Source organism: Mesoplodon mirus, assembly GCF_964341445.2.
Source record: "Mesoplodon mirus genome assembly, chromosome: 11".
In the NCBI taxonomy this organism is placed as follows: Eukaryota; Metazoa; Chordata; class Mammalia; order Artiodactyla; family Ziphiidae; genus Mesoplodon; species Mesoplodon mirus.
The window spans coordinates 90,173,116-90,317,294 of NC_138987.1; the positions used below are offsets into that span (position 1 = coordinate 90,173,116).

General features: G+C 37.9%; 1 protein-coding gene across 1 annotated transcript; it reads left to right on the forward strand.

The window, feature by feature from the left end:
* Positions 1 to 10,416: 10,416 nt before the first annotated feature.
* Positions 10,417 to 81,739, forward strand: SLC15A5 (solute carrier family 15 member 5; the record flags this gene model as incomplete). Its single annotated transcript, XM_082635331.1, is given in 9 exon segments — positions 10,417 to 10,738; positions 10,742 to 10,946; positions 14,777 to 15,029; positions 29,174 to 29,435; positions 40,672 to 40,858; positions 48,271 to 48,459; positions 54,242 to 54,373; positions 76,609 to 76,717; positions 81,592 to 81,739. Coding segments are annotated over 9 exon segments (1,638 nt in total). The 5' UTR covers positions 10,417 to 10,585.
* Positions 81,740 to 144,179: the final 62,440 nt, after the last annotated feature.

A 144,179-nucleotide genomic window follows, 5' to 3' on the forward strand; every position in this document is an offset into this window, starting at 1 on the left:
AGAAGTTATGTTTATTGTTCAAATGTGTGTAGTTAGTAGGAGAACTGGGTCTAAAAGCATTTCTACAATATTATGGACCTGATTGAGCATAAACTTTACAGGTCCAGGTCAATTTCTAATTTTCAAGATACTCAACCTTCAGAGCTCTAAGACAGATTTTTTACCCAACTACAATGCTATAGAAATAAAATTGGACTGGCAACAAAGGGGCATGAATTTTATAGCAGGACAGGCTGTTAATTAGTTAAGTTAGCTTAGGCAAATCACTTCACCTCTCAGACCTTCAGTTGTAAAACACTGTCAAACAAGGAGCTTGGCCAAAATGCCCTCTTCCGGATTTAAAATTGTATAATTTCGACATTAGGTGTTAGTTAATCTAAAATGAGGAATTTTAAAAATTAGAGGCCACCAGTCCTACCCCTGTACCCACATCTCCAATCCTCCCTCACCCTATGGTAAGATGCCTTCCTTAAGCAAGACATCATTCTTTCAAAACACATCTGTTAGTTTATGACCAAGCTCATATTCTAAGGGAATGATTGGTTTAAAAGTGGATGCTTTAACATTCATCAACATTTTAAGTTTTCAAGGTCAGTACTATAGAGGTTAATGATTTCCTTCTATGTATCTTCCCTAAAATTGGTGCAGGCAAAACCCCAAACTGAGGTGAATGACAAGAAATTAGTTTTACCTTCACACTGATTAACATAGTATGTGATTCATCAGCTTACTTTTTTCTTTTAGTGAAGATATAATCTAGTGTTAAAAATAACAGCCAGGGGCTTCCCTGGTGGTGCAGTGGTTGACAGTCCGCCTGCCGCTGCAGGGGACACAGGTTCGTGCCCCGGTCTGGGAAGATCCCACATGCCGCGGAGCGGTTGGGCCCGTGAGCCATGGCCGCTGAGCCTGTGCGTCCGGAGCCTGTGCTCCGCAACGGGAGAGGCCACAACAGTGAGAGGCCCGCATACCGCAAAAAAAAAAAACAAAAACAAACAAAAAAAAAAACAGCCAAATTGTTTAGTTTACTCCACGAAATAAAAGAAGTGATTCAAAACATTAAAATTAAAATCAAAATACATGGATGGACCTAGAGACTGTCACACAGAGTGAAGTAAGTCAGAAAGAGAAAAACAAATATCGTATGTTAACGCATATATGTGGAATCTAAAAAAATGGTATAGATGATCTTATTTGCAAAGCAGGAATAGAGACACAGATGTAGAGAACAAATGTATGGATACCAAGGAGGAAAGCAGGGGGGTGGGATAAATTGGGACATGGGGATTGACATATATACACTATTGATACTATGTATAAAATAGATAACTAATGAGAACTTACTGTAAAGCACAGGAACTCTAATGCTCTGTGGTGACCTAAATGGGAAGGAAATCCAAAAAAGAGGAGATATATGTATACGTATAGTTGATTCACATTTCTGTGCAGTAGAAACTAACACAACATTGTAAAACAACTATACTCCAATAAATTTTTTTAATAAAATAAAATAAAAGAATATGGAGCGAGTGGAACAAATACAAAAATAAAATAACATAAAGGCCATTCAGCTATTTAAAAAAATCAAAATAGGGCTTCCCTGGTGGCGCAGTGGTTGAGAGTCCTCTTGCCGATGCAGGGGACATGGGTTCGTGCCCCGGTCTGGGAAGATCCCACATGCCGTGGAGCGGCTGGACCCGTGAGCCATGGCCGCTGAGACTGTACGTCCGGAGCCTGTGCTCTGCAACGGGAGAGGCCACAACAGTGAGAGGCCCACGTACCACAAAAAAAAAAAAAAAATCAAAATAGATTACTGTTTTGTGATTAATTTCAAAACAACTAAAACAAATCCATTCTGTTACCTTAATAAAAACTTTAAGCTTTTCTGAAGGTTATTGTTCTGGGGTATGTTTAGCAGAGACTATGGTCTCCTATAGTCTTCTCTAGGTGCTTTTCAAAGGTATTACATAGCGACCCATAAATTCTCATGAAATCCACGTGGTATTCATGGAGACGATTAAATAGTAACGTTCTAAGATGCTTTTGCCTTGGAATGTTTAACATCGTTACGGAAAGTGTCATTGGGGTTATGTTTCACTTCCACTCAAAGCAGGAAGTAACTCTTGCCACGTACACTCAAAGGGTTTTTGATTCACCTCTTTCATCACCGATTGGATATTCCACAGGTGCCTCAAATTCTATACGTCAAATGGTAAAGATGACTTGACCCCAGTTCTGTTCCTTAGTGTTGAGTAGCACCTCTATCCACTGCAATGTCTATTCTAGGTCCTACTCATCATCCTTGATACTCTTACTTCTTCATACTACACATCCAATTCATCCTAAAGACTCTGCCTCCAATTTTCTAGCAAATCCTAGCACTTCTTTTTTCCATTCATTCTTTCCTAGATTACTACACTAGTATTTTGGGTAGTGGTGGTAGTAAAAGAAGTAGCTAGGAATTACTGAGTCTTGTCAATACCTCTTAACTTGTGCCCATACTTCTGATCATGAGTGGAAAAAAATGATTTGGTATGAAAGACTTTAGTCCTTTATACCCTGCTTTATTGTAGAAATTCGTTCTGTTTGACAGGTCCAACATATAAAAGAGGAATGACTTCAGGACTCAGTTAAATTTTCCATCTTATAAAGTCATTTATGATCTAGGTTTTTTCTTATCTCTTTAGCTTCCTCACTCTTTTCTCTCACACCCCTGGAGCTCCCCAACCCAGGCCTTTTGAATGTGCTTCTGCCTTGAACCATTAAAAACAACTTCTTTTGGTCCTTAAAGAGTAAAGTGCTCTGTATTATGGAGAGCATGCTCTCTGTTAGGAAGAAGCCTCACCTTATACATTTTCTCAGGGCTGAATTCTGTCCCTCTAAGGGATCCAAGCATGGGTATTGCTTCCATGGAAATCTTTCTGTAGACTTCTGAGGTTGGGAAACAGGCACTGCTATAAGCTCTGCTGCATTTTCTTCTTCCTCCACCATAGCATGTAACTCCTGTACTGTAGTTCTTGCTTAATTGTTGCTTAATTTTTGCTATTTCTCACTATGTGGTAAGCCCCATTCACCCAAGTTTGCTGTTTTGTTATCATGGGCTCCCCAGGGCCTGGCTGCTACTAGGTGCTCAATAAATACTGTTAGTAGCCAGATAGGGTCCACTTGGTGCATAACAATGATGTTGTTTCCTTCACAATATCCTGAGAACATCTAATCCTAAACTAATCTTTCATTTATTCACTCAAGAAGTCAAATAGTCATTCAAAATGTTTTCATATATAGGCATCAAGTGGCTTCTACCCAAGTATTAGAGTCAAGATCCTGGTAGCAGATTTAAAAAAAAAAAAAAAAAAAAAACTAAATGAGCAACACTTCTTGTAGAGCTCTGTGCGAGTGAATGTTATTTGTGTCTGGGTATATCACAACCACTCTCAGACACTAGACACAAACTGAAGTAATATTCCAGGCACTGTTCTAGGCAGTGGGGTATAAAGATAAGAGTGAAACCGCCCCTACTCTCAACACATGGTCAGTGAAGAAAATGCAAACTAATTGAAAATTACGTATTAAGAGAGATGTACACAATGTCTTAAGAACACAGAGAAGACTGTCTTTGAGAAGCAAAAGAACTTTGAAATATTTGTTTTTATTGAAGTATAGTTGATTCACAATGTTGTGTCTGTTTCTGGTATACAGCAAACTGATTCAGTTATACATACAAATATTCTTTTTCATATTCTTTTCCATTATGGTTTATTACAGGACATTAAATATAGTTCTCTGTGCTATACAGTAGGACTTTGTTGTTTATCTATTTTATATATAGTAGTTTGTGTCTGTTAATCCTAAACTCCTAATTTAGCCCTCCCCCTTTTCCCTTTGGTAACCATAAATTTGTTTTCTATGTCTATGAGTCTGTTTCTATTTTGTAAATAAATTCATTTCTATCATATTTTAGATTCCACATATGAGTGATATCATATGGTATTTGTCTTTCTGACTTAACTTCACTTAGTGTGATAATCTCTAGGTCCATCCATGTTGCTGCAAATGGCATTATTACATTCTTTTTTATGGCTGAGTAGTATTCCATTGTATATATATATGCCACATCTTTATTCATTTGTCTGTCAATGGACATTTAGTTTACTTCCATATCTTGGCTACTGTAAACAGTGCTGCTATGAACATTGGGGTGCATGTATCTTTTCATATTAGAATTTTGTCTGGATATGTATTTTGTCTGCCCAGGAGTGGGATTGCTGGATCATATGGTAGTTCTATTTTTAGTTTTTTAAGAAACCTCCATACTATTCTCCACAGTGGCTGCACTAATTTACATTCCCACCAGCAGTGTAGGAGGGCTCCCTTTTCTCCACACCCTCTCCAGCATTTGTTATTTGTAGACATTTTAATCATGGCCAGAGAATCAAAAGAACTTTTACTGAGAGTGTGATACTTATGCTGGGGTTTAAAAAATGAAGAGGTTCCCTGAGTGAATGGAAAATGAAAGTATTCCAGGCAAAAGAAATAGCATGTGAAAAAGCATGAAGAGATAAAAGAGCACACCATAGTTGTGCAAATGTGAGTATGTGATCCAGCTCCATGGCAGAACTGCAAAGGGAGATTCTTGTTACCAGTCAGGAACTTGATCATAAAGGGCTCTATGTGCCAGCAAAGAATTTGTAATGGGATTCCATAGTCTAAAGAAATTGTTCTCAAACCTTAAGCAGAAGATCAAATTGATCAAATTCAGATTAAAAAAAAATTTCCAGGGCCTTTATGGAGATTTAAATACAGGAGTGTTTTCCAATATCTTGGAATTGGAAATGATTTTAGGTGATATGTGGATTGAGCATTAAATAACATGGAATCCTATGAAAAGTGGTTGCTTATGCATTATCTTCCAATCTTTTTTATCACATAAAAGAAAAAACATCTTATGACTGTAGGCTCTGGACTCAGGTCACATAGGTTCAAGTCCCTGCTCTCCTATATATTAATTATCTTGAATAAGTTATTTACATTCTGTGCCTTAGTTTCCATTACTATAATAGAGGCTTCATAAAAATAGTATTTACTGCCTAAGATGGTTTCAAAGATAAGTGAATGAATGCTTAGAACAGAGCATGACCCAGAAAGCACTTAATAAATATTAACTGTTATTTTTAATTAACATTATAATATTTATTTTTACCTTCTATTTATGGCAAGTGATTCCATTTATGGTAATCATTTTAAATTTCCTTGTTAAATAGGCTTACTTTATTTTTGAAAGTAAATCATTTTAAATGACTATTAAGTAATTAGTATCAATATGGCAAAACTCAGGACAGTCAGAGGGGCAAGAGAGTACACAAACTGATGACAGTGATGTACAAATGACTGAGGTTTGACGTAGAAGGAGGCAATGTTGGAGCAGTGGTGCAAGGAGAAAGGTTAACAGCTCAAGCTAAGATAAAGCAGAAATGGTGAAGGAAAAAGATGGATTTGTGAAATATTTAACAGGTTGGATTGATAGCCCTGCCTGCCCCCAAAGTCGAGGATAGTTCCTGGCACATGGTAGGTACTCAATAAAAACTTTCTGGAAAAAGGTAGATATAATAGATAAGGAAGAAATGAAGAGTCGAAGACATAGTCTAGTTTGAATATTTGAGTCATGAGCTAGAAAGTAGAGCAAGAGACGAAGGATCTGGAAAGAAAATGAGTTAAGCTTAGAATGTGACGAGTTTGCCTTTTCAGTAGAAATCTAGATGGAGAGGTCCACCCTTTTACCAGGAACCCAGGAGAGATGTTTCAGTTAAACATACAGAACTGAGAGCTATCAATTCCCTATTCTTAAGTTTGTCTTTCTTTTTCATTCTTGATCAAAGCAGGAAGAAAAATAGGGGTACTATTAGAAGTAGTAGAAGTAAAAGTCAGGATTCTCCAGAGAAAGAGAACCAATAGGAAGTGCAAATATATAGTAAGAGTCTCATTTTAAGGAATTGGCTCACATGATTATGGAGATTTGTTGAGTCTAAAATCTGATCGAGGGGGCTGGTGGGCTGGAGACTAAGAAAAGATTTAGAGTTCGAGTCCATAGGTAGTCTGCTGGAAAATCTGGAAGAGCCGATACTGCAGGTGAAGTTCAAAGGCAATCTGCTAGAGAATTCTTCTTCCTCTAGGGGAATTAGCCTTTTGCTCTACTCAGGTCTTCAGCTGATTGGATGAAGCAAGCTGCTTTACTCAAAGTTACTGATTTAAATGTATTAATAAATCACATCCAAAAACACCGTCACACAAACATCCAGAATAATGTTTGACCAGATATCTAGGTATAGTGGCTCAGCCAAGTTGACCCAGAAGATTAACTATTACAATGTACATGCTATAACTCATTCCTACCTTACTTACTTTATACAAATACACCTTCTATGTAGACTTCAATGCAACATCAAGAGTCATAATAATCATTGCACAGTAGAGGAAAAAGCCCTTAGGAGTGCAATGGCCTTCATTCTTAGTTATTCTCAGAGAAAGGAGAATGGTGGTACATTTTCTATGTTCTTGGGACTGTATGAGCTATGATCTGTGGGGGGCGGAAGTAAATCTCCTCCACACTTGACAGAAGGATCGAGGTATAGATATTATACAACTGCCAGAGCCTCTTTATAATAGAGGAGTAGGGGTTAACACACAGAATGTCTTTTTCCCAAAACGAATCCATAGTGCAATGTGTACATTTCCAGTTCCACTTTACAACCGGACGATGAAGCACAAATTGCCCTCCAACAAGTCTTTGATGCACAGTTTTTAATAGTTAAATTATAGTAAGACCAATCCCCATGTTCTTGACATTGTTTTCAAATCAGCTATGAAACTTCATAGTCAATGGAATTAAATGGAATCGATAGGCCTAAAAGAATAAATATCTTCCACTGACCTTTGTGCATACCATTTACGGAGAATTATTGAGCTAGAAAAATCTTCCCTTAAAAACACTTATTAAGGGACTTCCCTGGTGGTGCAGTGGTTAAGAATCTGTCTGCCAATGCAGGGACACGGGTTTGAGCCCTTGTCCAGGATCCCACATGCCACGGAGCAATTAAGCCCATGCGCCACAACTAATGAGCCTGCGCTCTAGAGCCCACAAGCCACAACTACTGAAGCCCGTGTCCCTAGAGCCCATGCTCCGCCACAAGAGAAGCCACAGCAGTGAGAAGCCCGCGCACCACAACGAAGAGTAGCCACCGCTCTCTGCAACTAGAGAGAAAGCCCATGCACAGCAATGAAGACCCAATGCAGCCAAAATAAATAAATAAATAAATTTATGTGAAAAACATTGTCTAAAAAAAAAACAATTTATTAAGTGTTTGGAGGACCTATGAAAAGTTATCCTGTAAGTACACATAAGATTTGAAAGTATTATAGCAACACGCTGTAAAATCATTTTGGAAGACGCTACAGTTTTCTCAAAATTCATAATCAACTTGGAGATATTTTATAGAAATGCTTTTTAATCCTGCATTGTTAAAAATAGCCTCCTTAGGGCTCCCCTGGTGGCGCAGTGGTTGAGAGTCCGCCTGCCGATGCAGGGGACATGGGTTCGTGCCCCGGTCCGGGAAGATCCCACATGCCGCGAAGCAGCTGGGCCCGTGAGCCATGGCCACTGAGCCTGCACGTCCGGAGCCTGTGCTCCACAACGGGAGAGGCCACAACAGTGAGAGGCCCGCATACCGCAAAACAAAACAAAACAAAACAAAAACAAAAAAAAACAGTCTCTTTAAAATCAGGGCTTACATTTCTGGTATGTTCCCAATGCAACCATTATGGGATCAGAAGCATTCAGGTTCTGGGTGCTCAGTAAAAATTATGGGTAGTCATTAGGTCATCAAATAAGCTTCTGACTATCTATTAACCCAACCATAAAAATTAATGTTTATAAAAAGTTCACAATGGGGCTTCCCTGGTGGCGCAGTGGTTGGGAGTCCTCCTGCCGATGCAGGGGACAAGGGTTCGTGCCCTGGTCTGGGAGGATCCCACATGCCGCGGAGCGGCTGGGCCCGTGAGCCATGGCCGCTGAGCCTGCGCGTCCGGAGCCTGTGCTCTGCAACGGGAGAGGCCACAACAGTGAGAGGCCCGTGTACAGCAAAAAAAAAAAAAAAAAAAAAGATCACAATGGCATGTTAAAGTGCTTACAACATTACTTACAAAAGTGGTAGAAAACATATTATACAGTAATTTTATATAATTATACTACTTAAATATTTAAAGCCTACTAATAAAAACTAGCCATGAGGGGACAACATCAGAAGAAATGCTTCAAATACATTCACTGTTCATTTTTTTTCTTCTATTTTGAGACATTTTCCAAATTGTATCTAATGTGCATACCTGTTTCTATAATGGAGGAAAAATATCACTTTATTAAGGGTGGCACAGAGGGGGAGGGGCAGAGAACAAGCCCGAGGGTGTTAGGGGTAGGATAGGGTTGCATAAAGCTAAAGTATGCCTAAGTTCCCACTTAAGTGCTCAAGTGTGTTGATAAAGATGGTATGCAATATATCGTGCCAAGTGTTATTCTCAAGTGAAGTTGGAACTTGTCCTTTAAGCTCATTCTGAGCTTGGTATTGAGAAATACCAATAAGAAAGAGATGCTTTGCTATTGTTTCAACACTACTCAGCAAATACTGTTGCTGTCCCTGAATAACCACCCTCATATGACAGGTCCCCACCACGTGTGTCATGTTCTTGGGTAAGGATGCACAGAAGTCAAACCCAGTCATCATCAGGCCCCAGGAAGAGGCGGTGCTACCCTGCTTGTGAAATCACACTGCAGGAGACCTTTGTCAGATACTGGCTAAATATATCAGCCAGTGGCTGGGGACCAAATTTCCCTTCCATTTGCAGCAAATAAAAACAAAGTGTCACTGAGGACTCTTTGTAAGTCACAGAAACCTAATGGGGCTAAGTTAAACCAAAATTGATTGGAAATTGAGTCCTTCATAGAAGGAAAAACTAATCATGTCTCCTTAAAGGATAAGGACCATGGTGGCACTGAGTTCTCCATCAGGGCCACGTGGGCAATCCCTTTTTGGTAAGGTCATCTGACTCAGCTTCTACCATCTCTAATCTTGTCATTCCACTTATGATTAAAATTCCTGTGGAAAAACAGCAAAAGTACTATCTTAGACAATGTGTTGATCCCCTTGGCCAGAAGAAAGCCCCACCAGGATCTCAAGTATAGACGGATGTCATTCTCCAAAGGTAGGATGACTACAGGTTGGGGTTTGCCCTAGACAATCCCAGTGTGTATCTGTTTTTTAGGAATAACTATAAGTCGCAACACTTTCACTCACAAACGTGTCCAAGTTTGGATAATAAATTGCATGATCACTCTATACAAAGGAAAAACAGGGCATTGTTACCAAAGGGGGGAGAAGTGATGCTGAGTGGATGAAAATAGCCGCCATTACAAAGAGACTCTTAGAAGAGGTCAACACAAAGTGTTTTGCACCCAATCTCTCAGGTTAAAGGTAAGAATCAGAGTCAAAAGCTTTTATCAGTCTTTTGCTTTTGACTCCAACATGAAAATAACATTCCTGTACTCACCCCCTGTGTTTTGAATTATTATGACTTTGACCCAATAATTCCATTCCCTTGTCTTCCTATGTCCTTGCTGCTAAACCCCTAACTGTTAAAATGTTCCCTTTTACGGCTGCTTTTTTAGCTTAATTTGTGCTCTTCTGCTTTCCGAAACAGAATATTAACATCCATTCACCCAGCTGAAGGGTCAGGGTGATACCAGATCGGATATTCCCCAAAGCATGTGTAGGATAGTTGCTGTACCCCTATTGCTGACTAATAATGAGTCAAATGGTGCCTTTCATTCTGATTTCCTCTGAGAGGCTGTTCTACAAGCCTGGGGTCAACTTAAAGGAAGACGGGTTTTGTTTAATATTTTCTCTTTTCATTAGTGCACTTAAATTACTTTCTTGCAAACTCTGCTTGTTACCTAAATGTACTAGCACTTTTGTTACCTAATTAGCTTTCTTATCAGAATTCCAACCAAAAATAACAAGAAATGTAATAATGATAAGATATCCTGCCCCCTCAAAACAGATTTCCTTTTGCGCTTTATCTCTTGGTACTGTTCTGGCTTGTTTAATTAAAGTATCAGAGATTATTAGACTCAAATTATTTCTTGATCTAGTGCTCAAATTCTCCTGAAAAACTGCTTCTTCTGCCTCCGTATTTAAACTTTATCAGTGTGAGGCAGATGAGTTTCCACACGTATGCAACTGGATTCATGTAATTAAATATAATTTTGGAGGAAGAGCCTAATTTAGCCTCTAAGTAATTAGACAAACAAATCAGATTTGGCTACACTGAGCTACCATGGTTTAAATACTCACGTCTCTTCTTTTGTGCTCTTGGATCATCAAAATGAACAACACTAATGTGCAAAAAAGCCGTATGAAAATTAGCATGGAGTTGTGAAATTCAAAGCAAAGATCTTATTTAATTTTTTCATTAGAGGAGTGGGGGAAAAAAATCACCAAGTTCAAACCACTAGCATAAGTAGTCTTCAAGGAGGGTAGTCATGTCTGTTACAGGCTTTAAAAACACCAATGAGAAAGTACCCTTAAATCACAGCATTGAGAAGGAGAAAACCATAAGACATATTGGTTATTTGTCTTCATCATACTCTGTGAAAAAAATTCAAGTTGGAATCTGTTTGCTTCTGGTGGAGCTGTGAGAGAGGTTCACTTTCTTTGAAGTCGTCTGCCATATGATCCCCTTTTGCACCGTCAAGCTTGGCTATCACAATTACCAGGCCACCATTTTGAACTTGTGTTTTATTGGAACATCGATCCTTACCCCAGTGTTTGCAGGATGGCTTGCTGATGTATGTCTAGGAAGAAACAAACTGGTACAGGTTTGCTTATTTCTGCATTTTCTAGGTGAGTGTTCACTTCTGACTGGATTGTTTTACAACTTATTTTAGTGGATGTTTATTAGAACGTTTGATTTATGCTATACCCACTTTCTTTTTAGCATAAGATATAATAAATGAGCTAAGAATATTGTTTCAATTTAGTTTATTCTCTGTATTATTTGAGGGATACTACTAAGTGTGTGTGTGTGTGTGTGTGTGTTAGAGGATGCTTTGGTACTTTTATCATTGCACTGATTATACTTTATAATAATTATCTCTTTAAATGTCTGCCTTCTGTACTCTGCAGAATGCCCTCCTTTCCCCCCTTCCTACCACAAGCCAAAAGTTGTGACAAATTCTATGTGAAATATGAAGTTCATTTGCTTCACAACTAAAGTGAAATGTGCTAAAAAGTTATTTTGAAGTTCATGTAGAATAATTGAGAAATGCTTCATCAAAAGGTGGTCTTTTAATTAGTCATATAATAATTAAGATTGCACTTGAAGACATGATTTCCATATTATGAAGTACGGCTACATGCTAAAAAATGAATGAATTTAATGCTACACTGTGTTTCTTTACATAACAAAAAAGAAATAGATCTACAAAAGTTTGGGAGTGATGTGATTGCAAGCAATGTTGGGGAAATATCAAATTTGTTTGATATGGAATAGAGATCAAGTTGATGAACAGTCTAGAAATTTAGGCTGGAAAGTTCAGGTTGCTCTTCTAGACAAGAAGGAGTTACTGAAGATATTATGAACACATTTGTGAAATGCTTCAATAAACAGGACTGACAATCACAGTGAGAGGTTAGAGAGAGAACAGAAAATCTCAGGATGTTGATCTAGGTGATGGAGAAGTGTCAATCAAGGAAAGAATGTAAAACCATAAAAACTCATCAACTATGTAAGGTCACAAATATGATGGAAGGACAGAAATTAAATCCAAGTTCTGAGCTGAGGAACTTAGGTAGGCAGTGCATCAAAACTGACCAGTGCAGCAGAAATGCAGTTTTGGGGGACAGGGGAGGTGAATGAGGAAGTGATGGGTATCAGGTACTCAACCTACACACAATTCCAATCAGATGGTAAAGTACCATTCACTGAATCGATCAGAGTGTGATTCAAACTTGTAAGCTTCTTCATTGTTTCAGTTCCATGAAATAAAAACTAAGTCACTGCATGGCAAATATTTGTTCACCATTCCATAAGTGTTTCTCATTGACTACTCTGTGCTAGATGTTGTTCCAGGATCTGGAGCCCAACAGAGAAGAAAGCAGTCTCTTTTCTTATGAAGTTGGCTTTCTGATGTGGGGAGAGAGAAAATCAAGTAATAAATAGCTATTATGCTGGGTGGTAATGCGTGATGATGAATAAAAAGCTGGGGAAGGGGACAGGATGGACTAGAGAGTGACAGGTGGCTCTTCAGTGTCAGGGAATGTTTTCTGATGAAGAGACATTTAAGCATGATTTACTCTTCTTCACTTGGTAACAGGCCATGTCAGTAGCATTAGGTAACTTCTTGTTTAACATGGTGATTCCCATCAGTCTAAATTCCTGTGTAAGTCATCAGACTAGGACTGAAGTGTCAACTTAGAATTTGGCAAACAAAAGGCAAGTCAATTCCACAACCATTCAGTTTCCTACTTAAAGTTGTTTCCTAGTGTCCCCCACTGATGGCTGTCTTAAAATTCCAACCAGTCACTAAGTATCAGAGGTTCTATCAAAAATGTGTCTTCTGTCTGTATTGCTACCTTAGCTCAAAAATGCAGCCTTCATCTTCTTGACCATTACAATTGCCTGCTTACCAGCTGTCAGTCATCAGTGTGACCCCAATGCTGTTCTACCAAAAAACACTGAGTTCCTAAAAGAATAAATCTATACATTGGCCTTATTATCTAAAATGTAAAAGCCAATTTAGTTTATAAGAACATTTAGAACCTGTCCCAAATTTACCTCTCCAGACTTCTGTCTCAGTACACGAACCCAATCAGGCAGAACTTCTCCTCGCAGGCTTCCCTACTTTTCTAATGTTACATCTGCTCTTTTCTCTGCCTGAAATTGTCATTTTCCTTTATCTTTCCATTCCATAACCGAGACATGAAAATTCCTGGCCCTTCCTTCAAGATTCATGTAGTGTTCATTGCTAGCTTCTCCGTGCTCGGCCACACTCTGATCATACCCAAGTGATTGCATTTGCCCCATTATAATTGTCCACCTGCATGTGTGCCTTCTCTGATGGATGCATTAGCTCCTGATGGGAGGAACCAGCAGACCCCCACCACCTAGCAAGGGATATGACACATCATGGTGCTTTATACAGAGTTACCAAGTACAGGTGTGCGGACTGTGCACTGCACAATAGCACACATCAACAAGGAATCTTTTTATCTTATATGTCAATGACTTTTATTTTTATTACATCAATTTTACAGCAGATAGAAATAAAGTTTTGACCTAGAGAGAAGTTAGCTGCACATCTGGCTCACCTTAACAGGAAACATTTCAAACTCAGTAGAGGGCCCACCCTCATGGTAAATCAATCTGTTACCAAACAACTATTAAGGGCATGCATTCTTCACATTGCAAATGCCACTGTATGGGAGATGGAAACATTAGACCCAATCTTTGCCTTTAATACCCTTATAGTCTAATTGAGAAAACTAACCACATAAAATGACTATATAAACATTTATACCAAAAAGTGTGAATGCCAAGTTAATAAAATAGAGTTGAAAACGAACATGGAGAAGCCATTTTCCCCTAATCAAATTGACCCCCCCAAAAAATGGATGATTTGATCATGTGATAACAGGAATTTCAAGAAGAGGGAGATCACAACTGGGTTACTCCGTAACATTGGGTAAGTCATTTAGCCTCAACAAACCTGTTTCTTTTTCTTTTTCTTTTTTTTTGAAAAATCAGAATTAAAAAAAAAATCTATCCTCTGACATCACAAAGTTTTTCCAAGGTCAAACAATGTAGTATGCAAAAATGTTTTGCAAACTATAAATAGCTTAGCAAAAGTATGGAATTGAGTGGTAATTATTAGACAAGGAAAGTCTTCAAGTTTGGTCCCTGCAAGACGGAAGTGAGAAGGTGGCTCAACCTTCTTTTTGTTGGTTTGTTTTTGGTTTTGATTGAAGTCTGGTTGATTTACAATGTCGTGTTAGTTTCAGGTGTACAGTAAAGTGATTTCAACCTTTGTCACTCTCTCCTCCCTCCTTCCCACTTGTACTGCATTACTCACCTCACAGCCGTCCCCAGCCTTCTCACCTATGTGTGTGGCAAAGGAGGCTCCACGCCACTGCAGGAGAAATGAGAGAAATAAAAGGAATTTAGAAGGAAAAAGCAAAGTAGAAAAGGAAAAGAGAGGCTATGTTCTCTTCTAACTACAATAATGTTCTTCTTAAAACGTTTTCTTTAACAGGCTTCCGAGATGTCTGAGATCATTGCGGTTTCTCTCACTCTGTTGATTAAGAACAAATAACCCTTGTGAACGGTGTTTTTTCTCTGGGGGTGGGACTGCAAACATCTTTAATGTCTCACATCAGGTATTTCTGAATTGTTTTAACTTTGTTAAAATGGACACGATTTGCTTGTATGTTCTCTGAGAGATAGTTCACGTCTGAGGGGAAAAAAACTAGGACTTTGGATTCATTAAAAACATATATTGAGGGAAATATTTACATTTAGGAAAATTGTATTACCTCCAGAATTGCCATGATTAATATTTTAATAAGACAATTGCATAACGAGGCTACGTTCAGAGGAAAAACCTTATTTCTGATGTGGTTTGGTGAGTCAGTGGTCTATACATATTTATTCCTTTTTTTTTTTCCTCTATCTATAGGCTCTACTTTGTTATCTGTGGCTGCTTTTCCCTTGGAGGGTTTCTACATAGGCACTCACCATATGATTAACAACATACCAAAAAAGGAACAGACCAGGCTGTTTCACATAGCACTGGTGGCCATCTGCCTCAGCATAGGAGAAATAAGGGCCATCATCTGTCCACTGGGTGCTTACAGCCTTCAGGAGTATGGATCCCAGAAAGAAATGTCCTTTTTTAACTGGTTAGTAGCACTGGCTAGGAGAGAAAACAGGCATTCTCAGGAATAGACATTCCTCCTCCTTTGGGCATTTCTCATTGTTTGCTCTCTGGTCCCATTTTGATGATCGTTGTTCAGCCTTTGTCACTGATTGGGCTGGGTGACAATGGAACAATACCTCTGACAATGATTCAGCCAGTAGTCTGGGAGCCTATGAGTCAGTTATAGACCAACACAGTTTACCAGCACCTTCTTGAAACACACTGATGACTTTATCCTCCAAGTAAACAAGTGTGAGATGGCATGTCATATTGAATAGAATGTGGCTTTGGAGCCAAACAGGCCTTTGTGGAAACCTCGATTCTACTTCACACAGTTGCCTGACCTTGGTCAAGTCATTTCTTCTTTATGAGTTTAACCATTTCTGAAGGGTTATAATAATACCTCTTTCTGGGTTTTATTAGAGGTAATAATATGTGTATTACTGGCAGAGAATGTGGCACATAGTGGTAATCAATAAGCAGTAGATATTATTAGTTACGTCTACATTGTAATAGATGAACACGGCCGAGATTATAAATTCAGGGAGAAGATGAAAAGGATGGAAGAAGTATTTTACAATTCGTTAAAACATCAACCAGCATCTCTATTTAACATCCACTTCACCCCCAGCACCTGAAAGAATTTGTATTCCATGGAAATCAAACTACATTTCTATACATCTTTGTCTCTCTTAGTGAGTTCTTATATGGTTTTATGTGTTTTCAAGGAACCAATTTTTATTATCAAATGCAAATTCAAGGAAAAATTGAGATTTTGATCTTAAGATAGAATATTTCAGCATTTAGTAGAGAATTCTGTTTTTCTTATTGGCATTCACGAGTTGATGTCAAATATATTGGAGATATATTGTCTTTTGCTTCCTCTTCTCTGTGAAATGGGTTAGCATCATTTTTCTAAAATATTCTGCCATTCCATCCATGTTAGCAATGGATAAAAGCAATGCACAGACAGCATCAGACAAAATGTTTAAAGAAAATTCATATTAAAAGCATTAAAGGAAAACAATTTAGAATAAATATTATCTAGGTACATATAGCTATCTAAGACAGTTCCTTTTTCTTTCCGTCTTTCTTTCTTTTCTTCTTTCTTTTTTTCCTTCTTTCTTTCCTTCTTCCCCCATCCCCCGATTATATTAATATTACAAAGCACTCAGACCTATTTTGGATTAAGTCCAAACGTCAGAGAATAATGCAGTTTTACCAAAGGTGGAAGGGACTTTTTACTTCCTTACAGCAAATTCTGCCTCCTTGACCTGCCCAAAGGAGAAAGAAAAATCCTTCTTTTTTTATTCTATTCGGAGGTTTTAATCCTTAATTAGCAACATCATTTTGATTAAATAAGACTCTGGAGGATTAAGACTAAGGAGCAATCAGTTGCTCTGAAAGATAGCTCTGGAGGATTTATTGTACTGTGGTCTTAGTCATTCAGAGTTGCGTTTAATCAAAGTGACATTTCTCAGTGTTGATTACAAAGGAGACATTATATGAATGAAATATTTCCTTGGGGAAACGGAGGGAACACCCAATGGGTTCGTGCTTTAGGACATTGGAAAGGCGGGGATGAGGAATGGGGTGAAAATGAATTTCTGTAGCCAGGCCAAATTTAGAATGAACACATTTCAATTTGGTTACTTATTATTTCCTGATTTCATTAAAATCTCTGATAAAGGGATCATGCAATATTTTTTTAAAATTAAGCACCGAGAAATGTGCATAAAGAACCATGATGTTATTCTTTAATGTGATAAGAGACTGTAGAAATAATAAACTCCTTAAAGGCTGAATATGGTGGGGTTTTTTTCTCAGTTCAAATACTAAACTTTGATGAACAGCTGCTTGTTGCACTTTATAGAAATGACTGTTCATTCTATTCTTGTACATACCGCAGGGGTTGGTGGCAAGATGGACAGAGCCCCTGCTGGTCAGCCAGATAGCTGGCAGGATCCTGGCTCTGTCACTTAGGAGTCTTATGGTTTTCGGCAAGTTCCTTCACCTCTCAAAGCACAGAATGGGGATATCTTGGAGGGCTGTTGTGGAGTTTTTACACAAAGTATCCTAGCACATTATAGGCATTCAAATCAGGGTAACTACGACTGTTATTATTAAATGACAAATAAGTCATCAGCTAAAATCATTGTCCGACTTCTGGGAAAGAGGAAAGCCATCTTTAAAGTGAGCAGCCCATTGATTTATAATCTATTTCTCCAAGTCAAAAATGCCTCTAGAAATTACAAGCTTGGTTACTATAATGAATTTCAGCAGTGACTTTAAAAAAGCAACACAGCTAACTTTTGACAACTAATCTTTCCCTACAGAAAGAGTTATTACTTTTCAAATTTTTGAATTCATGTTTTTAGTAATATACTCTAATTCAAGTCTCTACTAAATACATTTTTCTGGTTTAATGACAGCAGTGGTATGCTTATTAAATCACTTATAAACTGAAAAAAAATTAAAAATCAACACAGCACTTGAACCTATAACCACTTGAAGGCTGCATCCAGTTCTCTTTTCAACACAGATGTCAGATGTTCATAGTTACGGGACCCTTAATGAGATGTGTCATTGCATCTCTACCACCTAAAGCTTCCCAATGATCATGTGAAATAGTATAGACTGGAAGTCTAAAGCATTGAAAGCACCACTTCCGAGTAGAGCTGCCAAATGTAGGTGAGAAAATCCCTCCCAGCCAGCATCACCATCTGGTACTGGATCTTCCTCAACTATGTACCTAACTGAAAGAATAAAGCTAAACTCCCTGAAATCAAGAGGCATAATAATCTGCCAAAATCTCCTTGTGCATCATCCAGATCAGAACCTGGCTCTTTCAGCATTTTCCAAAATCTGACATGTACAATAAGAGTTAACATACTGGCGATCATCTAGGTAAATAAACCTGTGCAGAATCTTTTCTGGAAACAAAATGAATGGTGAATAATTAAGTCTTTTCATGACCATAATTTTAAATCCTACCACAATTAACCTTAAATCTTGCTTCCTCATGTCTCTACTTATTTCACCTGATAATTTGCATCCAATCTGCATATCATAGTCTGTCACTAACCAGTTACCAGAGTGAATTATACATGATATAAAGGCCCAAAGAGTAGATTGGTATAAATTTCCTGAAAAAGTCTAGAGACTGACATATTCCATCCCAGAAATTTTGAATATCTGGTACTCAGTTTGACTCTACATAATATCTGTCTCATACTAAAGTGTTCTGATTTTAAAATACTTGCTCAAATTTAATATCTTTTATCTTGGGAAAACACTAGAAGTAAAAAAATTATTATCCCACAGACTTTTTTCCAAAGCTATTTTAATATTTACTTGAGTGTTGTTTGAGAGCAGTGATTCTCAATCCTAGATTTCCAAGAAAGCCACCTGAGGACCCTTAAAAAATACTGATGTCTGGGCCCTACCACCAGAAGTTCTGATTATGTTGATTTGAGGTGGGCACCAGAGACTAGGATTTTTTTTAAGCTGCCTAAGTAGTCAGGTTTGAGAACCACTGCTCTCAAGCAGCACTGCATGATTTTAAGAATCACTTGAGGGCTTTGTTAAAAAAATGTTTGCCATGCCCTACCCCCAACCTCCTAGATCAGAATTTCCTGGGAGCATAGCTGGGGAACAAACGTGCACTTTTAGCAAGTGCTTCAGAATTTTGAAAACAGTTCCAGAGACATAAGGAAAGTGGATTCCAAATGTGGTCTAGAAATATTCTTGAAAAGAAACGGAGCTAAACATTGAAGGAAGCACCTATTTCATACCAGGATGCTTCAGAAATTTTTGATGATTCCTCATAATTTTTTTTACCACACTTCAAAATCTACCTGTTTGAGAAATTCTACCTAATCCTTGAGAAGAGAAACAAAATATGAATTTACATAATTCTGCAATAGTAAAATCATAATTTCAGCTAACAAAATCAAAACAGTTCATGGAATAGTCTTATTAATACTTATTAATACAGGCATATCTCGTTTTATTGCTTTGCTTTATTGTGCTTCACAGTGACAAAATTTTTTAATTTTATAAATTTATAAATTTTTATAAATTTTAAATTTTGTAAAATTTACAGAAAGTTTGTGGCAACTCCGTGTCCAGCAAGTCTATCAGTGTCATTTTTCCAAAAGCATTTGCTCACTTCGTGTCTCTGTGAAGCATTTGGTAATTCTCACACTATGCAAACTTCATTATTATTATATTTATCATGGTGATCTGTGATCAGTGATCTTTGATGTTACTACCACCATGCGCTGAAGGCTCAGATGATGGTTAGCATTTTTTGCGATAAAGTATTTTTACTTTAATTAAGACATGCACATTATCTTTTTAGACATAATGCTATTGCACATTTAGTACATTACAATAGAGTGTAAACATAACTTTTATATATACTGGGAAATCAAAAACTTTGTGCAACCTGTTATATCTCAGTGGTCTAGAACCGGACCCATAGTATCTCTGAGGTATGCTTGCACTCAGAATATCCTCTAAGTTGCATACTGAGGAATAGCTTGTAAGTAGCTTTCTAAAAAATCACTAGACCTTCCAAAATTCTATTTTCATGGGCTCTAGCCAAGTTTAACAAATGTTACACACTCACCCCAATTACAACAAGCACCTCCTTCATTATCTTGGCCAGAATTGTAAACTTTCAGAAAATACACTCAGAATACCTCTCCAACATATAACCATGTAAACTAAAATGTATTGAGGAAAGAAAAAAAAAAAAGAAGTTTCTTACATTTCTTACTGATCCTGCAGCCTGCTGCTTTTTTTAAAGCCCTGCTTGGTAGCTTTTAAGCTTGGTAGGTGCATCAGCAGGGACTTATTTTTATCAATAAACACGCAGTGGTTCAAAGATCTTAAACTCAGGAAATGAGAAAATGATACACATTGTTAAAAAGAACAAAATTCAACGGCAGAAATCTGAAGACCTAATGGGCCTTATTAGGTGATTCATGAATTGGACAGCATCCCATCCAGCGACTACAAGGGTGCTCTGAGGGGCTGTACAAAATGGAAGGTTTTTATAGGAAGAAGGGTAGGGCAAGGGAGCTATTCGCAAAAGAAAAGGAAGCATTAATTTTAGTCCAGGGTATCTTCTTTTTGGGGAGGTGGGGTGGGGAGGGAATGGCAAGGGTTTTACCATGTAGATTGCCTCTTCTTCTGGGGGATGGAGAGCGTCCACATGACAGATGACCTCAGTGATGCTGACCAGAAAATTCCAGACTGGTTGATTAAGATTACATTTCTGGAGAAGCTCGAAACTGCAATTAAGTCCTGTATCTAAGCCTAGGTTTGGTATCATGGGCTTTAGCACAAGTGACGCCATTTGGGGCCTGTGGTTTTCTCTTCAACAACATAAACAACTGTTAAAATTGGGATTTGGCAGAAGACAGGGGAACAAAGACAGAAAGGGAATGAGAGCAAGTTAAAAGAGTGAGAAAGGCAGGGAGGGCAGGAGAAAGAGAGTGAAGCATTACCCCCCGCAATTTCTTAATTAAAAGTAAACCTTTTATTTTAATCGTGCTGTCGATTCACCAAACTCAATTCTCTTCCTTTGTTAAGCCGTCTTTTCTTTAATAGCATTGTTGAAAAATATTTATAGATAAAAAGTAGGAAAAAAATGATATAAATGAACTGATTTACAAAACGGAAACAGACTCACAGATTTTGAAAACAAACTTCTGGTTGCCAAAGGGGAAAGGTGGAAGGAGGGATAAATTAGGAGCTTGGGATTAACATAACACACTACTATATATAAAATCATCAACAAGGGCCTACTGTATAGCACAGGGAACTCTACTCAATACTCTGTAATAACCTATATGGGAAAAGACTCTCAAAAAGAATGAGTATATGCACATGTATAACTGAATCACTATGCTGTACACCTGAAACTAATGCAATGATTATACTCCAATAAATTTTTTTTTTAAAAAGTAGGAAATGAAAAATTTCCCTCTGGTCCTTCTTTCTCCAAATTCATGTCAGCTAGAATATTCTTTGAAGTACTTCAGTGGGCCAGTGGTTATGCTAAAAGAAGCAATGATTGACAACAGCCATCCACCATGAAATCAGCGCCCCAGTGTTTCACTGACTCTTCTAAACAGTTCAATTTTAGCCCATTGAAGAACCACAAATCCCTTGGTGAATTATCTCAATATTGTTCAAGGCAGAATAAAATATTCTGTTTGAACTCTTAAAATTGCCCACTAAGGCTATGAAGACCCAGAAGTTTTTCTCCCCTCTTCAATACCTTCTGAAGTAGGTTGGAAAGCCCATTTCAAACTATTTCTCTTAAAGTCACTTAAAATAAGTCTGAAGCATGTCAAAATTGGTCAGTCTAAGAAGTGACGGAATATTTGAGTGACTTTAAAAACTATTACTAAATAAATTAAGGTGAATGTTTAAAATAAATAATCTCAAAAGGTTTTCTGAATTTTGCAGCAATAGGGGTTTTTCCCCCTTATTTGTATTCAACACCATAGAATCATGAAGACCAAAAACAAAAAAAAAATTACCACTTATATATACCCCCAATTATTTGCAATTCCCAGTCTGTATTTAAAAGTAGACTAAAGAAACATATTTTTACTGCTGCTTTCAATTTTCCTTAATCACTCGTATTTGTTTTGCTTTAGTGCTTTGCTCTCTGACTTTCTGTGTGAGAGGTGCTTTATATATTCAATTTGCTGGTGAGCTATGAGATGAAAGGAGTCTTAATGGTGAGTTTGAAGACTGTGGATTTTTATTTCTTTTATTTTTTTTACAGTTGATACATATACAGTTTCACCCTTAATTATCTATGGCTTGTCCTGTCCATGGATCAACAAAGATTATATAAAATATGATTGTACTAGGTAATTCTTTCAGGAAATTACACAATCAAATAGGTTGGGTGGCATTTGTTAAAACACATTTAGTACTTTATGTGAAATCTCTCCCTATACAGAGATATTCAGCACTATAATTCTTTGGTTTATAACTATATTTCACAAGATGTAAGTCTTGGAAGAATTGCAATTTTCCTTGACCCTCTTTAGAGCAATTCCGTTTACATCCCCCTGTGGTGTACTGAAGAGTCACACAGTGTCCTCTTGGATTTTTTCTCAGCAATACTCAGCATTTGAAAAAAGAGTTTCTTAAAGATGGAAAGGACTGTAACATTGCTCTGCAGTTCCAGCCTCTCTTGGTTTTTACAGCCACGGTTCAAGTGTGCAGCTTGCAACTGCACGAAAGGATGACCTGAGGCTGAGCCTAGGGACTCTACCCCATCGTCCTAGAAAATTCTAACTTTGTACCCCCCCCTTCACTGTGATAAATAAATTGCTATCAGTGGATTACAGTCAATCAGCTTGCTCAGCATAGCCATGTTTGACATTTGATTACTTTTCTAGGTCAGTTATGGAGAGTGGATGTTCATGATTTTGAAAGGGGTGATCACTTATTGGGTGCATACATATTCAAAACTTATATTGTACATTTTAAGCACATGCAGTTTATTGTATCTCACTTATATCTCAATAAAATTGTTTGAAAAAACAAGAGAAAAAGCAACAGTAATAAAGATAGTATGGTTTTGGCATAAGGATAGATTAGTAGAAAAGAATTGAAATTCAGAAAAAAGAACAACGTTTATAAGGTCAACTGATTTTCAACAAAGGTGCCAAAAAATTCAATGGGGAAAGGATCATCTTTTCAATAAATTGTGCTAGAATAACTGGATATCAAATAGAAAATGTTACTCATGACACCTGACTAAAAAATTAATTCAAAGCTGATCATTGACCTAACATAGAGATCTAAAGGCATAAAACTGCTTTTAAAAAAAGGGAAAACTAGGGCTTCCCTGGTGGCACAGTGGTAGAGAGTCCGCCTGCCAATGCAGGGGACACGGGTTCGTGCCCCGGTCCGGGAAGATCCTGCATGCCGTGGAGCGGCTGAGCCCGTGAGCCATGGCCACTGAGCCTGCGTGTCTGGAGCCTGTGCTCCGCAACGGGAGAGGCCACAACAGTGAGAGGCCCGCGTACTGCAAAAAAAAAAAAAAAAAAAAAATTGCTTCTTGTGCTGTTATCCATGCACAACACTTTGTTTATTTGTTTTGTCTTTTGTGTGGTTTTTGTTTGTAATCAAATTTATCAGTCTTCTCCCCTATTGCTTCTAGATTTTGATTCATGGTGAAAAAGTTTTCCTCATTCCCACATTATAAAGGAATTCATTCATATTTTCTTTTGGTATATATATTTATCTTTACATCTGTGACCCATTTGGAAATTATATTAGAATACGTTTTATGAGTGAACTCAATTTTATCTTTTTCCCATATGACTGTCACATTATCCAACCTCACTTATTAAAAAGTTTGTATTTTCCCCACTAATTTCAGATGCCACCTTCCTTGTATACTGCCACTTGCATTTCTAGAGTTTCTATTCTGTTCCTTTGGTTAGTTAGTCTACCTGTATTCATATTCATCTATCTTGTTTAACTCTGACCTTAATTTCTAAATAACACATTTTACTTTTAGTAGTACTTTGACTGCTACCACTGTTTCTACCACTTACCTATACAACTACCAGTAAAAGCAATGCAATAAGTTATATTTTTAAAAATTCACTGTTGTTACCTCATTTCTCCACATACCAGCGAGGTAGGCAAGAAGGGCCCCATATTTCCTTTTACAGACTAGACTCCATATCCTATGCCCCTGCTCCTGTACCATCCTGAGCTATCTTTACCAGTTCACCTACCATGTTGTGTTGAAATGATCTATTTCTGAATATAGTTAGAAATTCCTGTGTTGTGTACATACTTGGACTATGGTAAATGCTCAGTGTTTGTTATTGTTAAACTGAATACAGAAAATAGACATACTTGAAATAAATGACTTGCCCAAGATGTCACAGGCAGTGGCTGAAGTGGAACCAGAACCCAAGCCTACCTTTTCTCAGGCTAGAGCTCGTTTTATTACAACACATACTGAAGCAGTGAAACAGGGAAAACATCATCTCCAGAAGCCTCTGCCTTGTTTCTCAGAGCTCTGTGTTCTGTGGATCACAGCTAGGCAGTACACAGCCTACTGGTAGTCTGTGGAATGGTTTCATTATGCAAAAAGGGTCTGAGAGATCCTCTCTGTCAGCCCCAAAAAGGCAAAAAAGAGGAAAATGTAAAGGAAGTATAAACTTTTATCAAAAGACCACTTTGACATATTCTAAAGTTTGTAATTATCAAATAATTCTGGATTTTTGTGACTAATTATGTATACATAATTTTTATATTCAAATTTTCTAAATAACTATGTGGCATCCAACCATTTGCTTCCTAATCTCCTAGTTGAAAATATATTCATCTGAATAAAGAATTATAATTCTTCGAGTAATACAAATCTATCTGATCACCTCTGTTTACTGCAAGCCTACTCTAGTCCACATGTTACATATTTTAACATGTGATAAGGTAACCTTCCTTTGGACATTTACAAGAAAGAAACTGTATTAGCTGCAAGTAAAATTATAATATAAAATGTTCACCAGTGGTTTACTTTACACAATACTATATCAAATGAATATTTTGGAGTTGTTTTGCTTTGTTTTGTTTTCTATTTCCAAGTTATACGATCACCCAATTATGATGAAGTAAAATTCTGTCTTGCCTCTAGAAAAGTATATAATCCTTCTTTTGGCTTCTTCCTCTCTGATGACTAAATTGGAAATTCCTCAAAGCTGTAATTCAAAGCCATAGGTGACCTTAAAGAAATGATTTTTTATATGCTACCTTTTATTTTAAGGTAACTTTTCAAATGTGGACCATGCATTCCATTATGTTTAGCTGTCAAGCATGGCCTTCATTTGCATTTCTTCCCACTGCTATAATTTTGAGAACTGGCAGGTGACCAAAGAAGAAAAAAATGTGCATCTACCATCTACAGTGCAATGTAGGCTTTTTTTTATTATAATTAGGTAGTATAGATATTCATGATTAGATCAAGGTCAGAGGAGCAGAACATCAGAGCTAAGAAATAAAGGTACAAAGAATAGAAAAATTGCTTTCTAAAGTTTTTTTTTTTTAAAACGTAATGGCTACAGTCTTTAAGTTTTTCAGCAAAGCATTTAAAATAGCTCATCTGTTTTATTTTAAAATGTACTTGCCTGGTGTGTTTGCCACGCATGTTTAAACTGGAGCTTGAAGTTTCGGTTGCATTTTCACTTCAGGTTCTTTTTCACCTTCCTGTTTCTGCTCCTGGTGCAGAAAACCAATTTGGGAATTATAATGACAATGGATTTTTCTTTTTAAGGTTGAGTCTACAAGACACACAAAAATATTTGTACAGAAGGCATGAGTTTTCTATTAAGTCTAATAGATTAACCCAGGATGGTGGTGTGATGTTTAGATGTAGATGTTTTCACGGGGACATCCCTTCTAACACTCGGGATAACTACCTTTGGATGGGACAATGGGTGCTCCCTTTGGGTAGACAGATTACCATATAGCTCCTTTTCTTGATCGTTCTCACTTACTGGCTCCCTCTCTGTCCAGCTGATCAATTTAGGTTTATTACTTCCTCTTCTCTCTGACTTACAACCCATGAAGTTCATTGTCCACTCTTGGGTACCTTTTCTCCTCTCACAGTCTCCTAATGGGGGGCCCTCTGATTTATTCTAGGGACCCCACTCTTCTCACCCTCTTTCCTTAAGTAACCTCTAGTCCCACAGCTTTTAATGCCAACTATACACCAAACGCTTAATTTCATTTGACCTCTCTCCTCACCTCGGAACTCATATATCCGACTTCCTATTCAACATCTTGATTTTGTTATCTAGCGGTCATCTCAAATTTAACCTGACCAAAACTCAACTCTTGATTCACCCAACTGCAAACGGATTCCATTCTTATCTTCTCCATCTTCATGTAAGTCACCGAAACCCAGTGGTTTAAGGGGAAGGAAAGTAGCATCCTCAAATCTTCTCATTTCTTCAACCTCTCCCCACATTGGAAGATCCTATTGATTCTCTAACAACACATCCCATTCTGTTCACTTCTCTTCTTGCTGTTTTATGTCCAAGTCATCATGACTTCTTACCTGTATTCCAGCTTCCTCTCTTGTTCCTTAAAATCCATTATGCACACAACTACCAGAGTTCCAGAGTAACTTTTTAAAAATATACATCATATGTCCACTCTGCATCAAATTTCTTAATGGTTTCCTATAACATGGAGAATAAACTCCAAGGTCCTTACTTTGGGCCTGTAAAGTCTGACCTTGACCAAATCTTAGACCTCATCTTCTTCCAACATTCTACCTGAGCTACTGCCTCATTGGCCTTTCCTGTTCCTGAGCTTCTCCCTGCTCATTTCTACTTCATGACATTCCTGATATATGCTTCCTCCAGGTCTTTTTGCCTATTTCCAGTCTATTCAATCCTCAGTTCAAATTTCAACTCTTTAGGTGTCCTCTACACCCTACCCACAATCAGTCTATCTTATCACCTCATTTTATTTTCATCATTGAACTCACCTAATATTTCCCTGCTTGTTTAGTGTCTCTTCAGGGATCTCTAGATCTTGTTCACTACTATATTGTTAAGGCCTAGAAAAGTCCCCGACACATAGTAGGTACGAAATAAATATGTTAAATGAGTGAATGATTGCATTCACATTTGTTTGGCATCAATTATGCACATTTGGAGGGCTAAAATTTTAGACCTCATTCATACCTAATCATTTCTTGTTCTTAACCATTTTGTTTTTGTTGCTTCATACCACCATATCAGATACAATTTTACCTGTTTAAATAAATTAATTTTTCAAAGTGTGTATTCAAGACAGTGCTACTCAAAACTTGGTCCATGGGGTAGTGCTGATCATAAACTGTTCGTTACTGGTGTGCAACATAGAAAATAAAGACACTGAGAGAAAACATGTAGAAATATTATGGAAAGTTACATCATATGTCTGTTGAATCTAATAATCAAAAGATCAGGTTTTATATTTTGTATCTTTGTTTTTATTTTATTTTTTAGGTATTCAGTTTTATATTTCACAGATGTATTGACCATGATAGTTGAGAAATTTTTTAAAAAAACTTATCTTTTAACACAGCTAGTTTCAGAAGCGCTAATCTGAACTACCTTTTTTAGAAATAATATGATAGTGGTATTTAACTACTTAATAAGACTGGAGGTATCAATTTATCATGCATAAAAGCAGATCCAAATTTATCTTGTGATGAATAGTGATTTGTTTATATGGAAAAGAACTAGTGAGTTTAAAACATATTACATTCAATAAAGTCCTGAATTTAAAACATAGGAAGGAAATTGGGGAGAATACCTCTTGAAATAACCCTTCATCCTGCAAATAGTTATTGTTTAATAATAAAGTCTATTTGAAAGCACAGAATAAGTTGGATCAATGCCAATAATGACCCTGCTGTCTACATGGTATTGTTTTGCAAGAGTTGAGCAGAGAACAGGTTGATGAGCAACAGAGATAAGATGAGAAGGAAATGTCAGGAAGTTAAGCCTCCTAGCCCAGACCTGTTCAAATTCAGTCTCTAGACTGTTCATCAAGACATTCTCAGTTTTCATCTTACTAAAATCTTAAGTAAACTAATTGAAATAGCTGGGAATAGTCTCCTAATAGAGAAGTTCTTTCTCCAGTAGTAAAGAGATGTCCTAATTACTTCCTTATTAAGAGACACAGACCCTGGTCACTCACAGGTGCTTCAGTTCCCTTGGCCTTCTCAGTTCTGGTCTGGCCACAGTGACTAAGAGGCAGTAGTGACTGTAGATATGAGCCTATCTCCTGCCAGCAATTATCCCGACATATTTCCACTTGACCTCAACACACTTCACAGAGGCCTCTGCTGTAATCACTCTTGGTCACTACCAATTTGGGCTGGATTGGATTCAGTGACTTAGAGGTGAAAGGCTCCATATTCAATTACCAGGCTCCCAGCTTCCTCAATTAATCAAAGACTGACATAATAGTTCTATTACAACTCTTAAAGAAAAGACCAGATCAAATCACTATCATCACTCTATAACCATAAAAAGAAATATTAATAAATATCCTTTATTTAAATATAAAAACCAATACTCTGTGACTTTAAATGAACTTGGTTAGAAGGCATTTCACCTAGCATTTTACTATAGGAAACTTGAACATAATTAAAATGATGATCAAACTATTATCTGAGTTTCTACAGCAGCTTTCTTTGGAGAAACTCAAACATTTTAATATTTATTTTATCGTTTATCCTGCAACATGGTTTGGTGTCTTGGTAATTTGTGAAAGGGTTTATCTGGTCAAAAGGAGTGCTATGAAAAGTTGTATCATGATGGCACAGCCGAACTGCTAACCAAACCGGGATCTGTTATCTGTCATTGTATCAGGAAGTCCTAATGGAGTCAAAGAAAAGGCGAAATCTGAAAGATCATAAAAGAAGCAACAATGAGATTGCGAATCACTAGCAGTAAGTGATTGCAAACATCTAAAGCAATAAAATACTTCTGATGCTAAAGCAATAGCCATATAAACCCAGAGGAAACTACTGGAAAAGTCAAAAGCCAACTAATCTAATCTGAACTTTTAGTGACACTATCAACATACATAAAGTCATTTGAAGAGTTCAAAGTTTAACATTATGTCTGAAATTCAAGGATAAAGTCAAAGCAGAGAAAATATTTCCTTTCATCTTCATGTCAAAATAAGAGACCGCCTTCTACCTAACAAGGAAAGTGAGGATTATTTATATGGCAATTTATATTAAAAAAATAGTACCAGTTCTTTGTGTTAAGGCTGTAAATGAAACTTCAGGTTGTCTTATTCATTAATGTGTTCAAGTTAGAGGCTTCTGAGAGATTCTGAAATGTTTTACTTTGGTGCTTTATTTTGTTACCTTTCTTCCCTTTTTAATATGCTTCCACTGATCTTAGCTTTTTCATTTTTTATATCATCTGTCAGGCACCACCTTGGGCTGGTCACCAGGATGCCAGAACCCTTGTCAGAAGCTTACTCCTTTGAATTCAACCCCTTGGGTGCTAAAATCTTCTCAATCACTTTACTGCCTTTCATCCTTACAATTGTCATCTTTCTGATTGACATTTTGGAAACTTGAAGAACAGTTCCTTTACTAATATGTAATATTTCCAGGCTTGCAGGTTGCTCCCTCCTGACAACATTTGGGGTGTTTGTTAATGCACTAAAAACATGTTGTCTGCAGTACTGCCACCTTGGCAGAGGTGTGACAAGCTGGTTAGACCATGCCAAGGAAAAAAATGGTGGCCGCTACAGTGAGCTCCATGTGGAAAACACAAAATTTTTCTTCACCCTTCTCCCTCTCTTCATTTTTCAGCTCCTCTACAGAATGTGCATTATGCAGGTGAGGAAAGGTAATTAATACTACCCTTAGCAACAACCAAATGATTGCATGTTAACATAACAAGTAAACATTTCTTTTCACCCCAACAAGCGCTTCCCATATACTTCATTAGGCTGTTATCATATAAATACATTACAGGCTTTAATTTTAAGCTAAGTGGGGTCAGACAGAGGCAAACCTGAGGAGGACCTGGGTGTAATGTTTCTCCTATAGAACTATGAATGTCTGTCAGTAGGTGCGGACAATACTTCAGAGAACTTGTCATAAGGCCTAAGAGTAATGCACAAAAATATGAGATCTATGGATAGTTACCCAACTACTACCTTCCAAAGGTTTTGCCTTCCTCCTTGACCAAGCCTTTAAAAACTGGTACTAACAAGTAGCTAAACTGGCTGATTTGAGTACCACCCCCCACTGTACACTTAAGTGTAAACACTAATCAGCAAATGATTCTTTCCCTACCAATTCTTAGTTCCCTTGGTGAATCAGTCCCTATGCTATGAGGGTCAGCAAATTATTACCTGCAGGCCAAATCAGCCCACTGCCTTTTTCATATGTCCTGCAAGGTAAGAAGGTTTTTACATTTTTCTATGGTTTAAAAAAATCAAAAGAAGAAAAATGTTTTGTAGCAAAAGACAATTATATGAAATTCAAAATTCAGTGTCTGTATCCACAGACATAGAAAACAAATTTATGATTACCAAAGGGGAAGGGGGGGTGGGGAGGATAAATTAGGAGTTTGGGATTAACATATACACACTACTATATATAAAATAGGTAACCAACAAGGACCTACTGTATAGCACAAGGGACTATACTCAATATTTTGTAATAGCTTTAAGGGAAAGAATCTGAAAAAGAATATATATATATATATATATATATATATATATATATATATATGAATATATGAATCACTTTGTGGCACACCTGAAACTAACACAACAATGTAAATCAACTATACTTCAATTAAAAAAAAGAAAGTGGCCCACACACAGCAACAAAGACCCAGTGCAGCCAAAAATAAATCAAATTAAATTCAAAAAAAAAAAAAGGAAGAAAATACAATGTTAGAAAAGGATAAGTATAGAACTTCTGTTTGGTTAGAAGGATCTTGTCCTTCTAACCAAACAGAATAAAAACTTCTTCTTTAAAAGAAAAAAAAATCAGTATCCATAAATAAAATTTTACTGGAACACAACCACTCCTGTTTTTTTTGTCATAGTATGTCTGCTTATGCATGAAAACAGCAGAGCTGAGTAGTTGCAACAGAATCCACATGTGGAAATATTGTCTATCTGGCCTTTTACACAAAAGTTTGCTGACCCTTGTTCTAAACAATGCATGAAAGCTAGGCTGATTTAGCAAATTCAACCTCTCTCTTGACTCCACAATAGTAGATGGAACAAAAACACAAAATTACTACCTGTATATATGTCATTAATAGCATGAAAACACACTCCCTCTTGCAAGAGCACCAGAATCACAACTAACTGCTGAATAATCATCAACAGGAAGACACTGGGACTCACCAAAAAAGATACCCTGCATCCAAAGACAAAGGAGAGGTCTCAATGAGATGGTAGGAGGGGTGCAATCACAAAATCAAATCCCATAACTGCTGGGTGGGTGACTCACAAACTAGAGAACACTTATACCACAGAAGTCCACCTGCTGAAGTGAAGGTTCTGAGCCCCACATCAGGCTTCCCAACCTGGGGATCTGGCAACAGGAAAAATTCCCAGAGAATCAGACTTTGAAGGCTAGTGGGATTTGATTGCAGGACTTCCACAGGACTAGGGGAAACAGAGGTTCCACTCTTAGAGGGCACACACAAAATAGTGTGTGCATCAGGACCCAGGGGGAAGGAGCAGTGACCCCATATGAGACCGAACCAGACCTACCTGCTAGTGTTGGAGGGTCTCCTGAAGAGGCGGGGGTGGCTGTGACTAACTGAGGGGACAGGGACACTGGCAGCAGAAGTTTTGGGAAGTACTCCTTGGCATGACCCCTCCCACAGTCCACCATTAGCCCCACTAAAGAAACTGTAGGCCTGAGTGCTGTGTTGCCTCAGGCCAAACAACCAACAGGGAGGGAACTCAGCCCCACTCATCAGCAGACAAGTGGATTAAAGTTTTCCTGAGCTCTGCCCAGCAGACCAACAGCCAGCTATACCCACTACCAGTCCCTCCAATCAGGAAGCTTACACAAGCCTCTTAGATAGCCTCATCCACCAGAGGGCAGACAGCAGAAGCAAGAAAAACTACAATACTGAAACCTGTGGAACAAAAACCACATTTACAGAAAGATAGACAAAATGAAAAGGCAGAGGACTATGTACAAGATGAAGGAACATGATAAAACCCCAGAAAAACAACTAAATGAAGTGGAGACAGGAAAACTTTAAGAAAAATAATTCAGAATAATGATAGTGAAGATGATCCAGTACTTCAGAAAAAGAATGGAGGCAAAGATCGAGAAGATGCAAGAAATGTTCAACAAAGACCTAGAAGAATTAAAGAACAAACATCTAGAAGAATTAAAGAACAAACAAACAGAAATGAACAATATAATAACTGAATTGAAAAATGCACTAGAAGGAATCAATAGCAGAATAACTGAGGCAGAAGAATGGATAAGTGACCTGGAAGACAGAATGGTAGAATTCACTGCTGCAGAACAGAATAAAGAAAAAAGAATGAAAAGAAATGAAGACAGTCTAAGAGACCTCTAAGACAACATTAAAAGCAACAACATTCGCATTATAGGGGTCCCAGAAGGAGAAGGGTGACAGAAAGGACCCAAGAAAATATTTGAAGAAATTATAGTCGAAAATTTCCATAACATGGGAAAGGAAATAGCCACCCAAGTCCAGGATGTGCAGAGAGTCCCAGGCAGGATAAACCCAAGGAGAAAAATGTCAAAACACATAGTAATCAAATTGACAAAAATTAAAGACGTATAAAAATTATTAAAAGAAACAAGGGAGAAACGACAAATACAAGGGAACTCCCATAAGGTTAAGAGCTGATTTCTCAGCAGAAACGCTACAAGCCAGAAGACAGTGGCACGATATACCTAAAGTGATGAAAGGGAAGAACCTACAACCAAGATTACTCTACCCCACAAGGATCTCATTCAGATCCCACTGAGAAATCAAAAGCTTTACAGACAAGCAAAAGCTAAGAAAATTCAGCACCACCAAACCACCTCTACAACAAATGCTAAAGGAATGTCTCTAAATGGGAAACGCAAGAGAAGAAAAGGACCTACAAAAACAAACCCAAAACAGTTAAGAAAATGGTAATAAGAACATACATATCAATAATTACCTTAAATGTGAATGGATTAAGTGCTCCAACCAAAAGACACAGGCTCCCTGAATGGATACAAAAAAAAAGACCCATATACAAGCTGTCTACAAGAGACCCACTTTAGACCTAGGGACACATACAGACTGAAAGTGAAGGGGTGGAAAAAGATATTCCATGCAACTGGAAATCACAAGAAGGCTGGAGTAGCAATACTCATATCAGATAAAATAGATTTTAAAATAATGTTACAAGAGGCAAGCAAGGACACTACATAATAATCAAGGGATCAATCCAAGAAGAAGATATACCAATTATAAATATATATGCACCCAACGTAGGAGCACCTCAATACATAAGGCAAATACTAACAGCTCTAAAAGAGGAAATCAACAGTAACACAATAATAGTGGGGGACTTTAACACCTCACTTACACCAATGGACAGATCATCCAAACAGAAAATGAATAAGGAAACACAAGCGTTAAGTGACACAATAGACCAGATAGATTTAATTGATATTTATAGGACATTCCATCCAAAAACAACAGATTACACTTTCTTCTCAAGTAACCATGGAACATTCTCCAGGATAGATCACATCTTGGGTCACAAATCAAGCCTTGGTAAATTTAAGAAAACTGAAATCATATCAGACATCTTTTCTGACCACAATGCTATGAGATTAGAAATCAATTACATGGGAAATAATGTAAAAAACACAAAAACATGGAGGCTAAACAATGTGTTACTAAATAACTAAGAGATCACTGAAGAAATCAAAGAAGAAATCAGAAAATACCTAGAGACAAATGACAATGAAAACATGATTATCCAAAACCTATGGGATGCAGCAAAAGCAGTTCTAAGAGGGAAGTTTACAGCAATACAATCCTACCTCAAGAAACAAGAAAAATCTCAAATAAACAATCTAACCTTACACCTAAAGGAACTAGAGAAAGAAAGACAAAGAAAACCCAAAGTCAGTAGAAGATAAGAAATCATAAAGATCAGAGCAGAAATAAATGAAATAGAAATGAAGAAAACAATAGCAAAGATCAATAAAACTAAAAGTTTGTTCTTTGAGAAGATAAACAAAATTGATAAACCTTTAGCCAGGCTCATCAAGAAAAAGAGGAAGAGGACTCAAATCAATAAAATTAGAGATGAAAAAGAAGTTACAATGGACACCACAGAAATATAAAGCATCATGAGAGGCTACTACAAGCAACTCTGTGCTAATAAAATGTACAACCTGGAAGAAATGGACAGTCTTACAAAGGTATAACCTTCCAAGACTGAACCAAGAAGAAACAGAAAATATAACAGACCATTCACAAGTAATGAAGTTGAAACTGTGATTAAAATTCTTCCAACAAACAAAAGTCCAGGACCCAATGGCTTCACAGGTGAATTCTATCAAACATTTAGAGAAGAGCTAGCCCCCATCCTTCTCAAACTCTTCTAAAAAATTGCAGAGGAAGAAACACTCCCAAACTCATTCTATGAGGCTGCCACCACCCTGATAACAAAATCAGACAAAGATACTACAAAAAAAAGAAAATTACAAACCTATATCACGGATGAATATAGATGCAAAAATCCTCAACAAAATACTAGCAAACAGAATCCAACAACACATTAAAAGGATCACACACCATGATCAAGTGTGATTTATCCCAGGGATGCAAGGATTCTTCAATATATGCAAATCAATCAATGTGGCACATCATATTAACAAATTGAAGAATGAAAACCATATGATCATCTCAATAGATGCAGAAAAAGCTTTTGACAAAATTCAACACCTATTTATGATAAAAACTCTCCAGAAAGTGGGCACAGAGGGAGCCTAACTCAACATAATAAACATATATGACAAACCATAAAAGACAAACCCACAGCAAACATCATTCTCAATAGTGAAAAACTGAAAGCATTCCCTCTAAGATCAGGAACACGACAAGGATGTCCACACTTGCCACTACTATTCAACTCAGTTTTGGAAGACCTAGCCATGGCAATTAGAGAAGAAAAGGAAATAAAAGGAATACAAATTGGAAAAGAAGAAGTAAAACTGTCACTGTTTGCAGATGACATGATACTATACATAGATAAGCCTAAAGATGTGAGCAGAAATTACTAGAGGTAATCAATGAATTTTGTAAAGTTGCAGGATACAAAATTAATGCACAGAAATCTCTTGCATTCCTATACACTAACAATGAAAGATCAGAAAGAGAAATTAAGGAAACAATCCCATTCACCATTGTAACAAAAAGAATAAAATACCTAGGAATAAACATATCTAAGGAGGTAAAATACCTGTACTCAGAATAATTGTAAGACACTGATGAAAGAAATCAAAGATGACACAAACAGATGGAGAGATATACCATGTTCTTGGGTTGGAAGAATCAATATCATGAAAATGACTATACTACCCAAAGTAATCTACAGATTCAGTGCAATCCTTAGCAGATTAACAGTGACATTTTTTACAGAACTAAAACAAACAATCTTAAAATTTATATGGAGACACAAAAGACCCCAAACATCCAAAGCAATCTTTAGGGAAAAAAATGGAACTGGAGGAATCAGACTCCCTGACTTCAGACTATACTATAAAGCTATAGTAATCAAGACAATATGGTACTGGCACAGAAACCGAAATATAAATCAATGGAACAGGATAGAAAGCCCAGAGATAAACCCACGCACCTATGGTCAACTAGTCTATGAAAAAGGAAGCAAGGATACACAGTGGAGAAAAGTCAGCCTCTTCAGTAAGTGGTGCTGGGAAAACTGGACAGCAACATGTAAAAGAATGAAATGAGAACACTATACACAAAAATAAACTCAAAATGGATTAAAAACCTAAATGTAAGACTGGACACTATAAAATTCTTAGAGGAAAACATAGGAAGAACACTCTTTGACATTAATCACAGCAAGATCTTTTTTGACCCACCTCCTAGAGTAATGGAAATAAAAACAAAAATAAAAAAATGGTACTAATGAAACAAAAGTTTTTGCATAGCAAAGGCAACTGTATACAAGATGAAAAGACAACCCTCATATAGGAGAAAATATTTGCAAAGGAATGAATGGACAAAGGATTAATCTCCAAATATATAAACAGCTCATGCAGCTCAATATTAAAACAAAAAACCCAATCAAAAACTGGGCAGAAGACCTAAATAGACATTTCTCCAAAGAAGACATACAAATGGCCAAGAGGCACACGAAAAGCTGCTCAACATCACTTATTATTAGAGAAATGCAAATCAAAACTACAATGAGGTATCACCCCACACCAGTTAGAATGGGCATCATTAAAAAATCTACAAACAACACATGCTGGAGAGGGTGTGGAGAAAAGGAACCCTCTTGCACGGTTGGTGGGAATGTAAATTGATACAGAGACTATGGAGAACAGTATGGAAGTTCCTTAAAAAACTAAAAATAGAATTACCACATGACCCAGCAATCCCACTACTAGGCATATACCCAGAGAAAACCATAATTCAAAAAAACACATGCACCCTAATGTTCATTGCAGCACTATTTACAATAGCCAGGTCATAGAAGCAACCTAAGTGTCCATCAACAGACGAATGGATAAAGAAGATGTGGTACATATATACAATGGAATATTACCCAGCCATAAAAAGGAACGAAATTGGGTCATTTGTAGAGACATGGATGGATCTAGAGACTGTCATACAGAGTGAAGTAAGTCAGAAAGAGAAAAACAAATATTGTATATTAACGCATATGTGTGGAATCTAGAAAAATGGTACAGATGAACCGGTTTGCAAGGTAGAAATAGAGACAAAGATGTAGAGAACAAATGTATGGACACCAAGGGGGGAAAGCGGCGGGGGGGGTGGGGGTGTGTGTGATGAATTGGGAGATTGGGATTGACATGTAGACACTGATGTGTATAAAACTGATGACTAATAAGAACCTGATGTATATAAAAAAATAAAGATCTAGAGGGGCTACATCCAAGATTCTGAAAGAAGTTGGGGATGTGCTCCTCTGACTTCTTCCAAGTACGCAGTCTGATTCACGTGCTGGAGATTGGTTTGTCACCCTTGCTAGAGACAAACATCCTTCCTCTTCTACTAAGTGGGTTTTCAAATTCTTAAAGAAAAAGGCCGCAGAAAATATTACATTATATTCACACAGAAAATATAAGTAAAGCCACGCCAAATGAATCAGCTTTTTCTAAAACCTCAACTCCAAAAACTCTTTCTTCACAGGAGTTAATATTTCACTTCATGTTGCCAAACAAAACAAACTTTCAGCAATGGTATCAGAGAGACTTGGTGTTGGGAAATACTTTCACTGAGGTTGAAGTCTGATCTGGTGACTCTGTTCTCATGTTAACATCCCCCTTCCACTCCAAGAAACTCATTTAAACATATTTATCACTACAGGGTAGAAACAGTTTGTAAATCCAGGTTATCTGTTTCTAACATATGCCAGGAGTATCAGATGATAGAGTAACTGCTTGGAAATTATTTGGATTATTTTAACATAACTGAACTAAGAGAATCCACACTAAACTTTGGGTGCTTGTTCCTGCCATAAGTAAATGTAACAACTGCTACTTATTAGCTTCTACATAATGCTGGAGTTGTGATGGGCTTCCCTAACTTTTAATGATAAGAGCTCTCAACCAGCTAAGGTCTTTTGCTAACTGTTGATGGTTAGACTTCAAGCTTTGGTAGTGAGTGTATTCTTTTAACCTCAGAAGGGGAGGAGAAAGATGGTAGTTTTGTAAGCTTAGATAGACACTCTAAGCCACAGCTTTGACACACAAGTAAAAGCATGATGCCTATTTAGTTCTAGGGTAGTGTAGGTGAGCAGATAAGGTGTGCATATCTACAGGTGAACTTTTAAAACATATCACCATTTGCATCCCACACACTTTAATCACTGTCTCCCATATTGTTCTAGAACTGTACTGTTCAATATGGTAGCCACTTGTTGCTCTTGAGCATTTGGAATGTGCCTTGTCCAAAATGAAACATACTATACGTGTAAAATACCAGATTTTGAAGACTCAATATGAAAAAAAACAATGTAAATATCTCATTAATAATTTTTATATTGATCATGCTAAAATATTTTTACTTTATTGGGTTAAATAAATGTATTAATTTTTTTTAATATCATGAAAACATCTTAGAATGGAGAAATTAATCATGAGTACAAAATTACTAATGGTTCCATGGGATGCCTCGAACCTTCTGTGCAAATAGCACAAATTACTGATTCTTACCTTCATAATGTAGTGACACCTGATTTTTTTTTTTTACTAAGTTCGAGTCTTCTCTGCAAACTGTTACATATTTTTAAATTTAACATAAATTAGAATAAATTTTGATAAGCTAATTTTAAACATATCACCAAATCTAGATGCTTAGTTTATTGCAAAGAACAAATACTAATACTTATTAACTACCTATATGTGTCAGAACCTCTAAAAGATGACTTCACAGTGTCTAATTTAACCCCCAAAGCAAGCCTACAGGGCAGATTTTATTCTTCTAAATCTGAGTCTCAGAAACATTAAGTGACTTGCAATTGGTTCTTGATTACCCTACTAGCATATGGCAGAGTGGCCATCCCTACCCCAGGCTGGTATCAATGCCCACACTTTGCTGTTACCTACTATGCCTCTCTTGCAGCTGGGTTAAAAATCCCTGGTACAGACCATACAGGTTCCAAAATCATAAACAGTAATGTTATACCAGAAACTTCAAAGAAAATGGTTAGAATGTACTTCTCAAGGGAGGCAGAGGAAACTTCCATTGGCATAGGCTGGAATAAGATTTTTGCCTCCAGATGAAATAATCACCAGTATAAAGACGATCAAAATACCAAGAATAAAACATCATCGAATTCCATATTTTAAATTTAGTAGCCATTATTGACCTTCAGTTCCAAGACATACATTTAAAGTATGTTGATATTAAGGCCAATGATGTTGCCATTTGACATTACTGGCCATTCAAAGGTGAAAATGAATCTTTATTGACAGCTGTTCTTCCTGAATTCTCAGAGGCTTGTATGAAATAAAAGTATTTAAAATTTTTAAAGGAGATGATTTCAGAACTTGAGGCAGAAGCAGAAATGATTTCAAGCTTTCAAGATATCGGGGCCTTTTTTTAGATTATGCAATATATTAATATTGCTTCACTAAAGATTAATAGTACACTTGCCACATTATTAAGTTAACAGGTTTCTGTGTCTGTGATTCATGCTGATAATAACTTTATTCCTGTTAACAATAATTCTCGCTTGAAATCAGTAACAGAAACTTTCAAGTTGTGCTGAGATCCTTTCAGTCTTAGAGTAGTTCCGCTGCCAGCACTATTTTAAAAACCATCATTCATCTTCCTCTAACTGGGGATACATGCTTAATATTTTGATTGAACTAGGCCAGAACAACTAATACTCCCTTCCCTCTTGCCACCTGTACCCAACCAAAACAATCCTGTTTACTATCCCAAGGGTCAAATTAAAAATTGGAAGATAAATTATCACCAGGACATATTTTATACAGATAGAAAGAATCTCAGTGAAAATGTGGTCCATTCCTGGATTTAGGCACTTAACATAGCAATAGGCTCATTTTACAACTGGTGGGCTGGTTAGCAGCTGTACTGACTTATTACTCTGCTTCTCATACCTTCTAGAATTGCACAATTGATAATAGAGAAGGATTTAGTGAAGGTTTCAAACAAGAAGTTATCATTTGGATGTTTGAGCCGGGTTGCTCTTCCAGGATGGAGGTAAGGCAGGACTCCTAATGTAGTTCACGCATTGTAAGAAAAAATGGAGAATCCATTCCTCAAGGACAAGACTTGGGTTGACTTTCTCGCCAAGCCACTCAGTAGCTTTGTGTGCCCCTGGGAATGAAAGAAATACTCTGTGCTACTAATGATAATGACAAAGATGTGATTATTGCAACACAGCTCATGAACTAGAAAAGTGAGGAGATGCCCCTTTTCCTGTGACATTGCGCTTCAGTTCTGATGTTGTGACCTAATGAGAGGTTAGGAATACTTGAAGAGACTCCAAGTTAATGTTAGAGTTTTAGTGAGCATTAGGTTTTTTTAAAAATGAAGAAATTCTAACACTACCTTGAGGGTTTCCAGTGAGGTAGAGGTGTTGTTGGTGTTTTGTTTTGTTTTTGTTTTCATTTTTCATTTCTGCTACTTTACTGTGCAACTTGTTTCATGGAGTTCCCTTTTTGGTCCTCTAGTGCCACACAATTAGTTTAAAAGGAGAGTATAGACACAAGTATGTTTTCTCTCCCTTTTCTCTTTTTACTTGGCTTATGTTAAAAACAAGGCCAATCCAGGGAGCCTATAAAGACAGCCTACAACAAGTAGTGTGTTTCCTCACTGGGTCCCCTTTTCTTAGGGAAAAATCATTCTTACCTATTTCGCCATCAAACTCGATGCTATTTAAAGGATCTGGTCTAACCCAAACTATTTTTTTAATCCAGGTGAAAATGAAAGTCTTAATACTTCCTACTGGCTTTTGCTTTATTGTTGGGAAAAATAAAAAGCTTATTTGCTTATATGCAAAATTTATTACTTGATTTCTTATGTGTCATCCCAAGCACAAAATTAGGGTCACTTTTACTTTTCCAAGGAAAATTAAGAAGATAGATTAGATGACAAAATATTCGTCCATAAAGAATCAGTAGAATTGTCAATAGACTAAACACAGTTCCTATTCTCCTTTGTCAGTTCATAATCATGACCTTGAAGATCCGGGGAACATCCAGCTCATCTGTCACAGAGTACTGGCAAGGGATAAGGCATCTGCCACAGGACAGTTCCTCCAAAGTTACTTTAACCACTCTCTTACTAAACGGCTCTTTCCCCTTTCAAATACAGATTCCTTCAGGATATTATCTGCAGACCATGAATTCCAACCTGAATTTGGGTGGATTTCTTCTGCCAGTTGCAGTAATGAATGTCATCAGCATCCTACCACTACTAATTTTAGCACCTTTCATGGAGTATTTCAGCACCTGCCTACTTCCCTCTAAGAGAGATGGACCATTTCTGTTGGCATGCATTAGTAAGTACAACTTACCATTTCAAGTGAATGGTTTACAACTTTTAAAATAAAAAAACACTGTACTAGGATCTAAGCTAGCTATATGCTCTGGAGTAGAGTCTGATTTTGACAAATTGGGAAGAAGGTGAATTTGAGAGTGATTATGCCCAGCTTCTCAAATCTCTACATAGACATCAGTGCCCCATTTTCTTCTCATCCATTTATGCTTCCTCAGAAGACACACATAAAGACTTGGTGCAAATTCCAGTGCCACCAAATGGCCTCTTCTTCTTCAAGTAAAGAAGTCTCTACTCCTAAGTCGATGCAGAGAATGTTCTTAAAAATTAAGACAAGTAATGGACCTAAAAAATAATGCTGGGCTATACTTGGGAGGCTTTAACTTCTGAAGCAGCAGAAAAAATTATTAAAAGTTCGTTGTATTCACAGCTTTAATATAGTACTTCTTCCAATAGTAAAGTGTATAACAGTAATTTTCAAACATTTTTTCCAGCTTTATTGAGATATAATTGACATACTGTATAAGTTTAAGGTGCACAGTGTCATGAATTGATGCAAGTCTATATTGCAAAATATTTATCACAATAAGGTTAGTTAACACATCCCTGACCTCACATAATTACAGCCTTGCTGTTGTTATGGTCTACTCCTATTTTTTTTAATTAATTAATTTTATTTTATTTATTTTTGGCTACATTGGGTCTTCATTGCTGCACGTGGGCTTTCTCTAGTTGCAGCGAGCGGGGGCTACTCTTCATTGTGGTGTGCGGGCTTCTCATTGCGGTGGCTTCTCTTGTTGTGGAGCACGGGCTCTAGCAGTGGGGGCCTCAGTAGTTGTGGCACATGGGATTTAGAGCACAGGCTCAGTAGTTGTGGCACATGGGCTTAGTTGCTCCGTGGCATGTGGGATCTTCCTGGACCAGGGATCAAACCCATGTCCCCTGCATTGACAGGAGGATTTTTTGGTCTACTCCCATTTTTTAAAGTGAAAAAAAGTGTAGGACTTCTTACTCAGAACACAATCAATAGACTGTAAAATAAAATTTCTGCCAATGAAATGGGAGAGGAGGAGTATTCTGGTCACACTCTCCTCTGCCTCACTGTGGTCCCTCAGGTGCTACTGTGGAACAAGATGACAAACAATGGTACAGGAAAACCAGGCTCAATCTAACGACAAGAGATGGAGATCTCAGCCCCTGCTCTGCTACTGAGCTGCTCCTGAGTGAATTGGAAAAACCACTTAACCTTTCTTGTCTTCTAGTTCATTTTTTTTTTTAATTGAGGGGCATGCCCAAGATAAATTTTGGGTCCCTTTGTTCTGTAAGACTTTTGAAATCATTCAGGGTGACATCAGTACCTGGAGCCCAGTTGGGACACAGAATAAAAGCTCTGTAAATGTTAACTAATATTAAGTCATCATTTGCAAGGGGCAGGTCTCATTGTTTGGTGAGTATAAACACAAAACAAAGGGAGTTTGAAACGCTTAAGAAATAGCATGAGGCTTCCCTGGTGGCACAGTGGTTGAGAGTCCACCTGTCGATGCAGGGGACACAGGTTTGTGCCCCTGTCTGGGAAGATCCCACATGCCGCGGGAGCGGCTGGGCCCGTGAGCCATGGCCGCTGAACCTGCATGTCCGGAGCCTGTGCTCCGCAACGGGAGAGGCCACAACAGTGAGAGGCCCGTGTACTGCAAAAAAAAAAAAGAAAAGAAAAAAAGAAAAAAAAAAGAAATAGCATGCAATGGCAACTTTATGTCTTATCATCTACTTGAGAAATAATTTCATTGAAATAGCCAAGGTCAAGCAACTGAAAGATTCTTTTCTCTTGGTTAACCAGTTGTTATTCCTAATTCCTCCTTTGTAGAGATCTGTGAAGACCAAGCAGTCTTCTAGTAACCCATTATTATATATTTTGCTGTTTCTCTGTTTATAAATTACATTTTAGGATATGTGCTTCCTATTTACCAAAGCCACCAACAAGATCACTCCAGATCACATCACAAAGTAGATTTGTTTTTGGAAAGAACTCAAAGTGACTAAACTCTCCCTAGTTTATTTTATCTTCAACTGTAGAGGTCTTTAGTGCATATTCTGTTTTGATTTATTCCATAAGCCAGTAACCCTGACATTCTTTATTGTCATAGGTTTAGGCAAACTATAAATCTTAATAGGTTTTGACAGACCTGCGCGTCCAGAGCCTGTGCTCCGCAACAGGAGAGGCCACAACAGTGAGAGGAATGCGTACTGCCAAAAAAAAAAAAAAAATCCTTCCTGGGAATTCCCTGGCAGTTCAGTGGTTAGGACTCCACATTTTCACTGCTGACCAGGTGAGGGCTCCGGTTCAATCCCTGGTTAGAGAACTAAGACCCCAAAAGCCATGCAGTGCAGAAAAAAAAAAAAAATCCTGAGAATAAGAAATCTTAAATTCACTTGAAATATGAGCAACTTTCTCTTGGACAATTCTCCACTCTTGCATATTTGAAATCATGTCTATTCTTAAAGAAGTGTGTGTGCTTTTCTGGATAGAGGAAAGTTAGACAGAGTTATCTAACATATTGTTTGATGTTAATGAACTAAATATTCCCTATGAAAATTGGTAACAGACTTATTGGCAGGAAAAATAAAAAAACTAGATTCATCTAAAAAAACTGAGCTATATTCTTCTGTATACAGAATACTGAATTCAGTGGTTTCTAAGCCAGACTCCATTCATTTGTTCATTTACATACTTGTTCACTTATTTGCATAATATTTTGCTATGGGAATATAAAGAGGTATGCATCTTTTTAACTAAATGTTTGCTTAAGTTTTCCATATTCTGCTTGTGATTATGGAAGATGAATAAGTTTTATAAGGACATATAAACATAAACCTAGGGTACTTTTTGATAGTAATTTAAATAACTGAATTAATCTAACATTAAAATTTACTTTCACTTTGAACCCAAGTGCCTTGAAAATGTGAGTGAAGTATATAAGTATATAAATTATGAACATACAAATATTTATGAATTGCTAATTGGAACCTAGGCACCTTCATATACATACCCCACTTAGCTTCATGATAATTCATCATTTACTAGGTCAAGGGTCTCAAAGATAATGTCTTATTTGAATTCAGACCTTCTAATTCTAAGCCCATTGCATCATCATCATCATCATCATCATTATCATTATTCCACTTACCAGCCATACATAGTTCTTAGATTATAGAAGTTATCAGTGTTAATTTGGAATCCTAACTGTGATTTCCAATTAAGGCTATGAAGTGAATGAAAAATTTTGTCATCACAATGAGTAGTTGCTCCTGGAGTCCCCCACTCCCTTTCACATTCAGTCGTTCCCCATCATGTTTAAGGAGGCAGATGGTATAGACAATGACGATGCCTAGTGTTTGACATGGATAATCACAGCCTAGGCCAAGAGTGAGGGATAGAGAAATCTCATTCAGTTGGTCAAACTAGAAATTTAATAAAGGGAAAAAAATGAGCTCACTTTCCTACATCTAGCTTATAAACAATGCAACCTAAGAGGAGTTTCTTATTCAAGATAGGACATTCTTGAGTTTATCAGCTAAAGAAATCAACAAGTGTACCAAAGTACCAACAGTAAAAAATCTCCAAACCTTCCAGAACTGTGAAAGGCAAAGGTTTGATACGCTCAGAGTGTTTCATCAAGACTGTGTTTTCCTAATGTTACATGTGACAGATTTGTCTGTTTAAAAGTCAATCTTAGTACACTAAAAATCTAGAATCAGTGATATCGTGATTTATCCTCTGTCATCATTGGATATCCCGTGTTTTAGCCTTTTTCAGTTCAAAAATGTTTACACCATGAGTATTTCCTTTCCTTACCATTAATTAAAGCCCTGCAGTATGTGGCATTTAGTAGCTAGTGCTGACACCCACAAATATTAATCTGACTAAAATTAGCCTAATTAAGATTGTTATTAAGCCTTATACAAAGCAGAAGTGTACAGCACAGTAGGTAGCAATTATCTTGGCTTTTAAGTAGCATTCATATTGAAATGCAGATGAAGTATATTCAAATATCTGCCAGACCTTCCTCTTTAAAATAAAACTTGAAAATTCAAATTCTAACTTAAAGTCTTTTATGATATAGGTACAGCCAAGATGTTGGTTCCTTTTTGTATAACCATTAACTTCTACTAGTTCTAATAATTGGCAGTGATATAAAATTTCTTTTTGGTTGGAATCAAAATGCTTGATAAATTAAAAACCAAGTCAGAGATCCAATCACCTTCATTGAAAGTAGGATTATTTCATCAAAACTACTTTTTCTCTATTATAGTTTTTAGAATTGTGACATTTTTCCAAGAAACATCACAGTGTATACCCATTGCAAAATACCTGGGAAGACGAAGTGTATAAACACTAAAAGAAGTAATATGCAAATATCTAGCCTGACTAACATGTTCATTCGGTTGTTCACTTGTTTAATAAAAGTACGTTAATGTTCTCAGGTTCTTACTTTTAAAGTTGACATGAACACTGGAATTAAATTTGAGGTGAAGTAGACCATCTAGTAAGCCATCTGAAGCAATAATTTATGCCTTACAGGTACATTTGTATAACTGATCTCCATATAAATGAGTTACCTGTTCCAGATTCAGAAGTTTAAACACAAACTGAAGCTGAATCTCCTGAAATGAGTTCCCAGTGGTCTAAAGAGAAACAAAAGACAGAATATGGATAGCTCAGTTCAAATACAGGAACATACCACTAGTAGGAGAAACAATAAAGCAAAAAACATATGCCATTCTAATAGTGGGTGAGAAAGATCTTCCACAACGGCAGCAGATATGTATGATGATAAAATCACAGCTGTCTCTATAAGAGTGTTTTATGGACACCGGTATATTCTTACATTAGCTAATTTCATATTCTCAGAATTTTCCAAAATCATGGATCCAAGGGCAATTTCTCAAGGACTCAATAGAATTCCATACTTACTGTTGTGTTACATATCAGAGACTCATACATCAAACTACACATAAAAAACCCATAGTTTTCTCAGTGAGGTAAATTTAGCCAATAATGGAAGAATCTTAACATATCTATATTGTAGTATTATATTCTGCTTCAATAGGAAATGGCAAATACAACCGAAATGTTTGAATAAATTCTGACTTTTAAAAATTTCATTGTGGTCTGGTTTGGAAAATTATTACATAGTGGGATAATAGAATAAACTATAAGAGCTTTAAGACTTTTATAGACCTGTCTACAATCACACAGCCAATATTAAAACATACATTATTTATCTGGATATAATATCTCCTTTGGAACCATGTGCTTTATCTTGTAAATACAGATCTGCTAGAGGTGTAAAATGTGTACATTCTGATAAACTGCACTCTGCTTTGGACGAGTTATGATCTAATAGAAGTTAGGAATAAAAATGGAGCAGATTAAATTTAGGTTGGAATCCAACTTTGTTATGAATTTTTAAAAAGCCATTTTTCACTTGCACCAGAGTGCAGTAACAAATAAAAAGCAAATGTAGTTACCTAGATGCTTCAGGTAAAATACACTTTGCCCTAAAATACCTAGGTAAATGAGTTAAATATTTGTGCTTTGCTTGAAATTGTCTGGAGAACTATCTTTCATTGGATTTTCCTAGACCAGATCTCATAGTGCTCTATGCTAGAGAAGTTTAATGTGTGTAGAAATCTTCTTGGATCTTGTTGAATGCAGATCTGATTCAGTCCTTCTAGGATGAAGCTTGAGATTCTGTATGTCTAGCAAGCTTCCAGGTGATCCCTAAGCTGTTGATCAGGGACTATACTTTGAGTTTCAAGGATAGAGCAAGAGGCCAAGAGACTTCTCTCTCACATTTCATGCTTATGTACAGGAAACAGAGACCCAGGTAAAAATGCCACAATTCCGCATCAAGTCAGAGCTAAAATTCATCAGTAAGCAATAAAAACTGATGATTAAACCAAGGTTTGGCCGACCACTACACTCATGGGCCAAATCTGGCCCCTACTGCCCTAGCAAACTGCTTTACATATAGCGGTAGCAGAGTAAATATTAAATTGAATTGACATTTTAGGTCTCTTTCTGGTGAGTCTTAATGTGTCAAGTAATCTAGATAAATCCTGTGATGAATTTTATCTTAAAGGTAGATAATATTAAAATTCCTTTTTAAATATGAACTGTTAACAGAACCAAAATCTCTACTTCATTATGAATGGGCCTCCATGGAACCTAATTTAAAGTAATAATAAATTTTTAAATTCCTCAAATTTTCTGTTATTCAGATTTCCTCCTTTTTTACACCTTCTATTTCTTGAGGTCTCAGTAAAGAGCAGATTTTATGGATACATTTAAATGCTGAGATACAATAAAAAAATCTACTTACCAGTTTCTCTATCAACCAAAACAAACTCTAAGCTATTTAAACATTAGATTGATTTTTCTGAATTGAAAGCTTTGCCTTATCTGAAATTTTATGCAAATTAGCAAAAGGTGACTATCTCTAAATTTCAGGTAAATTCCATCAAGCTAAAGTTTGCCTCTGCTCTAACAATGGAATTAAGTCCAGTAATATGAATGATAAATTGAGAAATGGAATGGTTGCAGTAGATATAAACTGTACCAAAATTGTAACAAAATCTCTACTCATTTTCAAACAAAATTTCCTAGATAATTCCTTAAAAGTAAAAGAGAAAAGTTGAACCACTATCTGAATAATTGCTTCCATTTATATTTGTTTCCTAGTTAATTCACCTTTAATATTTTTTTCCTAAGCAAAAGTTTCTAGTCTTTAATTCTGTAATAGCTGCTTTACTTTTTCTGAAAAGATTAGAGAAATGTCAGAAAACTGAGGGCTGATAATGCTTACAGGTTATTTCAAAACTGTTTTTCAATAATAATTAAAATCTTATGAAGAGATCATTTTATTTAAAATTTTCCCAAATCATTTTTGATTCAGATATATCTAAAAAAGTTTTCAGAATAATATAACTTATCTGAGGATAAAAGTTCAAAACCATTGCTTTAGCTTCAATAATAATTGCTACTAATTGCTACCAGGAACCGTTACAATAATAACTGTACATTGTCTTTAAGTCTCATAGCCATCCTACAAAGTAAGTGTCTTTATCCCCATCTTAGAGCTGAGGAAAGAGATAATGAGGTTAAATAACTGAGGCCATGTAACCAGTAAGTCAGGAAAGAGGGAACTAATGTAGCCATTTCTGACAGACCAGAGCCTGAGCACAGGAAAATCACACAACACAGTTAGCTGGCACTGGGATATCCCCGCAACAACAGCAAAAACAACAGATGTTGAGGATACATCCTCTACTGTCCATGTGTAAGAAATGCTATAGCCTATTACACTGATTTGGGGGCTCTTTAATTTTTTTTTTTCTTTTTCACTTTTTCTTCAGTTGCTGGCAATCTTTCTGCTGCATTGTCTGTGATGGTAGCTGGCTTCTTTGAAATACACAGAAAGAACGTCCATCCAGTCGAGCAGCCTCTTTCAGGCAAAGTTGTCACCATTTCCTCCATGCCCTGTTTCTACCTGGTTCTTCAATACGTTTTACTTGGAGTGGCTGAAACTCTGGTCAACCCAGCCTGTGAGTAACAATTTTTTCACCACCTGTTAGAACATACTGAGCCTTCACACAGAACACATCACCTCAAGCAGCTGGAGATCTAGTCCCATCCTGGAGATTTCCCGCAATGCTTCAGAACAAGCCTATGCATCACCCTCATTTTTAAAAAATGTATAATTAACTCTTCCTTCCTTTACTACATACAGACTATGATTAATTCTACCTGAATATAGATAGAATGGAATGGAAGATTTACTAATCTGGTTAAAGGCAGTGATCATTTGGTCAGATACACGACAGGAGGAAAAAACTTTGCTAAAATCTAGAAGACACCGCTGATATATGCAGATGCAAACTCTCCTCTTCTCCCTTCCCTCTTCCCACCCTGCTCCCTCTCATTCATAGATAAACTCACATATATACTCCCTCCAAGAATGACATTTCTAATGTACTTTGAAAGTATATAAGTATGCAAAAGCAATGAAAATTTGAGTCAATTTTCCAGACGACTCAATGTCTTTAAATTAAATTACACTAAATTAAGTGGGATCACTAGTGTTTCATAAGACAGGTTCAAAATAACCTTATTAAAAATCAAGCGTTTTCTGGCATATCTAGATGGCTGATATTAATTAAACTAGTCACTTTAAAATTCATCAAAATATTTCTGTGACTTCTTGCCCAGAAATATGTGTGTGTGTGTGTGTGTGTGTGTATTTATCAGTGTGATCTATTGCATCCTATATTTCTATCTGCCTTATAGTTCCCTGTATGGGGAATCCTGATTGTAACCCAAGCACCAATTATACTTTACCAAGATTATTTTTATAACTTCCTAACTCTTCCTACCTTTAACATCTCTCCCATTCTAGCTACTCAATTCACAACCTTTTGAGTAATTATCCTAAATGACAATTCTACCATTTCACTTGTTTAAAATCTTCAATGATTTTATTATTTTCAGTTATTCTTAAATTCCTTAAAGAAATATATATTTTATGTATATACATGCACACATACACATACATATATATGATTCTGAAGCAGTTCTTTGAAAAAACTCAAAATAAAATTGTGTCATTACAGTCATACATATGTTAGACTTCTTTTTTATAATTTTAAATCATTTCATTCCACATGAAATAAAAGGTTTTATGAGATTCTAAAATGTGGTTATCACTGTTTAACACTACAAGGAATACAAAAGAAGTATAAAAGAATGCCACCACACAAATATTTGTGACTTCCCTGATGTTTCCAGAAAATTGTTGGAAGTAGTCAGCCAGAATTTTATAGGTTAGATGTGAAGAAAGGTAATGTATGAAGGTGATGAGTGAATACAGTAAGGAAATGCCCAGCCAGCTAAGCAGTTGTGGTTCAACACACAAAAGCCAGAGATAATTAACTAGCAGCCCTGTATTGCTTTTAAGGAAGAAAAATGATGGCATCACAGATTATTCTGGTGGGAATGATTCAACAGAGAGGGAAAGTTGATGGTGTCAGGAAAATACAAGCTGAGAATTTGGCTTACATAGTAGCAAGCATAGTTCATCAACGGGGACAGTTTGGAAGGCAGTGTGTGTAGATGCAGAAACTCATGGGTATGTAAATATGGTGTGGAGATTCTACGGAAATTCTCTTCCAGCTGATTCAATATCTTTAGTGAAGTGGGATGCCAAGCCATGAGTTGAGGATGAAGGCGGACATCTTGGGGGTTGGAAGAGCAGGGAAAGGCATGTAGTCGTTGTCTAGAACAATGAGGGGTGAAGGAACCAGGGAGATAATATAGAAGTTACCACGGAGCATAAGGAGGCCATTTGAGGTTTGTGGGCAGGAATTTAAAATGGGTTGGTCAACGGGGTTATAAGGTTTTCTCCAGCCACATGAGACTGCATGGATATAGGAGCAGAGATAGCAGATAAAGAATTGTTTTTCCAATCAATTTCCAGAAAGCAAGAGACAGGCAAAGAAATGAGGGAATGTAGAAGAATATGACTCTGACAGTTAACTTAACTCATCCAGTGGAACTTAACTTGAGTAAAAAGAGTAGTGAGAACATGAAGGGCATGAAAGAGGTGAAAATAATAAAAGGAGTAAAGGAGTGGAGGCCTGAAGGAGGACAAGCATTCTGGTGGTTGAGTAGTCAAGAGTAAGCTGGGAAGATGGAAGGTGGTCATCAGAGGGGAAGGCACAAAGTTGAGATTATGGAGTGGTGACAATTATTACTCTAGGGAATGGGTTGGCAAACTTTTTCTTAAAAGTGTCAGATAGTAAATGGTTAGGTTTTACATTCTACTCTCTGTTACAACTACTCAACTCTGTCATTGTGGTGTATAAGCAATCAGAGACAATATACAGTGAATGGGTGTGGCTGTGTTCCAATAAAACTTTATTTATAAATAGGTGGCAGGCTGGACCTTACCTGACTGTAGTTCAACAACCCTGGTCTGGGGTGCAAGATTCAGGGTGTGACCATGGGTGTGAGTGACTGATGTCAAGTGGAGGACAAGGACATTGGAAAGGAGGTCAGGAACTGGGAAACCAAGAGATGGCAGGATGGAAGGTTGGGAGGATGATCTATATGTATGTGTGTGTTAAAATTGCTGAGGATTAAGGCAGAAGTGGAACTGGAGAGTGTGACCATTAGAGGGGAGCTGATGACTTTGAAAAATAGAGGGAAATGTCTTAGAGATTGGTGACAGCACAAAAGAGAAATATTAGGTGATGTAATTGGGTAACATGAGATTCAAAGCTGAAGCTTCTTAGGGATGAGGAAGGAAAAATGACCTGAAAATGGAAATAGTATAAAGTTCCATTTTCTAGTTCTGTGGTGCTTCTCCACATGTTCAAAATAACCCCTCACCAAATGCAATAAACACATTTTAACTGTTTAAGAACAACTGGAGTAAAAGAAATTTCCAGCAACGATTCCCTAGTACCAGGTGCCTCAGGAAGGCAGTTCTGGCCCTATAGTTTGTAGATTCCGCATATGCTGTGATGGGGCATCTTTGAAAAACACTAACCACCCTCCACCTAGAGACACATTTCAGCTCTCTTTGGCAAGAAGACCAGCTTTCCTGTACACTGAATATTTTCTACAGTGTCTTCACAGTAAAATGAGAATTTTAGAATAGTGGCAGACTTGTTGATCATATCTATACTACAACGTGCCAAAAGAAGTATCATGGAGCCTAAAAACTCAAGCTGGTGATCACCAAAGTCAAAAAAGATCAGAACATGCAAGTAGACGCCTGGAATTGGAGATCAGAAGACTTGAAGTGCTAAGTCCTATAAAAGGGAATCGGAGGCTTTCAAAACGATGAAAATGACATCAAAGAGAGATTCACCAGCAGGCAGAGAGCTGGCAAAGTGTGTTCATGAATTATATACCGCACCAGAAGTTCTAGCAAGAGAAAAGCACAGGATTAATAATTAACTAGCAAAGTAATAATGGGCTTGTAGAGTTTCTGCTTTTTCTCAGTGAAAGAAATAGGCCTACTTCGTCTTTCTGCCCATTGTTTGTCTCCTCATATTTATAAAGAGGAAAGTTCATAAGCCACATCCTTTTTATAACCATGAATCATTTCTTCCCAAAGCCTCTTCAGCATTTTCCTCGTACTCTCCTTTGGATCTTCCTGAACAAACATTGCGAGCTTGGCCTCGGGCTCCTGCTGGCGGTTTGCACTGCACAAGAGAGCTCTGGTACACACGGCCTCCTGGTGCCGATATCTGAAGCCCTTCTTCACAGTATTTTCTTTCTCACCATCATTACCTTCATCTCCAGTAACTATGTGTGGTATTAAGTGCCCAGTTAGCACCGCCCTTAGTATTGTGCATATCTCTGCTTTCTGCCCTCCCAGAGTTTAAAATCCAGGAAAGAGGTACTGATGCTTTTTCCCACCCTCGGCCCCAGAACTCAGCACATCTGGAGCACAGAGACTCCTTTAAATGTTTATCAAATGATAAATAAAAACACGTGGAGAACACACAGAAAGCAAAACAGAAATGTTAAATGAAAACAGGAAGGAACATGAATACATTGACATTAGGTGTTAGTAAGTTCATTTAAAAGTGCTGGACAGGGCTTCCCTGGTGGCGCAGTGGTTGAGAGTCCGTCTGCCGATGCAGGGGACACGGGTTCGTGCCCCGGTCCGGGCAGATCCTGCATGCCGCGGAGCGGCTGGGCCCGTGAGCCATGGCCGCTGAGCCTGCGGGTCCAGAGCCTGTGCTTCACAATGGGAGAGGCCACAACAGTGAGAGGCCTGCATACCACAAAAATAAAAATAAAAATAAAAAGTGCTGGACAAAAGCAGAGTTTTACTGGGGTAAAAGTACAGAGAAACCAGGGGTGAAGTCTTCTTGAGGAGGGAAGGGAGAAGGTAATAAAATCTCATTCTTCTTAGAGAGAGGGAAACTAAAAGTTTAGTGCTTACGGTATATCGGTTTTCTATCACCACATTTCTTTTTTAAAAGAGCTTTAGTGTTTATCTACTAGCTCTCACTGTAGAAAAATTTGCAAAGCTCAAAAGAGTAAAAATCCAATAATTCAGCCAGTCAAAGCTAAAACTGTTCATGTTATTTAATGTGTTTACTTACAATATTTTGCCATTCATATACAAAAGAGAGAGATGAGTACAATAAACTCACATGTATTCATGTTCCAGCTTCAATAATCTTCCACACATGGCCAAACTTGTCTCATTTGTACCTTCATTCACATACTTTCTTCCTCTTTGTGTTATAATTATGAAGCAAATCACAGATATCATATCATAATAAATACTATAAATATTTTAGCTTTATCCCTTAGATTGCCATGCATATTTTAACATAGTTATGTTGCTATGGAAAGTACAAAATTATATATACTTATTTCATTTATTTTTGATATTGAAAAAATTATTTTTAAGCGAAAATTAAAAAAAAACTTTGCTACGTGATTTTCTTTCAACCACTTACCACCATCATTACTAATACTCCAAAGATGACTTGGGGGGAAAAAGATAACCATTTTGGAGACCCAATGCTTAAGCTATTTTCTCTCCTTAAATGGGATAATTTAAATGCATATAAAGGGTTTTGCACAGTGCCTTACACAAGTAGTTAGGGGCTATTTGATTTGGTAAAATTAATACTGTTAAAAATAGCTAACCTTATTCAGTATTGTAATAAGCACTTTACATATATTATAGCAAGTAACAGTCACAGCACCTCAGCAGGTGAGTAATGGTCTTACTCTCATTTTATAGAGAAGAACACTGAGGCTTGGGAAGTTTAAGTAACATACCTAAAATCACAGAGGTAGTAAACAGTTGACCCGGGATTTTCGTATAAGCTTATCTAACTCCAGAGCCCGTGCTGTTAACCTCTATGCTAGTTTTCTATGATAAATTCAAGATTTCTATAGGGAACCTAATGATGTACATAGAAGTACAGAATCATAGACCTTATTGATAGATTGTTATGATATTATCCAGTACAAGCCTTAGCTCAATCCAAAATTCATAAGAAATATTCCAATAGAGGTGAAATTTGGGTGAATATATTGGGACACTCAACCACCAGTAATCAAATTTTCCTTGTACCATTACAGCAATATATTTTGCCATTTTTTATTCCTTGTAGACATCTGTAAACTGTAATATCATAATATAGCTTACTATAGTAACTTTAACAAAGTCCAACAGAAATTTTGCCTGTTTTGGTAAACTTTATTTGAGGTAACGATCAATACTAATTTGAAGAATATCTATGAAAGTATTTTAAAGAGAATGTTCTAAATTCTGAACTTTTTTCTTCTCAGTCTCTGTAATATCATACAGATTTGTTCCAAGTACCATCAGAGGAAACTTTATGAATTGTTTGACACTGTTCAATGGATTTGGTTGTTTCATGGGGGCACTGATGGTGGAGCTGGTCTACCTCATCTCAGAAGGTAAAAACAGTTTCATGGTATGCTTATATATATATCGATTTGATGACTAGAGAATTGAGAGACAAAACCTTAAGAGAGGGGCTTTGCTAGTGTAGTCTTTTTTTAAATTGATCCACTTTTGCAATTAAGATAGAATTAAGATAGGAAATAGACTCTTGCTGTATTCATTAATTTCTAGGAATTGTTTTTCTTTTGACAGGGGGAGGTAATTACAGAATGTCACTTCTCATGAGACCCTGTCTGCTCTCTTTCTTTCATGTATTTTAAAACAAACTGGTTATTATATTCTTACTAGGTCTTTCAACAGGGCTGTATTACATAATGTGTCATAGCTGGCATAGGTAACCCTCAGAAAAGGTAAGTCCTGTGTAAATATAAGAGGACAGGGTATCTGGATGATCCTTTATCCAGAAATAGTGTCTGTGCAACCAAAGAGAAATTGTGAGTTGAATGACAACCGATCTTGGAAAATTTTCTCTATAGATATTTTGGTAAGGAGAAACAATCAATCTGAAAAATTCACATGCAACATAAAAAGTACTACTCTTATATGGGCTGGTAGAAAAATCAAACAGGATAACATTAAAGATTAGCTGTCACAGTAAAATGTCTTTGGATGTTTTTTAAATCTACAGACTTTTTCCTTTATTTGTTCTGAGAGGTTAATACAGCTTAAAATTTATTAAATTTGCTTGTGCTTATTTTATGGGAAATACTGCACGCCTATTCTCTGCTTTCAAAAACACTTATTGTTATACCTTTAAAATAATGTAAAGAAATATTCATTTGTATTCTCTACAAATAAATTTTACTTGCCTACATTCACACTATGGAAAACATAAATTCTATGAATGAGAAATTCCTTTTAACACTAGGGTATCCATTCAAAAAATATTTATGGGGCTTCCCTGGTGGTGCAGTGGTTGAGAGTCTGCCTGCTGATGCAGGGGACACGGGTTCGTGCTCCGGTCTGGGAGGATCCCACATGCCGCGGAGCGGCTGGGCCTGTGAGCCATGGCCACTGAGCCTGCGTGTCCGGAGCCTGTGCTCCACAATGGGAGAGGCCACAGCAATGAGAGGCCCGCGTACACCTCCATAAAAAAAAAAAATTATGGAGGATCCATAAAAACTCTGTTCCAATTACCATATTGGGCACGAGAAACACTATGGCAAGCAAAATAAACTTCCAAACCATCACAAAATTTCCAGGGGTGTAGGGAAGCAATAAAATTGAGTGATGAATTAAATGATAGGTATAGTAGAGTTCTAGGGAACAAATCTACAATCCTTGATTGTTAAGATCAAACCCTGTTCTTTTCTTAGTTGACTGAGAAAGTTAAGCCAACGTATATATTGAATACTTAGCATGTGCCAGGCCCTGTGCTACATGGATTATGTGAGATATGGTTCCAGTTTTCAAAGGGCTCAAATCCAAACTGTCACAATTAAGTGTGAACTATAGGAGTTTTTGACATCTCTGATGATTAGATTCTTTAAATGCAAACAAAGAACAAAGCACTGGTATTAGGATTTTATAAGATAACTTGGAAAATTCTAACCTATATCTCTACCTCAACATCTTAGTTGTTGAACATGTTTATTTTCTTCAAAATTACTCAATGAAGATGTTTCTGAAAATTTGCTTAAAAAAGGTCTATAATCAAATTACATTTGACATATTCTAGAAAGACTGCAAAGCCAAACATTACTATCAGTTTACCTTTTATATAAGTCTAAATTTTTCATATACATGCTTAAGCAACTGACCCAGGGTCTGGCCAAACTTCAAGTTAAGCTCTCCACAAGGCAGTTCTCACTTTAGTCATCAGCCACAAGTTTGGAGGTCCCCAGGGCTGCCATCACTTCTGATAAGCTGGCTATAAATATGGAGATTCCCCACAGACTCCCCCTCAGAACTGATAATTTGCTAGAAAGCCCAATACTTAGGATTACAGCTTTCTTATAGCAAAAGAATACAAATGGGAATGTGATAAAGGGAGAGAGGCATAAAACAAGGTCTGGGAGGGTCCCAAAAGCAAAGCTTTTTTCACCCTTAGAGATGTGGTACCCAACTGGCACATCAGTGTGTGACAATACTCAGAGTATTATCACCCAGGGAAGCTTACCTGAGCTTTGGTGTGCAGACATTTTATTGAGGCTTTAATATGTAGGCAGATTGACTGAAACATTGGCCATGTAGTTTAACTCAATCTCCAGCCTCTTTTCTCTCTTAAGAGATGGGGCTGATATCCTGTGGCTCATAACCCCAACCCTCTAATTATATGGTTGGTCTTCCTGGCTGGCCAGCTCCCATTCTGAGTCATGCCATTAACATAAACCATCAGGTGGGGCTTAAGATGCCAATCATGAATAACAAACATACCTCAATCACTTAGGAAATTCAATGGTTTTAGAGTTTATCTCCCAGGAGCCAGGAAGAAAGACCAGGCAATTTTCTATCATGCACAACTATTCTTGCAAATACATTTCACTGAAAACCTAAATTTTTATTGAGAATCTGCATAGTGTGGTAGGACCTGTTATATACATTGCTGGGTTTATTACAGCAATCTTATAAAGTTGATATTACTATCCTCATTTTTGAAATTTAATAATTAATACAGAAAGAAGAAAATGAAGTGCTCCAGTCACCACTACTAGTATCTGACAGAGCTCTGACCCTCCCAGCATTCTGCAACCAATGCCAATGTTTTTCTTCAATATTTATTTATTTATTTAATTTTACTTTGGCTATGCCAGGTCTCAGTTGTGGCACATGGGATCTTTGTTGCAGCATGTAGGATCTTTATTTGCAGCCAATGTTGATTTGAATACATCAAAGAGCTACTAAGACTTACACAGTGTAAGGGCTTTTTACTTCTGCAACACAATCTCCTTGGATGGAGGTCTGCATATAGGATATTATTGATAATATTCTAGACATAGTAAAAGATAGATTTTTAAAAGTTTATATAATTTTGGCAGAGTTTGGTGCCCATGAAAGGAAGTTTACTAAGAACACGTGGTGCGGACATCTTAGCAACATGGGGTGTGCAGGGGAGATTCTCTAAACTTATGTTCAAAAGAACACCATTTAAATTACTGATGATTGATTTGATTTACTCCTGAAAACTTTTTTTCTGTTCATAGTAATACTGTGTTACATCAAATCACATCCCAATAAATTAGAATCTTACAGTTGGATGTCACCTTAGAGGTAATCTAGTCTAACATTGTACCAAAAACTAGAAGATGTACCATCATCTTCCAGTGCCCAGAAAAATTCTCTACTTTGAGAAGTAACCTGAGTCTACCCATCTGTTGATAACTGTATTCCACAGGATAAGCTTAGTTTTCTATCCACATAGCAACTCTTCAAACATCTGATAAATATTTGGAGAAGTAATGTGGTACAATGTTTAAAAGAGTAGGTCCTGTAGTCAAACTATATGAATTCCAATCCTGGTAGTCTAGCTGTGTGTCCTCAGTTTTCATGCCAGAAACAACAACAATAAATAATTCATCATGGGCTTCCCTGGTGGTGCAGTGGTTGAGAGTCCGCCTGCCGATGCAGGGGACATGGGTTCATGCCCTGGTCCGGGAGGATCCCGCATGCCGTGGAGCGGCTGGGCCCGTGAGCCATGGCCGCTGAGCCTGTGCGCCCGGAGCCTGTGCTCCGCAACGGGAGAGGCCACAGCAGTGAGAGGCCCGCGTACAGAAAAAAGAAAAAAAAAATTCATCATGTTGCTGAGAGGATTAAGTAATTAATATGCACAATAAGTGCTCAATAAAGACAGCTGTTATGATCCCCTTCTATTTATAGACAAACCACTCCAGTTTTTTTCATGTTACATGATTCCCTGATTTTTCACTATCAAAACACCTCCATCCGTTAAACAAACAACAACTTGTCAGTATCTTTCTTAAAATATGGTTTCCAGAATCAATCACAATGCTCAAAATGGGTACATGAAGATAGATATGTTACTTTTATCAACCTTCTCTCTCTCTTTCTTTCTCTCTCTTTGTTAATGCCAACAGCGACTGTGGTGACATTTTCAGTAATTGCATCACACCTATGGTAAATTAAAACCTGAGGCTTTTTTTTTAATTTTTGGCAGTTTCTCTCAATTCAGTTCCAGTCATCTTATCACAATTTCTTTTCCTAATTAAATGGGGGACTTTATCTCTATCCTTAATAATTGTCAACCCATCATTCTAAATAACAGACATTTAAAAAACTCGATTCTGTCATCCAGTGAATTACTAATCTTTACTTCTTTACCAGCTTTGTGTCATCTGCAAATTTAGTAAGCAAGTTCCTAGACTTCTTCTAGGTAATTGATAAAATTGTTGAACTGGACAGGACCAAAACCAAAGCCTTGTGGGAAATTCCTAGAGATCTCACCGCAAGTTAATGACAATCAACTAATCCTCCCCTTTTGGATATAATCATCTCCCACTTCACCTAATTACTATCGTTCAGCCCACACACTTCTCCATCATTCCCAGAATGACATCACAGGAGACTTTTGTCACATGTTTTTCTAGGAATAGGATATATCTGAGTTTGTGAGAGTCCCTTTAACCATCAGATTAGCATTCGTCAAGAAAGGAAATGAAGTTCATTTAGATGATTTGGTTTTAGTGACCCTAAACTGGTGTATGGTGACTAATTAGGGCCCCTAAGAGAGGGTGATCCTTTGACTTTTTGCATGACTTTGGGTAGGTCATCATCACTCTGTTTCCTCTTACATAAAAAAAGAGAATGCTGCACTTCAGTTTTCTCAGAGATGATGGGAGGATAAAATTAAGTAATGTATTTGAAATTTTAATGCCAGAGATTATTTTAAATATAAAATCAAGCCATAGTGGCACATTTGGTTAGAAATAAGATGGGTCTATTTAATCAAACAACCAGACCAATTTCTTTGACAGAACCGACCATAGTGAAAAGAACATTATAGCTCTGTGCTTAAGCATCCCACAAGCCTCCACATTCCATTTAGCATATAGGATATTTTAAACCTTTAAGGATTTATGTCAGCAGAGCATGTGTGTATGTGAGTGCGTGTGTGAGTGTTAGCGTATGATTGGAAAAGATGATCAGCTATCACAGTCTCCAAGCTGCATTAGTCATTTTTAGCACCATGATGGAGAATGGTGTGAATGCGGTAAATTCAAAAGATTTCTCAAAACTTGACTGTGCAGACAGATAACTGTTAGAATGACATTTGCAGTACAAGTGAGAAAACTGATCCTTCTGGGATCTCTAACTCTGAGTGCTTTAAAGAAGATACAAGACTAAACCCATCCTCCTACACTAATCATTTCAGGAATAGTTTATCTAAAAGTAGCAATGCTAATAAAAGGGAGTGAAGAAGTCAGTCAAACTGCTTATTTCGACTCTATGCCATTAGCAACCAGATCAATTTTCTCACACACATGAGTGCGAGCTTACCTTTTGACAAAAATAACGAAATAGAATTCAGTGAAAAGTGACATCTTAGTTATGGATGTGTAGGTGATTGAAAGATCCAAAGCAAAATGTCTCAGAGAAACTGGATAATTGGGCAGAATCAAGAGGTCAAGGTATACAGCTTCTTGTCCCTGTTAGTCCTTCCTCTTCAGAGTTCAGGAAAGAAGCAGAGAATTTAGCTGCTTAATTCCCACCAAGAGCATTTTAAATTAGAATAGTGATCTTTTAAAATTCTCATTTAAGTATCTATGATTACTGAGACCACTGACAGCCATCTCAGCGTGAATCAAGGAGTCGTTCTGGTAACAGGAATTTGCAGTTGCAGTAAACTTGAAAGAAGTATTTATGCATCTGGAAGGCTATTCAACTGGATTTCACAGGTCCGTGCCTATTTTCTTAGAGATGTGTTTCTTCAAATTCACATCAATGCCTCAGGTCTAACTGCAAATGGGTTTCGAGATGACAGATTTTTAGACCCAGAAGGGAAAAGAAGTGGGCTGCTACCCCGTGATTCACCTTTAGCCAGGCCATATTCTACTAGACCATCCACTGGTTTTGTGCCGCTCTTCCCGTGGCTAACATGGCATTGCCCCCAATGCTCCACGGGCAAAGCTGCTATTGATCCTCCATCAGAATCAGGGGCAGAGTCCTCCTTGTCCAATGGGGTTAAATATCCCAGAAGCAGCTTATTCTACACCCTCAACCTTTGGCTCCAGAGAGACCCTTAGAGCTGCTCGGAGGCCTTAGGGTTCATAACAGTATCAGGGCAAAGCCCAAAATACTTTTTGGATGTGGACAGGAGCATCCACTGCTGTTGGCTCGTGAGAGGTAGAAATGGAGGAACTTGGAGTCAGATCAACCTGAATTCAAACTCAACTCAGCCCTTGATAAACTGTGAGGTCTTGAGCACTAGGGGTTCAGAACAGCCCTCCCCAAGAAGTGCCAGCTTGGCATATTATTTATTTGAGCTAAAGTTTGGATTATTTTGAGCTAAAGTCAGTGGAGACTTTACTGCCCCTCCCTTAACTTCCCAGAAAAATTTAAACTGGGAATGTTTCCCGGAAAAAGAGTTTTCACCAGAGGTAAATTCTACCTAAGTGGCCCCATCTATATGGCAGGGCAAACATCTAATTATGACATCTGCTCTTTTTCTTATTATCCTGTGAATTCCCCTCTTTCTTTGGAAGTTCCAGGCCCTTATTCCATTTCTTACATCAGGATGGCATATATATCTCATTTTAGCTTTCTGTCTTTGAACCTCTCATGTATGTGGGGCTCCCCGTAAGTACAAAATTAAATTTGATTTTCTCCTGTCAATCTGTCTCATGTCAATTTCATTCTTAGACCAGCCAGAAGAACCTAGAAGGACAGAAGAAAGTTTTTTTCACCCCTGACTGCACATTTCTTAACCTGTCTGAGTCTCAATTTCTCCTTCTCTAAAATGGTTTCACTAACAATTTCCAAGATATCTATGAGGACCAGAGGAAATAGACATAAAGCACCACATCAGTAAAGGTGCACAAAAATAATGATTTGTATTGTTATTGTAATTTGAGTGGGATCTCGACATTTTCCAAGTGAGCTAGGATTATCATGGGCATGATGTTCTGGTTTGGCATTTTTATAATTCTTCAGAAAAGAATGTGTCCCATAAATGCAGAGCTCAGGTGTCCAGCAGCTTCAATTCCAGGACCAGATTGGGATGAGATGAAATAAAGCCACTTTCTGAGATTCTTTTTGGCCTCATGGACCCATGCCATTAGTGGTGCTCCCTTTGCATGGCAAACTTACATGTCTAGATAGAGTTAGATTCACATCCATGTTCATGCTAAGAGTGCCTGCAAATGGTGTTGAAGTTGACACTAGAAAGATGAGTGGTATTTGGCTTGGTGAGCATAAGAGTGAAGAATTTCTGGTAGAAAGAACATATACCAAAGCCTGGAAGTAAGGAATCACCTGGTGCATCAGAGGAACTCAGAGAAGATCAGTAACCTGAAAATATTCAGGGAGTATCACGTGAAGTCAGGTTGAGAAAGTAGAAATAAAATCATGCAGGAACTGTGGCTTACAGGGATTTTTGTTTTTAAACCTGTATGCAATAAGAAATTATAAAGACATCAAGCAAGTGACATGAGCTATTTGTGTTTTAAGATCACTGTGGATGCAATGTGATTTGAAAAGGAAAGAAGAATGGCTTGGGAGAAGCAGGAAGGATTCAAATGAAGTAACTCAGGCAAGTCTAGTGGTGATGAGCTAGTGAGGAAGTAGGCAGATGGAGAGAAATGGACAGATATAAGCTTGATTTCAGAGGTAGAATCAATAGTGCTTAGTGATGGTTTTGATAAAGTCAGGAGGTGGTAGGATGCAGAAGAGAGGAGTGGTATCAAGGAAGCATCCCAGATTCTGCCAAAAGCAACTGGGTGGGCAAAGATTCTATTTACTAAATGGAGAACACTAGAAGACAAAGAGGTTGAAAAACTTTTCAGCCATTCATTTTTTCACACATTAAGTTTACCTACCTGTGAGACATCTGAATGGAAATAGCTGTATCTCAGAAAAAGGATTTGGGTTAGATACATAAATATGAGAATCTTTGGCACAAAAATAGCATTTGAACCCATGGAAGTGAATAAAATTATCTTGTGTGAATATTAAGAACGAGGAGAAGAAGGACCCCAGGAACTAGACCTGAAAAACCTCAATAGTAGAGGTTAAATGGAGGAGAAATGGCCAGCCAGAGAAGGAAAAGGCCAGTCAGAGGGGGGAGGGAAATATATACATACATACATGTGTGTGCGTGCGTGTGTGTGTGTGTGTGTGTGTATACTGAAGATAAGAGAGAGGACTGATTCAAACAGGAGATGATACATTGTGTTAAATGCTACTGTGAGATCAAGCAGAGTGAGGAATGGAAAGTACCCGTAGATTTAGCAACATGATCTTCACTGGTAACTTTAGCAAGAGTCATTTCAGCAATGAGGAGGGAAAGAAAACCAAATTGGAGTAGGGTCAAAAATATCTAGTAAGGGCTTCCCTGGTGGCGCAGTGGTTGAGAGTCCACCTGCTGATGCAGGGGACACGGGTTCGTGCCCCGGTCCGGGAGGATCCCACATGCCGCGGAGCAGCTGGGCCCATGAGCCATGGCCACTGAGCCTGCACGTCCGGAGCCTGTGCTCCGCAACGGGAGAGGCCACAACAGTGAGAGGCCCGCGTACCACAAACAAACAAACAAACAAACAAAAACAAAAACAAACAAAAATATATCTAGTAAATGAGGAAATAAAGGCATCACATCTAAATAACTTCTGAAGAACTTTCTCTGAAGATTTAAGAAAGAAAGTGGTGGTTTGGAGGAAGCTCTGGGTAGATTCACTAGATTTAGCACTTAAAAATATGACATCCAATTATGTTTGAATTTCAGGTAAACTAAAAATTTTTTTAGAATAAGTATGTCCCATGCAATATTATGGATGTACTTTGCATAAATTATACTTTACAAAATTATGTGTGTGATATTTAGGACATGCTTATTCTAAAAAATAATTCATGGTTGTTCTGAAACTCAAATTAACTGTGAGCCCTGTGTTTTACCTGGGAAACTGAGATGTGGGTTTGAGATACATTTTTTTTTAATTTTGAGAGATACTTGATCACGTTTAACTGACGAAATTATCTGGCACAAATGGAGAAGTTAAAAATGCAAGAGACAAAGGGAGGTTGACTTCTTATCAGAGGGTGGATACTTTTTTCCTGCACTGAAACAGAAGAAAGGAGAGCGTGGGTGCAGGTGCAGATGTGTAGATCTGGTGTTAGAAATATTCTGGAGCCTTCCTTTCAAGGCTCCCAACTTTCTTTATAAAGTAGGCAGCAAACCATTCATGAAAGCAAAAGTGGCTTAGGATGAGAATAAAGAGTAGGAAAGACAGGGGCATAGGAATTTGTTATTTCAAGAGTTAGAAAAGATGATTTGGAAGAGAAATGTTAAGAAGTGTGGCAGTGTTGAGGACCCAGTTGACACTGGTGATCATGAAGAGTGATTTCAAACCACCTAAAGCATGATTTTGCCCAGTGCTATTCAGATGATCAAGGCAGGCATGAAACTGGTAGATTTTAAAATGGTCTAAAGACCATAAGACACAAGAAGAAAGGCACAAACTCTATTCTTGATTTTAAGTAATTCAGGGTAAATCTTATAGGCTACTTCCCTATAAATATGCAAAAAATGAGAAAAGATTTCTTCTCAAATTTGATATTAATAAATCTACACGATTAGCTAATCACAGGTGCAAATGAAAGGACAGACTGTACAAGCAAGCAGATTTGAGGTAAAAATCAGTTTCTGCTATATTGATGATGTTATTTAAATTCAATATTTCACTCTTTGAAATAGCTCCACTTAGAGCTTGGTTTATTAACTCAGTCCACAAAAACACATTAGGTTCCTACTATGTGCAAGAACCGGCTAGATACTGAATTAATAATACCATGGCTGATGTTTAATTAACAAGAAGAACCTTACAGAAATATTTGACACTCAAATTAATATCAGATATATTCATTTGACTAATGCTATTACAATTACAGTTCAGAGCTAATGGCATTATCGGGCTATTATCACAAAGCATTGCCTCTCTTCTAAAACTCATTTCCATGATAATTCATTGAAATCATCATGAGAACACACTATCTTGATGGGTTTTTACCTCCCAATGCTCTTCAAGAGAATGAAATCACCCTTATAAGAAAGCTTGTTAGCCCAAATATCACCCAGGCCCGTTCTCCTGCAGTTCAGGTGAACAATGCATAGAGATTTCTCAACAATTTTGAAAGACACTGTGTCCCTTCCTGGAAACAGCAAGTTGATTTCATTTTTATCCACAATTCCCAGGAAGTAGAAATGCAAATTTTAGTCTCGATGCAGACATTGTTATGAGAACAAAGTATTGAGCATGTGCAGATCCGGGGCCCAATCTCCAATCACCCATTCATTCAACAAATATTCATTCTGTCTCCTTTACATGACTTCAGGCAAACAGTTCAGCCTCTCTGTACCTCTGTTTCCTTGTCTGTAATTTGAGGGTAATAATAATTTGAGTAGTTATTAGATAAATATGAAAAAGTGGTAGAAAAGCCAAAGTTAGAATATAGTTGTTAGGCATTTTTTCCTTCAGGTATCATGAAAATTAATGTGTTTTAAAAATTAACTCAGGTAGGAGAGCTATGAATCTCAAATGAAGCATTTAAATCAGGTTACTGAAAGGAGGAAGGAAAGAAATTAACATTTATTAAGTGTCAGTTATATGCAGACCTTGCTGTATGCATTTCACAAAGATATTATTTCATTAAATCTTCACAACAATTCTTTGGGGGTAGATATTTGTAGCCCCACTATGAATAAGAAGAAAATGAGCTCAGAAAACTATACAAGTTGCCCAAATCATATAGTCAAGGTGGATCCCTGATTCCAAAGCTCTTTTCACTGCACAGGGTTGATTTCCCTGGACACAGAAGCACGTCCACCCTGAAAAATGATGGTTACATATTTTTAATTGCATAATTATTGGGTCCCAAGCAAAAAGTACATAATGAAGTGATAGATGTGCCTAAAATAAAGTAAGGTGTAAAACCCACTTCAGTTTTTTCTCAACAATTTTGGATGTTTGCTAGATGACCCCCATTATAAAATAACTTTTTAAAAAGTCTAACAAAGTTTGAGATAAATAATTGCTCCCTGTGTCCAACTATCATTTGAAAAATTTCAAAAGGCACATTTTAAGATTTTCAAAGTTTCAATAAAAACAAAAATAAACTAATGGGACCTAATCAAACTTAGCTTTTGTACAGCAAAGGAAACCATAAACAAAACGAAAAGACAACCTGCAGAATGGGAGAAAATATTTGCAAATGATGTGACTGACAAGGGCTTAATTTACAAAATATACAAAGCTCATACAACTCAACAACAAAAAAACAAACAACCCAATTGAAAAATGGGCAGAAGACCTAAACAGACATTTCCCCAAAGAAGACAAACAGATGGCCAATAGGCACATGAAAAGTGGATCAACATCACTAATTACCAGAGAAATGCAAATCAAAACTACAATGAGGTATCACCTCACACAGGTCAGAATGGCCATCATTAAAAAGTGTACAAATAATAAATGCTGGAGGAGGTGTAGAGAAAAGGGAACCTTCCTACACTGTTGGTGGGAATGTAAGTTGGTGCAGCCACTTTGGAAAACAGTGTGGAGGTTCCTCAGAAAACTAAAAATAGAATTATCATATGATCCAGCAATTCCACTCCTGGGCATATATCTGGACAAAACTATAATTCAAAAAGATACATGCACCTCTATGTTCATAGCAGCACTACTCACAATAGCCAAGACATGGAAACAACCTAAATGTCCATCAACAGATGAATGGATAAAGAAGATGTGATACATATATACAATGAAATACTACTCAGCCATAAAAAAGAATGAAATAATGCCATCTGCAGCAACATGGATGCAACTAGAGATTATCATACTAAGTGAAGTAAGTCAGAAGGAGAAAGACAAATACCATATAACTTACATGTGGAAGCTAAAATATGACACACATGAACCTATCTATGAAACAGAAACAGAATCATGGACATTGAGAACAGACTTGTGGTTGCCAAGGGGGAGGGTAGTGGGGGAGGAATGGAGTGGGAGGCTGGGGTGAGCAGATGTAGGCTTTTATATATAGAATGGATAAACAACAAGGTCCTACTGTAGAGCACAGGGAACTGTGTTCAATATCCTATGATAAACCATAATGGAAAAGAATATTAAAAAAAAGAATGTATACATATGTATAACTGAATCACTTTGCTGTACAGCAGTCATTAACACAACATTGTAAATCAATTATACTTCAAAAAAATTTAAAAATAAAAAAATAAAGATTTTTCACAGTTCAATTACCTTCAGAATAAAACAGTAGTTAGTAAAAAGGGGAAATACTGCCTCTTCCTCCAAAAAGAGATAGCCAAAGTCTGCCTTGAATCAAAGACAGTATGCTTTAGCACTTAAAATAATGCAGTGTATACTTGAGGTATTGGGTAAATCTGGGATTTCAATAGAGAATACTGAAGGGTTCAGAATCAACCAGTTTTTGTCACTTGGGGTATTATAATTTCCAGAATAAAATCTTAGGACAGGTTCGTAAATAGCACGTAACTTGTTACAATATTGAGGCTGTTATCCTGTACTTTGCTGAAAAAGAGTTGGTTGTGATTGAAAACCAGCCAATTCTGATCTTTTATAATAAATCAGAAATGATTTTTAGAAGTCAAATTTTTTCAAAAGTATGTTTGATGAAGTGGTTTTAAAATATTAATTTTCTGCCATAAAGGTAATATATGATGAAATAAATCCAAAGTATAAAAGAAGGGAGAAAAAAAGACTTTGAAAAGATAATAGCAATTATTATTTGGGTAAATTTTCTTCCAAATTTTTTCTATTTGTGTGTGTAGGTATTAAATTTATAGGGGTATATATTTTAAGCAAAATTAATGTCTGAATTAATCCTGCTGAAAGCTCAATAAATAAATTTGTATCAAGTACCCACCTTTTGTTCTTTCCTTAAAAATATTGAAAGCATATTTCCATGTCTCTCCAAAAGAATAAAAGCTCACTTTTAATAATTACTTGATATATTTCATTGCATGGATGAATATATATCTTAATTTAATTTGCCTTTCCCTTCTTGAGGGATGTTTAGGTTGTTTCCCATTTTCGAATGCTACAAATATTACTAAGGTGAACATGTTTTATATAATATTAAAGTACATCAACTTATTGTCTCCGTGGAATAGAATCCTGGATATGTGATTGCTTTCAATGAAGTTAAATATTTTAAAGAGTCTTGAGAAGTAAAGCCAAATTGTTTTCTAAAAGGCTACATCAATTATGCTGCCAGTGTGGTAGGATAATACTTGTCTCAATGTATTAATTTCAGCCCTGAGAATATTACTATTTTAATCTTTGTTAATCTGATTAGCAAAAATTATATTCCATTGTTAGTTTAATTTGTGTTTTTAAGAACAGGAAATTGAAATTTTTAATGTTATGAACATTGCTATCTTTTTTTCATTCATAAAATGACATATCATATTCTCTGTCCATTCTTCTTTTGTTCTATTTGTGTTTTTTCTTATTGCTTTCTATGTCCTTGAAACTTTAGAGATATTACCATCATCATTTATTGCTAATATTTTCCCAGTTTTAACTAAACATTTAATTTTAGAGATGAGTTTTTTACATGTGTTTTGCTAATATATGTAATCAATTCTATCAACCTTTATCACTGTGATTAATTTCATTGCATTTATCTATAGTTATGGAATTTTAGTAGATTAATAGTTTGAATAGAATTTTCTCATTCATGTGGACTTAATTTTCATGTTAAGCAAAGATAACACTTATTTGATTCAAATAAAAAAGTTGCACAACATAGTTTGATATATGTTGAGAAAGGTTAAACCAAAAATATTCCACAACCATAGGATAAATGAAATGAATCTGATTAGTTAATGATGTGTACTTTATTTTTATTTATTTTTTTAAGATATTTTTTGATGTGGACCATTTTTAAAGTCTTTATTGAATTTTTGTTACAATATTGCTTGTGTTTTATGTTTTGGTTTTTTGGCCACGAGGCATGTGGGATCTTAGCTCCCCAACCAGGGATCAAAGCCGCACCCCCTACATTGGAAGGTGAAGTCTTAACCACTGGACCGCCAGGGAAGTCCTGTGATGTATACTTTAATATAGCCTTAGTGCTCAGGTGATCTTAGGACTGTTTCAGGGCTATCTTTGCATCTTGTTCCTTTTAGTTGTCTCTTGATTTTAGCTTAGTATCACCCTCTTTTTAATTATTACAGTTTTATGATATATAATACATATCAGGTATTACTAATCATACTTCTTATGGTCATTCTTTATTTACAAAAATATAATAAATATAAGAATCATATTCCCTATGGTTTATACCTCCATATGAATTTTAAAATCATTCTTTTAGTTTTCCCCAAATCCTGTTATTATTTAATAAAATAAGTAGAAGTTGTTAGCTAATTTTAGGGAAAAAAAATAAAAGCTTTTACAATAGTGTTCCGTCTAAGTGTATAACATTTTTAATTTATTCAATGTTTAAAAATTTAATTCAGTAAGATTATTTTCTTCATATATATTCTTAACATTTCTTGTTAGAGTTATTGTAGGCATTTTATGCTCTTTTTCTTTTTGTTATTATGAACTGAATCATTTTCCCTCATAACAACTCAATGAGATAATCACTATTATATAGGGAGATTATTCATGTTTATGTCTTCATCTTGCATCCAACTTCTTAAACTCTTAGTAAATTTATGAGAATATTTTAGTTGATCCTTTTAAGTTTATAGCAGTATTCTCTAATCTTAAGATAAATATAATTTTTATCCTTATTTTCAATATTAACTCCTATGCTTTGCATCCTCATCAGTACACAGAACTTCCAGGGCAATGTTAATACCAGAAGACAGTCACATTTTATCTTGCTCATGATCTTACTATGAATTTTTCTCAGTTTTCTATTAAGCATATGTGTAGGTTTATAAAGATAATCTTAAATGATTTTCTTTACCATAAGAAAATGAAAATTTCTATTTCTTGTTCTCTAAGATTTAAATAAATCAGGTTAAATTTTATTGAATGCTTGTTAAACAGCTCTTGAGATCACTTTTTGATTTTTCTTACTGCTCCTGACATTATCATATATTTAATTAATAGATTTTTCAATATGAAGTCATCTTAACATACATGGGATAAACAATCCTCAGTAGCATCAATACTTGATGATCTTTTGTTCTGGAAGATCCAGGGGAAAGATTCATTTCTTCCATGAAAATTAAAAGTTGTATTCAGGACCTAATATCTCTTTAGAGAATCATTCTTTGTAATGTTTTCCTGCTATTTGCCGCCATTAAGATTTTTCATCTCTTCTTAGTTCTATTTTGGCAATTAATGTTTTCCTAGATATTCATCCTCCTTGAATAAGATTTTTTGACACTAACATAGCATACTCATAACTAAACATTGTTATTTCTTTTGATTCTTTTGTTGTGTATTTTGATTGGATTTGTCAGGGTTTTTGTTGTTACTGTTGTTACATTTTCCTGCAATGAATCAGCTCTTAGAACTATTTAATATACTTTAAGATATTGACTTTCTGTTCTATTTCCTTCCTCTTACTTTCCGTAAATTTTTTTAAAAGTTATTTTCTGATTTTTTGTGTGTTGAATGTTTAATTCATGTATGGTCATTCTTACTCTAAAAATGAAAACAGTGTGCCTTTAAATCTGTCTCCTAACAGGATTTAAATCTGTATGCCTAAATTTGTAAATGCAATTTTCTCATTTTCTTTATTTTCTAAATACATTGTGATTGTGGTTTTCATTTCCTCTTTGATCAGCTAGTTATTTAGGAGTAGAATCTTCAATTTATAAGAATTTGGTTTGTTGTTGATATTACCTAAACTTCTATAAGTTCTATAACTTTTTTCTTTCTACTAAACAATGTGGTGGTCTTAATTAAATTCTTACCGATTGTATTATTCTTTTTTTATTGAAGTATAGTTGATTTACAATATTGTGTTAGCTTTGGGTGTACAACAAAGTGCCAATCACATTATTCTAATTCTCTACATTATTTTCCTTTTTGCCTATTCTATCAAAAATTGATCAAAGTGTGATGTATGTAATCATTCACAAGAATTATCTACCTGTTATTTATTTCTGTGTTTCCAACAGATTTTGTTATGTTTCATTACCTAAGGGATATTCATTGACATATATTCAATTTGAATTGTGCTTTTTACCAATATAAAAAGATCCTTGATGTCCCTTTGACATAGTTTTTCCTTGGAATTCAATTTTTCCTGAAATCAGTATTTTCTGCTATTTTATTTTCATTTTTGCCTTATGAGTTTCTCATTTTTATTATTATTTTAACCTTTGTCATTTTGTGTTGGAGTGTTTTGTAAGCAACAGTAATAATATATATTATCATCACATTTCCTCCCTCATAGGGATTTTTTTTTTCTATTTACTCATCTTCAGGGTAGAGATTTACTGAGAGGCAGTATCTACTAACTGAGAATGTATATGGATTTTCTTACCTCTGGTCACATTCCATATTTTTGCCAAAATCTTCTGTTAAGGTGCCCCATTAAAACCCAAGTTACTATAACAAGCAGACTGCTGAGCTAAAGTGAGGACGTTATCTATACCATTTTCTGGTTCTCCAACACTCTGATCAGTGTGATTATAATTTGCAGTCTCAAGCATACGTGACTCTCGCTCACGTTCATCTGTAATGCTTTCCTTCTGAGAACTACAATGCCGTGCTCCCATTACTTCTTGTCTCAGGGTTAATGGAAGTTCCACTCCCCCAGGTATCAATAGTTTAGCAGCAGAGGTACTTGGCGCTGGGTACAGGTTAGAGGGATGTAGGGGAGGACTCCTCCTCCCCAAAACAGTAACTATGCATTAGATCAACAGCAAATACTATAATTCTGTCTAGAACTGACCTTGATTTCTGTGGTAGGGGCACTTCCTGATCACCTCCTATTCACCCCATTGGGGAGGGAAGAATCCTACCCCTACATAGCATAAGAAGGCTGAATACGTGGGCAGATGAGACTGACAGCAGTTTATTCATCACCTGTGCTTACAGCCCAGTGGACCAGAGCATGCCATGCCTGGCCCTGTGGGGTTGCACTGAGGAAGAGAGGGAACAAGCAGGGTCTGTGGCAACAAAGCAGTGAGGTGATCTCTGGTTCCTACAGGAGGATGTGATTGCTGGTCTGAATAATGTTGAAAGCTGGTAAGGAAGTGAAATCTGTTAGGCTGAGGATAGGGTGGAGTACAGCTCGTCTGGCTAATAAGGAACTAGCCAGGAGGGGACAATATCCCCGTGTGGGGAACATATCTGACAAAGGAAGCAGGAAAATGTACGGTCAGGCCTTTGGGGCCCTGTGACACTCAAGACGTAAAGGCAGCACACGAAATGTTAGGCCTTATAATACAGGGCATAAGATGGGACAGGAATAAAGTATGTTCCTCTTTTACCTCAGCAGCTTTGTGCTGTTTATAGCCTCATAGCATGTGTGGGTCACCGTATGTATTTTTCAATCCCGTTCCAAAAACCCTAAGTTTAGTGTAAATTACCCCAAGAGTCTCATGATAGGTTGAGTCTCACGATAGGTCAATCCCAGGATTTAGGTGGAAAAGTCGTCTTGGGTATTTTAAACGGTATTTGGGGTAAGCTATGTCAAAGACTGCTGTCCAGACGTTTTTAAACTGTTGAGATGCTAAGGAAAGTCATAAAATTAGTAGTTCTGTTAGCGCCAGTAGGGGGCTGTATTCGTGCAGTGGTGAGGGTAAGAAGTGAGGATTCTGCTGAGTGATGATTCCCTTTACCTCTCTGTGCCTTCACCCTTTAGTCAATAACATACAAGAACTAGCTTAGATAAGTCCATAGTCTGTTTATCTCTAAAATGACCATGATCATTTAAGATAAATAGAAACATTGTATTTAGTATCTATAAAGTCTAATGCTTGAGAGTAATTACAGACATACCTCGGAGACACTGCAGGTTCGTAAAACAAAGCAATAACAAGTCACGTGAATATTTTTGGTTTAGAGTGCATATAAAAGTTTTATTTACACTGTATATTCCTTGTACTGTAGTCTATTAAGTGTGCAATAGCATTATGTCTAAAAAACAATGTACATATGGTCATAATAATAATTCCTTTGGGAAAATGGCACTGATAGACTTGCTTGACAAGAGTGGCCACAAACTTTCAGTTTGTAAAACATGAAGTATCTGTGAAGTGCAATAAAACGAGGTGTGCGTGTCTCCCTTACTAATCCATGAGCTCCTTTTCTTAAGCAACTTGGAATGCCCATTTCCTGGCACATAAAAATTTCTTAACAAATGATTTTCAAATGAACAAATAAACCTAGCTGAGCAAGAGATATTTGAGGAAACTGTGAGCAATGCCAAATATTTTGTAAGTGCTCTATTACCTCAACAGCCTAACACTCATTACTAACTAGCTGGTTATACAATTAAAGTACGTGACTGGGGCTCACTGTCAGCATTAACAAATAGCACTTTGTCATTCCTTGGACTCTTTATGTGGCTATTTTCTTCTCATGTTGATAACCTGCCTGTCCACCCCAGCTAAGACCTAGAGAAGTCTAGTCAGTCCCATTCGAGACCTAAAGTCTTCACTTTGTCTCCTTTTGCAAGGATATTCCCGATTTCAATCAGGTACTAGAAATGTCAGATGAAAAATGGCACAAATGTGAATTATGACAATAAAAGTTTATAAGCTCCTAAAATAAAGTTATAGTACCTAAGAGCTGAGTCAACTGACAATGTTAAATGGAACAGTTTACAACCAGTCCTGGGATAATGATTAAAAAAAAAAAAAAAAAAAGGCACACAGAACATGAAGAAGTATCTAACAGGAAATGGGCCCAAGATCAAGCTCAGGCTATGTGATTTTGTATGGGCATCTCTAAAGAGGGGAGAGGTGATAACCTAATGCTTATGGGTGCCTCCTTTGTGCCTAACCCCCCACTTCTATTATCTCTTTTACTTCTCATAACAGCTCAGTGAGAGAGGTACTGCTGTCATTTTCAAGAAGAGAAACCAAGGTTGAAGGGGTCCAGTTGACCAAATGCCCAACGACAAAGCTATTAAATAATAGAGACTTCAAAAGTCTCTCTGATTCCAAAGCCCATACTATTTCCATTGGGTATATCTTTTTATACCCAATGCTATCTCTTTACATAGACACAATCTCTCTATACATATAAAACAAATTTAAGCTTCATAAAGAATCTCTCTCTCCAACTTGATGCTAGTGTTTGTTCCATGTTATCAATTCTGGTGACGGTTCTCTTTACCACAAAGCTTACCATGTAAATTAGCTATACAGTCAATGTTAAATTATCGAAAGGAGGCCAAAATATGGGGCTGGAATGAGCTCAGCACTAGGAAGAAAGCTGAACACGAAAATTATATTTAAGAAAGAATACTACTATATATAAAATAGATAACTAATAAGGATCTACTGTATAGCACAGGGAACTCTACTCGATACTCTGTAATGGCCTATATGGGAAAAGAATCTAAAAAAGAGTGGATATATGTATATGTATAACGTTCACTTTGCTGTACACTTGAAACTAATGCAACATTGTAAATCAACTATACCCCAATAAAAAATTTTTTTAAAAAGAAATAAAGAAACAATAGAGGAGTATTATCAGGAATCTGAACAGGTGGTATGGCACTCTTTCGTTTTATTTTTAAGATAATTCCGCTCACAAACTATCCTGTGTTACTCGTAAATTTCCACTGCCTTTAACTTTTCTAGTACGACATCCTCCTGTCACCCCACATGCACATAATGCCAAGTCACAGTGCTTCTCATGTGTGCCCACCCCGGCATCCCCAGTGACAGAGACGCAAGCACACCGGCATGCCCGGGGGATCTAGCGCCATCTCCTGATAGGCTGGTATTCGCTGTAATTGCACAATTTCTTGGAAATATTGTTTTACCTTTAAAGATCTTACAAAATTGATATTCTTCTCCCTCAGCTGACTTTGTTATAGAATAAAGATAGTCTTTCCAATTACTTGTTATGGACCAAAATGCATGCTCCGGGAAGAATTAATGCCATGTTAAGTCTGAAGCTTTGCATACTCTGTGCAAACTCCTTTTACTCTAGCCAGAGAAACACGGTGATAAAATGGTATAATCGCATGACATGCAAAGTGCTTATGTGAAATGAAAAGGACAAAAATATGAGTGGGATACTAACTCAAGAGAAATAAGGAAACAGGACTGTTTGAACAGGCTTAGCAGGATGGCTTAGTTCTTCCTGAAAATAAGTGTGATGCTATCTCACCTTACCTTGACCTCTCTACCCTGACTCCCCCATTCAAGTACAATCAAATGTTTAGTGTCTGTACACACACACACACACATTAAGAGGGTTACACAATACCCGACAGACAGACATAGAAGGAAACATTCAGGGAAATTTCTCCTAAATATCAGATAAAGGCAGCATGTCAATATAGCAATAAAACCATACATTTCTATTGTAATGGAACACAAATTAATAAAATGGGGGAGTAGAACTTACAAAATAGCTTTAAACTCAATACCAGATTTCATTATAGGTCCTAGACTATAATGGACACAAGCTAATTTTCATGGTTGTCCATAATAATAGTCATTGGGAAGTTAACTGACAGAAGAGAAGCAGCTTTAAATGGAAAATGGCACAATTATTCACAGCTGTCATGCTTATGCACTTGCTGACTATCAACCTTGAACAGAGCATTTAATTCAAACCCCATTTAAAAGTATACACTGTCAAGGGAGAGGCCAAGAACCATATTCTAGTTCAGGAAGCAACCCATAACCCATGTGCGAAAGATGACACTGAAGATCAAGTCTATTGGAATGTAGATGGATTGCTCACAACCCAATGTAGGAGCTGCTCCTGTAAAAAAGCAAGGAAATGCCAAGAACCTTGGCATCTGACTGTTCACAGATGATCCATTCCTGCTCTCATAATGCATAGCATTTTGAGGGGAAATATTCTGCCCATTCAGAACAGCAATTGAATTTGTTTTCTCTCTGAAGATAGATTTTACCTTTTAATCAATCTTTTAAACTTCTGTAATGCTATATATGTGTGATATATTTGTTAATACTAAGATTCCATTCCTGTTTTTAAAGTATTGCATAAAAATAAGTGCTGCATGTATAATATATATGATATAATACATCATATTTCATATAATGTATTTAATAATAATATCTCAAAAACCAACTGAAGAACAATTGAATGTGTGTATAAGACAGAGATAATATGGATATAGATACATAGGTGTAGATATGAAAAGAGAGTTCTAGCAAAGATCAAAGTAAAAGTCACAACTTAGGAGCAAAGTAAAAGAAATTACCTGAATCCTAATTAGTTTCATATATACTCAGTTGGACATCAAAAGGAAGTGAGGATTCCTTACTTAGGGGTATTAAACTGAAGGAATTACTCATCAGGTTAAAAGAAAATCTTCACATCAACCAGAGACTGCAAGTATTTGATTGATAGGGTCTGTGATATTATAACAAGGTAACACTGGATTATCTTATCTAAGTTATCAAAACAAAGTAATATCTGACATCTACATATATTACCTCACTAGCCTTACAATTAGCACAGGCAACCAGCTATCTGGTGATGGTAAATATTTTTCATACATTCAATGTATATTTACCAAACAATCCCTATGGGGGTGCCAAGCACTGTTCTAGGTATTAGACATATAATGATGAAAAAGACAAATGTGGCTCCTGCAAATTAATAGCATAATCAGGGTTACTTTTATAACCCAGTTCTTCTGACACCTATATTGTATTATGCAAATAAAGTCTTTTTGACCCTCAAAACATTTGGCCTGCCTTGCTTATTATTTTACTGTTAATTACAGAATTAAATGAATTTTAACTCTGAGTTTCAGATGTGCTTTTTTGCTTTGTAGATATTATTCAAGCGAATAAAGCTCTATGAATTATGGCATGATAAAATATTCACAGAAACTTACAACTCCACAGTTGAATAACAATTACATTTGTTCCAAACAGGCAATTGGTTTCCAAACACATTAAACAAAGGCAAATTAGAAAGCTTCTTCTTCTTCTTGGCATCATTAACGTTGTTGAACGCCCTGGGATTCTGGAGTGTTTCACAAAGGTAAGTAAGTGTGTGGTAAGATGAACAATTTCTGAGTCCATGAAAGTGTGATCTGGGAGCCATCACTGAGCCAATGGGAATCCTGTATTCCATGACTGGACCAGTCAGCATATTAGAGAAATTTAACAGATATTCGGAGCAAGAAATTTCCATTTAGACTTCACTTTTTCTTTACTCTTTTTTTTTAACATTTTTATTGGAGTATAATTGCTTTACAATGTTTAGCTTCTGCTTTATAACAAAATGAATCAGCTATACATATACATATATCCCCATAACTCCTCCTTCTTGCATCTCCCTCCCACCTTCCCTATCCCACCCCTCTAGGTGGTCACAAAGCACTGAGCTGATCCCCCTATGCTATGCAACTGCTTCCCACTAGCTATTTTACATTCAGTAGTGTATATATGTCCATGCCACTCTCTCACTTCGTCCCAGCTTACCCTTCTCCCTCCCCGTGTCCTCAAGTCCATTCTCTACGTCTGCATCTTAATTCCTGTTCTGCCCCTAGGTTCTTCAGAACTTTTTTTTTCTTTAGATTCCATATATACGTGTTAGCATACGGTATTTGTTTTTCTCTTTCTGACTTACTTCACTCTGTATGACAGACTCTAGGTCCATCCACCTCACTACAAATAACTCGATTTCGTTTCTTTTTATGGCTGAATAATATTCCATTGTATATATGTGCCACATCTTCTTTATCCATTCATCTGTCGATGGACACTTAGGTTGCTTCCATGACCTGGCTATGGTAAATAGAGCTGCAATGAACATTGTGGTACATGATTCTTTTTGAATTATGGTTTTATCAGGGTATATGCCCAGTAGTGGGATTGCTGGGGTGTATGGTAGTTTTTTAGTTTTTTAAGGAACCTCCATACTGTTCTCCATAATGGCTGTATCAATTTACATTCCCACGATCAGTGCAAGAGGGTTCCCTTTTCTCCACACCCTCTCCAGCATTTATTGTTTCTAGATTTTTTGATGATGGCCATTCTGACAGGTGTGAGGTGGTAACTCATTGTAGTTTTGATTTGCATTTCTCTAATGATTAATGATGTTGAGCATTCTTTCATGTGTTTGGTGGCAATCTGTATATCTTCTTTGGAGAAATGTCTATTTAGGTCTTCTGCCCATTTTTGGATTGGGTTGTTCATTTTTTTGATATTGAGCTGCATGAGCTGCTGGCAAATTTTGGAGATTAATCCTTTGTCAGTTGCTTCATTTGCAAACATTTTCTCCCATTCTGAGGGTTGTCTTTTTGTCTTGTTTATGTTTTCCTTTTCTGTGCAAAAGCTGTTAAGTTTCATTAGGTTCCATTTGTTTATTTTTGTTTTGATTTCCATTTCTCTAGGAGGTGGGTCAGAAAGGATCGTGCTGTGATTTATGTCATAGAGTGTTCTGCCTATGTTTTCCTCTAAGAGTTTTATATTGTCTGGCCTTACACTTAAGTCTTTAATCCATTTTGAGTTTATTTTTGTGTATTGGGTTAGGGACTGTTCTAACTTCATCCTTTTACATGTAGCTGTCCAGTTTTCCCAGCACCACTTACTGAAGAAGCTGTCTTTTCTCCATTGTATATTCTTGCCTCCTTTATCAAAAATAAGGTGACCATATGTGCGTGGGTATATTTCTGGACTTTCTATCGTGTTCCATTGATCTACATTTCTGTTTTTGTGCCAGTATAGACTTCATTTTTTCCATTGGTCCTTATAATAAAATAGTTCTTTGCTCAATTCTAAAACAAGATTTTTTTTCTCCACCATATAGTACCATTTTAGAGTTAGAAATAACCATATCAATAATAAGAATGAATGAGTCATTATCATTAAAAGCAAATATCATTAAACAAATAGCTAGAAATCTAATGATGCTTAAGATTTGGATTCCATTCAGGCCTTTAAATCAGCAGTGACCATTTCAAGGTCAATAACAAACTGTGCAAAATCATTTAGCCAGTCAGTCACCTGAGACCATTCAGTGGCTTAATATGTATTATCTCCCATCCATCCATTGCCAACCTGTCTTCCTCTCACTGACGCATTCTTGGATGGCTGTGTTCTTTTGAGCAAATTCTCTAACCTTTCTGAGTCTCTGTTTTCACACATGTAAAATAAGGAGAGTAATTCCAACCTTTTGTGGGCCTTGTAGGGAGATGAATTTTGATAAAGGACCAAGTTCGATGTCTGCCACATAGCAGGAACTAAACAGATTTTTATTTTCCTCACTTCTTTTCATTCATTTATCTATTTAGTATCTCATCTATTGCCACTTATTCCTTGCCTGAATTATTCTTTTGTTCATCTAAAAAATCTCTTTTGGAACATCAGTTGTGTGATAGGCACTGTAATAAGTTAGAAGGACATAAAGTCAGTATCAGTAAATGTTTAGTGTCACCTGTGTCCCTGCTCTCATGGAGCTTACGGTCCAGTATAAGAGAGGTACTTAAACCTCATGCAAGACAGAATTAATGACAAAACCAAAAGTCTTAATGGCTCCCTGAATTTTAAAATTTCTTAGCTTCCAAAGTGTATATTATCGAAGTGACCCTCCAGGATGCATAATTTCCCTAAAATGCCTGTCTCATTCTTCGATTGAAAACCAAATTAGAAAGTCAGATTCTTGCAGAAGGATTCAACAGAAATGTCCCCAGCTTTGCAGCAAAAAGTGTTGGCAACAAAAACTGAAAACGAAGGCAAGACCTTTCTCCCCTCTGTCCATCACCTCCAAGCACGAGTGGTGCCCATCCAGTAATTCTCACAAACCTGCATTGTTTCTCAATTTCAGTTACACTCCCACTGTAAGAGTTGACCCTGTCTTTCATGAAGTAGTTTAAAAGGCAATCTCTAGAGGCAGCCCAGTTGAATCCAGTCCCACAACTTAGCTGCACAAACTTTAAGCTGTTTAACCTTGCTAAGCCTCAATTTCTACTTTGTAAAAAGGAAATAATAAGAATGGTAACTGTGTCATAAGATTGCTGTGAGGATGAGTAAATTGCCAAAGTGTTAGCAGTAATAATAATGGCCTCAGATGTTGCCTTATGCTCCCTTCTTTTTATTCTTTACCTAGACTCATGCTGAGATATGGTTAAGATGAACATGATTGTGGGCTGAATTCAGGTAGAACTAGTGCTGGAACCAAAAACCTACTAGCTCAGGGACTGATTCATTTATTCAGTTATCCATTCATTTAACCAACATGTTAAGCATTGTTCCAAGCACTAGAAAAATAAAACCAAAGAAAACAAAGTACTGGTCTACATGGAGCTGGCACCTAGTACTCAAAATATTTAAGTATGATTCTTCTGTAATTGTCGAGCAAGTGAGTTACTGAGAGATGGTGGAGTTGGGGTTCAGAGAAGGAGGCAAGAATAAAAAATACAAAGAACCAGAGATTGAAGGAACCAAAGATGAAAGGAACTAAGGGATAATGTAGGGTTTATTCAGAAAGAAATTGGATTCTTACCAAATCTTCTCCATCTCCTGTATACTTTCTTTTCTCCTGCATACTTTTTGAGGGAAGGTAAAAAAGAGAGGGTGAAACAAAGCATGAAGGAAAGAAATTAATTTTCCATGTGTTGAGCATTTCTGTCTTAAGCAGCAGGTTTGTCCCCCTCCCTGTTATGGAGATCATACCATTCCACTTTATAAGTAAGAAAACTAAAGTGAAAATCTAACTAAGTAAATTGACTAAGTTCACACAAGTAGGATTCAAACCCTAGTTTGTCTCCAAAGCCCATACACTTTCTCCTAGACTCTGCTGCTTCTAAGTGCCATAGAGGAGCCCTTTTCCTGCTCCCTGACAGCCCCTTAACTCTCGTGGGGGAGGAAACCAGTCCCTTCAGTTCAACTAACTATACCCACCACCACCTGTTGATCAGCCTCCACAAGAAAAGAATGTGTGTCATGTTTCAGAAGAAAGGAGAATCTGGAAAATTTGCCTGCAGAGATTAAGTAGCTAGAACCAACTACATTAGTTCAAAGGCACACATTGCCTTGGGTATCTATTTCCCACTGGGATTCTTATGGCCCTTGACCATTTGTTCATTCAACCAATATTTATTGTACATCTGCTATGTACCAGGCACTCGTCAAGGCACTAGGAATACAGCAGTGAATAAAGCAGTCTGAAATTCCTCTCCTCCTGGAACTTCTTCAAAAATGTTTAAGAAATAAGTTGCCTTTAGAGGCAGCATGCCATAGAGGGAAAAGGCCAGGACTCTGAATAAGAGAGTTCTGGTTTCAAACCCAGGCTCTGCCAACTATTACTCATACAAACCCTAAGCAACTTATTTAACCTCCTAGAAGTTCAGTATTTCTGTCTGTGAAATGGGAATGGTTCCACCCTTCCAGGGTTATAGTGAGAATTCAGTAAGTTAGGGTGAGCACTGGGCCCTAGCATGCTGCCTGGCACTTAGAAGATGGGAAATCCAGATTTTTCTTGAGTCAAGGATAGAGGGCACACATTTAAAAAATATGTTCATGGATTTTTTCTTTGACAGTGGTGTTTTCCACACAGTCTCAGCACCGAATTTACAAACCTTCAGTGCATCTGATAAATCTTTCGAGTCCTGCCGCCGTGAAATCTACAAGGTTGATAATTCCAGACTTTCCAGTTCTCTCACTGTCAGACTCACTGCAGGTTGTAAAAGAGCGCCATCTAAAGGTCCTCATCAGATACCTTAATATGTCCTAAAACTCCTTTTGTCGTTTTATAAAGACTGTTCTGGTGAGCAGTGCTCTTAAATAATCATCACTGTTGTGCCAGTGTCTACGGGCCTATAATAAAAGGAAGACAAGCACAGGGGGAAGGCAAATGATTTATCAAGTCATCTACATCTGGTCCTAAAAAAAGCTTTCTTTCTTTTTTAGATATTGTAATCTAAATCATTTTAATGCCCAGAACATCAGTGGAAATAATCTTGAAGAAACACTTCCCCTGCATGAAAGGTCTCTGAAATTTTATGGCAGTACACAGGAATTTTCTTCAAGTATTGATCTTTGGGAAACAGCCCTATGAAACTTTATTTGACTCAACCTGTCTTATGAGCAGAGTATTCCCTGTTTTCTTCGGCTAGACACTATGCGTTTTAGTTTTAGAGCTAATATGTGTGAGGGTGGCCTTATGAATATTATCTGTGTACTTTACAAAGACTAATTATGACTCCTCTAGTCATAATTATGACTATTACGCTTTTGCATTAACATGCTATGCCTTTGAATTAATGAATTAATTTCAAAGTCTAAGTAATTACTTTCTGACAACAAAAAGTTAATATTTCCTATGCATCACAATATTTTAAAACTTTTTACAATGGTTTGGCCATTAAAAGCACCCTATATGACATTTTTTAGTTTTCATGTGTCCGTAGGCTCAAAATAACAGTATGTTAACATTCTTTCTTTCAATGCATTTATTGAGTACTTACTGCATGCCAGGCATAGTGATCATATACTGTCTATGTCAGAGTAAATAATAAACCTATACACATTTCACTATACTTCATCTTGTTATTACACTATCAAGTTATAATTAAGGAAATAGTCTCTGAATCCAAGAGCAGCATTACTAAAATAGAGGTCCTTAACAAAAAGAGAATATTCACATACTGAAGAAACTGTAAAATAAATGTAAATGATGGAATTATTGCGATTGAAGGAAAGAAGAAAATTACGGAAGGTTAAATGAGTGTGGGGGGAAGGGCAAGTGATCAAATCAATCAGGGATGCTTAAACAGATTCCCTAGTCCGAAGGACGTCTTTTAGTCTCCGCTGCTACCAGTTCAGACGCACTCAGAAAATTATCTTCTAAAAGAGATTTCTCCCGTATAAGCAAAGAAATGTGAAAAAAACTCATTTAAACCAAAAAAAGGCAAATACAACTAGTGTCCCAAATCTTTGTAGCAGTGCTTGTCAAAGTTTTGTTAAGGACCCCCTGCTTCAGGCAACTCTTTCTGGCCCCTACCATAGACTGCTTTAACCCAAACCTTTTTCCAGGAATCGGCAGTTCTAACAAACCTTCCCAAGTCTTCTTCGGCTCCCTGAAATCTGAGCACCGATGCTTTCCGGGACAGTTCAAGCTGGATAGGAGAGGGGTGTTTATCAGTTGATTGCAAATGATTCTGCAGTTAAGCACCTCCCTTGTGACCTAAAATATTTTAGATCTGTGGAATAAAAGGTTTACACATCTTGATTAGGTGTGATATGCATTTTTAATTGCAAAAGAACAGCTGTAAAGCACCAGGTGTTTCTCTTACTCAAACTATTTTTTGTTTGTTTGTTCTGAGGACAAATGAAAAGACAAACTCTTACAGACAAAAATTCTTGCCCTGTAACTTTTGCAAATCCTTTTATTTCCCAGCATTTGTTCTCTGACGAAACAGTGAGGCCAATCCTTGATCTTCCTTAGAATCTTTCTTTGCTGCAAAACGTTAAATGCCAAGTTTGCGATTTGGGTTTAATGAACACCCCAAAGATCAAGAAACCTTTAAACATCTCGTCTCGGTACAAGTCAGAAGCTCTAACGGTCCCTCTCACCATTAGAAAAAGGGTTTGCCTTATTTTGTTTCCCCCCCCACCGCCCCAAATTTGCCTTCCTCTCCTTAATTTCTACATCATAATAGAAAAAGGTGCTCATTATGATTTCACCCGCCCTTAGAGATGAAAAGAGAGCTACAGAATTATAAAGATGACCCTAAGCGAACACCAAAAGAGCTTAGAATCCTCACATCAGGGCTGACGCTCATGATTAGCTAAATTGCAGGAACTACACACGCTTCCATTGGAAACAGGATGCATTCATGCACCAGTTTCTTGTCTAGTGCTTAGCAACATTATCACTGAGCACCTGGAATAGTTTAGGCATTAAGTGTAATTGGTTTTGCTTTACATAAATCTGTAGCTTTGTAAATAAGCGGAGCATTTCAGCTTCTCTGTAACACCAATTAACTTAAAGGGATGCGTTGCTTGTAGGAGACTGCTGGGTTCCGTACTGTATTTCTCCAGGAATGTGTTCATTGGCTGGCAAAGTTCTGTGTCCCTGCAGTGTTCCATCGACTCCCAGTCACTTGGTGTCAAGGGTCTGTACCCAGCCACTCATTTGCTCCCTTTTCCAGTTGTAAAAGATTGGGAAAATGAAGTCTTCCCTAAGAAGCATCTTCGGTGCTCTATTTCTGTCCAAGAGGGAGACCTGAAAGGCAAGGTACTTGAAAATGTTTTCTGTGACCTGCAGAGCACAGATCTGACCCCAGCTGATTCTGTCCATAACTGACATCCACATCTCTTTCCTCTTTCTTTTTTTCTTGCAACGCTTCAATCCAATGCAGCCAAAAGTCACTGCATTGAGACTGTATATAAAATTAAGAAAACCATACTTTTATTATGTAAATTTGCTAGTGAAAATGTTTCCATCAGAGGGACCTTCTAAAATAACACTCAGAAATCTGCTCCTGCGAGTTGGTAAATTTTTTCAAGCTTCTGGGATATTACCCCTCATCTCTTGACACAGCTTAATCCCTTCTCTCTCATATCCCCTTCAGATAATCTTGATATATAGCATCATTCCATAGCATTCATGCCACTCTGGCCAACCTCTAATTCTCTTGGTTTCTGAAAGTGTTTTGTCGACTATCAGAGTAACAGTATCACCAAAATACAGCTCATGATTCCAAAAAGTTTCCTACTAATATTATGTGATTTACAAATTGAAGGAGGGAGAAACACCCCTTCTGAAAACTGTCAGGATCCCTTGTTGGATGAGAAAAGAGCTTCAGCATTAGGACCGTGAACCAGTCCGGCGGTGGGCATAGCCCATCACCACTGCTAGAGAAGCTGACATACAATTACCGGTCACAGGCTTATGGGTAAGGTTCTTAAATGAAATCAACAGCCAAGTGATGACAGCACACAGGTGCTGCTAACATTCAGGTCTGCTTGTAGAGAACAGGGAAATGAAAGGACCCACTCATAATGACAACCCTTTACACTTTACAAGTTGCTGTCGCGTGTATCGTCACATTTGGCTGGCACCACTCCTGGGAAGTAGGCACATTTTGGCACTGCCCATTTTGTACATGAGACATTGCAGCTCTGAGACATTAAGTTATCAAGAGTCACAGAGATACTGGATGTCACAGGACTAGAACCTTGGTCCCTCTGTCTCTAAAGAGCCAGCCCCTTCTACAAATGACACTCATAATGTCACCAACACTGGATCATCCCCAGCCACTTAGGTGAAACACTCTCTGAATAATCCAAAAGGGACCAAGAATAAAAAGAAAGACCACGTTGGGGTCAGAGACTGTGACCCCAAAACAGCAGGTTTCTAACATCTCTTTCCCTGCCCTCAGCTTCCTCTGTGGAGCCAGGCACTATCCTCATGTGGACTTTAGGCTGTCAGAAGCATCCCACTGAAAAGACCTGCCCAGACTGACCACACTGGGGTCAGGAAAGAGGGTCTTGGGCTCAAAAGCATCCTTTCCTTCCCCTTTCAACAAAATGCCCTCAGATGTGCTACAGTCAATTCCAAACTGCTTAGGAAAGAATGGGTTAAGAAAAACAAATTCACCCCCCAAAATGTGATTAATATTTGTGAAGACTCCTGTAGTACTTGCTGAGTACAAGACACTGTTCTAAGTGTTTTTATTTAATATTAACTCATTAATCATCACAGTAACTCTTTAAGTACAATTGTAGACCCCATTTTACAGATACAAAACACGAAGCACAAAGGAGTTAATAACTTTCCAGGGACTTCCCTGGTGGTCCAGTGGTTGAGACTCTGTGCTTCCAGTGCCGGGGCCACAGGTTCGATCCCTGGTCGGGGAACTAAGATCCCACATGCCGTGCCGTGTGGCCAAAAAATAAAAAAAATAAAAATTAGATAATTTTCCAAAGGTTATACATGCAGAATGGACAGAGTAAAAATTTGGACCTAGGGATCCTGATTACAAATTCCAGGGGCTAGCCCTCTCTCTATAGCTGCCTCTCAGTAAAGCTGTTGTCCATAATAGATTTTTATGTATTCTCAGGGCAATTCCATGGAAGACAATGCCTTAGCTCAAGGGATTTCAGTCTCTTTCTGTCCCAACACAAAAGAACGTGACTTCTTCCATCAGTCGCTGCTGGATGGAAACAACAGGTACTTTTAACACCCCTAGGTAGTGCCCCCTCCCTCCCTTTTTGTGAATAATTATTGTTCTCCTGCTTACACCCAAAAGCATGACTCTAAGGGCAGAATTTCAGACTCTATGGTAGTGAGTGGGTACTTCTATCTCAAAACTGTTGTAGGGAACCTTGTAGGGTGTTCCTTAAATCACAACATAAGCTGTCTGTTCCTCAAATGACAGTCATCATTAGATCAAGATGGAGCCTTAGGTCAACTAGTCTCTCCACTTCCTTAGCCTCTCCACAGATATTCCTGGGATTCCTCCAGCCCTGTTCTCCAGTGAGTTTAGTGGAAGTGTCAAAGATAATCGAGGATCATGATGACAAGACCCAGCCTCTCTGTCTCTCTCTGCCTATCTCTGTCTCTCTGTCTCATTCTCTCTTTCTCATGCACACACTCTCTCTCTCTGGCTCTGTGTCCCACTGAGGTTGTCTACAGTAGAATGGATGCTATTTGACAGCCAAGATCTTTTCCCCCAGTGATACATTGTCACTAGTCTACTCAGAGACTTTCCTAATTATTAAATAATAACAGCACCCAAACCTTAATCTATCACCCATCTTAGACAGGTTTGAATCCATTTACTGGCTGGGAATCAGGTTGTTGCTTAAGCTTGCTAAACCACAAGTGACCAAGTCTCATATAAATACAGTAATGAGTCAAGAGCCTATGACAAGTGTCTATTACCATGGTAGCAGCAAGTCAGGAGCACATTTAATGACATTTATGCAAAGAGCAAGGTAACACTGTTACCAGGGATAAAAGAAGGAGAAAAATGGAATCAACGGGAGGCAGAAATTTGGCAAAAATCAGGGGGAAGTCACCATAACATTGAAGAAACTACCAAGAAAGTACACATGTCGTCATCATGTCAGTTTTCATTTTCCCAAAGCAATCTCCGGAAGCAAAACGAAAAGGCAAGTCGAGAGAATATGCTAAATTTTAAAATAAGAGAAAGAGCTCTCTGTCAGAAATGCCAGAGAGGAAGTGTGAGCTTCAGAAGCCAGAGCAGTGAGAGGCCATCTGGAAACACTGATTTCCCATTTTGGTGTGATACACTGCACAGTGTAGGTGCCTGGATTCCCATGAATTGGTTAGGACCCCCTAGAGCAGACCCTATGCTTCTTACCACATACCCACGCCTCTCTTACATGAGTGAAACCTTCCTGACCAGTTTCTATGGTATCTCCATAAATGCAGACTTCTGTCTTCATGCAGCTTGTATGGTTCTGCCTTACTTCTTTGCAGCCAACCACTCCTGAAAGACAGGAACAAACAAGATGGATAAGTGTGGCAGTGAATGAACCGTTTTACTGCAATTGGAAGTTCACGGAGAATAAATTATCCTCTAGTTCAAGCTGTCCAGTAGTAATTCTCATTAATAATAACACTTCGACAACAGTCTGCCTCTCACAATGACAGTGAGTGCTGGAAACTTTATCGTTACTCTCGAAGCAGGAGTCACATCCCAGACGGCCGGCCCAGATCACCATATGCAGCTCACAAGAGAAGGCTTAAATTATCAGGAAGCTTGACTGCATAACTGTCCATGAAGTTCACTGGCTAGATGAGCAGGTGGAAAAAATCCAAGGGCTTCTCTCCTTCCAGCTTTCTCTGCTGATCCATGCTACATCGTGAATGATTTTTCACATTAATGAGTTAGTCTAGCTAAAAGGATACTTTCCTCTTTTCTTGCTTCATTGACGATATCTCTTTTACTACAGGATCTTTATTTCCTACATGTGGCCACAAGGTAATAGAGAATATGTGGTCCATGAAGACAGAGATTTTTGTGGAGATCTACATCTGCACATATGTACTTACATATACATATACATACATGTACAGAAGGAGGGTTCCAGTCAGTAGCTGATGCTACTGTGCTTCTCCATGTGGGTTTCTTTATGTTGTCTCTCTATATGGGCTACTCTGGGCTTCTTTGAAGCTTGATGGCTGGTACCCCAGGGCAAGTATCCCCCAAAAGAAATAAAGCCAGGCAGAAACAATATTGTCTTTTGTGACCTAGCCAGGGGCTATGCAGCATCACTTTTACTGCATTCTATTTGTTGAGGCAGTCAGAGAGTCTTGTTTAGATTTAAAGAGGGGAAGCTGGCTCCATCTCTTCGTGAGAAATAGCAAGATTCCAGAAATTCACTTGGGACCCCAAATGTTGCTGTGGACATTTTTAGTCTAAAGAGGGACAGATATCTGTTAGACAAACAAAGGGCAGAGGCAGGAGCATTTCAGGTAACGTTAGGACGGAGCATAAGCAACATGGCAAAGTGTGAAACAGAACAGCTTCTTCTGCAAACTGCAAGTTGTTTGGACTTTTGACAGGAGCAGTTGTTTGACTGCAGCACAAGATTCAAGGGCAGAATAAGATGACAGATTTGTGTTTCAAAAAGAACACTCAGTCAAAAAATGTAGAGGATACATTGGTAGGGGCTAAACAGAAGTTAGCTCAGGATGGTGACTGTGGGTAAGTGAATATTGGTAAGAGATAATGAGGTCTGAGGTTAGGATAGCAGGATGGGGATGGGAAGGGGAAGAACATAGGAGATTCAAAGGCAGAATAATAGGAAGAAACCATTTATTGGATTTCCACTGGGCATTTAATTATCTCAGGTAGCTCTTACAGTAACTCTATGATCTGGGAATTATTATTGTCTTTATTTTGTACGTTAGGAAACTGAAACAGAGAGAAGCCAAGGTATTTACCCATTTTCCCCACAATTAGAACTAGGATTCATAGAGTCCAACATGGAAGCCCACACATTTAATCACTAAGCTGTACTGATTGGATGTGGTGGTGACAAAGGAAAAAGTGTCCAAGATCATCACCAGGTTTCTGATTCAAGCAACAAAGTGACTGTTAATGCCACTCGACTAAAGAAAGAAATACAGGAGGATGGGGAACTGGGATGGTGGAAAGGATGTAAACATGTTTGTACATAATGAATTTGAGGTGTCTGTAGGGAGTTGAGTGGAGATTTCAACACCCTGTTGGTGACCTACACAAGGCACGATGGGTTTTGTTCATACAGAAATGAATCCGATGTTTAAGAATCTAGTTGGAGACATTAGATGTGAACAAGTAAAATTAAACAAATATTTTAATAGCAAACTCGAGACAATACTATGAAAGATGTCATAGGTCAGCACATAATTAATTTCCATCTTAATTGAAAGTAAAATAAGGATCCAGAAGAGGAAGAAATCTTGATAGGTTGGGGTGAAAGGACCATGTTTTACTGAGGCGGTATAACCTGGATCTTCAAAAATGGATGAGGATTTGGATAAAGAAAAGAGAAAACGGAATAATACAAAGGTTTTGGATGAAGCCAGAGGAAAACTCATAGCCCACAGTGCAAGCGTTTTACAAGGGAAAGCTTCAAAGGCAATATAGGAAATCAACACCAGAATGCCAGAGTTCTAACCTGCGGGGCAAGATATGCTGCCTCACTGAGTCTCAGTTACCCCGACTGTAAAATGGGTATTTCAGTTACGACCTCAAGGTTTTTATGAGGATTAAGTAAGATAATATATGTAAAGCAACAAGAACATAGTAAGCACCCAGTAAATGTTTATTACTGTTTTATTTTTTTAAAAAAGAAATGAATCTAAGTCATCAAATGTTTATACTTAAAAGGACCTTAAGGAACATCTAACCAAATTTTTATTTTATAAATGAGGAAATCTAGGCCCAGAAAGGTGATGCAATTTGCAAACAGAGAAACACCTATTTAGCTGGTAAAGCTTCCAGGAGTTCTGACACTCAGTCTGGCTCACTGGAGTATGGATTCGCCAAAGAATTATTAGGGAAGAAGCCTCAGTAGTCAAATGCTGGATTTAACAAACAATTTATTTCAACGTCTTCAGGACTTCTCAGAAGCTTTTTTATATATATTGGGAATTGCTAAGAAATGGATTTGCTATTCAGTGTTTCCTGAATTCATGTGGCCACTCAGTCCTTTGCTCAGAGAATACTTCTCAGCACTGGTATTCTTTGCTATACATTGGAGATGCTGGTAGGGTAGAAAATACATAGGCTTTGAGATCAAACAAAATTGGATTTGAGGGCTTCCCTGGTGGTGCAGTGGTTGAGAGTCCACCTGCTGATGCAGGGGAAACGGGTTGGTGCCCCAGTCCGGGAAGATCCCACATGCCGCGGAGCGGCTGGGCCCGTGAGCCATGGCCGCTGAGCCTGTGCATCCGGAGCCTGTGCTCCACAACGGGAGAGGCCACAACAGTGAGAGGCCCACGTATTGAAAAAAAAAAAAAATTGGATTTGAACTAAGTATCCATCAGGCAGTAGCTGGGCAGCCTTTGACATACTATTTAATCTCCTTGAGGCTTAGTTTCTACATCTGCAAAATAGAGTATGAACATATACTTCACAGGACTTTGTACATCAACATATGTAATGCATGTGGCAAAAACTCTGAGACATGATGATAGTCAATATAAATTAGTCACCTGCTATTTTTTCCTCCTCTTCAATTAGCAAATACTCATTGGATATCTTCTATATTCCCCAAACTACTCTCAAATATATATTATTTAATATTCTATTTCTCACTCTTAGAAAAATAAAAAGCATTTAGCCTTTCCTATTTGTTTTACTCTAAATAAAATGTTTATGCATTAATAGCAATCACCTTGATGCCAGACCTTTAATTCTTCCAATTTGGGGACTAGAAGAAACGGAGAAGTAGAAATCTCATTTATGAGAACAAAAAGTCCCTTGATTCATTGTAACAAGCCTTCATGGAATTTGGAATTTCTCCAGATACACAGTTAACAAGTTTCCTCTTCCTTGGTACTCATAATTGAATTATAAATGAGTTAGAGCTTCATACAGGTAAACACTGTATAAGATGGAAAGAAACTGTGATGGTTAATTTTATATGTCAACTTGACTGGGCCATGGGGTGCCCAGATTAAACATTATTTCTATGGATTTCTATGAGGATGTTTCCAGATGAGATTAGTATTTGAATCAGTAGACTCAGTAGATTGTCCTCCCACGATGGGGGTAGATATCATTCAATCTACTGAGGGCCTGAATAGAACAAAAAGTTCTATTGACTGCTGATATGCCCAGTATGGTACCTAATAATAAAAGGTGAGGAAGACTGAGAAGATCCCTCATGGAGCATACAGTCTAGGGAAGAATCAAGGCGTAGGTCTCATCTAAACCCTGAAAGATGAGGATAATATAACCAAACAATGGGGGACACTTGGCAGCCTCCTCAAGTGATTGTGTAGATACAGGAAGTCCTTGGAGCTCTAGAATTATTTTTAAGAGGTCTCATAGAAGGGGCCTCATGCTTTTCTCTCCACTCGCATCCCATGATTAGTTTCAAAGAGAGTGGAGAACAGAATAGAATTCTGGGATGATTTGGGGAATCCAAAAGAACTCTGAGTTCTTCTGGAAGTCTGGCAGACAGCATGTGCATACATTCAGTGAGCCAATCAACAAACATTCAGAGTGATCCTCGTTGTGTGCCAGTTGTATCTGTATAGGGCTTTTTGTTATTGTTTATAGCACTAAAGCAAGGCAGCAGCAGAGATGAATGGCTTCATGGGCTGTCTGGGGCAGAGGGCTCAAGGTATCTGCAAGTCTCCAGCACCCCCTCTTCCCCAACTTTCAGGATACAGAAGTTATAGCTCTGAAAGGAAGGAGAGAGAGAGCAAACAAGTGTCCCCAAATGTGCTTTGTGGTCATGATGAGGGGTCACAGAAGCACAAAGCAGCATGGAGGACCAAATGGGAGAATTGTGTATCTCAGGAGAGACAAGTGCAGGACAGATGAAGACCAAGGAGTAGGTACTGTCTCATCACTTTTGCTATGAGACTGTGCTATGAGCTTAGATTAGTCCCATGAAAAAGGAGAAACGATCACTTAATGGAGTTTAAACCAGAAATAGGGAAAACTCAGAACTGACTTAGATTGTATTGTTTATAACCAGAGAGTAATAGTGTCTTTGAATGCATATTTAGTTGAATCACATAAAGTTTTATTTTCTACACAACCAAGACACTTGAAAACACTGCCACTTGTACACAAGCTGTGTGTGTGTGTGAGTGTGTGTTTACAAACATAGCCAAAGGTACTTGAACGTTGGACCCTTCAGAATAGCCACCTTGGAAGGTTCTATTTATGGTGTTGTCATTGTTCAATTCTTTCTTAAGCCTTCAGCATCATTTTATAAACCATACAAGAAAATCAATTCCATTAGTTTATATTTACTCTCCATGTTTGATTATCAATTGTAAAAGAAAGAAAGAGAAAAAAATGATCCACTTAAATCAAGGTTGTATTTACCAAACATAGCACTTGCAGACTTCTGGCAGTTTCTGAAATTCAACAGACATATGTTTATTAGCTCTCAATATATGCAAAAATAAGCAATGGCAAAGATACTTTGAGCAATGGCTACTGTATTGTAATACATGTACTATCAGGTGACTATTTCAAATGAAAACATTCATTTGAATGTATTAGTATATTCGTGGAAAACAAGAACCAACCCAAAAATGCAGCCATGTTATTTTATTGTCTTCATTGAATTTGTTACAATTTTGCTTCTGTTTTAAGTTTTGGTTTTTTAGCTGCAAGGCATTTGGGATCTTAGCTTCCCGACTGGGGATAGAAGCTGCACCCCCTGCATTGAAAGGCAAAATCTTAACCACTGGACCTCCAGGGAAGTCCCACAGCCACATTATTTTGAAGTCCTATGTATTTAGGGCAGTGACGAAAATCTCAACTTTGACTGAACGGTCATTTCTCCTGAAATTGCATGTTCTCTGTCACTGTCTCAAGCTCCACATGCCATATATTTCTCCACACTTTAGAAAGGGCTTTCTCAAGAGGGCCATGGAATCAGTGCTGTCACACAAGAAGAGAGGGGAGATTGAGAGAGTCTGGGTCACACTTCCTCCACTGCCTCTCACACAGGTATCTTTGCATTTTTATAAGTATTACTCGTAATCTCATTTTTCATTCCCATCTTGCAACTTTATGCCTCTCTTTTTTCTTATTTTATTTAATTCTTGAATTTATTTTACTTATATTTTTATTCAGCAGGTTCTTATTAGTCATGCATTTTATAAACATCAGTGTATACATGTCAATCTCAATCTCCCAATTCATCACACCACCACCACCCACTCCCCGCTGCTTTCCCCCCTTGGTGTGGATAAGTTTGTTCTCTACATCTGTGTCTCTATTTCTGTCCTGCAAACCGGTTCATCTGTACCATTTTTCTAGATTCTATATATATGCATTAACATATGATATTTGTTTTTCTCTTTCTGACTTACTTCACTCTGTATGACAGTCTCTACATCCATCCACGTCTCAACAAATGACCCAATTTTGTTCCTTTTTATGGCTGAGTAATATTCGATTGTATATGTGTACCACTTCTTCTTCATCCATTCGTCTGTCAAAGGGCATTTAGGTTGCTTACATGACCTGGCTATTGTAAATAGTGCTGCAATGAACATTGGGATGCACGTGTCTTTTTGAATTATGGATTTCTCTGGGTATATGCCCAGTAGTGGGATTGCTGGATCATATGGTAATTCTATCTTTAGTTTTTTTAGTTTTCCATACTGTTCTCCATAGTGGCTATATCAATTTTCATTCCCACCAACAGTGTAAGAGGGTTCCCTTTTCTCCAACCCTCTCCAGCATTTGTTGTTTGTAGATTTTCTGATGATGCCCATTCTAACTGGTGTGAGGTGATACCCCATTGTAGTTTTGATTTGTATTTCTCTAATAATTAGTGATGTTGAGCAGCTTTCCATGTGCTTCTTGGACATCTGTATGTCTTCTTTGGAGAAATGTCTATTTAGGTCTTCTGCCCATTTTTGGATTGGGTTGTTTGTTTTTTTACTATTGAGCTGCATCAGCTGTTTATATATTTTGGAGATTAATCCTTTGTCCGTTGATTCATTTGCAAATATTTTCTCCCATTCTGAGGGTTGTCTTTTCATCTTGTTTATGGTTTCCTTTGCTGTGCAAAAGCTTTTAAGTTTCATTAGGTCCCATTTGTTTATTTTTGCTTTTATTTCCATTATTCTAGGAGGTGGATCAAAAAAGATCTTGCTGTGATTTATGTCATAGAATGTTCTGCCTACATTTTCCTCTAACAGTTTTATAGTGTCCGGTCTTACATTTAGGTCTCTAATCCATTTAGAGTTTATTTTTGTGTATCATGTTAGGGAGTGTTCTAATTTCATTCTTTTACATGTAGTTGTCCAGTTTTCCCAGCACCACTTATTGAAGAGACTCTCTTTTCTCCATTGTATATCCTTGCCTCATTTGTCATAGATTAGTTGACCATAGGTGCATGGGTTTATCCCTGGGCTTTCTATCTTCCTCCATTGATCTATGTTTCTGTTTTTGTGCCAGTACAATATTGTCTTGATTACTGTAGCTTTGTAGTGTAGTCTGAAGTCAGGGAGTCTGATTCCTCCAGCTCCATTTTTCCCCTCTACATTGCTTTGGCTATTCGGGGTCTTTTTTGTCTCCATACAAATTTTAAGATTTTTGTTCTAGTTCCGCAAAAAGTGCCATTGGTAATTTGATAGGGATTGCATTGAATCTGCAGATTGCTTTGGGTAGTATAGTCATTTTCACAATATTGATTCTTCCCATCCAAGAACATGGTATATCTCTCCATCTGTTGGTATCATCTTTAATTTCTTTCATCAGTGTCTTATACTTTTCTGCATAAAGGTCTTTTGTCTCCCTAGGTAGCTTTATTCCTAGGTATTTTATTCTTTCTGTTGCCATGGTAAATGGGAGTGTTTCCTTAATTTCTCTTTCAGATTTTTCATCATTAGTGTATAGGAATGCAAGAGATTTCTGTGCGTTAATTTTGTATCCTGCTACTTTACCAAATTCATTGATTAGCTATAGTAGTTTTCTGGGGGCATCTTTAGGATTCTCTATGTATAGTATCATGTCACCTGCAAACAATGACAGTTTTACTTCTTCTTTTCCAATTTGTATTCCTTTTATTTCTTTTTCTTCTCTGATTGCCACGGCTAGGACTTCCATAACTATGTTGAATAATAGTGGTGAGAGTGGACATCCTTGTCTTGTTCCTGATCTTAGAGAAAATGCTTTCAGTTTTCACCATTGAGAATGCTGTTTGCTGTGGGTTTGTCGTATATGGCCTTTATTATGTTGAGGTAGGTTCCCTCTATGCCCACTTTCTGGAGAGTTTTTATCATAAATGGGTGTTGAATTTTGTCAAAAGCTTTTTCTGCATCTATTGAGGTGATCATATGGCTTTTATTCTTCAGTTTGTTAATATGGTGTATCACATTGATTGATTTGCATATATTGAAGAATCCTTGCATCCCTGGGATAATTCCCATTTGATCATGGTGTATGATCCTTTTAATGTGATGTTAAATTCTGTTTGCTAGCATTTTGTTGAGGATTTTTGCATCTATATTCATCCGTGATATTGGTCTGTAATTTTCTTTTTTTGTAGTATCTTTGTCTGGTTTTGGTATCAGGGTGACGGTGGCCTCATAGAATGAGTTTGGGAGTGTTCCTTCCTCTGCAGTTTTTTGGAAGAGTTTGAGAAGGATGGGTGTTAGCTCTTCTCTAAATGTTTGACAGAATTCACCTGTAGAGCCATTTGGTCCTGGACTTTTGTTTCTTGGAATTTTTAATCACAGTTTCAATTTCATTACTTGTGATTGGTCTGTTTATATTTTATATTTCTTCCTGGTTCAGTCTTGGAAGGTTATACCTTTCTAAGAATTTTCCATTTTATTGGCATATATTTGCTTGTAGTAGTCTCTTAGGATGCTTTGTATTTCTGCAGTGTCTGTTGTAATGTCACCTTTTTCATTTCTAATTTTATTGATTTGAGTCCTCTCCCTTTTTTTCTTGATGAACTGGCTAATGGTTTATCAATTTTGTTTATCTTCTCAAAGAACCAGCTTTTAGTTTTATTGATCTTTGTTATTGCTTTCTTTGTTTCTATTTCATTTATTTCTGCTCTGATTTTTATGATTTCTTTCCTTCTGCTAACTTTGTGTTTTGTTTGTTCTTCTTTCTCTAGTTCCTTTAGGTGTAAGGTTAGGTTGTTTATTTGAGATTTTTCTTGTTTATTGAGGTAGGCTTGTATAGCTATAAACTTCCCTCTTAGAACTGCTTTTGCTGCATCCCATAGGTTTTGGATCATCGTGTTTTCATTGTCATTTGTCTCTAGGTATTTTTTGATTTCCTCTTTGATTTCTTCAGTGATCTCTTGGTTATTTAGTAACGGATGGTTTAGCCTCCATGTGTTTGTGATTTTTACGTATTTTTCCCCTGTAATTCATTTCTAATCTCATAGCATTGTGGTCAGAAAAGATGCTTGATATGATTTCAATTTTCTTCAATTTACTGAAGCCTGATTTGTGACCCAATATGTGATCTATCCTTGAGAATGTTCCATGCACACTTGAGAAGAAAGTGTAATCTGCTGGTTTTGGATAGATTGTCCTCTAAATATCAGTTAAGTCTGGTCTGTTGTGTCATTTAAAGCTTCTGTTTCCTTATTTATTTTCATTTTGGATGATCTGTCCATTGGTGTAAGTGAGGTGTTAAAGTCCCCCACTATTACTGTGTTACTGTCGATTTCCTCTTTTATAGCTGTTAGCAGTTGCCTTATGTATTGAGGTGCCCCAATGTTGGGTGCATATATATTTATAATTGGTATATCTTCTTCTTGGATTGATCCCTTGATAATTGTGCAGTGTCCTTCCTTGTCTCTTGTAATGTTCTTTATTTTAAAGTCTATTTTACCTGACATGAGTATTGCTTCTCCAGCTTTCTTTTGATTTCCATTTGCATGGAATATCTTTTATCATCCCCTCACTTTCAGTCTGTATGTGTCCCTAAGTCTGAAGTGGGTCTCTTGTAGACAGCCTATATATGCGTCTTATGTTTGTATCCATTTAGCAAGCCTGTGTCTTTTGGTTGGAGCACTTAATCCATTCACGTTTAAGGTAATTATTGATATGTATGTTCCTATGACTGTTTTCTTAATTGTTTTGCATTTGTTTTTGTAGGTCCTTTTCTGCTCTTGTGTTTCCCACTTAGAGAAGTGACTTTAGCATTTGTTGTAGAGCTGGTTTGGTGGTGCTGAATTCTCTTAGCTTTTGCTTCTCTGTAAAGCTTTTGATTTCTCCATCAAATCTGAATGAGATCCTTGCCGGGTAGAGTAATCTTGGTTGTAGGTTCTTCCTTTTCATCACTTTAAGTATATCATGCCACTCCCTTTTTGCTTGTAGAGTTTCTGCTGAGAAATCAGCTGTTAACCTTATGGGAGTTCCCTTGTATGTTATTTGTCAATTTTCCCTTGCTCCTTTCAATAATTTTTCTTTGTCTTCAATTTTTGCCAGTTTGATCACTATGTGTTTCCACGTGATTCTCCTTGGGTTTATCCTGTATGGGACTCTCTGCATTTCCTGGACTTGAGTGGCTATTCCTTTCCCATGTTAGGGGAGTGTTCAGCTATAATCTCTTCAAATATTTTCTCTGGTCCTTTCTCCCTCTCTTCTCCTCCTGGGACCCCTATAATGCAAATGTTGTTGTGTTTAATGTTGTCCCAGAGGTCTCTTAGGCTGTCTTCATTTCTTTTCATTCTTTTTTCTTTATTCTATTCCACAGCAGTGAATTCCACCATTCTGTCTTCCAGGTCACTTATCCATTCTTCTGCCTCAGTTATTCTGCTATTGATTCCTTCTAGTGTAGTTTTCATTTCAGTTATTGTATTGTTCATGTGTGTTTCTTTGTTCTTTAATTCTTCTAGGTCTTTGTTAAACATTTCTTGCATCTTCTCGATCTTTGCCTCAATTCTTTTTCCAAGGTCCTGGATCATCTTCACTAACATTATTCTGAATTCTTTTTCTGGAAGGTTGCCTATCTCCACTTCATTTAGTTGTTTTTCTGGGGTTTTATCTTGTTCCTTCATCTGGTACATAGCCCTCTGCCTTTTCATCTTGTCTCTCTTTTTGTGAATGTGGTTTTTGCTCCACAGGAACAGGATTGTAGTTCTTCTTGCTTCTGCTGTCTGCCCTCTGGTGGATTAGGCCATCTCTTTATGCCTTTCTATTGATTTTAGTTCTGCTGCTCAGAGACACCAATGAGAAATGCTGAGTACATTCGACAAATAAAAAATATCCATCCACCCTGTACGTGATTCCTCTTTAGAAAATTGTGCAAATAAAATAGTGTTTTCCTGCTCCCTGTTCATTCTTGAGACCAGAGACTATTCCCTGAATTTGTAATGGACTCAAGGGATAGGTAGAGGGTGTTCTAAATTTCAAATCTCAGTCCTGGTTCTGAAGCCCAATATTGCCTTAGAGAAGTTTCCTTCTATAATTATTGATTACCTCTCACATACTGGAAATGAAGTCACATCTACAAAGATCCCAGTTTAGACTGTAGCATTTGTGAATTTTTCCTGAATGAAAAATGCATTTATTTGCATTATTTCTATAAGAGAATTTGTTTACAAATGAGAAAACAGTCTTTTATCACATATATTTTGCCAGTTTGAATTTAGTCAGGGATCTTGGTATATTGATGCATATTTCATTCAAACCATACTTTGCTTTAAACAATTTGCAGTTGGGGTTTCCCTGGTGGTGCAGTGGTTAAGCATCCACCTGCCAATGCAGGGGACACAGGTTCAATCCCTGGTCTGGGAAGATCCCACACACTGCAGAGGAACTAATCTCAGGAGCCACAGCTACTGAGGCCATGTGCCACAACTATTGAATCCTGCGCACCTAGAGTCCGTGCTCTGCAACAAGAGAAGCCACCACAAAGAGAAGCCTGTGCACCACAACAAAGAGTAGCCCGCACTTGCCACAACTAGAGAAAGCCCATGCACAGCAACAAAGACCCAACGCAGCCAAAAAAAAATTTTTTTTTGTAATCAAAAGATCACCTAGGAGGTGAATTTTTTATCACACAGGTGAGTAAATTCAGGGATCAGAATTATGCCCTTTATCTCTGTACTATGGATAATTGAAGTAAATACCATGGAGAAGGATGGAAAGAATTCTGATCTAGGCATAGGAGTTGTGGGTCCTAGTATGTGCTCCCAAGCTCTGTGGATTTAATTGGACTTCCTCAAGCTCCCTTTCTATTTTCTGTGAAAATGAAAGGGCTGATACCTGATCTCCACTGCCACTAATATTTTCAGGCTTCATGGACATAGTGTGAAGGTATATTTTCATAAGCATCTAGTTGTACTTTGTGACAACTTTGTCTGTCTCTCTTCCCTCATTTCCAAGTTTCTTAAGAGCATTAAAAATATTTTGTCCATGGAGAGCAGAATATTGAGGAGCAGGACCTGAGGGGTTGCATTGGGAAGCCGTCTCAGACTCAAATCCTAAGTGACAAAAATAAAGCCAACCTAAATTACATAAAGAAACCAGAAGTTATGGGCTTATTCTATTGAAAAGTCTAGTTACGGACTGAATTGTATTACCTCAAAATTCATAGGTTGAATTCATAACTGCCAGTATCTCAGAATGTGACTGTTTGGGAAATTGGGTCTTTAAAGACATAAGTAAGGTTAAATGATGTCACATGGGTGGGCCCTAATCCAATCTGACTGGTCTTATACGAAGAGGAAATTTGGACACACAAGAAAACACCCAGGGTACACATGCAAGGGGGGAGGACCGAATGAAGAGGCAGCAGGAGGGTGGCCATCTGCAAGCCAGGGAGAGAGGCCTCAGAGGAAACCGACTTTGACAACACCTTCGTCTTGGATCTGTAGCCTCCAGAACTATGAGAAAATACATTTCTATAGTTTGAGCCACCCAGTCTGGTGTTTTATTATAGTAGCCCTTGCAGGGGCCTGGTGAAAAATGAAAATGTGGTACCCTGGTTTAAAAAGCAGGAAAAAAGTGCCACTAAAGATACTAAAACATTAGGTTTTTTCCCCTTCTTCCTTCGTCTTTCTTTGACTTCTGGTGATTTGTTGTTTGGGGGTTTTTGGTTTTGATTGTTTGTTTGTTTTTGCTATTTTAGGTGATTCTGAGCAAAGGAAAATTAAAAATTATTAGCATGAATTTTACCATTTATCTCTCTATTGTACAATGGCAGTTTCAAACGCAAATATAAGAGCACTTAATTCATGTGCAGAATCGCCCAAATTGCACAATTCATCTTTCATGCCCCTTAGATGCATATGTAGACCATTGTTATCAGAAGAGTAGAAATGCTGCAGAAACTAACTCAACTGTTTTTACTTTACTTCTTGATCCACACACATTCTACCGACACTCTCTTTCCTCTATGTATTTATTGATGAGTGTGGAAGGACAGAAAGGAAAAGGAACTGAAGGTTTTCCTTTCTTTCCTTTTCCTTCTCTGTCATCATTTTCAGCATAAATGGTTGACTCATACAAGGAAGTAGCACTCAGAAAAGAGAGGATCTGCTAGGGTTCTTTGTTCATTTGTGTTTCTTGCAATACAGTTGCCTTCTTTCTGCATTTGAAGCAAGTTCTGATTCAAAGGGAAAGCATGGCTTCTCAGGAGTGTCAGCATCCCGCTTACCCTGCCAGAGACCTGACAGGCTCACCTTGTACTCACTTGGAGTTTCAATGAACCTCCACACATGGTGGGGTTCATTGGAATTCTGTGTTTCTGGGTCATCGTGAATGCTCTGTGCAAACGGGGTAGCAGGGAGTGGCAGACACACATGTTACCTGTACTACTCTGCTCACCTGCATGACCCATTGTCCCATTAGACTTCCTTTACAAAACACGGTTCAAAAATAAAATGTTAAGATGTTTGAGAACGGCAAGAGCTGAGCATTAATCACAGCACAGGGCCCTTCTGAACACGAGACCCTGGGCAACCACATAGGACATACACCCATGAAACCAGTCCTGGTCCCTGGATATGATGTTATGGAAAGCTCATGATAGCATCCGAAGTCAGTGTCTCTTTTTCTGTTATCTGTCTCTACTCGCCTCCATGTCAGCTTTATTCTCAGCCAGGGTCTTATTTCTTGGTTATCTAATGGCTGCAGAAAACAAGCTAGATAGAGTCCTTTCTCAAAAGTCCTAGCTATTGTCTCAGTACATCTCATAGATTCCAAAGGAGCAGGTGCCCATTTTTGAACCAGTCACTGTGACCAGAGCAATATCCTTCTCCAGCTACCCAGGGCTCTATCTCATTGCCCATCTCTGAAGCTGGAGATGGAGATGACTTCCTAGGAATGAAGCACATGGATAGAACATCAGGAATAGAGTAGTCTTCAGAGGAGAACTGGGGTACAGTCTCCAAAAGTAGGGTAAATGGATGCCAGGAAGCAAAACTAAAATAAAAGTCAGAGCCCATTTCCATGATCTAGGATGTCAGAGTAGGAAGCTTAGTGCAATTAAGCAATGATTTGGGAGCTGGAAAGGTCACAGAACCTAGGTTGATTACTTTTCTATTCCAAGCTAGGACCAGCAGGTAAGGTTGTACAGCACACCTTATGCTGTAGCTGTTTTCCAACCAGTTATGGTACGTGTACAAGTTCTGTTCCAGGAGAGTCTATCTGGATAATTCTTTTAACATTTTCCCTGCATTTTCCCATTATCATCCCAAATTTACCATCAAGGTATCCTGGACCCCCCAAAATCATTTGTATTCCTAACTTTTATATAAGAACTGCTTCCAAACACTGCAGCAGTACCCAGCACTGCAGCTGCTTTAGTAGCTCTGTTCTATTCAGACCTTCTCATGATACTTCACTTCTGACTGAGTGGGTTTTAAGACACCAATTGTGGGGAGGGGGTGGTCAGAGGGAGGAGATTGGGGGCTGAGGGTGCTGTTAGAGGTAGAGGATGAGGAGTGAAAACAGGGTCACGCTTCTACACAGTTGTATAGTTACACACTATGTTTGTGTGATTCCCCCTTGGACCTGTGATTGTTGGAGCTTCTGCCCTACTCAAAATCTCGCCCCAGGGGGCCTCGCAAGTTCTCATGGAAGAGGCTTCTCCACCCCATATGAAGTACCCACTGCTGTGCCACACCTCTCCCCACACACATACTCTCTAAAGAGTCACTCAGGAGGATCTCACTGGCACAGCTGCAGCGTGTCCTCATAGTGAGGCCACCAACCATCAGGGTTCTGCTTCCCGGTACTTCCAAAACCCCCAGGTGCCAACTCTGCCAGATACCCTTGTCAGAGCCCCTAGGTATCTTGACAGCTCCTGACACTGTAACTCTGATAGAGGCTTTGGGATTCTATATGCTGAAGCCCTCAGTTTGCTGAAGCCACATTTTTTCCCCTGCCAAAGGGTTTGCCCATTTTGTGCTACACTCTGTCACACAAGTACCAAAGCAGTGTAGCCAGTCACTTTTAGGTCTTGTGGAGGTATTAGTGGAAACAGCAAAACAGAAATAATGGACACCATTATGTATTCAAATTCAAAACCTTTCAAGGGTTTTGTTTCAGCGAGCTTGGGTAACTGGAACTCTCTTTTCCAAGAATTTCTTTCCTGGACAGAGAATACATAATGCTGACAGGTCCCTTGTGCGAATAGGCTTGTGGCGGGTGACCTCACTCTCTTGGTTTTGTCAACAGGAGTGAATGTGTCCAGCTGTCTGGGGTGACAGCAGCTTAAACTCAAGCTTGGAACTCACTAGCAGTAAATTAATTCTGATGATGAATTTGGTGAGGATAAGGTCCGAGCTTGAGATCTTGTTCAGAATTGGGGAGTTTTGGAAGTAAAGCTTACAGAAATATTACTGTTTCTCATAGAAACTTCTGTGATAGAGAGTTGTTTGAAATTGAATGCAGTGTTCTTGACACATCACAGACATAGGTTTTATAGGAACTTAGCTCTGAATGGGAATCTTGATGTCATCTAGTACAGTTCCTTCTTTTTGGCATTTGAGGAAACTTTTTCTCAGCTAGTGAGTGACAAAGGTGGAACTAGAATCCAGATAATTCTTTGTTTTATTTCCTCATGGAAAAAATCACAAGAACAACAGGGAAAAAATTACTGACGCTTTTAAGGATTTGGCATCTGCCACACTTGTCCTGGATTATGGAAAATTTGCCCTCATATAATCCAGACCACTTCTTATTCTGTACTCTCATGAGAAAGATTAGAGAGAAATTGCCAAAGTCATGTGAACTTTGACTGGCATCTATTCCTGAGGTCTATATGACAAAGCCAAAGTCTTACATCTTATTTTCCATCTTATTTTCCATAGCAGGTACCCTGGCTCTTCCAGTTTTACAATGATTCTTTTTCTCATCTGTGACTCATTTAAAGGAAATGTTCTTGTCTAAATGATCTTCTCTCTCACACACCCACTCTATTTCCCCAGAAAATTAGGACATAACTCTAGAAAGCTAATGAACTCACATCTCTTTAAATTTCACAGCTCTGATGTTGGCCCCACCTCCAAATGTACTTCTCCAAAGGTACAGAAGAGTTTTCACAGAACAGAAAACAATAAAGGCTTAGGTAATCTTAATGATGGAGAAACTGAAGAAAAGTTAAGAGTCACACAAAGACACTCTAGGAACACATCTGGGACACAGGTGATCTTGTCCCCAGGCCACTAGACAGAACCTATATATCATTCAAAGAATAATCTTACTAACTCTCTGATCTCTGTCCATAATTACCTAGAGATCAGATTCTCCTTGAGAGAAGTGTTTGTGAGTGTTTGTGTGTGTGTGTATTTGGTTCACAGCATTTAGCCCAAAGAGTTTGCTGACTGTTTATACTGAATATGCTTCCTGAAAACTAACTTAATAATCTCACTCAGTTCTGCCTCCCTCTCTTTCATTCATGTCAGTAAATGAGGACCTGCAAGACTAGTGCCCTAGGTCATCACCATGAGTGATTTAGTTGTCAGCCTTTCTAGTAAAGCTGCCTACCTGGATCTCAATTAATGCTAATTATTATAGGGACTCCATTACCCAAGTGAGGAAATGTCTCCCCTGATAAAGGCTATGCAACGGAAAAAGAAATTCAAATTTGCCTGCTTCTCAATCAAATATCCAAATTCTAAGTGAGCCTAACACCTGCCCTATGAGTAGGATAAGTACTAAGATTCGACATGGTGGAAGTGTACCCCCAAAGTACCAAGTCTTGAAGACCCAAGAAGAGTGTTGGTAGGAATATCTCTGGACATATAAACAGAGATTAGTTGCCACTGGCATCTGGCATAACACTGAAAGGAAGCCCATGCTATTGCTAAAGGAACAGTGCAGAAGGAAAGGAGTGGTGCCCTGCCCCCAGCTCTGCCACATCTCACTAAGCGCCCAGCCTCACCAGATCTGCCATCAGTCTCAGCTGGCTTCTGCTGAAATTACCCCTAGAGCAGGGTTTCTCAACCTCAACACTATTGACATTTTAGGCTAGACAATCCTTTGTTTTAAGTGGCTACCCCAAGCACTGTAGGATATTTTGCAGCATCCCTGGCCTCTGCCCACTGGATGCCAGTAGAACCCACTAGTTGTGACAACCAAATATATCTCAAGACATTGCCAAATGCCCCCAGAGAAGGGGGCAAAACTGCCCTTGATTGAAAACCACTCACTTAGGGACACAGAAAGTGGGGTCAGGAAGAGGCCTCAGGTAAGCTGGCTCTCAGAGGATGATTGTTAACCTTTTTGGTGTCAGTACTCTCACAGAATTCAGTGGGGAATTTTTTTCCCTTATATCCATAAATACACTTAAGTACATATGGTCAAATTTTTACTTCAAAAACTCCCTCAAGTTGAAAAATTCATGCCCTAGGGCATTCATTCCTTTACATCAATATTGGAATTTTTCATACAGGACTTTCCCAAGAAGCCAAGCAAAATGAAAATAAAAAGAAATACTGAAAATGTAGAAGTTCAAAGACAGACAAGTTTTACAAGATAGAGATATCTTATCTTAAAATAACTAAAGTCTAGTCACAAACAGCTTGGAACAGTTTAAGGCCTCACAAGCTCTACATTTTTCCTTCTATTCTGACTGACCTCATCCTATTGCTTTATTTTCCAACTTCACTTCTATCCCCTTTCCTTCCCAGACAAGCATGGAATTAGAAGTAAGAGTAGTAGTAGCTAACTTTTACCAATAACTTACTAAGGGCCAGGCATCTTCGGAGTACTTTTACTTGTATTTGCTCATGTCATCCTCACAACAACTCTATGGCATAAGTAGTATTATTATTCCTATTTTAGCGATGAGGAAACAGAGGCACTTAGAGATTAAGCAACTTTCCCAAAGTCACACAGCTAATAATTGGCAGAACCAAAAGTCAACCTTAGGCTGGTCCCAGAGTCCATGCTCTTGGGCCCACTACCCTCTAAACTACGTGTGGTCCACAGTCCTAAGTGGACAATGGGTAGTAGTTACCTAATGGTGAGAAAAGGTCTTCATATATTTCCCAGGATGTACGGCTGTGGCAGTCAATACTACAGACACCTGGCCAACTTCATTTCCTCTTTGTCCCCTTTTCCCCTTCAGTTTCTCTGACTCTTAACACCTCTCTTCCACTAAAAAGAAAGTAAAGCTTTGCTTCCTCACAGCATCCTGACTAGTCTCCAGTGAATTCAAATGATTGAATTTGAATTCAATCATTTGAATGGTATCAAATCAATGGTATCATTTACCATTGGTTCTCAAAGTCTGGCCCAAGAACCATCTGAGGATAAATCACCAATAGTACTTATTAAAATGGCAGATTCTTGGGTCCTACTAAAGATCCATTGAATTGAAATCTCAATTAAAATGAAAATTGTGTTAGAGCACAAGACTGTGCTCTAAGCAAGCTCCTTAGAGGATTCTGATACACACAAAGGCTGATCTCCATTTACACTCTTGTGATTGGTTAGCTCAGCTAGTTAGAGCTAATTACACTGCAGTTCAATTCTCAGAAGAGCCAACTTTGCTTGGCAGTTTTACTCCTACCCTTTCCTTATTTATTTAGTGTTCTTCCAAAGTACAAACAGCTAGACAACATGGGCATGTGGGGAAACAGTCTGGATAGATAAAGTCAAGCTTATTATCAAAACTGGAAAACTAATTTCAAGGGCATTATTTTGATTCAAATTGAGCATTTTTTTTCAATTGGCATTTCTGGAATGAGTAAAAATACCTAACTTATAATGAAGATACAGTATTAGTTTCCATAAAAGGAAAACATCAGTGATACCCCAATTCTTGCTTAACTCATATCTGCGTGTTAGGTCCAGAGACCTTAAAGATAACACAACCTGTAATTTGCTGCATGCAGCATCTTGCACGGTCACAATGTGGGGGAATTTATTTCTACAAAATATGGCTTTCAGTGGGCTAGCTGAGGCCAATTGACAAGAGTTGTGCCTAGGTCATGGACCCTGATTAGATGACTTCTTCATCGACACAACTCCTGAACCATCAAAACTCTCAGCACTTTAGAATCACTCTCAACCAAGACAAAGCTCATAAAAGCCTTTGAATCTTAGTCATTCCCATCAGTGTCTCTGAACTAACTCCAATGACAGAAATACTGCCTGATTTGTTTCTAAACTACAAAGGGGAAAGGTCGGGGGGGGGAGGGATAAATTAGGAACTTGGGATTAACATATACACACTGCTATATATAAAATAGATAATCAACAAGGACCTACTGGATAGCACAGGGAACTCTACTCAATAGTCTGTAATAACCTATTTGTGAAAAGACTCTGAAAAAGAATAGATACATGTATATGTATAACTGAATCACTTTGTTGTACACCTGAAACTAACACAACATTGTAAACCAATTATACCCCAATATAAAATAAAAATTAAATTAAAAAATAAAATTAAAATAACTACCTTACATATTAAAAATATAAAATGATAATACTAAAAACAAAATAAAATAAACTACATAGAAACATTGGTGCTATTGTAGAGAATACATAACCAAAAAAAGGGGTCGGCTTCCTCCTTTGAGAAACACTACTTGCCCGGTATCAGTGCTTGGAAGTGCGCATGCGCCCTCTCCCAGTAGCTAAGCACGAGTATCGGTTTCCTAGCAGGAACGGTGTGCTGGGACTGCTCTTTAGTTACATGCAAGTTTTATTGTTTTCCCTAAGTGAAAATAAAATAGTCTTGTGGTAGCATGGAATTAGAGAAACGAGACTTCGTTTGGGAGTTTGATGGAACCTGTTCAGAGAGAATTATCAGTTTTTCATATTCTCTGAATGTTTCAGACAGAGGTTCTAGGACCAAAGACATAACTCCTGTGGCACTTTGTCCTCCATTTGATTTCTACACAGCCACGGGGTTGATGGTGCAAAGTCACTTTTCCTCAACTTTGTACAGCATTCTGTGCTTCAGCTTCTCATGAGTAAAGAAACCCATTTCATTCGCATTCCCTTTCCCTCTATAAAATCCTAAGAATTAATTAAGTATCTGTAGCACTTTTCTTTTAAGACGGCTCCACTTTCCAAGGCTTTTTTTTTTTTTAGGTGAAGCTTTCAGGAGCTGTGCCTGGTTCTCTGTCCCTGACAATTGCAAAGGGAGAGCTGATGTGGTTAAATAAATTTTCATGAACTCTGAGTAGACAATAAAATATATTGTAAGTAAAACTAAATCCTTCTATTTTCCATTTTAACTAGACCAAAGATCTCTAGATTTAAAATCTTTTTTAACTTTTAATTGCCTTCCAAATTCCTAATATATTTGACATGTATTCTCTAACCACTGTGTCCTCAGCTCTTTCATATATATAAAATATCACTTAAGCTTCTCAACAAATCTGAGGACAGGACTATTACACCCATCTTACAAACAAGAGCCTGAGGTTTAGAAAAACGAACCATATGTGTTCAATGTCACAGAAAAAGTAAGTAATAGAAATATGCTTCAAATTCTGGTCTCCTCTCAGTTCAATGTCAGGTCAATTGTCCTACAGCTATTACCTGGTTTGGTACAACTGCTGAGAGTAAATGAGTGATCAAAATTCAGAGCTTCTATCTTGTTAAAGAATCCCATATACTTTATATTCTTCACTCCATTGAGGAAGGTCTTCACGTGTTTTGCAAGGTTGGCATGCTCCTATATTCTCACCCTTCCCAGCACATATTTGTGTCGCCTGCAGGAATTATAATCGCCGTATCCTCAGACTTATTTCCTTTTTGGAGCTTTTTAGAAAAACTAGTCATTGGAGAGTATTACAGAAGTAAATATGCAATGACACAGAGTGACATGACCCCAAGAATTCCTTCCACTGACCTCAATCTCTAAGTCACCCATTTCTAGTCCATCCTGCTGTTGCCAGGGGCAAGCGATACTGTTAAGTACACCAGAACTCTTGCAGGATCTTTCTAAAGGTTCTCTGCAAAATGCATTGTTTTTATAACTGCCAGTTAAGTGATGCCTCAGCTGTATTTGAGGAAGAGTGGGGACATCCAGTGGCCACGCTGGTTGTTAACAACTGAATTATCACTTCAATGATATCTTATGATTTGATATAAACTCGTTAACTGCAAAATCTCTTAAAAGATTTCTGTTTTCAACAATTTTAAATTACTGCAAAAGGGATATTTGGTAGCCTGCAAACTTGTATTTAGAGTTCAACTGGCAAGTGCATCTCCCCAAATAATCTTATTTTCAGATACCTGGGTCATCATAGTTCACTGCTCAGAATTATCTACCACATCAAACCAAAATACATGATGACATTAACTCTTCCCCAAAATATCGGAACATAATAGACACTTAGACTTGGTCAATTTACATGGATGACTCCGTCTGGCCTCAGGGTGTGCATAGTACATGAATATTGAACGGAGTCTTCCTTCCAGTACAAAGGAAATGAAAAAGTTTGAGGGGTCAAGAGGTCTCATCGACCAGTTAGTGCAATTTTGAAATTGAAATCTTTCAGTGAGGAAAGAACACAGGTGTCTTTTAACCTCCCTAGAATAATATTATTGAAAGTTGTTGGTGGTGTTCTGGTGTGACATGAAAATTTGGCCAATAAAAAAAAAGCATATGATATTGTTCTCCTAGAATGCAGTTTAATTACTATGCCTTTGTTTTTATTCTTCTCACCATGTCAAATTTTAAAACCATTTAAAACTCAACATTCAGGGACTTCCCTGGTAGCGCAGTGGTTAAGAATCTGCCTGCCAATGCAGCAGACATGGGTTCAAGCCCTGATACGGGAAGATCCCACATGCCACGGAGCAACTAAGCCCGTGCGCCACAACTACTGAGCCTGCGCTCTAGAGCCCACAAGCCAGAACTACTGAGCCCGTGTGCCACAACTACTGAAGCCCACGTGCCTAGAGCCTGTGCTCCACAACAAGAGAAGCCACCACAATGAGAAGCCCGTGCACCACAACGAAGAGTAGCCCCTGCTCGCCGCAACTAGAGAAAGCCCGTGCACAGCAAGGAAGATGCAACGCAGCCAAAATTTTTTTTTAATTTTTTTTTAATCTGTTCTCCTTAAAAAAAAAAGAGAACTAAACATTCATATTCTTATCTGAATAGGACAGCTAAAGGTAGAGGACAAGGTAAGCAGATCAAGGACAAGGGAATTCCTAGCATGGAATATTTGGAATGTACATTGTTCTATTTGCTCTGCTAATTGCTCCACTCAGGAGCAGCCAGACTCAAACAAGTTGTGAGTAGATGCATCTAGCTTTGAGGCTTTATCAGACTTGGTCCATTCTCTTGCTTTCCACAACACTCATTGCAGGTCTCGACACATTTTCCCTGTAGACCATTCTCCAACCTTCCTTACTTAACCTTCCCATCAAACATCAAAACTTAACCATGGAGAGGAGCTTCAAGATGTCGGAAGAGGAAGAAGTGGAGATCACCTTCCTCCCCACAAATACATCAGAAATACATCTACATGTGGAACAACTCCTACAGAACACCTACTGAACGCTGGCAGAAAAACTCAGACCTCCCAAAGGGCAAGAAACTCGCCCATGTACCTGGGCAGGGCAAAAGAAAAAACAGAGACAAAAGGATAGGGACGGGACCTGAACCAGTGGGAGGGAGCTGTGAAGGAGGAAAGGTTTCCACACACTAGAAGCCCCTTCACGGGAGGAGACTGCAGGTGGCGGAGTGGGGGAAGGTTCAGAGCCACGGAGGAGAGTGCAGCAACAGGGGTGCAGAGGGCAAAGCAGAGAGATTCCCGCACAGAGGATCAGTGCCGACTAGCATTCACCTGCCCTAGAGGCTCGTCTACTCACCAGCCAGGGCGGGAAGGTGTTGGGAGATGAGGCTCCGGCTTCGGAGGTCGGATCCCAGGGAGAGGACTGGGGTTGGCTGCGTGAGCACAGCCTGAAGGGGGCTAGTGCACCACGGCTAGCCAGGAGGGAGTCCGGGGAAAATTCTGGAGCTGCAGAAGAGGCAAGAGATCATTGTTTCGGGGCGCACGAGGAGAGGGGATTCAGAGCACCGCCTAAACGAGCTCCAGAGACAGGCATGAGATGCTAAGGCCGCTGCTGCAGCCACCAAGAAGCCTGTGTGCAAGCACAGGTCACTATCCACACCTCCTCTCCCGGGAGCTTGTGCAGCCTGCCACTGCCAGGGTCCCATGATCCAGGGACAACTTCCCCGGGAGAATACACAGCGCACCTCAGGCTGCTGCAATGTCACGCCGGCCTCTGCCGCTGCAGGCTCGCCCCGCATCCCTACCCCTCCCTCCCCATGGCCTGACTGAGCCAGACCCCCGAATCAGCTGCTCCTTTAACCCCGTCCTGTCTGAGCAAAGAACAGACGCCCTCAGGCGACCTACATGCAGAGGCCGGTCCAAATCCAAAGCTGAACCCCAGGAGCTCCGCGAACAAAGAAGAGAAAAGGAAATCACTCCCAGTAGCCTCAGGAGCAGCGGATTAAATCTCCACAATCAACTTGATGTACCCTGCATCTGTGGAAAACCTGAATAGAAAATGAATCATCCAAAATTGAGGCAGTGGACTTTGGGAGCAACGACATATAGCAGAATAACTGAGGCAGAAGAACAGATATGTGACGTGGAAGATAAAATAGTGGAAATAACTACTGCAGAGCAGAATAAAGAAAAAAGAATGAAAAGAATTGAGGACAGTCTCAGAGACCTCTGGGACGACATTAAACACACCAACATTTGAATTATAGGCGTCTCAGAAGAAGAAGAGAAAAAGAAAGGGACTGAGAAAATATTTGAAGAGATTATAGTTAAAAACTTCCCTAATATGGGAAAGGAAATAATCAAGTCGATGAAGCACAGAGAGTCCCACACAGGATAAATCCAAGGAGAAACACGCCAAGACACATATTAATCAAACAATCAAAAATTAAATACAAAGAAAAAATATTAAAAGCAGCAAGGGAAAACAGCAAATAACATACAAGGGAATTCCCATAAGGTTAACAGCTGATCTTTCAGCAGAAACTCTACAAGCCAGAAGGGAGTGGCAGGACATATTTAAAGTGATGAAAGGGAAAAACCTACAACCAAGATTACTCTACCCAGCAGGGATCTCATTCAGATTCAACACAGAAATTAAAATCTTTACAGACAAGCAAAAGCTAAGAGAATTCAGCACCACCAAACCAGCTTTACAACAAATGCTAAAGGAACTTCTTTAGGCAGGAAACACAAGAGAAGGAAAAGACCAACAATAACAAACACAAAACAATTAAGAAAATGGTAATAGGAACATACATATCGATAATTACCTTAAATGTAAATGGATTAAATGCTCCAACCAAAAGACACAGACTGGCTGAATGGGTACAAAAACAAGACCTGGATATATACTGTCTACAAGAGACCCACTTCAGACCTAGGGACACATACAGACTGAAAGTGAGGGGATGGAAAAACATATTCCATGCAAATGGAAATGAAAAGAAAACTGGACTAGCAATTCTCACATCAGACAAAATAGACTTTAAAACAAAGACTATTACAAGAGACAAAGAAGGACAGTACATAATGATCAAGGGATCAATCCAAGAAGAAGGTATAAAAATTGTAAATATTTATGCACCCAACACAGGAGCACCTCAATGCATAAGGCAAATGGTGACAGCCATAAAAGGGGAAATCGACAGTAACACACTCATAGCAGGGGAGTTTAATACCCCACTTTCACCAATGGACAGATCATCCAAAATGAAAATAAATAAGGAAACGATAGCAAAGATCAGTAAAGCTAAAAGCTGGTTCTTTGAGAAGATAAAAAAAATTGATAAACCATTAGTCAGACTCGTCAAGAAAAAAAAGGGAGAAGACTCAAATCTACAGAATTAGAAATGAAAAAGGAGAAGTAACAACTGACACTGCAGAAATACAAAGGATCATGAGAGATTACTACAAGCAAGTATATGCCAATAAAATGGACAACCTGTAAGGAATGGACAAATTCTTAGAAAAGCACAACCTTCCGAGACTGAACCAGGAAAAAATAGAAAACATAAACAGACCAATCACAAACACTGAAATTGAGACCTTGATTAAAAATCTTCCAACAAACAAAAGCCCAGGACCAGATGGCTGCAGAGGCGAATTCTATAAAACAATTAGAGAAGAGCTAACACCTATCCTTCTCAAACTCTTCCAAAATATAGCAGAGGGAAGAACACTCCCAAACTCATTCTGCGAGGCCACCATCACCCTGATACCAAAACCAGACAAAGATGTCACAAAGAAAGTAAACTACAGGCCAATATCACTGATGAACATAGATGCAAAAATCCTGAACAAAATACTAGCAAACAGAATCCAACAACACGTTAAAAGGATCATAAACCATGAGCAAGTGGGGTTTATTCCAGGAATGCAAGGATTCTTCAATATACACAAATCAATCAATGTGATACACCATATTAACAAATTGAAGGAGAAAAACCACATGATCATCTCAATTGATGCAGAAAAAGCTTTCGACAGAATTCAACACCCATTTATGATAAAAACCCTGCAGAAAGTAGGCATAGAGGGAACTTTCCTCAACATAATAAAGGCCATATATGACAAACCCATAGCTAACATTGTTCTCGATGGTGAAAAACTGAAACCATTTCCACTAAGATCAGGAATAAGACAAGGTTGTCCACTCTCACCACTATTATTCAACATAGATTTGGAAGTTTTAGCCACAGCAATCAGAGAAGAAAATGAAATAAAAGGAATTCAGATCAGAAAAGAAGTAAAGGAGTCACTGTTGGCAGATGACATGATACATACATAGAGAATCCTAAAGATGCTACCAGAAAACTACTAGGACTAATCAATGAATTTGGTAAAGTAGCAGGATACAAAATTAATGCACAGAAATCTCTTGCATTCCTATACACTCATGATGAAAAATCTGAAAGAGAAATTAAGGAAACACTCCCATTTACCATGGCAACAAAAAGAATAAAATACCTAGGAATAAACCTACCTAGGGAGAAAAAGACCTGTATTCAGAAAACTATAAGACACTGATGAAAGAAATTAAAGATGATACAAAAGGATGGAGAGATATACCATGTCCTTGGATTGGGATAATAAACATGGAAAATGACTATACTACCCAAAGAAATCTACAAATTCAATGCAATCCCTATCAAACTATCACTGGCATTTTTCACGGAACTAGAACAAAATATTTCACAATTTGTATGGAAACACAAAAGACCCCAAATAGCCAAAGCAATCTTGAGAAAAAAAAAAAATGGAGCTGGAGGAATCAGGCTCCCAGACTTCAGACTATACTGTAAAGCTACAGTAATCAAGACAGTATGGTACTGGCACAAAAACAGAAATATAGATCAATGGAACAGGATAGAAAGCCCAGAGATAAACCCACGCACATATGGTCATTTTATTTTTGATAAAGGAGGCAAGAATATACAATGGAGAAAAGACAGCCTCTTCAATAAGTGGTGCTGGGTAAACTGGACAGCTACATGGAAAAGAATGAAATTAGAATACTCCCTAACACCATACACAAAAATAAACTCACAATGGATTAAAGACCTAAGTGTAAGGCCAGACACTGTAAAACTCTTAGAGGAAAGCATAGGCAGAACACTCTATGACATAAATCACAGCAATTCCTTTTTGACTCACCTCCTAGAGAACGGAAACAAAAACAAAAATAAACAAATGGGACCTAATGAAACTTAAAAGCTTTTGCACAGCAAAGGAAACCATAAACAAGATGAAAAGACAACCCTCAGAATGGGAGAAAATATTTCCAAACAAAGCAACTGACAAAGGATTAATCTCCAAAATTTACAAGCAGTTCATGCAGCTCAATATCAAAAAAAAAAAAACAAACAACCCAATCCAAAAGTGGGCAGAAGACCTAAATAGACATTTCTCCATAGAAGATATACAGATTGCCAACAACCACATGAAAGGATGCTCAACATCATTAATCATTAGAGAAATGCAAATCAAAACTACAATGAGATATCACCTCACACCAGTCAGAATGGCCATCCTCAAAAAATCTACAAACAGTAAATGCTGGAGAGGGTGTGGAGAAAAGGGAACACTCTTGCACTGTTGGTGGGAATGTAACTTGATACAGCCACTATGGAGAACAGTATGGAGGTTCCTTAAAAAACTAAAAATAGAACTACCATACCACCCAGCAATCCCACTACTGGGCATATACCCTGATAAAACCATAATTCAAAAAGAGTCATGTACCACAATGTTCATTGCAGCTCTATTTACAATAACCAGGACAGGGAAGCCACCTAAGTGTCCATCAACAGATGAATGGATAAAGAAGATGTGGCACATATATACAGTGGGATATTACTCAGCCATAAAAAGAAACGAAATTGAGTTATTTGTAGTGAGGTGGATGGACCTAGAGTCTGTCATACAGAGTGAAGTAAGTCAGAAAGAGGAAAACAAATACCGTATGCTAACACATACATATGGAATCTAAAAAAAAAAAAAGAAAAGTTCATGAAGAACCTAGGGACAGGACGGGAATAAAGACGCAGACCTACTAGAGAATGGACTTGAGGACACGGGGAAGGGGAAGCGTAAGCTGGGACAAAGTGAGAGAGTGGCATGGACATATATACACTACCAAATATAAAACTAATAGCTAGTGGGAAGTAGCCACATAGCACAGGGAGATCATCTCGGTGCTCTGTGACCACCTAGAGGGGTGGGATAGGCAGGGTGGGAGGGAGGGAGATGCAAGAGGGAAGAGATATGGGAACATATGTATATGTATAGCTGATTCACTTTGTTATGAAGAAAAAAACTAACATACCATTGTAAAGCAATTATACACCAATAAAGGTGTTAAAAAAAACTACAGTAATCAAAATAGTATGGTATTGGCACAGAATCAGACACATAGAAAATAGAACAGAATAGAGAGCTCAGAAATGAACCCACACGTGTATGGGCAATTAGTCTATGACAAAGAAGGCAAGAATAAACAATGGGGAAAACAGAGCTTCTTCAATAAATGGTGTTGAAAAAATGGACAGCTACATGGAAAAGAATCAAACTGGACTACTCTCTCACACCGTGCACAAAAATAAATTCAAAATGGTTTAAAGAATTAAATGTAAGACCTGAAACCATAAAAGTTCTAGAAGAAAACATAGACAATAGCTTTTTGACATTGGTCTTGTTAATATTTTTTTAGATATTGTTTCTTAGGCAAGGGAAACAAAAGCAAAAAAAAAAAAAACTTAACCATGGTACACAATCACAGGACCCTGCTCTCAGGGAGATGTTCCTAATCAAAAAGGAAATTGATGAACCTTTAGAAATTTAAGAGTAAAGGTCAGATACTGGTTGGCAGTGTTACTGCTCCAAAAGAATTTTCTCCTAATAGAAGACAATGCCTTATCACATAAAAATAACTTGCAATATTGGAATTTCAGGCAGGTGTGTAACTGTCCATCTTAGAGTTTTATAGATCTTACCATGTAGACTCTCAGCTATAGATGAAGTCAATCCTAATTCTTAACCATTAAAAGTAATCAGAAGAAATGAAGACCTACATTCTCCTCATAAATCTCTAGATTTTTGCTTGACAACCAAAAACCATACATTGCATACACTGCACCTAATCCTGTTGTAATTAGCAGTCACCTTGAATGAAAAGCTCATGTAGACATTTCATCCCTTAACGATTCTTCTGGAATGTATTTCCTTTGTGAGGTTCATTGCTGTGTTGCAGTAACTCAGTGTTATATTGCAGGATTGCTTTGTAAAGACTGAGGACCAAGAGACCAGCGTTCCAGCTCCAACTCTCCTACTCATTAACCATCTGACTCCACATCAGTCAGTGTACATTTCAAGCTCAGCTTTCTCATATGTAAAATGAGTAAATTAGATGATCTCTAAGGTCTATCATTATAAAATATTCTCTCATCCCATTTCCTTGTTTGGAATTAATTTGTCCAGTATTATGACTATACAAAAGTCATCTGAGTAATATTCTGGTGTACATATATACCACATCTTCTTTATCCATTCATCTGTCGGTAGACATTTAGGTTGCTTCCATGTCTTGGTTATTGTAAATAGTGCTGCACTGAATACTGGGGTGCATGTATCTTTTCAAGTTATAGTTTTCTTCAGAGATGTGGTATATATATATATATATATATATATATATATATATATATATAGAGAGAGAGAGAGAGAGAGAGAGAGAGAGAGAGAGAGACATAATGGAATATTACTCATTCATAAAACGAATGAAATAATGCCATTTGCAGCAACATGGATGGACCTAGAGATTATCATACTAAGTAAGCCAGATAAAGACAAATATCATATGATATCGCTTATATGTGGAATCTAAAAAAAATGATACATATGAACTTATTTCCAAAGAGAAATAGACCCACAGACATAGAAAACAAACTTATGGTTACCAAAGGGGAAAGGGGTGAAGAGGAATAAATTAGGAGTTTGGGATTAACATAAACACACTACTATATATTAAATAGATAAACAACAAGGACCTACTGTATAGCACAGGGAACTCTACTCCATATTTTGTAATAACCTATAAGGGAAAAGAATCTGAAAAAGTATGTATATGTATATATAACTGAGTCACTTTGCTGTACACTAGAAACTAGCACAACGCTGTAAATCAACTATACTTCAATTAAAAAAAAATTTTTAAAGTCATCTGACATCATAAGGTCTTTGGAGAAGATGCTCTCCTTCTAAAAGAAAGAACCATACAAGTTCACTACCAGAAAGACCTTCTGTACTGGGGAAATTACATACCAACATTTAGAGTAGATGACGTGTGGCTCAGAAATGCCTCATGGTGTACCCTCCTCTAAATACCCAAAGTACTTTATTATTATACCTCCTGTCTTCCATGAGATACAGAAAAAAGGAGAACAAAATAAGAACCCAGGAATCCTGCATCCTCACTTTCTGCTCTAAACAATAATTATGATTTCTGAAGAAAGCAGAGAAAAATGAGCAGTAGTACTGCTCACGCCATGGTTCTCAACAGTTTGCCATAATATGCATTTGAAGATCTTTCTTCTTTCTTTCCTGCCAACGCAGGAATAGGAGGCAGAACAGCAATGAGGGATATCACAGGAATTTGCTTTCTCTGTCTTAAGAAGAGCCATTCCATTTCTTGCCTGAAGTTTAACTTGATTATGCATTCATTAAAGACGAGGGATGGCGATGATTAAACAAAAACATCTTTAAAATGCAGAGTTCATTTCAGCCCATTTGGTTTTGTTACACACAAATTGGATTTGCATTGCATCCTGCACAGCAGGTACTCCACTTGAAATCAAAGACAGATGCTTTTATGGGATTAAAAAGAAAACCTAGGAGGCGGGGGGAGAGGGTGAGAGATTCAGATATTTTGCATTTCGGTAATAATGGCTCCAAAATGAAATAGCGGTCATATTGCTGCTTTATGCATATAAGTGTTTGGGCTATAATTAAAAGGAAACAAGAACCCCCATCATAACTTGAATTGTTGTCAAAGAAGAACATTTAATTTGCAGGGGGAAAAATGTTTTTTCCCATAAATGTCTAATAATACCTTAGCTTATTTGAAATTTAATAAGTGTCTTAGAATTAAACCATTTGAATTATTACTGAAACATTTCAAGTGGTAACATTAAATGCTTTGTTTGAAATTAGTCATTAATTCAAAAGTCTTCTCTAGCACTGCTGTGAGAGTTTAACTCCTTATCTGTAAACAGAAGTCCCTGGTTCTCACACTATATAATTACTCTTCATACCTCTGCAACACTCACATCACTGGCTATTTACACTGGTACCTTTGGTTAAATTACTCTGGACAATATTTTATAATTGATGTATCTATTATTTTAAATTTTTATATATTTATCAGCTTATTGGACTTTTGTTGGGAATACTGTCTAAGTAAAGAAAGGCAGAACTGACAGAGCCCCTGTGTAGCTTTGTACCTTTCTATTACTTCCAAGACACTTTGTACAGTGAATATGGTTAATCTCTTACAATGTCTTTCAGAGTGTCTGATTCTGTATCAGGGTGATATTAGCATTTCTTGTCTATTTGATGATTGCATCTTGTGGAAGATAGACTGCACTAATGGCTCCAATTACTGGTCTTCCTGGTCTATGCTCTCTGCAATGTTGCAGATCTTCCCATGAAGAGATGGGATCTATTACCCCACCTTTTGAGTATGGGCTGGGCTTGTGATTTGCTTTGGTCACTAGGGTTTGGTGAGAAGGATGATGTGTCAGTTCTAAGCCAAGGCTCTGGAGGCCTTGCAGATTCAGCTCTTTCTCTTGAACCCCTGCTTCTGCAATTAGAACAAGGCTAGCCTGATGAAAAATGAGAGACATGTCACCCCATAACTCCTGCCAACATCCCACCTACCCGCCATAAGCAGAGCTGCCTAGCCAAGATGAAGCTGACCACAACCAAGACCAGAAGAACTGTGTGGCTGAATTAAGACCAAAACAATCATTCATTTGGGGGATCTTCTGTTACACAGCAATAGAAAATGATACACATCTGCATCATTTAATTTGGACTTTGATGAGTAGGAATTCCAGTGCTTAGCATATGTCTATGTCATAGTATGTGTTAGTATGTGTTTAATAAATATGTATTGATTTATAATTGGGTGGAGATTCATTTATCTATTTTAGTCTGTTGACCAATATGTTCTAATAAACTCTCATATAACTATGCCCTCCATACTTATGTGGAGTGCTTGGGGAAAAACAAAACAAAACAGAAAAAGGTATTGTGCTCCATTCTTTTTCTCACTGAGAATATCACACATGAAAAGTGGATAAAGGACTTGCTGGAGAGAGAAGCCAGCCTCATCTGTAAGCATTTTAACTGGCTTGAAAATTCATGTGAAATCTAACCTAGATGAGGCTTACCATTTCAAAACCTTCATGGAATATAATTCCACAATGAAGGCTAGATGTCACTTTCCAATGAGCTGCAAACCTCTGAAACGAAGGCTGTTTCCCAACATGCTGAACCACTGAAACATAGAACTGGAAGAAATTTTAGAGATCATCTTGCCCAACCTCCCATTTCACACAGAAATCTCCATCTCATTTCCCCAGAAAGGTAATAATTGTCATTAGTAAGTAACATTTAATGTACACTTACTAAGTGCTAGATCCTGTGCTAAGTACCATCTGTGTATTAGTTTGTCACAAAAATGTTATGAGGAAAGTACCATTCTCAAGTCGGAGAAAATGAGCTCAGAAAGCTTAAGCAATGTGTCCAGTGTCATGTAGGAAGCACATGGCACAGATGGAATTCAAACTCTAGAGTCTGCTCTTTTAACTATGAAATGGTTCCTCACTGTTAAAGTGAGAGCCATTCATTGGAGATGGAGCTACCTTGTGGTGATTTCTCCCTCTCCCCCAGAAATACTCCAGCAGAGGCAGAACATCTGAAAACCCATATTTTACAATGGTTCAAGTTCAAATCTCCCACATTGTAACTTCCACCCGTTGGCTTTGTCTCCAGCCTTGAGAGCTGGAAAGAAATATTCTTATTTTCTCTTTTACTGACAGATTTTCAAATATTTGACCCTTCTCTTTTCATTCATTCTTATCCAAGATAGTTTTCATGTTCTTCACTCACAATCAGCCCTCCTAATGAAATCTCTACAGCCCGTACTCCCTACCTTGCCATTTCAGTGCACAGACTACTCATCTTACAGCCTAAGACGGCATCTGGTTTTTATGTTGTGGTTGGTTGGTATGTGGTTGATGGATCAGAAGATTTTAAGTAGAAAAATCAGCTCTAAAAACTTGCGTTGAACATTGAATTTAGTACTACAAATATTTTTTCTATAAACCATTCTATAAATATGTCATATATTTTTTGTTCTTTACCTAAGTTTAAGGTCACAGTCCTTTGGAAAGGCATATGAGTCAAGTCCATTGCCAGATTCAAAACAATTGCACTGGTAGCCTATCTCAAATGTACAGAACCCAGAAGATGATACAAATCCATTACTTAATTTTTCTGGCTGGGTTACTTTCCAGTTCATTTGGAGTTTGCCTCAGAGAGGTGTCCAGCATCGCCTCTCACTGCTGGTTCACTACCAAGTTTCCACTTCATTTTGATGGTTCGTTTGTTCCTGATGTCATGGTACCCATGTTCTTAGTATGAATATGGCACCAATGCCCACAGTAAAGGATGTCTTCCAGATTCTTCAAAATGAAGCATCTAAAATAACAACAAAACTTTCTCTTGCAAATTTTTCTCTTGCAATATTTACCAACTCTCATTGAAGAACCTAAATATATGCTAACAAAATATCTTCTTCATTTGTGTGTAGGTTTTTTTTCTTTGTTATTGTTGTTCCTGTTGTTTGGGTTTTTTTTTATTTTTAATCAAAGTCTTTGTCTATAAGTTGCTGGCACTCTATAATGATCATAGCTTACATTCCTGTATTTCATTCATTTGTATTTCATTTTATATTTTGTATTTCATTCTTATATGCACACAACCTTAGACTACTGATGATCTCTCAGATTATCCCAATACATTTTTAAGTTTGTATTTTTAAAAGATGGCATGTAAGTCCCTCTTAAATTTCAGACACTCTGACCGACATTTCACTGATGAGTCCACACTCTCATATATTTCTACCATTGCCCTGATTTTCAGTAAGACTCAGAGTCTCCTGATGACAACAGTATATATATATACTGTATATATATATATATATATATATATATATATATATATATATATATATATATATATAATTTATTTATTCTTTTTGTTACTATATGCAAGACACTTGTTAAATACTATATATATATTATCATATATATGTATGCCTATATTGTGTGCATATGTGTGTATAAGTTTTTTTCCTCACAGGAATTACAGGTGACAGGATTTTTTTAAAGTCAGTTATATTGAGGTACAATTTTAAACAATAATATGAATTCATTTTCAGCATAAAGTTTGATGAGTTTTGTTAGATGAATATATGATGTGACCACCATGTAAACCAAAATACAGAACACTTCAAACTGTTCTCTTTAATCCCTTTTGGGTCAAGCACTCTCTTTCCTCACCCAGGTAACCACGGATCTGATTTGTCACAATGGATTCTTTTTACCTGTTTTAAAATTTCACTTAAATGGAATGATACAGTGTATAATTTTTTGTGTCTGATTTCTTTTTCCCAGCATTATATTTTGAGATTCATCAGTGTTGCTATATCAATTCATTCAGTTTTATTGCTGAGTAATATCCTATTTTATGGCTAAAACACAATTTACTTTTCCGTTCACCAGTGGATAGATATTTGAATTGTTTCCAGTTTGGGGCTGTTATTTAAAAAGCTGCTATGAGCATTTGTATACATACCTTACTGTGGACATTACGTTTTCATTTCTCTTGGATGTATACTTAGGAGTAGAATTGTTAGGTATGAGCATATATTTAATTTTATAAGAAACTGTCAAACTGTTTCCCAAAGTAATTGTACTATTTTATATGTCCTCAAGCAAAACATGAGGTTTTTTTTTTTTTCCATTGATCCACTTCTTCACCAACACTAAGTATTGTCAGTCTTTTTCATTTTAACCATTCTAGTGGGTGTGAAGTTGTATTGGTTTTGGTTTTAACTTGAATTTCCCTAACAACTAATACTGTTCAGCATCTTTTCATGTGTTTACTGGACATTATACATCTTCTTTTTAAAAGTATATGTTCAAATCTCTTGCTCATTTTGGAGGGCTGTTTGCCTCTTAGTGAATTGTAGGAGTAATTGATCCATTCTGTTTTCCAGTTCTTTGTTAGATATTGCTAGTATTTTCCTCAGTTTTTTACTTTCCTTTTCCTTTACTCAATGGTGTCTTTGGAAGAGCAGAAGCTTTTAATGTGATGCAGTCTAATGTATCAACTATTTTCTTGTATGCTTTTTGTGTCCTAAGGAATCTTTGTCTATCCCAATGTTAAAAAGTTTTTTTTCTATGTTTTCTTCTACCTGTTTTATACTTTCATTACTTGTCTTTAGATCTATGATCCATCTCCAGTTTATTTTAATGTATATTGTGAAGTAGGGGTAGAGATTCTTTTTTTCATACATATAGCTGATTTTTTTAAAAAAATTAATTTAAAAATTCAATTTCTCATTGAATTATCCTGGCACCTTTGTGAAAAATCAATTGAACACTCTTCCGTTCCATTGATCTCTATGTCTATCATTATGCCAATATCATGCGGTATTTACTACTATGATTTTATAGTAGGTCTTGAAATCAGACAGTGTAAGTTTTCCATCTTTTCCATCATCGACATCTTTTCTCTTTTCCTATATATATATATATATATATATATATATATATATATATATATATATATATTTTTTTTTTTTTTTTTTTTTTTTTTTTTTTTTTTTTGCAGTACACGGGCCTCTTACTGTTGTGGCCTCTCCCATTGCGGAGCACAGGCTCCGGGCACACAGGCTCAGCAGCCACAGATCACGGGCCCAGCCGCTCCACAGCATGAGGGATCCTCCCGGACCGGGGTACGAATCCATGCCCCCTGCATCAGCAGGTGGACTCTCAACCACTGCGCCACCAGGGAAGCCCCAAAATTGTTTTTGTCTAGTCCAGCTCCTTTGAATCTCCTTGGAAATTTTGGGATCAGCTCATCATTTTATCTATAAATCACACTCACACTAAGATTTTTATTGGCTTTAGATTGATTCTGTATGGAATATATATTGATGTTTATCAATTTGTGAAGAATTACTCTTAACTATATTAAATCTTCCAACCTATGAATATGATATAACTTTCTGATTAATTAGGTCTTTTTAAATTTCTCTTATCAGTTTTAAAAAAAATTTCACTGTACAGGTCTTGCACATATTTTAGCCTATTTTGTCTAAGTATTTCAGGAGTTACTAATAGCATTTTCCAAATGAGAGAATAAGATGATCACAGAGTATGTAGTTTATCCAGAGCTAGCAAGTGGCTGAGCCAAGATTTGAATCCAGAAGTGACTGAATTCAAAAATTAACCACTAGCCAGCAATCTTCAGACCAACGATAGGCAGAGGGAGTCCAATCAACCAGGAAGATTTTTCAACTCTTACATGCTCCATGAGACATTCTGATATCTCATTGGCAAGACGATGAGTGGGCCTGGATAGCCAGAAAAGCTCCCAAGATGTTTCTGTTATAGCCTGCTGGTTGAGGACTGCTGAGTAAGGGTTTTTTGCAGCCATCGGTCCCAGCTCTGTCAATTCCAGCTGGCCACCCTGTGAAGTCCTTGCTAGCTGGTTTCTAAAAAGATCTGGCCAGGAAAGAAAGAACCTGGTATGCAATGAGAGCCAGACAGATCCTACACTACCAGAAGCAGCTTCATAAACAATAAAAATGGGTGTCTCTCTCATATTCTGGTCTCACCTAAGCTTCCATTCTATGAATAAGTAGACATGCAAATTAATTTTGAATACAAGCAATGTTTTAAAGTCCAACGTTTCTTTAATTTGTTTTCCTTCATTCACTCTACTTCAACTTATTATGTTTCCCCTTTTGTCTCTCCTTCCTTTACTAAGCTGAATGTTTTATTTTGAAGTATTAATTTTGAAGAATGGAGAAGCAAGCAAGAAAAAAAAAGGGATGATGCATTGCAGATTAGGTGTGCCATGTGCTATGTTTATAGTAGAGAGGATCATGGTCATGGATAAAGAAGTCATCAAGGAGCCATGCTTAGGAACTTCCCTGTCTGAAGAGGCTTGCCATGATGTGCTGGTTGTGGGATATATTAGAGAGATCTAGCCCAATGGAAAAGAAATGGGCTCAGTAGTGAAACTGGTATATTTGTGTTAGAGATGGAAAGAATGGCTAACTATTTGAATGGAATAGCTTATTATTATAATATTAATAATTGCTAAAATTAATTTATCCAATCTACTAGGTACTCACACTGCCCTTTGAAAAAGGACAGTAAGATCATGTTTACTGCTCTCAAGAAGTTTCCACTTCAGCCAAGACATGGAAGCAACATAAATGTCCATTGACAGAGGAATGGATAAAGAAGATGTGGTACATATATACAATGGAATATATACAACGGAATATAGCCATATAAAAGAATGAAATAATGGCATGTGCAGCAACATGGGTGGACCTAGAGATTATCATATTAAGTGAAGTAAGTCAGACAGAGAAAGACAAATATCATACGACATCGCTCACATGTGGAATCTAATTTTTTAAAAAGGATATAAATGAACTTATTTACAAGACAGAAATAGACTCACAGATATCGAAAAACAAACTTATGGTTACCAAAGGGGAAACAAGGTGGGGAGGGATAAATTAGGAACTTGGGATTAACATACACACACTACTATAAAGTAGATAATCAAGAAGGACCTAATGTATAGCACAGGAAACTCTACTCAATATTCTGTAATAACCTATATGGGAAGAGAATCAGAAAAAGAATGAATGTATGTATATGCATAACTGAATCGCTCTGCTGTACATCTGAAACTAATAAACATTGTAAATCAACTATTCTCCAATAAAATTAATTTTAAAAAAGAAGCTTCCACTTCATAAGGGAGAAAACATATATATGTAAAAAATAATTCAAGGCATCCTGTAACAAATGCTGTTCCCCCAGTCCAAGCTGTACTGCACCCTGACATCCTGGCGTCCTGACATAAAGAAGCACGCATCTCACATGAATTAGCAGGGGACCTGGATTTATAAGAGCTGAGTCAATTTGCTTACAATATGGCACTTGATGCTTATAAGTCACTTATAAGCATGTATATACTTATATGAATGTATGCTTGTATCTGTAAAATAAAATGAGAATAAGTGCTTTACAAGCTTTTTATGATTGTTAATAGAAATAAGGTGGAATGCTTGGTAAACTGTCAACATATTGGTGGTAGTGGTGGTAGTAATAGTATCATAATTATGATCCCTGTCATCCAGCCTATGAACCCCACCTCAGTTCAATTAATTTTGTCTTCACATGTTTTTATCAACATCCATGATACCCTTTTATCTATAAACCCATCCAGTTCCTTAGCTCCCATTCAGTGGAGTTCCAAATATTGTCAGAATACCAAAACCAAAATTCACATGTCTGTGTGATGACAGATGGAACCATTCACTGACCTTGGAGCAAGCTTGCCTTGTTGTTAGTCAGACTTAGAACACTGTACCTTCAGTTACAACTCTTTAAGATCTGCACTACACACAAGTCACAACACTTCCAGTGCCCTTTAGTCTGCTCACCTATACAGCCTCTGTCTTGATGTCTGATTCTAATAGTTGATGTATCTCCCCCAGGGTACCTGGCGTCCTGCCATGACCAGCACACTTGATTTATCCATTCTGGAAAGGCTATAGTGTTTTACTTCTGATAGAGTCACTTCCCTTTAAATGTTGCTCTATAATGTAGAATACTTCAATCTTATTTGTAGTGATGACTAACATCTAAATAGCACAGCATTTTAGATTAGAAAGCACTTTCACATCCATCCTCATGAAAACCTTATAAGAGAGAGATGATTCTACCCCACAGTGAGGAAACTGAGACTGAAAAAGGCTAAGTGAACTTTCCAGTATCATACTAGTATATCCAAGCAGAAACTTAAAATCAGGTCTTCTAACTCCAGCACGAATGAGTTTATCATTTGCCACACTGATCAAAACATGCACTGATTTCTTCATTCAGTGAACATTTCATGAGTACCTAAATGCTACAAATACCTTAGCCCTCAAAGATGTTCACAGTCTATGTGATTAAAAATCTTCCAACAAACAAAAGCCCAGGACTACATGGCTTCACAGATGAACTCTATCAAACATTTAGAGAAGAGCTAACACCTATCCTTCTCAAATTCTTCCAAAATATAGCAGAGGGAGGCACACTCCCAAACTCATTCTACGAGGCCACCATAACCCTGACTCCAAAACCAGACAAAGATGTCACAAAGAAAGAAAACTACAGGCCAATATCACTGATATTGCAAAAATCCTCAACAAAATACTAGCAAATAGAAACCAACAGCACATTAAAAGGATCATACACCATGATCAAGTGGGGTTTATCCCAGGAATGCAAGGATTCTTCAATGTACACAAATCAATCAATGTGATAAACCATATGAACAAATTAAAGGAGAAAAACCACATGATCATCTCAATAGATGCAGAAAAAGCTTTTGACAAAATTCAACACGCATTTATGATAAAAACCCTCCAGAAAGTAGGCATAGAGGGAACTTACATCAACATAATAAAGGCCATATATGACAAACCCACAGCCAACATCGTTCTCGATGGTGAAAAACTGAAACCATTTCCACTAAGATCAGGAACAAGACAAGGATGTCCACTCTCACTACTATTATTCAACATAGATTTGGAAGTTTTAGCTGCAGCAATCAGAGAAGAATATGAAGTAAAACGAATTCAAATCGGAAAAGAAGAAGTAAAGCTGTCACTGTTTGCAGATGACATGACACATACATAGAGAATCCTAAAGATTCCACCAGAAAACTACTAGGACTAATCAATGAATTTGGTAAAGTAGCAGGATACAAAATTAATGCACAGAAATCTCTTGCATTCCTATATATTAATGATGAAAAATCTGAAAGAGAAATTAAGGAAACACTACCATTTACCATTGCAACAAAAAGAATAAAATTCCTAGGAATAAACCTACCTAAGGAGACAAAAGACCTGTATGCAGAAAACTATAAGACACTGATGAAGAAATTAAAGATGATACAAACAGATGGAGAGATATACCATGTCCTTGGATTGGAAGAATGAATTTGGGAAAATGGCTATACTACCCAAAGCCATCTACAGATTCAGTGCAATCCCTATCAAACTACCACTGGCATTTTTCACGGAACTAGAACAAAATATTTCACAATTTGTATGGAAACACAAAAGACCCCGAATAGCCAAAGCAATCTTGAGAAAAAAAAAAAATGGAGCTGGAGGAATCAGGCTCCCAGACTTCAGACTATACTGTAAAGCTACAGTAATCAAGACAGTATGGTACTGGCACAAAAACAGAAATATAGATCAATGGAACAGGATAGAAAGCCCAGAGATAAACCCACACACATATGGTCACCTTATTGTTGATAAAGGAGGCAAGAATATACAATGGAGAAAAGACAGCCTCTTCAATAAGTGGTGCTGGGAAAACTGGACAGCTACATGGAAAAGAATGAAATTAGAATACTCCCTAACACCATACACAAAAATAAACTCACAATGGATTAAGACCTAAATGTAAGGCCAGACACTATAAAACTCTTAGAGGAATACATAGGCAGAACACTCTATGACATAAATCACAGCAATATCCTTTTTGATCCACCTCCTAGAGAAATGGAAGTAAAAACAAAGATAAACAAATGGGACCTAATGAAACTTAAAAGCTTTTGCACAGCAAAGGAAACCATAAACCAGACGAAAAGACAACCCTCAGGATGGGAGAAAATATTTGCATTTGAAGCAAAGGACAAAGGATTAATCTCCAAAATTTACAAGCAGCTCATGCAGCTCAATATGAAAAAAACAAACAACCCAATCCAAAAGTGGGCAGAAGACCTAAATAGACATTTCTCCAAAGAAGATATACAGATTGCCAACAAACACATGAAAGGATGCTCAACATCACTAATCGTTAGAGAAATGCAAATCAAAACTACAATGAGTTATCACCTCACACCTGTCAGAATGGCCATTCTCAAAAAAGCTAGAAACAATAAATGCTGGAGAGGGTGTGGAGAAAAGGGAACCCTCTTGCACTGTTGGTGGGAATGTAAATTGATACAGCAACTATGGAGAACAGTATGGAGGTTCCTTAAAAAACTAAAGATAGAACTACCATACGACCCAGCAACCCCACTACTGGGCGTATACCCTGAGAAAACCATAAATCAAAAGGAGTCATGTACCACAATGTTCATTGTAGCTCTATTTGCAATAGCCAGGACATGGAAGTCACCTAAGTGTCGGTCGACAGATGAATAGATAAAGAAGATGAGGTACATGTATACAATGGAGTATTAGTCAGCCATAAAAAGAAATGAAATTGAGTATTTGTAGTGAGGTGGATGGACCTAGAGTCTGTCACACAGAGTGAAGTAAGTCAGAAAGAGAAAAACAAATACCGTATGCTAACACGTATACATGGAATCTAAAAAAAAAAAAAAAGATTCTGAAGAAGCTAGGGGCAGGACAGGAATAAATACACAGACGTAGAGGATGGACTTGAGGACACGGGGAGGGGGAAGGGTAAGCTGGGATGAAGTGAGAGAGTGGCATGGACATATATATACTACCAAATATAAAATAGCTAGTGGGCAGCACCCGCATAGCACAGGGAGATCAGCTCGGTGCTTTGTGACCACCTAGAGGAGTGGGACACGGAGGGTGGGAGGAAGAAACAAGAAGGAGGAGATGTGGGGATATATGTATATGTATAGCTGACTCACTTTGTTATACAGCAGAAACTAACACGCCATTGTAAAGCAATTATGCTCCAATAAAGATGTTAAAAAAAAAAAAAAAGATGTTCACAGTCTAGGTGGCATACAGTCCTGTAAACACAGGACCAATGTCTTACTCTTCCTGGAATTATCAACTCCTGACACAGTATCTGGCACAGAGCATATATATTGAATGAATGAATGGTATATGAATGAATATATTAAAAATTAAATCACTTTTTAAGCAAATGCTAACACAATGAGAAATTACTCTCTAAAGCACAAAGCGCTGAATAAATTTTAAGCATTATCACTGTATTCAATTTTAGGTGGAATTTTAATTTCAATTAGAATGCCAGAGTGAGTTCTTAGATAATTGTAATAATGTCTTTTTTTATCCTATTTAATATTATTTCCTTCAAAGTCAATATACCATCAGAAGAAAGACTGTTTTAAGTCCCTACTTCAAGAGTTCTTTAATCCTCTGACCTGATTGCCATCACTTTTGCAAATTCACCCACACCCTGATTCTGTCACTGCCAAAATTCCCATATGGAAGGGGAGGAGCCCTCTCAGAGGACCTGGCACAAATCCTCCTAATAGCACTTATCACACTTGATTGTAATTATCTGTTGACATGTCTTTTTCCCCCTCAAATCAATGCCACTTGATAATTCACCTACTAAAGGTTTTCAAGATCTCACAACAAAACTGTCAATTTTTTTAAGTAAAATATTCTCCTTTAAAAATTAAACCCAAATAAAGTTCCTTTATATTCAGAAAATATTTAACAATGCTTCTACTGTTTGGTTCATTTTCCTTAATACATGCCTTTTCATAAATGCCTTAAATCAACATGTACAATCCTAAAATGAATATTCAAATTTTAAAACACACCTAAGCTAATTTGAGAGGATAGTTTTGAACTAGAATGTCCTCATCTTCTGGTTTATGGTAATAATGCCCAGGCTAATACATTTCATTATAAAAGGTCAGTCTACTCAGTTATTACTGAGTTATTAACTAAAAATACTGCTGTGTGGCTAAGAATTCCATGAGACACTTTCAAACACAAGTCATGAACCTGGTGCTGATTTTTTTTTTTTTTTATGAGAGGTTTTAATTTCCTTCTGTGTCTTTAAATTTTTTTTTTATTATTAATTAATTAATTAATTTTTGCTGTGTTGTGTCTTCGTTTCTGTGCGAGGGCTTTCTCCAGTTGTGGCAAGCGGGGGCCACTCTTCATCACGGCACGCGGGCCTCTCACCATGGCGGCCTCTCTTGTTGCAGAGCACAGGCTCCAGACGCGCAGGCTCAGTAGTTGTGGCTCACGGGCCTAGTTGCTCCGCGGCATGTGGGATCCTCCCAGACCAGGGCTCGAACCCGTGTCCCCTGCATTAGCAGGCAGACTCAACCACTGCGCCACCAGGGAAGCCCTGATTTTTTATATAAGATAAATTTAAAGTAGCTTCTTTTAGTTTAAGAAAAAATATGTAAAGATTGGGTAAAATCACTATAACAGATGGTCATTGCTTCAAATTCATTTTTCTATGTGTTAAATTTGCTTATCATTTTATGTGATATTTGTGTACATGTTCAGAGACTGCAAATTTTATTAGTATCTGATCACTACCAATTCCTCAGAGAAAGAGAAGTGCAGTATTTTGGAAGCTCAGAATCTGAAATAGTTGGAATAATTCCTGCAGTGATCTGTTACTGAGACCCTTGGAAGGCGAAGATTTTTTGGCTTTACATAGTTATGTCACAAGCAGATGTTTAGAGTTTATGCTGTATACCAGCACCACCAGACACTGGATTTACTTCAGACTTATGAGAGGGACAAGACCAGAAACAATATTTGACTCTGAGAATTAAGCTAAGTAAGAGTAGGTAGTTAATCTTAAGTAAAACTGGGAATAAAATATTATATAAATGGGATAGTAGGTGACATTCATTCTTTAATTATGTACTATCTATGTGCTTTTTTTTTTTTTTTTTTTTTTTTTTTGCAGTATGCGGGCCTCTCACCGCTGCGGCCTCTCCCGTTGCAGAGCACAGGCTCCGGACGTGCAGGCCCAGCGCCCATGGCTCACGGGCCCAGCCGCTCTGCAGCATGCGGGATCCTCCTGGACCGGGGCACGAACCCGCGTCCCCCACATCAGCAGGCAGACTCTCAACCACTGCACCACCAGGGAAGCCCTATGTGCTGTTTCTTCACACAACTTCTAAATCTCATCCCTTCAATTTATTATTCCCCCCAATTTTTTTTTCAAAAAGGAATTCCAGGGTATGATCGTCAGAAAGTTAATTTTAAGGGTAAGAACAATCGTAGAAGTAAAGGGTTCACAAACAAGTTAAAGGCAAAAATGTAGAGAAGAAATATTCTGTCAAAAGAACTCCAGCCACATTGGTGTAGCTTAGTGACAGCGGTTACTCCCAGTAGCTGACTGTCAAAGGCAGAGTTGCTGGAAAATGATTGACACATTTCATCAAAGCTTCTACTCAGCTGCCTCTGCCAACTGTCGCTGGTAAATGACTTAATCTTTGCTAAACTTTCAGGCAGGAAACGCGGAGTAGTTGAAATTCACCCACATATAGACCTGAAACTCTAATGAGATCATTTGACATTCTGATTGATACAAAATCTACATTGTGTTTTGAGTTGCCTGCCACCATTGATATGGTAGATTCCAGTTTGAAAAGTTCAAAAGTGATAGTTATTTTACAATACATCCCAGCTGTAACTGAGAACAAAGAAATGTGGATGTGAATGAGTTAATTGCCAGTTATTTGTTACAAGGTAAATTTTTAAATCACATTTCATACTTTTTATATTTTTTTCCTTAGGGAAAGTAATTGGTTAGGAGGACAGCGGGACATAAATATTTTATGTAATCTCCTGAAAATAGTCATGTGGGTTCTTTCATGAATATGTGTTTATATGCCTTAGGTTGAGGGAATTTATGCAAAAATGTTGAAATGCAACATAATACCAATTGCAACATCTATCTGCCTACGTCAGTTGTGTATCAGCCTCTTCCACCCTTAGACACCCATAACTTTCTGACTTAGATTTCGGATTGGTTTGTATGTTACGGTAAACCCACACTTCCTAAAAGTGTTAGTGGGGCTGTGACTTTTTCTGCTTAATGCTGATCTTTTCTACAGGCCTATGGAGCCTTTGTGAGCAGGAGTAGGAATCAAAATGAATTCTGGGTGCCTTCACTCTACTGTACTGCTAAGTCAGGTAAATCCTATTATAACATTTACATATGAGGTGGGAAGAAAGGTCTGGCATCTGCATTCGTGTGCCTTCCTCCATTCTCACACTGCTTGAAAAAGATAAATTGCTATTACCAGGAGAATTAAGAGGAAAAATGTTTGGCTTGTGTCATCCAAAGCTACTTTACCAGGGGAAATCAGCCTAAACTTGTTAGTCACCCAAAATACGAATGCATTCTGCCCATCACTGTTTTCCCTTTGTTTTCTCTTCTGTCTCTTAAGAAGAGGTCAGACCATCTGATTCTGATTATTTACAATTAACTGTGCACATTGGGTTTCTCACTCTCTCTCTGTCTCTCTGTCACTGTCTCTCTGTCTCCCTCCCTCCCTCCCATTCTCATTGTTTTAAGAACTGATTTTCTTTTAACTAGGAAAGTTTTAACCTGCCAGCAATCAAATACAGACATACACAAGTTTCTGTAGAAACTCTTAATACGTAAAATTTGAATTGCTTCTAAATTTGGCAAAATGCCTTGCCTTCTCCGAATTCATAAGACAGATGAGACACAAAAGTGAGAATAAATGATGCCGTCCTGCTATTTCAAATGCCATATTGATATAGTCATTATTTGTGCCAATAAGGCTCACTGTCATCTAATTTTAACCTGTTTCTGTGTTAATTATGCTTAATTTTTGTCTTTCCTGTCTTTTGACATCTTATGTTCTTCATTTACTAAAATCGAAGTCTGTGAATAACTAAATCTTTCAAACAACTTTCAGAGTGCCTATTAGGTGCGAAACACTATCTTGGGTGAGGGTTAGGGAGTATAAAAATATGAACCAGATAAGCCTGACACATAATACAGGCTTAATAAAATGCGTGAAGAATGAAAAGGAGGAAGAAAAGGACAGCAGGAGAGAGGGAGGGAGGAAAGATAAAAGTGTCTAATAATTCATTCTATGCAAGAAAACCGATACTCTATCCCACCATTCTGCTGTAATTTCTTCACAGGGGGATATAACTGCCTGATATTATCTTGATTACTTATGTGTATATTGTCTTTCTCTTTAGCCAAAATATAAGTACCATGAAAGGAGCGAAGTTATTGGTCTGGCTCACAATTGTGAAAAAGTGTTTTTGCCGAACACCTAGGATATGCCAAAGAAATGTGAAATTAAAGAAAAATGAATGAACCCCCTGACCTTAGAAGGGCAAGAATACTTTTCCACTTTCCATATTCACCCCCCAATGAAAAGCCTTCCTTCTAGAATCTTTACTCCCACAAAATAAGAAATCCTACTCTGCGTGTACCTTGCTCATCCAGTAATCAATTGCTGTGGGTAAAAAAAATATTAGAAGCTGAATTTGTCCCCATGGAGTGAAGAATTTTCTAATGAAGTCTAGGTTGGGAAATGATTGCTTTTTTTTTTTTTTTTTTTTTTTTGCGGTACGCGGGCCTCTCAGTATTGTGGCCTCTCCCATTGCGGAGCACAGGCTCCGGATGTGCAGGCTCAGCAGCCATGGCTCACGGGCCCAGCCGCTCCGTGGCATGTGGGATCTTCCCGGACTGGGGCACGAACCCGTGTCCCCTGCATCGGCAGGTGGACTCTCAACCACTGCGCCACCAGGGAAGCCCAAAGTGATTGCTTTTGATTGATCTTCTCCCCAGCTGGTTAGAGATATGATCCCTATACCTGCCTTTTAGTCGTGCCTCCCCACCTGCCCTTTCCTCCATTTCACGTTTATTTGGGTTTTTCTTTTTATTTAATTATTCTCCATTTAGCCTCTAAAATGTCTCCTATCTCTTCCTGACTCAGGAATTCTTAGAACTACTTTCTTGGAGTCTTATCTCCCTGATTTCCCACTTGGTTGTATGCTGTTTTTTTTTTTTTCATACACATTTGATTTACCACAAACAGTAATCTATGTCCTCCTGGGAAAATTGTGGTAGTCTCAGAACACACTGCTAAAATAACAAAAAGTTCATAGTTGATTATTTGTACTTAATTATAGTTCAGATACTCATGAAAAATTCTTCACCCCTCTTTGCAATTAGGTGTAGTGATTAGGAAACCCTGTGTATCACTCTCCAGTTCTCCTTTAAAAGCCCACCTTTATTGGACGGTGGTGTAATTCGTTCTGAATTTCATATTGCATAGGTAGATTAAAAAGAGGCAGCAAGGGACTTCCCTGGCAGTCCAGTGGTTAAGACTCTGAACTTCCACTACAGGGGACACGGGTTCAATCCCTGGTTGGGGAACTAGGATCCTGCATGCCATGTGGTGCTGCCAAGAAAAAAAAAAGGAGGCCGCTTACCCTTAAGAGATCTGGATGAGTAGGGTTTTTTGTTTTTTTTTTTTAAAGGCAGATAAAGAAATTAAGACCGCACCACTTGTTGCCCCATGAGTCTGGGGTCTGCTAATGCCGAGTCAATAAACAGCTCCAAACCAAACTTGACCTAGCGCCATCAGCAGTGTTCCTGACTCTTCAGATTCATTCATTTCAGCCTCGTTTATGGTCCTAGAGTGAAAAATGACTATTATTATTATTACTTATTTTTTCACTTAAATAAGATCCTATACCTTCCTGAAAGCTGTCCTTTTGTCAAAATATTGCTGGAGGGTGGGCCCCTACTAAGAAATGTGAGACTTGTGTGATTCACGCATCCTTGTGATATGAAAGCACCTGTGAACTCTGACAGGTTATAATTACCACAGGCAGAGTTGGCAGTCAGTTACTACTATGATTTTTAGGGGTAAAACGCTTCAAGCCTGAGATTTCTTCCTGGGTGGCTTCTAACAGATAGCTGAAATTCCCCTATTAGACAATTATATGTTTAGGTCAGTGATTCTAAAGAGGGCGGGTACAGGGAGACGTGGAGGAAATGAAGGTGCAGCAGAAGATGAGATTCTTCACGGGGTTTGGAAAACGTCTAATACTTCATGGCTTGGTTATACAATTACTGGAACTAAAGCTCTTGGTTTTGTCTTGGCTTAGAAAATAAAGGAGAAACGCACTGAAAGAGTCCTGAGTTTTGCAATGTTGAATAACAGTTTGGGTGGACACTGACCTTCTCCATGTTCCTTAGAGTAAATGGAAAGATCTTAGAAATTAGTTTATCGGCTGACTTTCTTCAACTGGATCAGTCTAGTAGAGCTTTACGGAGATGTTGGAAAGTGGCAGAGCAAGACCAGATTTGCTCGTGCCTAGAACCTTCCTCCACTCTCTCTTTGGTCCCACTGAGTCCCGTGGTGCCTTCCAGGGCCTTGGCAAACAGTGGAGCAGGTCATGCTCTGCAGACTTCTAGAGACTGTCATTCACATGGACTGCAGTACATGGTGACCCCGAATCCTACTTCCTTCTACTGCCCCTCACCTCCTTTTTCCTCTCCTCCCTCATTTCTCTGGTAAGATTCCGTGATTCATTATTATAATCCCTCTCTGGCAAAGAGCCTCCACTTTCTTGCCCCCTCTCCCTTTCCCTTGGGCTCACCTGGTTGGCCCAGTTACTGTTCCTGCCTTTCAGTCCAAACCCATCCTTGGTTGCCCTGCTCTATGATGTGGGAGCTGGATTCTGCAGACTTCATTTCTTCTTTACCTGCTGCTCCAAGACAGGCCCTGCCAATCGAGGGCCCTGGAGGGAGCGTGCGAGGCTGGAGGAGGAAGAAGGCACTTCTGGTGTCATGTTTACTTCGTGACACAAGCGGATTGGCTCGTGGACATCCCAGCAGCATCCAGCATGGTGGCACCGTTCACTGGTCAGCACCACTCTTCAGCACACCACTCCTACAGCGGCCATGCTCTCTCCTCAGAGACCTGAACCTCAGTCTTGGGTGGCCCTCCTCCAGGTTTCCAGATTCCTTCTGTGTTCATCTTTCCTTCAGCCTGAGACCTGGAAGCCACTCTTCAGTGGCAAACTCTGCATACTTTAGAGTTATTCTTACCCCTTTAATAGTTAGCCACGGTTCGCCTAGGTATTGTTTATCTTAAATGTTTCCTGTTCCAGTTCCTGATGTGGTTCCTGTCTTCTGACTGTAGCCTGATTGACAGACCTTGCAAAACCCCAGTGCTGGTTAAACCAACTCTGTCTCCTCTGCACCTAGAACCTCAAAGCTGAACAAGGCTGAAGAAAAGCCCTTAGTTCTTCTATCTCACTCTAAACCCATAATCGTGGAGGTCAAGCAACAATTCTACATTTGCTGACTGTATTCACACCCCTCCCCGCATCTTCTAGAAGACTCTTTCACACCTTCTCATCTCTCCTCAACCCTCTATACCTTTCTCCTGGTCCTTGCACAAAGCTGATGACCCTGCTTCCTGTGTTGCTGATAATGTAGAAGCCATCAGAAAAGAGTGCCCACATTCTTCTACTGTCATGCCTACTGACTGACTTGCATAAGTACCCATTTACCCTACCTTTTCCTGGTACAGTGGATGAACTGTCTGTGTTCCTATTTAAGACCAAGGTCCACACTTGAACACAGATCTTATCTCCTAGGGCCACTCAACAATTCTCCCCACTCTTACAGATCATCACATTTTTTTTCTTTCTCTACTGGATTGTTCCTATCAATGTAAAACCTGTTTTAGGATCTCTCATCTTAAAGGACCCCTCTCATGTTCCCAACAGCCACCCTCGAGTTACTACTCCATTTCACTCTTCATTTTTATATTCCAACTCTTCTAAAATGTGTCCATGTTTGGTCTTTACTTCCCCTTTTCCCATTCTCTCTTCAGCTCACTCTGATCCAATGAAACAGCCATATCAGGGTCACCAGGGTTTTCCAAATTGCCAATCATTGTCCATTTCAACTTCACTGAAACATCAGCAACATCTGACATGTCTGCCACTTCTTCCCTTTGTTATAATAGCAGATGTTACCCTTGTATCAACCTGCTAGGGCTACCATAACAGAATACCACACACTGGGTGGCTTAAATCACAGAAATACATTTTCTTACGGTTCTATATGCTAGAAGTCCAAGATCAAGGTGGCATCGGGGTTGACTTCTGGAGAGGCCTCTCTTTTCAGTTTGTTGATGGCTGCCTTCTTGCTGTTTCCTCATATAGCCTTTCCCCTGTGCCCCTGTCGGGGGAGAGAGAGAGAGAGAGAGAGAGAGATCGATCTGGTGTCTTTTCCCCTTCTCACAACACTAGTCCTTAGTACCCCAATATTATGACCTCATTCAATCTTAATTACCTCCTTGAAGGCCTTATCTCCAAACACATTCACACTGGGGGTTAGGGCTTCAGCATATGAATTTGGGGGGATACATTCAGTCCATAACAACTTTAAAATTATAGTCTGTTTTCCACCTAGTTTTAATACGATTTTTTTTAGGATGGCATTAACCCATTCTTTAACCTGAAACTCTCCAATGGCTTCTCATCTCACTCCATAAAAGCCAAAACCTTACACTGCCCTCCCCTGATTGACCCCACCCTACCCCCACCATCCCCTCTGGCCTCACCTTCTCCCATTATGCCCCTTGCTTCCTCCACTCCAGCTACAAGGAACCCCCTGTTATTCTTCGCACACACTCTCACCTCTGTATTTTCTGCTATTCCATAAACTTCATCTCATTTTACCCCAATATCCACACTGCTGGCTCCTTCACTTCCGTAAACTCCCTTTGGTCAAATACTATTTTATTAAGGAAACTTTCCACTACTGCCCTATAGAAAATAGCAATTCCCTACTCTCAGCTCTCACTCTACCCCTTCCCCGTTTTATTTATATTTCTTCAGGTATTGTTTCTCTCTTCCCACTAAAATATAGTCTTTATAAGAGAAGAACTTTTGTTTTGTTTACTGTGGTATCCTCAACACCTAAAACAGACCTGGCACATAATGGGTTTGAAATTTAGACACATGAAATGTTGTTTGAATGTAGACAAATACCCAAGTGGGGATCCTATAAAAGATGGTTTGAGAGATGCAAGGAAGTCAATAGGCAGAGGGAAGTTTATGGCTTGGATGACTGGGTTGATGATGATGATATGATAAACTGAGACAGAGAACACAGTCAGTAGAACAAGACTAGAGATAATGAGTTCAATACTAAATATAATGGGTTTGAGATGCCAGTAAGAATTGGATTATAGTTTGGGTCTAGGAAATGAATCTCATCTGGTGAAAGATGTGAGTAGTATCTACCAACCTATGACTGCATTTGAAGTGGATGATCTCCTTTAGAGAAACTGTATCACACAAAGAAGACCAAGAAAAGGCCTTAAGAAACTTCAACTGTTTACTGATACTGGTACCAGATTAATGGTGTTCCTTGTGTCTGAAAATATCTTTATGGTAGTATCACATTTATCTCAGATCCAACTCTGACTCTGAAACCTGGATAACTCTCCCCAGTAAACAACATCCCAGTAAGCTGATACCAGGCCCTCAACTTTCATGCTTTATTTTTAAACAAAAAAGAAAAATGTATGGCAAGAAATGATAGCGTTTCATACATTCACTTCTTTCGAGATCAGCAGCCTATTTCTTAGAGGTGAAATGTCTATTTTCCAAGGGTCTAGCAAGAAAAGGTGACTGTCTTGCAGTGGCTTCCATGAGGCATGGGACACTGGGTCTTTCAATGAAAAGCTTACTGTGCTAATTCCTATTCCAATTAAATCTATGTCTGTCTTTGGAGGGAGGTGGGCTTTGCAATCTCACCAGTAAGCATGCAGAACCACATACTGGACTTTGTGGTCTTTTGGCCATGCAGCATCCACTGCCTCTTTGGGGTATCAACGCATCCTCCATTTCCTTTGCTTAACCTCCTTTCTCCACTCTTCTAATATGAAATTCTGGCGTAGTGGACACCACCACCCTATCCCAGCAATGGGTATCTGACTCAGACTGCACAAGAAGAAAATTCCATCCTCCTGGCCACAGTGATTCATTTGGGGGTGAGCTTATGACCTCGGGGCTGATGGGAGTCAGTTCCAGCTTGCATCTGGACTATCTAGTGAACGGAGTTCTATTTCCCCATGAGATGTGAACTTGAAGGATGCTGGGTTGGAGCTCCAAGTTTCCCACTTGCTTCCACACAGAACTGGGAATGAAGCCACTAAAGAAGGCAGAATGAAGAGATGATGGCTGAATTGGTTCTGGTGGTATCATTTTAGCCCCTGGATCAAGGCAATCTGCAGTTAGATTTGGCCTGACATATTGCCATTCTCAAGCCAATACAGTCTTCTTTTTTTTCTGCTTAAGCCTATTTGAATTGGGTTTTCTGTCATTTGTAAATCAAAGAGTCTAATACAGAGAAGATGGTGGGAGTTAAGACACCTGTAAGAAGAAAATTCCAGACCACAATCTGCAGGTAATCTGTGGGGAGACAAACCCCCTACATCATTCCCACAGCCAGGTCTGTATCAGGGTTACCCATGAACTTTGAATCTACATTTCAGTTTCTTTAGGGTTAAGTTGATGAAGGAAGTCCATTTTATTGTTTTCAGGTGCAATTGGCACTTTTGAATCTGTCCCCATCTACTAGAGGCAAGATTTGTTCTGCTCTCACAAACCCAGGGAGTACAAGATCAGGATTTCCTTAGAGACAGCAAGACAATTTGAATCAGGTTGCCAGCTCTGTTCTGCTCCTTAGAATAAGTTATAGCTATAAGCAATGCCACTGCAATTCCAAGACCTAGGTTTACTTAAGTAAACCTAATAAACTTGTCCCCAGGTTTCCTGCTCTCCAGCTTGGGGGTTTGATTAGCATCATAATCAATTTATCAATGATCTGGGCCCAAAGGGATTTTGATCTCAATATTTTTCTCCATCAGCCTCCTCTCATTTAAGCAGAAAATTAACAAAATGTGTTGATTAAATAAGTTTTAAAAATAAATCTATTTTCTTTTTACAGTGATCAATTAACAGCAGGTCAAGTAAAATTTTACTATATCCACATGGCAAACTACTGGAAGAGGTAACTTTTTTTTTTTTTTGGTTTATTTGTTTTTGTTTCTTTTTTTCCCCCCCACCCCGCAGGGAATAGGAGCTGGCGCTGCCTACATTAACCTTGTTCTTTTCATCCTCTGACAAGGATTCCCAAAGGAAGATCCTGGGAGATACTATTTATCCCAGCAGGAAAACAAACAGAATCCCATCCTACTTTTGAAGTTTATCACTTTTAAAATATTGCTCTTATGATGATAAGCCCTTTTGAGATTGACTTTTTTTTTTATGGACATTCTGATAGTGTTCAAATCGGAAGCAAAACAAAGTCACCTTTGGATTTCTTTTTTTGTGAAGTATACTTTACTGAAAACTGAACACCTCATTAGCATGGAAAAAAGAGATCAACAAAGTAGTCTGGCATTTAGCTCCAAAACTGGGCGTTCCTGGGTAGAGTTTGATGGTCTCCATAACCCAGGCTCCAAACTTTAGTATGCCATTAAACCCGGTCCTAAGCATTGTCTTAAGGCACTGGCAGTGTTTTTTCCTCCACTCCTGCTCTCTAGAAAAATGCACATTATAACTCAGCCTGCTGAGAAAATGTTCATTTTATCTCTGAACCCTCATGACCATTTTGAAATTAAGAGACAATGTTTTCAGGGGAAGTGGTAGAGAAGGAATTTCTTGTTGCTATTGGAATATGAGTGAGATATTCCTAGCCTTCTTCTAGCAACAGGCATTCAGCAGAGTCAAACTAGCATTCTTAGACACACAACAAATAATTGTTGGAGGCCCATAATGGCATAGACATTTGTTAGCCCTCGTCCTCAAGGAAGAATATCTAGCCAGTATATTGACAAATATTATTTATCACTATAAAGCCTATCCTGGTCTTGACATGAGAGAAGTTTGCTTTGTCTTATTCCCATATAGCCCAGTTACAATATTTTTATGTAAGTTGTGAATGCCAGTGGCATAGGATCTGAGCAGTCAATTCACAGAAGAAAAATTGAACAGCCAAAAAAAAATTAAAACCCATATGAAAAAATGTTCAGCCTCATAACTAATTTAAAACATCCAACTTTAAACATCAGTGACATATAACCCAATTTAGTCTTCACAGGGGAAAGTCTAAATCCTTCCTAATGCCTTTGGAATTCTTCAGAATCACTTATAATTCTTTTCACATCTTATTTCACTTTGGCTGAATGAGTTGCACGAGTGGACGGAGCTTCTTGTTATTTCATAATGCTGTCCTTTTTTTGGTAAACAACGTGCCACAAACATGGACCATATCCCCTTTCCTTAATTTTCATACAAAGAACAGATTCACCAAAGGCTTATGGTGGCAGAAAGGTTATGAGTCCGATTTCTCTAAGCCCTACTTATTTTAAGGGCTGTCCTGCCTCCTCTGTTTTCTGAATACCTGTCCCGGGACTCAGCCCCGCCCATGCCCCCACCTCTGCCCTGAATCTCCTACCTACACATCAAAACGCAACATCCGTCATTTTTTTCCTGTAGTTTTTCACCCCCTACTTGGCTCAGGCATTCTGGCACACTGATATTTTCCCCTGAATAATAAATCTCTCTTCTGTGTCTCACCCTCTGCCCAGAAAAACTGAACCAACAAGACTTTGAAAGCTCCTGCCTTGACCTTCCGTCCAATTCAAAAGATTCTCTGAAAAGAATGGAATGGTTGAGATATTTGTTTTCCCATTATTTTGAATTATGCCAGAATTGAAAAGCAGAAACGGCTGCAATCAGTCTGGGCTTTAAGTATATATTTTTAAATCTTTTTTAGTAAATAATTAAGCTTTTCACAATAATAATACTCAACGCCAGTGAGGGTATAGTGAGATAGTCACAGTCACACATGACTACCAGGAATGCAGACTGGTAAAAATTTGCTGGAGAGCAATATAAAAAAAGAGCATTAAAATCAAGACATTCTAAAGAATTCATACTTCTGAGCCTAGTAATCCGATGTCCATAAATTTATGCTAGAAATAGCGATTTATGAATTGCTTTTTATGTATAAGGTGTTCCTTACAGTATTGTTTATAACAAGAAATTTAAAAGTCCGATGATAAGAGAATAATTGAATAAATGATAGTATATTCATACAAAATGCAGCCATTAAAAATTGGGGGTTTTTTGAGGAAATTATAAGGCATGGGAAATGTGTTATTCCTGTTACTGGACTTAAGTTCTCTAAAAACATGATTAATTGATGATTAACTCATATTTGTAACTCCCAAATTTCAACACAGTGCTTGCCATGTGGTATGTGCACAAAAAATATATACATATATTTGGTGAATAAATGAATGAAGGAACAAGTGAATTTTCGCTTGTTGAAATTCCCTTTCTCTTTCTCTAACGCTTTATAGTTCTACGTGATCTCTACCCTTTTGGAATATACAATGAAGATGCGAAGACAGGATAAAGACATGTAACAAGAGTGAACAAAAGAAGACTCTTTACAAGGCTTCACTGACTTCCTGTTTCCAGTCCCTCTGGTAAGGAGCTTGGAAGTCACCACTCCATCCTAACAAAAGGTAAAAAGCTACACAACCTGAAAAATCAACAACTCCTCTTGGATCCATTAGAGAGGACAGAGGGCAAACCACTGCCCCCAAGACTGGAAAGACAGATAGGTGAATATAGGGACTCATGGACTGCCAGAGCAGAAATACATAAATGGAAACCTCTGTGGGAACCAATGGCAGGCAGGAAAACGTGAGCTATAACTGATGAATTGCTGGAGGGTCAGTGCAGAGAACTCTGAGAGTTATAATGAAGTACCACATCATGTTCACACTGTGGGGAGGTGGAGGGGTGGGGGAAGAGATCTGAAACGTCCTGGCGAAAACTCATAAACCGATCTCCACTGCTTGAATAAACAGACCCAAATATATTAGCTACCAACCCTTCAAGAGATATATAGTATTCATGATGAAAGGTTCGCACATTGTCCCGGAAATTGCAGTAAACCTCTCCCACCCATACACCTACTCTCTCCAACAGTTTGAGAAGACGAACGTAGCTAAGTAATTGATGAAGAATTTGGATTTACACCTGCTAACCGACTCAAACTCTTTTTTGTTCAGCTGTTAGCCTTGACACCAAGTTTCCAACAAAGCACAGGTCTTATAAAATTACCTGGTTAAAGACCTTCCAAATTAATACATTCAGCAAAGAAAAAAATTTCAGTAAAGGCGAGATTAAGACAAATGACAGAAATACTGTATATCTATTTATGTACTATAGCCCTTTGGAGGGTCATAAACTATGATATCCAATAATTTTTCCCCCATCCCACCCTGGCCAAACCAAGTTTTGTTCCTTTGGGGGCAATATCATCCCCATTGAGAATGAAAGGTCTGCGCTAAATCTGATGGGGAAAAAAGCTATTTAAAGTGCAATGCTCTTAAAATGCAGTGCCAGATCTGTAGAATTATCTTTGTATGTAAGATTCACAGCATATATAAAAGGCAGCACATTATTCTCTTAAGCATTTCATTCAATCAGTTTATTATTTTTTCCAAAAGGTTCCTATTTCTTTGAAACTTGGGGGTGGGGGGTAGTGAGAAGTAAAATTTTGAAAGAAAAGAAGACTTTGACAATAGAAAAGCAGCAAATGATTAAATTAGAGATAAAATTCACTATCTATTTGAGCACTCCTGACATGTCTTTGATAGATTGCTATTGGCAATTCTATACATAGTGCCTTGCATTTCTCTCTTCGCCCCTCTCTCCCATTCTCTCTCAATCATTCATTCTGCATATAACACACACAGCCACATATCTATATCACTGAGAAAGGATCAATCATTTTTTCCCTATGCTGCTGAGACATATAATATTTATCACAGGTTATAGCAAAGAAGAAAAGAAAAATCTAAGAATATTCCCTTCAGCTGTATTTATGTTGTGGAACCAGAGCATACCAGTCTTCCTCGTTTTGTTTAGTCATCCGCTCAACCCAGAACAATCTGTAGTGCAACCAGGGTGATAAAGTTAGGTACCCGCTGGCCGTTGCAAGGAAAAACAGACCTGGTTATTGGGGATCTTCCTCACCGTATTAAACACGACTCCCATTCGGCAAACTCCCTTCTATTTCTTTAAACCTCTCAATACCTTGTAAATCAAATATTTATCAACTGAGAACCTCTTTTCTAGCTGTCTGATG